General features: G+C 46.0%; 14 protein-coding genes across 23 annotated transcripts; 10 read left to right on the top strand and 4 right to left on the bottom strand.

The window, feature by feature from the left end:
• The first annotated feature begins 26,202 nt into the window (after nucleotides 1-26,202).
• On the top strand, nucleotides 26,203-36,189 carry LOC4343822 (NADPH HC-toxin reductase 1). 4 transcript variants are annotated; one of them, XM_066312241.1, is made up of 7 exons: nucleotides 26,203-26,327; nucleotides 26,468-26,637; nucleotides 27,376-27,428; nucleotides 34,789-34,958; nucleotides 35,048-35,152; nucleotides 35,235-35,617; nucleotides 35,726-36,189. In XM_066312241.1, the coding sequence occupies exons 1-6, from the start codon at nucleotides 26,222-26,224 to the stop codon at nucleotides 35,585-35,587; spliced, it is 957 nt and encodes a 318-aa protein (XP_066168338.1). In that variant the 5' UTR covers nucleotides 26,203-26,221; the 3' UTR covers nucleotides 35,588-35,617; nucleotides 35,726-36,189. The 4 variants fall into 4 exon arrangements, with proteins under 4 accessions (XP_066168338.1, XP_015647361.1, XP_025882679.1 ...); XM_015791875.3 differs by lacking the exons at nucleotides 27,376-27,428; nucleotides 35,048-35,152 and having other exon boundaries at nucleotides 34,789-35,004; XM_026026894.2 differs by lacking the exons at nucleotides 27,376-27,428; nucleotides 35,048-35,152 and having other exon boundaries at nucleotides 26,453-26,637; nucleotides 34,789-35,004.
• LOC4343821 (NADPH HC-toxin reductase 1) lies at nucleotides 36,105-38,824 on the top strand. 2 transcript variants are annotated; one of them, XM_015791874.3, is made up of 5 exons: nucleotides 36,105-36,591; nucleotides 36,699-36,868; nucleotides 37,638-37,856; nucleotides 37,943-38,331; nucleotides 38,573-38,824. In XM_015791874.3, the coding sequence occupies exons 1-5, from the start codon at nucleotides 36,486-36,488 to the stop codon at nucleotides 38,703-38,705; spliced, it is 1,017 nt and encodes a 338-aa protein (XP_015647360.1). In that variant the 5' UTR covers nucleotides 36,105-36,485; the 3' UTR covers nucleotides 38,706-38,824. The 2 variants fall into 2 exon arrangements, with proteins under 2 accessions (XP_015647360.1, XP_066168340.1); XM_066312243.1 differs by lacking the exon at nucleotides 36,105-36,591 and adding an exon at nucleotides 36,598-36,620.
• Nucleotides 38,825-45,577: 6,753 nt separating this feature from the next.
• LOC4343820 (PLASMODESMATA CALLOSE-BINDING PROTEIN 3) lies at nucleotides 45,578-48,954 on the bottom strand. Its single transcript, XM_015791877.3, has 4 exons — nucleotides 48,719-48,954; nucleotides 47,664-47,897; nucleotides 46,819-46,852; nucleotides 45,578-46,215 (listed from the first exon to the last, which is right to left on the bottom strand). Exons 1-4 carry the CDS (start codon nucleotides 48,777-48,779, stop codon nucleotides 45,960-45,962), a joined length of 585 nt encoding a protein of 194 aa, XP_015647363.1. The 5' UTR covers nucleotides 48,780-48,954; the 3' UTR covers nucleotides 45,578-45,959.
• Nucleotides 48,955-56,539: 7,585 nt separating this feature from the next.
• Nucleotides 56,540-60,464, top strand: LOC4343819 (ribosome biogenesis protein WDR12 homolog). Of its 2 annotated transcripts, XM_015792429.3 has the most exons (14): nucleotides 56,540-56,837; nucleotides 56,929-57,029; nucleotides 57,138-57,244; nucleotides 57,945-57,980; nucleotides 58,110-58,192; nucleotides 58,308-58,372; nucleotides 58,479-58,583; nucleotides 58,671-58,805; nucleotides 59,095-59,238; nucleotides 59,569-59,677; nucleotides 59,754-59,890; nucleotides 59,990-60,025; nucleotides 60,097-60,213; nucleotides 60,303-60,405. In XM_015792429.3, the coding sequence occupies exons 1-13, from the start codon at nucleotides 56,678-56,680 to the stop codon at nucleotides 60,187-60,189; spliced, it is 1,311 nt and encodes a 436-aa protein (XP_015647915.1). In that variant the 5' UTR covers nucleotides 56,540-56,677; the 3' UTR covers nucleotides 60,190-60,213; nucleotides 60,303-60,405. The 2 variants fall into 2 exon arrangements, with proteins under 2 accessions (XP_015647915.1, NP_001409181.1); NM_001422252.1 differs by having other exon boundaries at nucleotides 56,610-56,837; nucleotides 60,097-60,464.
• Nucleotides 60,465-60,693: 229 nt separating this feature from the next.
• Nucleotides 60,694-63,574, bottom strand: LOC4343818 (APO protein 3, mitochondrial). Its single transcript, XM_015792430.3, has one exon. It carries the CDS (start codon nucleotides 63,189-63,191, stop codon nucleotides 61,935-61,937), a length of 1,257 nt encoding a protein of 418 aa, XP_015647916.1. The 5' UTR covers nucleotides 63,192-63,574; the 3' UTR covers nucleotides 60,694-61,934.
• Nucleotides 63,575-65,694: 2,120 nt separating this feature from the next.
• Nucleotides 65,695-66,362, top strand: LOC4343817 (protein PELPK2). Its single transcript, XM_015790670.3, has one exon. The coding sequence runs from the start codon at nucleotides 65,797-65,799 to the stop codon at nucleotides 66,136-66,138; it is 342 nt and encodes a 113-aa protein (XP_015646156.1). The 5' UTR covers nucleotides 65,695-65,796; the 3' UTR covers nucleotides 66,139-66,362.
• A 2,882-nt stretch (nucleotides 66,363-69,244) lies between these two features.
• Nucleotides 69,245-70,684, top strand: LOC4343816 (uncharacterized). The gene has a single exon (XM_015790865.3). The coding sequence runs from the start codon at nucleotides 69,319-69,321 to the stop codon at nucleotides 70,345-70,347; it is 1,029 nt and encodes a 342-aa protein (XP_015646351.1). The 5' UTR covers nucleotides 69,245-69,318; the 3' UTR covers nucleotides 70,348-70,684.
• A 1,535-nt stretch (nucleotides 70,685-72,219) lies between these two features.
• On the top strand, nucleotides 72,220-76,805 carry LOC4343814 (protein PELPK1). Its single transcript, XM_066312713.1, has 5 exons — nucleotides 72,220-72,688; nucleotides 73,431-73,891; nucleotides 74,191-74,383; nucleotides 74,540-74,629; nucleotides 76,105-76,805. The coding sequence occupies exons 1-5, from the start codon at nucleotides 72,299-72,301 to the stop codon at nucleotides 76,525-76,527; spliced, it is 1,557 nt and encodes a 518-aa protein (XP_066168810.1). The 5' UTR covers nucleotides 72,220-72,298; the 3' UTR covers nucleotides 76,528-76,805.
• Nucleotides 76,806-80,585: 3,780 nt separating this feature from the next.
• Nucleotides 80,586-81,695, top strand: LOC4343813 (protein PELPK1). Its single transcript, XM_015792286.3, has one exon. It carries the CDS (start codon nucleotides 80,639-80,641, stop codon nucleotides 81,428-81,430), a length of 792 nt encoding a protein of 263 aa, XP_015647772.1. The 5' UTR covers nucleotides 80,586-80,638; the 3' UTR covers nucleotides 81,431-81,695.
• A 1,356-nt stretch (nucleotides 81,696-83,051) lies between these two features.
• On the top strand, nucleotides 83,052-84,061 carry LOC4343812 (protein PELPK1). The gene has a single exon (XM_026026668.2). The coding sequence runs from the start codon at nucleotides 83,126-83,128 to the stop codon at nucleotides 83,750-83,752; it is 627 nt and encodes a 208-aa protein (XP_025882453.2). The 5' UTR covers nucleotides 83,052-83,125; the 3' UTR covers nucleotides 83,753-84,061.
• A 2,721-nt stretch (nucleotides 84,062-86,782) lies between these two features.
• LOC136357245 (protein PELPK1-like) lies at nucleotides 86,783-87,922 on the top strand. The gene has a single exon (XM_066312239.1). The coding sequence runs from the start codon at nucleotides 86,859-86,861 to the stop codon at nucleotides 87,315-87,317; it is 459 nt and encodes a 152-aa protein (XP_066168336.1). The 5' UTR covers nucleotides 86,783-86,858; the 3' UTR covers nucleotides 87,318-87,922.
• Nucleotides 87,923-91,671: 3,749 nt separating this feature from the next.
• LOC4343809 (putative pentatricopeptide repeat-containing protein At1g26500) lies at nucleotides 91,672-98,407 on the top strand. 3 transcript variants are annotated; one of them, XM_015789566.3, is made up of 4 exons: nucleotides 93,191-93,328; nucleotides 94,188-94,678; nucleotides 95,514-97,239; nucleotides 97,338-97,513. In XM_015789566.3, the coding sequence occupies exons 2-4, from the start codon at nucleotides 94,257-94,259 to the stop codon at nucleotides 97,365-97,367; spliced, it is 2,178 nt and encodes a 725-aa protein (XP_015645052.1). In that variant the 5' UTR covers nucleotides 93,191-93,328; nucleotides 94,188-94,256; the 3' UTR covers nucleotides 97,368-97,513. The 3 variants fall into 3 exon arrangements, with proteins under 3 accessions (XP_015645053.1, XP_015645052.1, XP_015645051.1); XM_015789565.2 differs by having other exon boundaries at nucleotides 95,514-98,407; XM_015789567.3 differs by lacking the exons at nucleotides 95,514-97,239; nucleotides 97,338-97,513 and having other exon boundaries at nucleotides 91,672-93,328; nucleotides 94,188-94,326.
• Nucleotides 98,408-98,598: 191 nt separating this feature from the next.
• On the bottom strand, nucleotides 98,599-102,595 carry LOC4343808 (pentatricopeptide repeat-containing protein At1g26460, mitochondrial). Its single transcript, XM_015789113.3, has 7 exons — nucleotides 101,840-102,595; nucleotides 101,045-101,261; nucleotides 100,367-100,846; nucleotides 99,580-99,786; nucleotides 99,338-99,475; nucleotides 99,071-99,270; nucleotides 98,599-98,936 (listed from the first exon to the last, which is right to left on the bottom strand). The coding sequence occupies exons 1-7, from the start codon at nucleotides 102,463-102,465 to the stop codon at nucleotides 98,933-98,935; spliced, it is 1,872 nt and encodes a 623-aa protein (XP_015644599.1). The 5' UTR covers nucleotides 102,466-102,595; the 3' UTR covers nucleotides 98,599-98,932.
• A 285-nt stretch (nucleotides 102,596-102,880) lies between these two features.
• On the bottom strand, nucleotides 102,881-108,022 carry LOC4343807 (uncharacterized). Of its 3 annotated transcripts, none has more exons than XM_015789318.3 (10): nucleotides 107,821-108,022; nucleotides 106,830-107,047; nucleotides 106,275-106,389; nucleotides 106,035-106,124; nucleotides 105,714-105,872; nucleotides 105,148-105,267; nucleotides 104,446-104,556; nucleotides 104,278-104,359; nucleotides 104,114-104,198; nucleotides 102,881-103,233 (listed from the first exon to the last, which is right to left on the bottom strand). In XM_015789318.3, the coding sequence occupies exons 1-9, from the start codon at nucleotides 107,962-107,964 to the stop codon at nucleotides 104,143-104,145; spliced, it is 1,095 nt and encodes a 364-aa protein (XP_015644804.1). In that variant the 5' UTR covers nucleotides 107,965-108,022; the 3' UTR covers nucleotides 102,881-103,233; nucleotides 104,114-104,142. The 3 variants fall into 3 exon arrangements, with proteins under 3 accessions (XP_015644804.1, XP_015644805.1, XP_066168335.1); XM_015789319.3 differs by having other exon boundaries at nucleotides 102,881-103,148; XM_066312238.1 differs by lacking the exons at nucleotides 102,881-103,233; nucleotides 104,114-104,198; nucleotides 104,278-104,359; nucleotides 104,446-104,556 and adding an exon at nucleotides 104,724-104,897.
• Nucleotides 108,023-112,535: the final 4,513 nt, after the last annotated feature.

Below are 112,535 nucleotides of genomic sequence, written 5' to 3'. Positions count from 1 at the left end.
CCCCCGTCGATCAACCCTAGGCCAGGAACGTCCTCTCTTGGCCACGTCCATGTGTCCAGTGCCAGCGCATGTGCCATGCTGTGTAACCACTCCCGGTCTACACCAGCCATGCGCACCATGCCTGCGCAACTGCGACACACGCGCCCGTGAAACCGCGAGAGTCGGCTCTGATACCATTTTGTAACGTCCCGCCTTCCCCCAGGCCGGGCCCACTTACATTTGATAGCTTTCGCCGGGCCCACTTACATTTGATAGCTTTCATAGGTCATAGACTGCCCTCACAGACCAACACATATCTTTTCTGCACACTTTGTCCTCACTCATGTGCACCCGGGAAGAATTTCCCGGTCGGTCACCCATCCCAAATTGCTCCAGGCCAAGCACGCTTAACCCTGGAGTTCTTTGGAGATTGGCTTCCGGAAAAGAAGTTGCAACTTGTTGATATGAGTATTCTATTAATCCTATTAAGCCCTAGGCCGGGATGTTACACCATCTCTGTCACACCCCAATCCGGCACCGCCGCACAACGGCACCTGATAGGAGCGTGTCGTAGGAAAAACGGCGCGAACCGCTTCCTACGAAACCGCGAACTCGGTACCAGTCCCAGGACATAGTGCTGGTACCCACGGTGACAAATATGAATCATTGCAAATCCTTAGAATAAATAGAGGACTTATTTACCTTAACTTAGGTTGCAGCTCAGACAGCCCGAGAATGCAACCGACGACACGGACGAGGCGAACACCAACAACAGCAGCTGCAGCGGAACCAACGGTCTAACACCCAACACCACAGGCGACGGCTGGGATCCAGGACGAAACTCTAATCTTCGCTTCACTTCATCTTTTCTTCAAGACGGAGGAACTATATATATATTTATATAGAGCAAGGGTGAGTACTTACGTACTCAGCAAGCCAGGGGAACTTAGGTGGTTAATGCAGGCTTCAAGGGAAGGCTGTTATTTTGCAAACAGTTTTGTTTTCAAGTTTTCAACAATCTAAGTGTGTGCTTTCCACAACCAGAGCGAGACAAGTCTCAGCTTGGTCGGGAGGTGAGAAGAACAAATTTATTTATCAAGATTTGCACAACTCCCAGAGTTGGCTTCAAATCTGGTTTTTCCCAAACCAAACCAATTTTCCAAACTTCCCGATAATAGTGGTCCCCAAACGACCAATCACTTCCAGGGACACCCGGTCCCGCTGTCCCCCGGACAGCTAAATGCTTCCCAAGCATTAGGTTTCCCAAACCTTAACACCTTTTCATAAAACAGGGTAAAACAAAAACTACGCTAAGGAATCACCTCACATCCGCCCGTGACCGTGGGCACGGCTGTTCGAACAGTTTGTTAACCTCTGCAGAGGGGGTACACTTTACCCACACGACATTACTAACCCGAATCACCCAGCCCGTGTAGAATGGCCACGTCTGGTGACCTAAGGGCTTTCATGACAAGGCATTTCGAAAGCCGACACAGGTTTACCATATGCCGACGAGAGGGGTCCCAGACCAACAACAGGTTAGGTCCCAGACCATACTGTGCCAGGAAGCCCAGGGGTCCTCCCCGACACCACCCCGGCGAATCCACATGTCTCTCGGCATCAAGGCTCCCCCGATTAGCAATTTACTCAGCCAGGGGCGTCCCATTCCACCCGTGTGGTCGCACTATTGTATGCTCGGATGTAATTCCAAAGGAATCGGTCCTTAGATGCGACCGCACAAGTATTCCGCCCAGGAATGGCCTTGTGTCGCGAGTTTTATTTTTAAAACTCATTTTCTTTCACAAGGCACCGACCCAGGCGTCGGGTTTTCCAAAGCTTTTGCAAACCAAGTTTTACCCAAGAAGTTACTCAGATTTTAAGTTTGAAGGCGACCGTTGATACTCGCACAGAGTGCACGAATATCGAGGCGCAACTAGATGGTTACAAGGGAACATGATATAACAATTAACAATGGAAGGATCAGATGCAACAAGTTGGGTAGGCCCACCGGTCTGCCTTTCAGACGGGGCAAACAAATTAAGTGTAATCCTATCAATGCATAATATTTTGCAAGCAATATAATTAAGTTCAAATATAGGCTCAGTATGTTCAAGGGTGGCTTGCCTTGCTCAGGGTCTTCACGAAGCTTCACGAATCTTCAAGATATCCACGATCGACGAAAATCCGGTAACCGCAACTATGCTCAAACAAACAAAAACCTAAACAAGAGACCAAGAAAAAGACCCTATTTAGACTAAATAATAGTGCCATTAAATAGATCTCAATTTTATGGAAATACTGGAAGTGGAACGGGGTCAATCGGACGATTGGATCGAGAGATACGAATTTTGGAAGTTTAATTAGAATTTCTGGCGAAGGAAGATATTTGTGGAACAAGGGGGGATTGATTCATGAAATTTATAGAAATAATATTCTCAAGAATATTATTGACCGTCTCTGACGTGCGGGACCAAAGGAAATGATTTATAAGGAAAATGATTCATGAAATTTTGGAATAGAGAATTGTTTTATAGGATCAAGGGAAAAAGATTTATTAACCCACGAAATAAGATAAAATGATTTACTGAATTTATAGAAGAGAGAATTATTTGTGGAATATTGGAAAGACATTCTCAAGATTATCTTTGACTCATTGACGAGTGGGGCCAATAAGAAGGTGAGAGAGAGAGAGGAGCAATTGGAGGGAGCAATTGCGGACTTTTAGCTCTTCGGTGTGTGAGCACCGGACTCGGAAGAGGGAGTAAAGGTAAACTTCCTTTGTTTTGTTAGGCCGAGGAGGAAGGCTGGCCAATGGGCCAAGCCCACGAGCCAGGGGAGAGAGGGGGAGGGGGACGACTGACCGGCTGACTGGGCAGGGGCGGGCCCGGTCAATGCCACGTGGGCAGCCACGTCGGATGGGGAGAGAAAAAGGGGGGCGGGAATGGCATCGGACGGCTCACGGCGCGCGGCGGAATCCGGCGAACGGCGGCGAGCCGAAGCGAGCGACGAACACCGGTGGCTAGAGGAGGTCAAGGCGAACCGATTCCACGGCTCGGATTGGGGAGACGACGCGTGACGACGGCCGGCGGCGGCGGCGAAGCTCGCCGGGATGCCGACGTGGATGCGCGATGGGAAGGGATGCGGCTCGCGCGCTCGGGTTTAGTGGACGCGGTATGGGGTTGCGGCGCACATGCGGTGACGCGGGACCCGACGGTCGCCGGGCTGTGGCTCGCGGCGGCGCCTTGCGGCGGCGGGAGGGGCGGCACGGCGCGGGAGCGAGGAGGAAGGTCGGCGGCCAGGGGGAGGGGTTGGGGAGGTCGAGGGGGGCCCGAGGAAGGTGGCAGCGCCGGGAATCAAGGATAGGAGGGAGGCCGACGGCAGGGGAGGCGCAGCGGAAGTGGCCGAGCGCGGCAGCGGCGGATCGGGCGACGCGACGCGAGGGCGAGAGGGGAGGCCGGCGGCTGAAACAGCGGCTTGGGGAGGTAGCGAGGGAACTCAAGAACGGCGGTGGCTAGAGGAGTCGCCGAGAGGGAGGCCAACGGCGGCTCTCGATTGCGCACGGCGGCGGAAACAGAGCACGCGCGACGCGAGCTACGCGATTGCTGGGACAGCGGAAAAGGGAGGTGGGGAGCTCACCGACGGGAGGTGATGGCGTCGGCGGCGAGTTGAGGATGGGAAGGCCGATGGCGGCGCATGGACGAGCAGCGGCGCACGGCGACGAACGCGACGCCGAGGCGGCATCGCGTCACGGCGGGCGTGCCGGGGAAGGGAACGGAGGCGTGCGGTGGCGCCCTTGGTCGCGGCGGTGGCATTCTTGGCCGCGGCGACCAAGAAGGCGGCGACGCTCCGGGGTTGGCCGCGCGACGGCGACCGAGGTTGAGGGAGGAGGCGGCAGAGGACGGACCGTGCGACGGCGAGATGTCGCCGGACATAGAGCTCGACGCGACGGCGAGGAGTTCCCATGGCGGCAGGGCTCCGCCGATTGGGGGGGGGGAACGAAGCAAGGGAGGGAGGAAGCACGGGGGGTGGGTTTTATAGAGACGGAGTAGGAGCGGCAAGGTCGGTTCGAGGTGGCCGCGGTTTTCTCGGCGCTCGGCTGGTGTTCATGGGCGCCGCGAGAACGAGCTACGGCGAGGATGCAAAGGGTGGTGGAGGCGGTGGATCGTGTGGTGGAAATCGAACCGCGAGCACGGGAGGATTGGCGCGGGGCGAGCGGGTGCGGTCAAGGTGGGGGCGGCGAGGCGCTGCAGCGGCGTCAGCGGCTCTGCCTTTTGAACAAGAAGCCAAGGAGTGGAGGCAGGGAGCTCGCTACCCGGGAGGGGAAAAAGCGAAAGGAGGAGGAGGAGGAAAGGGAGCTTTGCTCCTTCCGGTTTGGGAGGAAAGGGATGAGAGCGAGCCGCGCCTCACGGTTTTGGATGCATGCGGCATGGGGCGCCGGGCCCGGGAGGATGACGCCGGCGACGACTGCAAAAGGACGGGGACGGTTTGAAGGCAAGCGCGGACACGGTGGTCATCGGGGCAGGCGACGACCGAGGGTGGCGATGGCGGCACCCAGGCGGTCGGCCACTCGCACGGGTGCGCGGGAATCGAAGGAGGCAGCCGGAATTTTGGGCGGCGTCGGCGGGAAGCGACGCCGAGAGAGAGAGAGAGAGAGAGAGAGAGGGGGCGCTCTCTGAGGGAGTCACGTGCGGCGCACGTGCGATGGAGAGGCTGGCGAAAGAAGAGGATGGGCCGAGGATGGTTTCGGCCCGAGCGAGTTGGAGGGAGGCAAAATAGACTTTTACTGGAAGGTTTGATTTGGAGAGAAGTTTGATGTGGAGATTGAATTTGAATTTAATTTGTGTATTTGTACACGAGGGTTCAAGGTGGATCCAAGGGAGGGGTCAAGGAAGGGCTTCAAAAGCGGGAATTTTGGTATTCTTGGGATGGATTTATATTTGGCGGCACGAAGGATTATTTCAGAGGATTTCAAAAAGGGAAGATCATTATTCAAAAATGGAACAAGGGAGATAGCGGTAGAATGCCATGGATAGATAGATAGATAGACAGAAAGGTAGGTTGATAGGTAGAGGGACGGATAGACAGATGGATTGACAGATGGATAGATAAACAGATAGATAGGTATAGTAGATAGATAGATGGATCGATCGATAGATAGATAGATCGAGACTCCGAGAGAGATGGGATGGAAGAGAAGGAAGAGGTGGATCGGAAAAAGAAAGAAGGAATCCAACCTATGAGGGAGGTTAAATAGACTTTCACAGAGAGATTTAATTGGGAGATTTTAGAGTTGGAGTCTAGATTCGAATTTCGAGGTTGATACTCGGTCTCGGGAGAATAGGAAGGAGTCAAGGAAGGGAACAATATTCGGAGACGAGTCAAAAGGGGATGGATAATTTAGAGAAAGAGAGTGTAACTTGGGAGTTTGAGTTTGACTATTCAACGAGATATGTGGGTAAGGATTTTGGAGAGAAGTCTGAATAGAAGGGTTCGGACATTCGACAAAGTTCACGGATGGGGTTCCAGGAGGGGATTCCGAATAGAAGGAATCGAGCTTCGGGACTACATTGGGATGGTAATTTTGAGGAGACGATCTTTGATAACAGGGTATCGAGACAAGGGAGGGATTTAAATTGAGATCTTTGGCACAACTCAGACTCAACACTCAAGGAACGAAATTTTCGCAATTAGGATTTTTGCCGAATTAGTTTTTAACGTCTCACGAAAAGCGGAGCGTTACAGATCCACCCCCCTTACAAGAATCTCGACCCCGAGATTCGAAGGTGGACCACACACATGAAACCAAAAGGGGAACTTCAAACTTCGTCTTAGCTTCATACTCTGCGGGTCTTTCTTTATCTCGAGACTGCATACTTGCCACAAAACGGTCTGGTACTCTGACTCACTTAGCAGTCTCCCTTTTACTGTGGCTCTGATCTTGCATGTGGAATCTGTTCTTCACCTGCTCTTTCAACTTGCTCGAGATTCAAAACTTTTCCCTTTGTTTCTACTTGCACATGGTTCAGACGACTTTGTCCAATAGGCGGTGAGGTCAACGAGGCAGAACCACTGTTTGGTGGCTTTGAACTTTTTGGTCCAGATACGTTGGGAAGGCTTGTTGTTGGTTGAACTTGCTTTGACTTGACTTTCTGAGGGCAGTATGTCACGCCCAGAAATTCACGAACCAGAATTTCTAAGCTGAATGTGCATTAAACCCCTGTCCAGGACCAGCCAGGGTACACAAACGACAATTGTTGACATACAGATCCACGTCTTACAAAAATATAAAAGATTACAAATGCAGCGGAAAAAGATAAAAGCGAGCTAAGCCTGAAGACTTGACTCCTGCAGCGGGCGACTCCATTCCACAGGCAAACCTTGACGGCAGCGACGAAACCAACCTCTCCGAGACATCTTCAACTGAGAAGGACTTCAACTCTGATGTGGGGGAAAAGAGAGCAAGACTGAGTACTACCCACTGTACTCAGCAAGTCATACCGGAAGAGGAGGTATGATGCACGATATATCCAAGGGAGGCTAAAGGTTCTTTTGCATAAAGCCGGCATTTCAAAGCAGTAGTTGAAAGCAGTAAAACAGTTGTAGTAATTAATCCATATTAACCAATCACTGTCCAACGTTACACCACGTTGCCACAGGCCCAAACCACCACCTGAACTAACCAGTTCCAAAAGCTAACTAGGGTGAAACTAATCACGGTGAATCTGGTCGACCGCCCATAACCGCGGGCACGGCTATTCGAATAGTTTTACTCTGATCAGAGGTGTACAGCTGTACCCACAAGACACAGCCCCACGACACGTTCCCGTGCGCCGACATGCCACCACGACATACCGGAAAGAGGCCGTGACAGGACCCTTCGTATAACCCCCTCTAACCGATCGCACCACACCTTAGGGTTCGCCCCCGTCCCCAGCAGGCAACGGGCAGCCCCCCTTTCGTGCCGCGGTGAATCCGGCAGCCGATCAACCGGACACCCCGGCCGACCCAACTCCATCACGCCCACCCTCGCCTGGGTACGTCGGCTAGAGAAAAGCTACACTACAAGCCCAGCCGTTGCCCACGCTGGCTTGTGGTAAGTACGATAAATTCTTCCAGGGCATCCCGCGAACCGGTCCTTAATCGCCATGGGCACGTCTAGCAAAACCATGCACCCACAGCCCACCATGTAGTGTATTTTAATTAGCCAACACCATTGCGGTGGCACTAATCCAGAGCTATTGCCAATAATCAAGTCTATGCTTTAATGTGGTCCCCTTTTATGCACTAGTTGAACTAAGCATGGCTAAGCATCTCCTAAACCAACATCTAGTCATTTTAATACCCAAGTTATCAATGGCATAAGGAAAACAACATATAGCTGAGTAATAGGACCCATCCCACATGATATTGTAAAACAATGCAATATTTAATAGAAATGCGGGACATTTGTAAATTAGGTACAATATGATCAATTGTATTGCATGACTTGCCTTGCTCTCGCACTGATGGAACCACAGCAACGTCTTCGAGAAACCACGGATCGACGAAACGGCCGAAATCTACGCGACAAACAAAGCACACAAGCAAAACATGCTATAAGACTACTGAAACAGATAACAAAGCCATTTTTAATGGATTCTACACATTTTTATGAATTTACTGAGACTTGAATGGACTTAATCGGAGCTCGGATGAATTAGTTATGAATTTTAGAAGATTCACTGTGTTTTTACTAATAAAGAAAAAGTCCTTAATTAATTATTGCGCAATATATTCCAGGGCTGACGTCAGCACGGGGTGGCGCGGCGCCGACAAGCGGGGCCCACCGGTCAGCGGCACGGGGAGAGAGAGGGGAAGGGCGCTGGTACACGGGCCCACTCGGCAGCGGCTCAAGGGGGGGGGCACGGCTGGCAAGCGGGCCCCACGGCTCCGGCTCCACGAGCCGATGTACCGGCCAGGCCCGGCATCAAGCCGGCCGGGCGGCCATGGCAAGGCGGCGGCGCGGGCATGCGACCGCCAGCGACGGCGAGCGGCGGCGCGGGCGGCGGGCGGCGGCGCGAGCGGCGACGACCGAAAGCGACGGCGAGCGCGCGAAGAGGGCGGCGGCGCACGGGGAAAAAAAAAAGAAGGAAAGGAAGGGGAGGGAGACCTCACCGGAGGGGCGGCAATGGCCGGCGGAGAAAAACGAGGGAGGCGGCGAAGACCGGTGATGCCGAGGTGCGGACGAGCGACGGCGACACCTAGGGAAAGAGAGGAGAGGAATTAGGGCGGAGGAAAACCCCCACGGCGACCATCCACGCCGGCCGGAGTCGGAGGGGAGAGAGAACTCACCGACGACGCGAGGGAAATGGGGTTTCGGTGGTATTCCGGCGACGCAGAGCAGCGGCCGGGAAGGGTCTTGCGGCGGCGAAGCTAGTGGTGGCGGTGGCTTAGTGCGGCGGCGGCTCTAGCGACGGCGGCACACGGCCGGAGTGCGGCGACGGGCGGCGGCGTAAGTGGCGGCGGTGCGAGCTCGGTAGGGGGCACGGGATGGAGCGGTGAGAGCGGAAAACGAGAGAGGAGGGCATGGGGAGCATTTTATAGGCGGACGTGGCCGGGAGGCGCTCCGATTTCGCCGGCGACGTGGGGGAGGAGAGAGAGAAGGTGGGGGGAGATTCAAAATCGAATCCCGCCCCTCTCGTGCGCTGGCGCGGCCGGGAGACGCGGGGAGAGGGCGGCGACGTGGCGTGGGCGCGGCGACGTGGCGTGGGCGCGGGGAAAGCGGAGGAAGTGGGTGCGGCGGCAGCGGTTTCGGCGGGACGGCGCGAGCGGGAGAGGCGGGAGGTGGGAGACGGGTCCGACAGGTGGGCCCCACCTGTCGGCGACCCCGGGAGGGAGGGAGGCGGGCGGCCGGCTGGGCCTCGGCCTGCGGCCGGCCCAGCAGGGAGGAGGGGGAGGAAAGGAGGAGATGGGCCGGCGGCCCATCCGAAAGAAAGGAGGAAAAAGAGAAAAAAAAGAAAAAGAAAAAGAAAAAGGATTTTTTTTCCTGGAATTAAAATTGCACTTTGGTGATTTTTAATTGGTTAAAATTATTTCTAGGGCTCTGAAAATTCCACTAAAAATCCTGTTAGCATATTTTGACATGTAGAATCCAAGAAAAATTCCACATGCCGATTCCGATTATTATTTGCATTTATTACTTTAGGGTTTCTCTCTAGGTTAAATTAAACAATTTCTTCGGACGATTTATTTTATGAATTTAGAGCAAGGGAGGGGAACTTCAGGGCGTGACACAGTACCATGAATAGTGTCTCATCTCATGGCAGATGAAACATTCGACTCATGCCTTATAACCACGTCTTTTTCAAGGTGGAGGGCATGGTACGGAATTGCTTCCTTCAAGGCTTTTATTGTTGATCACTATGGTTTGCTGACTAGATTTTGACTTTGTCGAACGAGACGTAGAATCAGAACCATTGGAATACTGAGATTCTCCCTGATAGTACTGCACTGGCGGGTCTATCTCTTGACGCAAACCTTCTCTTGCTTGATCCTCTAAGGACATTACCTTGTGCTTCTTGTAGTCCTGCATTTCTTTTTCTGCATCTTCTAGTAACAAGGCTTTATTGACCATGTGCTGAAACGTTGGAAAGTCGTGAGCTAAAGGTTTCACTCGCAATTTCGCTTCCGTTCCTTTTAGAAACCTTTTGATCTTCTTCTTATCAGTGTCCACATCTTCCGGGGCATATCGAGCCAATCCGTTGAAGCGACTCAAATACTCGTTGATGCAAGAGGATCCTTGCTTGATATTTGCAAATTCTTCCTTCTTCAAATCAATTATGCTTTCAGGGATGTGTGCTAAGCGAAAGGCTTCTGCAAACTCTGTCCAGATGATGGTACTAGCATCTGTATGGGTAGCACAGTAGTTATACCACCAATTTGTGGTATGTCTTCTTAACTGATGTACGGCATAAAAGGGTTTTCTTCTACGGAGTGCACTGCACCAAATTTAATTTCCTTTCCACATCTTTGATCCAGTCATTGGCTTCAATGGTCTCAGTTGTTTGGGAGAACCCCGGTGGGCGAGATCTTAAGAATTCGTTCAGTCTTGACCGACAATTATCTTGAACCATATGGGGTTGATGCTCTTGCGTGTGTTGTCGTTGCATAACAACTATATTCTGAATCATTCCTTGTAATATCTGGGTTTGCATGGCCATGAGTGGGCAAAAGTCCACTGTTGGGGGGCTGATTTCTGTACTGCGGCATCATTAGTTGATCCAGAAACAACTGCATGATCACTTCTCAATCTGTTGCTCATCTGCTAGGCTAATTGGCTGATCGGGAATTTCTGACTGAGCTGACCCTTCTTTAGAACCAGGGCGGTTAGGGGCACGGATCTGACGGATAGAACAATGTGCCATTGGCTTCAGAGCGACTGAGATCTGACTGAACCAGAAATGGGATAAGAAAAGAAGGAAAACAAAAACACTACATCAAAACGGTTTTCGAAATCACAGAAGACATAGGTGGTGTATTCCAGTCGGTATCCCAACTGGTCTAACACCTGAACACGGACTACCAAACAAAACTCACGCACGCACTAGTTCACCACAACTCCCACCGAGCGGGTGACGGTACTAGGGTCTGCCTACCAACGAGGGCTTAACTAAGACTCCTAGAGGCTTGAGCTCACCTTTCTTCAACTGGGCGTGAAGACAGGTTTACTCTAGGATAAAGGTCAAAACACTCGACTAGCTTCTACTTTTGGACACGAAAAGATTTTTCGCAAAACTAGAGCTAAAGGGGACAACGACACCTTAGCTTTCACAAATAGTTTTTTTTTTTTTGGTACTCAAATAATGCCATCCTAATAAGGGGTTTCGATCCTAGGGCCAACTAATGCTCTGATACCATCTCTGTCACACCCCAATCCGGCACCGCCGCACAACGGCACCTGATAGGAGCGTGTCGTAGGAAAAACGGCGCGAACCGCTTCCTACGAAACCGCGAACTCGGTACCAGTCCCAGGACATAGTGCTGGTACCCACGGTGACAAATATGAATCATTGCAAATCCTTAGAATAAATAGAGGACTTATTTACCTTAACTTAGGTTGCAGCTCAGACAGCCCGAGAATGCAACCGACGACACGGACGAGGCGAACACCAACAACAGCAGCTGCAGCGGAACCAACGGTCTAACACCCAACACCACAGGCGACGGCTGGGATCCAGGACGAAACCCTAATCTTCGCTTCACTTCATCTTTTCTTCAAGACGGAGGAACTATATATATATTTATATAGAGCAAGGGTGAGTACTTACGTACTCAGCAAGCCAGGGGAACTTAGGTGGTTAATGCAGGCTTCAAGGGAAGGCTGTTATTTTGCAAACAGTTTTGTTTTCAAGTTTTCAACAATCTAAGTGTGTGCTTTCCACAACCAGAGCGAGACAAGTCTCAGCTTGGTCGGGAGGTGAGAAGAACAAATTTATTTATCAAGATTTGCACAACTCCCAGAGTTGGCTTCAAATCTGGTTTTTCCCAAACCAAACCAATTTTCCAAACTTCCCGATAATAGTGGTCCCCAAACGACCAATCACTTCCAGGGACACCCGGTCCCGCTGTCCCCCGGACAGCTAAATGCTTCCCAAGCATTAGGTTTCCCAAACCTTAACACCTTTTCATAAAACAGGGTAAAACAAAAACTACGCTAAGGAATCACCTCACATCCGCCCGTGACCGTGGGCACGGCTGTTCGAACAGTTTGTTAACCTCTGCAGAGGGGGTACACTTTACCCACACGACATTACTAACCCGAATCACCCAGCCCGTGTAGAATGGCCACGTCTGGTGACCTAAGGGCTTTCATGACAAGGCATTTCGAAAGCCGACACAGGTTTACCATATGCCGACGAGAGGGGTCCCAGACCAACAACAGGTTAGGTCCCAGACCATACTGTGCCAGGAAGCCCAGGGGTCCTCCCCGACACCACCCCGGCGAATCCACATGTCTCTCGGCATCAAGGCTCCCCCGATTAGCAATTTACTCAGCCAGGGGCGTCCCATTCCACCCGTGTGGTCGCACTATTGTATGCTCCGATGTAATTCCAAAGGAATCGGTCCTTAGATGCGACCGCACAAGTATTCCGCCCAGGAATGGCCTTGTGTCGCGAGTTTTATTTTTAAAACTCATTTTCTTTCACAAGGCACCGACCCAGGCGTCGGGTTTTCCAAAGCTTTTGCAAACCAAGTTTTACCCAAGAAGTTACTCAGATTTTAAGTTTGAAGGCGACCGTTGATACTCGCACAGAGTGCACGAATATCGAGGCGCAACTAGATGGTTACAAGGGAACATGATATAACAATTAACAATGGAAGGATCAGATGCAACAAGTTGGGTAGGCCCACCGGTCTGCCTTTCAGACGGGGCAAACAAATTAAGTGTAATCCTATCAATGCATAATATTTTGCAAGCAATATAATTAAGTTCAAATATAGGCTCAGTATGTTCAAGGGTGGCTTGCCTTGCTCAGGGTCTTCACGAAGCTTCACGAATCTTCAAGATATCCACGATCGACGAAAATCCGGTAACCGCAACTATGCTCAAACAAACAAAAACCTAAACAAGAGACCAAGAAAAAGACCCTATTTAGACTAAATAATAGTGCCATTAAATAGATCTCAATTTTATGGAAATACTGGAAGTGGAACGGGGTCAATCGGACGATTGGATCGAGAGATACGAATTTTGGAAGTTTAATTAGAATTTCTGGCGAAGGAAGATATTTGTGGAACAAGGGGGGATTGATTCATGAAATTTATAGAAATAATATTCTCAAGAATATTATTGACCGTCTCTGACGTGCGGGACCAAAGGAAATGATTTATAAGGAAAATGATTCATGAAATTTTGGAATAGAGAATTGTTTTATAGGATCAAGGGAAAAAGATTTATTAACCCACGAAATAAGATAAAATGATTTACTGAATTTATAGAAGAGAGAATTATTTGTGGAATATTGGAAAGACATTCTCAAGATTATCTTTGACTCATTGACGAGTGGGGCCAATAAGAAGGTGAGAGAGAGAGAGGAGCAATTGGAGGGAGCAATTGCGGACTTTTAGCTCTTCGGTGTGTGAGCACCGGACTCGGAAGAGGGAGTAAAGGTAAACTTCCTTTGTTTTGTTAGGCCGAGGAGGAAGGCTGGCCAATGGGCCAAGCCCACGAGCCAGGGGAGAGAGGGGGAGGGGGACGACTGACCGGCTGACTGGGCAGGGGCGGGCCCGGTCAATGCCACGTGGGCAGCCACGTCGGATGGGGAGAGAAAAAGGGGGGCGGGAATGGCATCGGACGGCTCACGGCGCGCGGCGGAATCCGGCGAACGGCGGCGAGCCGAAGCGAGCGACGAACACCGGTGGCTAGAGGAGGTCAAGGCGAACCGATTCCACGGCTCGGATTGGGGAGACGACGCGTGACGACGGCCGGCGGCGGCGGCGAAGCTCGCCGGGATGCCGACGTGGATGCGCGATGGGAAGGGATGCGGCTCGCGCGCTCGGGTTTAGTGGACGCGGTATGGGGTTGCGGCGCACATGCGGTGACGCGGGACCCGACGGTCGCCGGGCTGTGGCTCGCGGCGGCGCCTTGCGGCGGCGGGAGGGGCGGCACGGCGCGGGAGCGAGGAGGAAGGTCGGCGGCCAGGGGGAGGGGTTGGGGAGGTCGAGGGGGGCCCGAGGAAGGTGGCAGCGCCGGGAATCAAGGATAGGAGGGAGGCCGACGGCAGGGGAGGCGCAGCGGAAGTGGCCGAGCGCGGCAGCGGCGGATCGGGCGACGCGACGCGAGGGCGAGAGGGGAGGCCGGCGGCTGAAACAGCGGCTTGGGGAGGTAGCGAGGGAACTCAAGAACGGCGGTGGCTAGAGGAGTCGCCGAGAGGGAGGCCAACGGCGGCTCTCGATTGCGCACGGCGGCGGAAACAGAGCACGCGCGACGCGAGCTACGCGAGTGCTGGGACAGCGGAAAAGGGAGGTGGGGAGCTCACCGACGGGAGGTGATGGCGTCGGCGGCGAGTTGAGGATGGGAAGGCCGATGGCGGCGCATGGACGAGCAGCGGCGCACGGCGACGAACGCGACGCCGAGGCGGCATCGCGTCACGGCGGGCGTGCCGGGGAAGGGAACGGAGGCGTGCGGTGGCGCCCTTGGTCGCGGCGGTGGCATTCTTGGCCGCGGCGACCAAGAAGGCGGCGACGCTCCGGGGTTGGCCGCGCGACGGCGACCGAGGTTGAGGGAGGAGGCGGCAGAGGACGGACCGTGCGACGGCGAGATGTCGCCGGACATAGAGCTCGACGCGACGGCGAGGAGTTCCCATGGCGGCAGGGCTCCGCCGATTGGGGGGGGGACGAAGCAAGGGAGGGAGGAAGCACGGGGGGTGGGTTTTATAGAGACGGAGTGGGAGCGGCAAGGTCGGTTCGAGGTGGCCGCGGTTTTCTCGGCGCTCGGCTGGTGTTCATGGGCGCCGCGAGAACGAGCTACGGCGAGGATGCAAAGGGTGGTGGAGGCGGTGGATCGTGTGGTGGAAATCGAACCGCGAGCACGGGAGGATTGGCGCGGGGCGAGCGGGTGCGGTCAAGGTGGGGGCGGCGAGGCGCTGCAGCGGCGTCAGCGGCTCTGCCTTTTGAACAAGAAGCCAAGGAGTGGAGGCAGGGAGCTCGCTACCCGGGAGGGGAAAAAGCGAAAGGAGGAGGAGGAGGAAAGGGAGCTTTGCTCCTTCCGGTTTGGGAGGAAAGGGATGAGAGCGAGCCGCGCCTCACGGTTTTGGATGCATGCGGCATGGGGCGCCGGGCCCGGGAGGATGACGCCGGCGACGACTGCAAAAGGACGGGGACGGTTTGAAGGCAAGCGCGGACACGGTGGTCGTCGGGGCAGGCGACGACCGAGGGTGGCGATGGCGGCACCCAGGTGGTCGGCCACTCGCACGGGTGCGCGGGAATCGAAGGAGGCAGCCGGAATTTTGGGCGGCGTCGGCGGGAAGCGACGCCGAGAGAGAGAGAGAGAGAGAGAGAGAGAGAGAGAGGGGGCGCTCTCTGAGGGAGTCACGTGCGGCGCACGTGCGATGGAGAGGCTGGCGAAAGAAGAGGATGGGCCGAGGATGGTTTCGGCCCGAGCGAGTTGGAGGGAGGCAAAATAGACTTTTACTGGAAGGTTTGATTTGGAGAGAAGTTTGATGTGGAGATTGAATTTGAATTTAATTTGTGTATTTGTACACGAGGGTTCAAGGTGGATCCAAGGGAGGGGTCAAGGAAGGGCTTCAAAAGCGGGAATTTTGGTATTCTTGGGATGGATTTATATTTGGCGGCACGAAGGATTATTTCAGAGGATTTCAAAAAGGGAAGATCATTATTCAAAAATGGAACAAGGGAGATAGCGGTAGAATGCCATGGATAGATAGATAGACAGAAAGGTAGGTTGATAGGTAGAGGGACGGATAGACAGATGGATTGACAGATGGATAGATAAACAGATAGATAGGTATAGTAGATAGATAGATGGATCGATCGATAGATAGATAGATCGAGACTCCGAGAGAGATGGGATGGAAGAGAAGGAAGAGGTGGATCGGAAAAAGAAAGAAGGAATCCAACCTATGAGGGAGGTTAAATAGACTTTCACAGAGAGATTTAATTGGGAGATTTTAGAGTTGGAGTCTAGATTCGAATTTCGAGGTTGATACTCGGTCTCGGGAGAATAGGAAGGAGTCAAGGAAGGGAACAATATTCGGAGACGAGTCAAAAGGGGATGGATAATTTAGAGAAAGAGAGTGTAACTTGGGAGTTTGAGTTTGACTATTCAACGAGATATGTGGGTAAGGATTTTGGAGAGAAGTCTGAATAGAAGGGTTCGGACATTCGACAAAGTTCACGGATGGGGTTCCAGGAGGGGATTCCGAATAGAAGGAATCGAGCTTCGGGACTACATTGGGATGGTAATTTTGAGGAGACGATCTTTGATAACAGGGTATCGAGACAAGGGAGGGATTTAAATTGAGATCTTTGGCACAACTCAGACTCAACACTCAAGGAACGAAATTTTCGCAATTAGGATTTTTGCCGAATTAGTTTTTAACGTCTCACGAAAAGCGGAGCGTTACACCCAACAAGGGAGAAAGCTTCTAAAATGAAGTCTTCAAGAAGGTTACCACTGCTACAAAAGTGATTTTTCTGTACGGGACCCCTTAATTTTTGCAAACGGACCATAACTAGTGGCGTCTACAAAGATCGAGCGGCATTTTCGCAGATGGCTCCTTAAGACGCCCGTATGGAAAAATCGATTTTCCCATACGGGCCTCTTAAGAGGTCCACATGTAAAGATGACCTCATTTTTACATGCGGCTCACTTAAGCGCCCGATTTTTCCATGCGGGCGTCTTAAGGAGCCGTATGCGAAAATAAAATTTGAAAAATTTAATCTTCGATACGGGCCGCATGCAAAAATCGCGATCTTCGCAGACAATTTGGCGCATGCGGTTGGCGCAACCGCATGTGAAAACCCTTCTCGCCCGTATGCAAAAACCATCTTTGTAGTAGTGTACACCGACAGAACAACGATATCGTCCGATCCTAACGAGTCTAAGGTTTTCACCCGGAGAATCCCCTTGAAGTGGCGTTGAACGAGGGCTCCAATAGCAACGCCTTCAACAAGGTGAACGGCGCCCGAGGGCGTCGCCGTTGCTAGAGCAAGGCTTTCACCTCGGAGTCCCCCTCAATCATAGCATCCACAGCGGAAGCCACCAAATATCACCTGCACACCGAAGATATCTGCACTATGCACACCACCTGCACAACGACCGGATTCCATGCCACCCCCGACCCGACTAAGGACGCGCCGGATCTGGACCTAGCCTGAACCGGCTGTCCTCCTCACCACCAATGCCGGCCAAGCGCCAGACGTGAGGCAGGCCGCCTGCAGGTCGCCAGCCGCCACGCCGCCGTCGGAACCGGGCACGCCACTACTGGATCCGTTGACTCCACCATCACCATCCCCACCACCATCGGCCACATCCCCGCCCGGAACCGCTTACCTCGATCATCGTCATCGCAAACCCCGCCAGCGTCGCCGTCCCCGTTGCTAGCTGCTGTCGCCATCTCGTCAAATCCGGCCGAGCGGCGCGGATCGGCGGTCGCCGCCGCCCGGACGGATCCCCTGACCGCCTGAGCTTCAGGAAGCGAGAAGCCCCGCCGCCGCCGTCCTTGCAGCCGCGCGGCACGGCGGCGGCCGCTCGGGCGACGGCGAGGCGGAGGAGAGGGGTGGGAGAGAGGGGGCGGACGGGTCGTGGCCTTGCGAGCTGCCCCAGGGGAGAGCGACGCCTTTAAGATGATAAAGTCACCATGCACGTTATATGTTATATTCATTTGTCGTTAATTCATACGACAAAATGATGTCCTGTGTGTCTGACCCATTGTTGTGGTCCATCACTGAGTACATAGTCATAGTAGTACGAGTTGATTATTATTGGGGATACGTGGCCTATGGCCTATGAATTTAGCAAGTCGTACAGATCTGCTTAGCAGCCGCATTGTGAGTCTAAGGCCTTCGAGAAAATAGGCATTATACCATATTATACCATAGTTAAAACGAGGCTTCGCTAAAATATCATGCTATAATTAGGATGCGTCCAAATACTACTTTCAACTGAGACCAACCCGCTGAAATGCTATTTTTTTTCGGATAAAGGCTACTTTCAACTGGGACCAATCCGGATAAAGGCCTGGCGCCCCTGCTCACTGCAGTACTCGATCTAGAAACAGAAGAGACATGGAAGAGGCAGCAGGTAAAATGGGGCTAGAAGAAGGGCCGTGCACGGTGGGTTGGGGAGTTTTTTTTTTCATTTTTAAATTTTTATTTTCTAATAATATTTACAGAAATATTAAACCATCCAAAATATTTATAGAAATGGCCCCTGCCACCTAGGTGGAGGGCGGCAAGGTGTGCGCATTTTGCACTGAGATCTCTTATCGCCTTCTGCAAGGGCTGCAAGGAGGTAAATACAATTTTCGCCATGCCAAAAATACATTTTTCTAGTTTTTATTTTCATCTTGTCCGTTCCTCACGTTACCCTCTACTTCTGTAAATATTTTCGCCGGTACAATATTTATATATATATTAAAAAAATAAAAAAATTAAAATGAAAAAAAATTCGTGGCTTCGGCACATCAGAGTCCTAGACTGACGCTCGCAGTGGGTCATATATAGGAAAAAGTACACCGAAGGTCTCTCAACTTGTTATCGGGATTAAAAAACATCCTCGAACCGTAAAACCAGATATGCGGGGTCTCTTAACTATACAAAACAGGTCACCCGAGATCCTTCGGTGGTTTTGACCCCGGTTTTAGTACATGTGGCGGCTGAGTCAGCGTGGGACCCACGTGGGCCCCACATGTCAGTCCACGTCATCTCTCTCTTTCCCATCTTCTCTCCCTTTCTCCTCTCCATCACTTTCTTGTCAGGGAGTCTGCGCGGGCCGACGGCCGACCGACAGGGAGGCCGGTGGGGCGAGGCGGGAAAGGAGGAGGTCCGGTTGCCGGCGACGGCCGGCGCTGTGGCGGCTGCTCCGGCCGAGGGCGCAAAGGAGGGAGACGGTGCCGTTCCGCGACCAAGCACGGAACACGGCGGCATTGTGGCGGCTGCTCCGGTCGACGACGGAGGTGCGGGTGCGGTCGGTGGAGGCGGCGGCTGTGCCGCTGCCGCTGCCCAGCGCCCCAGCCTCCACCGTCGCCGCCTCGCGCCATGCCGCCGTCGCCACCCTTCCCCTTCCCCTCCTCCGGCGACAACGACCATCTCCTCTTTGCCGGTGCCGGTGCCGGTGCCGGTGCCCATCTCCTCTGCGCCATCGTGATGCCACCCTGCTGGAGCGCGCCGAAGATCGCCGGAGCACACTGTCGACATCCCCAAACATCACGCATGGCACATCAGATACTACTCCAACCGGTCGATTCGCTGCCGCCGCTGCTTGTCATTGTCAAGGCGCAGCTAGTGTTTAACTTGCTCGCCTAGGACAGTGAGCCGATGCTGTTGAGCACCACGGCAACAAGCTAGCAGATGCATGCTAATTAAGCTAATTCTATACATGTTGTGGCAAGTGGCAACGTGGCCGACCAACCGGAGGACGACACGTCGTCATCACCATGCTACACTGCCATGCACAAGGAGTAGTTAGCCAATGTGTTGGCTAAACGAGCCCTGTTGATTTCTACCTTTCACCGTCGTGCGCCTCTACGCGCCGGACAGCGCCGCGCTCTCGGCGCTCGGCGGCACGGGCATCCGCGTCGTCGGCCGCGCGCCCAACTACGACCTCCCCGCCCTGGCGCACGGCGGGACAGCCGCCGCGGCCGCCTGGATCCAGGCCTACCCGACGGTGTTATTCCGGTTCGTCGTCGTGGGCAATGAGGTCGCCGGCGCCGACACGCAGCTCCTCGTCCCGGCCATGGAGAACGTCCACGCCGCGCTCGCGGCGGCTAGTTTGGGACACATCAAGGTGACGACGTCGATCTCCCAGGCCACCATTGGGATCCACATCCCGCCGTCCGCCAGCGAAGTCGTTCATGAGCGCTACGTGATCCCATTCCTGGAACGGACGCATGCGCCGCTGCTGGCCAACCTGTACCCGTACTTCATCATCTACAACAACTCGGGCGGCATGGACATCAGCTTCGCGCTGTTCACGGCGAGCGAGCGGGCGGCAACCGGCGGAGGCGGCGTGCGAGCGCGCGGCGGCCGGCGAAGCGGAGGCGCGCGCGGAGCGGGTGGCAGCAGGCGGGCGAGCACGCGGCCAGGTGAGTAGCAAGGAACAGGTCGCGCGCTCGCCCGTTCCTTGCTACTCACCCGTGGCAAGCCGGCAAAGAGAAGTAAAAAAAAGAAGAGAAAAAAGAAAGGGAAAGAGAGAGGGTGACGTGGACACCTGATATGTGGGTCTCCTGTGGGTTCCACGCTGACTCAGCCGCCACATAGACCAACACCGGGGTCAAAACCACCGAGGGACCTCCGATGACCGGTTTTATATAGTTAGGGGACCCCGCATATCTGGTTTTGTGGTTTGAGGATGTTTCTATATCCCGATGACAAGTTGAGGGACTTCGGTGTACTTTTTCCGTCATATATACACAAATACACTCGTACACTCGAGGAGGATGGCCGGCCCAACGCAATCTGTCGTCGACACCTCAGGCGACTGACTTGATAACCCCTATCCCATGCGTGTCTCTCTCGATTTCGAATTCGTGGAAGTATGCAGGGACGAAGTAAGCTCCCAACTTCAGCATGAATCCTTCTAAACCACATATTTCTAGCAACCAGTAGTTATCACAGATTTCCTAGTAATATCATTGGGGAAGAGTGAGAAACAGGGAGTCAGCTGTTTTCAGAGGAAACATGCATCTAGTCACCCTAACGTTGTCTTATCGTTATAGTTAATACTAGCTCCATCCCAAAATATAATATGTTTTGCCCATACAGTTACATATGGTTAAATAAGCAAAATCTCTTAAGGCATCCTCAATGTGACAATGTTTGTTGCAAAAGTATATAGTAAGGTGAGCCCGTGTCAGATGTGTAGAGTGGATAATAATATAGGATCCACCTAAAAAATCCATAAACATGAGTCATGTCACAACTAAAAAATAGGTAAGACCCATTAGGGCATCCATAATGTGCTAAGGTAATATGTACTCCCTTTATATAATTTTAATAGTCATATTTCATCTTGGCACACAGACTAAGGATAAGTAATTATACTTATCATCCATCTAAACATGCTACTAGTTATTCCTCGTAAACAAACGATTAATTAATTATTACATTTCTCGATGCCCATATAGCCAATCTTGTGTGGAAGAATGGAGAGTGACGCATTGAATCCGAGAAAGTTATTAAGAGGATAGGTTGTTGGATTGAAATATGCCTATCAAAAATAAAAGGCAAAATTTGCTACAGTACACTCAAAAAATATGAAATTGACTGAGAGACACCGCAAAAACGTCACACGGCTGGTGGACACTATAAAAATGGTGTAATTAGCTATAGCACACCGGAGACAATATTTTATAATTTCCAGGTCAAAAGAGGTGAGAAAATTTTCAAAATCTTGTGTGGAAGATGGTGCCAGGGGCAATTTCGCCATTTCGAAAAATTTCTCACCTCATTTGAGCCATAAATTATAAAATATTGTATCCGGTGTCCTATAGCTAATTACATAATTTTTGTAGTGCCCATCAGCCGTGTCATGTTTTTGCGGTGTCTCTCAGCCAGTTACACATTTTTTGAGTGTCCTGTAGCAAATTTTGCCAAAATAAAATTTTCAGATTTAGAAATATGCCTATCAAAAGTAGATGGAGGGAGTAATATTTTAATCTTCATATCAGGTAGTAAGTAATGTGAAACCAATAAATAGTGGAACAAGTTCATCTGAGGTCCCTTAACTTGTCAACGAATCCAATTTTCGTCCTTCAACCGCAAAACAAGATACATGTCCCTTAACTATCAATACCGGTGCAAAACAAGTCCAAGGTGGTTTGGATGGCGGTTTTCGCTAACGTGGCGCCTACGTGGCTAATTTGACTCGTTCTTCATCTCACGTGGCATTGACGTGGAGCTTACCAAGCAATTTAATTTGGAAAATAATAAAAACCACCGAGCCCACATGTCAGTTACACAAAAACATTTAATTAAAAATTGGTGGATCCCACATGGGCCCCACATGTCATTCTCACCCTCTCCTCTCTCTAGGCACCAGCGGCGCCCGACGGTAGATGAGGGAGCAGCGTGTGGCAACCGACGAGACGGTCGGGGAGGAAGGACGTAAGGAGGTCGGCGATGGCCGAGTGCCGTGGGTGGGGGCTTGACGGTAACAGATGGAGGGAGAGATGCACAGTGGGTGGCGGCCAGCAAGGAGACAGGAAAAGGGTGGTGATTGGCAAGGATTGCGGACAACGAAGAGAAGCTCACGGTGCCCCTTCCGAAGTTGAGGATGACGACAACGATGCCGCAGTGTCCAGTCCCGATCTTGCGCAGATCTAGGACCCTGTCGTCGCCGCCCTCCTCTCATGCTCTCGTCATCCTTCTCCGCCCCCGCTACCGGTGAGGGGCCAGGGAGGCCGGGAGATTCGTTGGAGTCATCCCTACAACTGTCGTCGTCGTCCGAGCCGCTCCCGCCGGAGTACGACGAGCCCAGCGCTAGATGCGGTCGGCGGCGGATGCCCACTCCCTCTCTCTTGCCCGCACTTGGCGGTGGGCTGTCGGCGACTGGCGAGGAGGAGGCTGCTGCTTTGTGGAGGAGGCGCGAGGAGCGGAGAGGGAGGATATGGGGGAAGCCGGCAAGCGCGCATGGAGAGGGAGGACGGCGAGAGCGGGGAGAGGGAGGCGATGCGCGGAGAGGGAGGAGGCGGGCTGCACCCCTCACCGGCCGCCGCCCTTCTCCCTCTCCACTCCCCTCGCCGGCCGGCGAGCTGAGCTCGAGAAGGAAGGATTGCCGAGACGAAGAGAGGAGAAGGAGGTGCTGACGCGTTGTCGTCCGTGCATAGAGAGGGGATTTGGACTCACTGACATGTGGGTCCCACTTTTTTTTATCTGACTGACATGTGGGCCCCACATTTCTTTTTAAATTTTAAATTTTGTTTCCAGTGCCACATCACCGCCACGTAGGGCAAGGACCAAGTCAAACCAGCCACGTCTGCCAAAACCACCATCGAAACCGTTCAGGGACCTAGTTTATACCGGTTTTGATAGTTGAGAGACCCGTTATATCTGGTTTTCTGGTTGAAGGACGAAAATCGGATTGGTTGACTAGTTAAAGGACCACAAGTGAACTTATTCCATAAATAGCTACTACTACCAATAAAGAACACTCCGCGGCCCAGAAGTCGGCCCGTGGATAGAGTGGGCCACAAAAGCCCATGAAAACTTAGAGACTCGGAGTTTTCTTGGCAAATTTGCTACAGGACGCTCAAATTTTGTTTAATTTGCTGGTAGACATCGTAAAAACGTGTTCTAGCTGAAAGACACTCTAAAAAGCTGGTAATTTGCTGGAGGACACTTTCGGCTGAATTTAATTGATAAATTCTTAATAAAGACGAGAATGCCCCTATGATCACATTCTTCAAACATGATGTTAGAGTAAAAATTTAGAAATTATGCAAATCTAAATTTGTCATCTCCCCAAGTACTTCACTAGCATACATTATATTCCATCTTTGTTCTAGTCTCAGCGCAAAAAGATTTTGACCCTAGGGGTACTCTTGTCTTTTTGAAGAATTTCTCTCTCCAAATGAGCTGAGAGTGTTCTCCAGCAAATTACCAGTTTTTTCGAGTGTCTTTCAGCCGTAATACGTTTTTACGATGTCTGCTAGCAAATTACATAAAATTTGAGTGTCATGTAGCAAAGTTTGCCCTCTTCTCCGACCCTAGCCAGAAGTCCAAAACCATCGTTCCCCTTTCCTGTGCACTGCCTGTCTAGGCGCCATTAGCCAGTGGACAGGACGTAGTGGACGGTGTCTCCATCGAAGCGTAACGTTGGCCACAGACCGCAGCCAACTGCCTCCACCAATACCAGACCGGGCAGCTCCAGCCTCCAGACTAGACCAAACCAACCTTGCCGCATGGAGTCACGGAGTCAATACAAAAATACTGAACGCTTTACCAGTTGATCAGGTAAAACCAAACTCTCAGTCAGAGCAAGTTAAATAGTAAAGCTAACTATAACCTTATATCTTATAGTATTACAGTTAATATGTATGGTAGACAAACTATAAGATTGTGTCTAAGTTTTTTTTCTCTTCTATATCTTTCTCTCACCTATGTATTATAAATACATTTATTTTGAAATGTGTGAATAGCTCACTCTTACGTGAGAGCTAACTCTCTTCATTTTTATACTTCTCTCTTCTTCATATAAGTTTATAGTTGGCTTATAGTCTCTTATGTTGATGACCGGCAATGAGAAAATATAATTATGGGCATAACCCATTCGAGTTTTAAGGTTGTCATATTCTAGAGATCTTTTTCTACAATGTCCTATACCTGTACCTAAACCCATAAAGTTTGAATGTCCAACAGCAATTTTTACCTATAAATTATAGATTAAACTATAGTCTTTACTTCTTCTGATATTTTTTAATAGAACATATGTCTTGTTCTGATTTTTACAATATTCTAGACCTCCCGCAGTTATTTTATTAAGAACACGGCGGTCGATATTCTCTATTGCTAGAGCAGTTTCTTCTTTATATAATCACGGTTCTTACAAAATTAACTATATGCTGTCTTAGTTTAATTCGTCTAATAATTGTAACGATAACTTGATTATGTTATGCTACTTACAATGTAGTTATACATCCAGTTACATGCTAGTTATAATGTAATTACATCGTAATTATATTATAATTATATTTAAAAGTTTTTCATAAAGAAACTTACGAATATTTTATAGATTCTTCCTATAATTAACTGGCTATATGAGGCATGCCACTCTTCTTCAAAGGATACCATCAGGAAGTAGACGTAGACATAGATAGAGATTTAGATTTAGATATCTCCATATCTGTATCTATATCTAAATATGAATCCATGTATATATACAGACATGACAAATATACAGATGATGATACATAGAAGATACTGTTAGAAAAATCTAGTCATAATTTAGCATATTTTAATCCAAAAATATAACATAACAAACATGGCATACGAAAAAGAGTGTCATCAAGTTATATTGCTAACCATGAACATGTTAATATCATAAATAGCATCATCTAGTAACATGTTCAACACTAAAGTGAATAAAGTGACGTACCCAGAGAACGCTTCAGATCTAGAGGCATTGGGGGACGTGATGGTGTTGTCATCACCGTTACCGTCTCCTCCTCCATTGGTGGTAGACACGATCCCGATTATTGATATAGAGGAAGAAGAACATGATATAGAGGAAGAAGTGCCAAGAGCAATCACGCGTTCTTCATGCTCACTACAAACTTAATCGTCCGCTTACCCGTGCAGGTACTCATGTGAACGGAGTTCCGGAGGCCTGCGTCCCGAACACTTATGCCCGCATGTGCTCAGAACCGGAGATTGCGTAAGCTGCTCAGGAACAGAGGATCAGAAGGGTGGTGTGTTCCAGAGGAAGAACCAGGGAGATGAATAGAAAAAATGCCACACTCACGCCCATGGGCTCGGCTCGGCGAGGGCGTGTGGCAGTCCCACCACCACCTCATCAACCGCTCAATAAGTGCTCTCAATTAGCATTATATATAAGTCGAGTTCCCTCCATACTGGTTTCCAAGACGGTATTAATCCGGGAAAGTGATTTCATCCCTCAAGAGGATATCCCCTTGTTTCGTGCATGTTATCTAAATAGTCATCAAAAAAATTGGCAAGATAGATTAATATGAAATATATCACTCCATAAACATGATAGTTAAAATTCAACTTATATAAGTTGTAACAAAAATAACAAATATAGATGGGAATGTACGATAACTATTTTTAGTTTAATTTGTTCTTTTTGTTACAACTTGTAGAAGTTGAATTTGGTCTTGCATGTTTATGGGTGATATATTTCATATTAATCTATGTTGTTAATTTTTTTTCAATTTTTTCATAACTTTTTTTAGATGACATGCAAACAATGAGTGGATATCCCCTTAAGGGATGAAAATCCATATCTTATTAATTCTAATATTAATTGTGTGCCAATGAAATTTACTAGAATTAAATTGGACCTAGCCTATTTAATTCTAATGAATACTCTCTCCGTCCCAAGATATCGTATCTAGATTTATGGCATAAACATACATGTAGCTATATTTTGGAACGGAGGGTGTAGATAGGCTGCGTGAGCATGTGATTTGTCTTATAAAAATTGCAAAAGAGAAATCGAATGGCGTGTGCGGCGGCTAGGAGATTGCAACGTGCATGCATGTGTTGCTGTAAGGCTGTGTTTAGTTCTGCGCAAAGTTTGGATTTTGGTTAAAATTAGAGATGATGTGACTGAAAAGTTGTGTGTGTATGACATGTTGATGTGATAGAAAATGACTGAAATTTGGATCTAAATTTTGGATCTAAACACAGCCTAAGTCAATAGGTGCGCCACTATTTAAATTGGCCGGGAAGAGATAGAGGAGAGAGAGAGAGCCATAGTGAAGACCCCCATTCCAAGCTTTGACTTCTCACTAGCTTGACTACTGGAGATCCAGCAAGAGCCTCAGATTTCAGAAAGAGAGAGATGAGCCGGGTGTGCGTCACCGGAGCCGCCGGCTACATTGCGACATGGCTCGTCAAGAAGCTCCTCGGCAGAGGCTGCGTCGTCCATGCAACCCTGCGAGATCTCGGTAACTCTCTCTCTCTCTCTCTCTCTCTTTTCCATGATTAATTCCATCGACCTCGATCTCGATCTCAGCTGCTAAGATCGCCAAATCCATCATTCAGAATCTGTGGATTAATTGCTGATCTGAAGAAATCGTACGTACAGGGGATGAGAAGAAGACGGCGCTGCTGAGGAGGATGCCCGGCGCGGCGGAGCGGCTGGTGCTGTTCGAGGCGGACATGTACGACGCCGCCACCTTCGAGCCCGCCATCGCCGGCTGCGAGTTCGTCTTCCTCATCGCCACCCCGCTGCAGCACGACCCCAGCAGCACCAAGGTGCGTATAAATCAACATGTGCGCTGCTGCCTCGAATCGATCGATCGATCGATCCCTTGGTTAATTAGTTTGGTCGTCGATTGGTCGATCGGCAGATTAGTTTACAGCTCACGACGGCGTGCAACCTCGTGACTGCTTTGTCAGTACACTGTGTTGTATATACATAGTATGCAGGAACTGACGGCATGCGTCCTAGATTCCTAGGACAACTTGTTACTGTTCATGCGAGTAATCATGTAACTAGCATGAAGTACTTACATGAACAGTCATGAATACGATGAGAACAAACTAGCACTCCCTCCCCCTCTAAAATGTAAGAGATTTTAGAGGAACGTGACACATTGAATCTGGATAGATGGATGTGATACACTATATTATTATGGGACGGAGGGAGTAGTACTAACAGCTGGTTTAGTTGGCAAAAAATTTTACCCCTACATGTCACATCGGATATACGGACACACATTTGAATTATTAAACGTAGTCTAATAACAAAACAAATTACATATTCCGCCAGGAAACTACAAGACGAATTTATTAAGCCTAATTAATCCATCATTAACAAATATTTATTGTAGCACCATATTGTCAAATCATTGCACAATTATGGTTAAAAGATTCGTCTCGCAATTTTCTGGCGAACTATGTAATTGGTTTTTTTTCTACATTTAATACTCTATTTATGTGTCTAAATATTTGATGGGATAGAGTCAAAAATTTTGTTTGGAAAATAAACAGGGCTTACTCTCCCGTCCAAAAAAAATACAGCGTTGTCAATCGTCACTTCTAAGGTACTGTACACACTTGCCATTATCATATATATCGTCCACTTTGTCCTTCGTGAGTTTGTGTTAAATTTCTCCTTAAATCTTGCTAAGTTTGTGCATTATTTCAAATTAAATTTGACTGTCTAGTGCAGTAGTTGGTTGAGTCTGAGTTTGGCTGACAGCAACTAGAGGGAAAGCGATCAAGAGATATCGGGCTCGAATAGGACGTGTTTGTCAGCTGATTCGTCGGCTCGTCCACCGCTATCTGGCTTAAAATAAGCCCTCGATCAGATCATTTTAGCGTGTCGTGTCCTGATAGGGGTTACTGGTCTTTGACTTAAATCTTATTATTTTCCAAATATTTCCAATGGTTCGTCTGTTTGTACTGGATTAGTATTAAAATGGTTCCACTACTAGTGATTTGGGAATTAATTGGGACTATTCTATTTTCGGTTGCGCTAGTGTGCGCACGTGGTATCTTTCAATATAATAATAAGAAAAAAATAGTTTCTTTTATAATTGAAGAAAAAAGAGTGAAAGCATTTTTTTTCTCTCTCTTTAAGGATATATACCATCTCTCATTTCTTGCAAGTCAGTGAAAACAGTTATGAATTTTTTTAAACAAAATGGACAAGGACAAGGCAGATTAATATACGATTTATTACTTCACGGCATACAAGTTTAAATTTGGTGAAAAAAAAATACGATCATGAAATGGTGTGCGTATTGTAGTTAGAGTATAATTTATTCTTTTAAGCAACATGTTGAGGTATAATGAATTTGTGTGTGTAGGGATATGATGATTATTGATATATCTTATCAAACTATATTTTTATAAAAAAAAAATCAAAACTATTTCAAATGATATACAGGACATGTTCACTTTAGGATAAAAAGTCCATCTTTTAAAATGTCACCGTCGATGACATCCGATTAATCGACTTTTGTTACCTCGCGTGGAAAGTATCTAGCTCAATCTTTTTATTTTATTTTTTTCTCGGATCATATATATCTGAATCTTATCGATAGGAAAAAAGAACTCCATCAAAGCAGGCTTTCTTTAAGCCCACAAATTTGGATGGGTCGATCGGGATTTCGATATGTCAAAAGGAAGTCAAATTAATGGACCAAATTAAAACGAAAAGAAATGGTTTGTTTGGCACAACTCCAGCTCCACCTCTCCTAGAGCCCAGCCAAACAGTTTCAGCTCCACCTAAAATAGGAGTGGAGTTGGGTGGAGCTCTATCACAAAATGAACTAGAGATGTGAAGTTGGGTTTGTGCAGCTCCACAACTTTACTTCAGACCAAACTCCTAGAGTTAAATTTAAGAGTTGAAGCTCTACCAAACGGGCTCAAAACGTCATGTCACGCGGTTCAAGGGAAGAAAAACAATTTTGCTAAAATAATATGACGTCATATTCTTTTAGTCACTACTCCCTCCGTTACAGGTTATAAGATGTTCTGACTTTGGTCAAAGTCAAACTGATTCAAATTTAACCACGTTTATAGAAATAAATAGTAATATTTTCGACTCAAGATAAATTTATTATAAAAATTTATTTAATTATTGATTTAATAAAACTAATTTGATAATGTAAATATTACTATATTTGTCTATAAACTTAGTTAAACTTGAACCAGTTTAACTTTGACCAAAATCAAAACATGTTATATACCTGAAACGAAGGGAGTACTTACATATGCTTGCTACCGTATACTACTTACCTTTTGAGTTTCTATCTGTTCTATCTTCTCTTCTCTCTTCAAAGTAGATAATAAATTGATTTTTATCCTAATTCTACTTAATAGAAAAATTATAGTGTAAGGTATTAAAAATTATCTTGATTTATGTATAATTTATTAGTGTAAAAACGCTTGCCTTTCCTAAAAAATTATTGGACTTTTTCAAAGAAAATGTGACACAAATATATAGCTACTAGTCCCGAAGTTTTTTTTTTTTGAGGGGATAATGGCAGGAGCTCTACCTATTCATTAGAGGAGAAAGAAATAGTTTCACGTACATGGACACCTCCAAGAGGTGTCTTCAGATTTTACACTGGAGGAGGTTACAGCACTTTGAGAAAGTGCAAAGCCACTAACAGCAAAAGTCGGCGTTTTATCATCTAAGCGATTTGCGCTTCATCGAAGGCTTTGCACATGTTGATGATGAAGTCAACCACATGTGACACTGTACCATAGTCATTGTTAAAAATTATAGCATTTCTTTGTAGCCAAATCCCCCATGTCGTGTAGATGAAGAGGCCATCAAAATTTCTTCTCTGCTCTTTGATCATTTCTCTCCGGCAAGCTTCCCACCAATCCATCATGTTTCCATTGAAGGAAGAAGACCTAGGCATGTTGAGTCCTAGTTTCAACCAAATGTTTGTCTATACCTGTTTCGCGAAGGGGCAATCCATGAAGAGATGTGTCGCTGTTTCTGGTTCTGTCCCACAGAGGGAGCAAGTTGGACTGTTGTCCCAACCTCGGATTTGGAGTTTGTCAGACGTCAGAATTTTCTTTTGGACCATGAGCCATCCAAAGAACTTGCATTTATTTTCTGTTTTTGCTCACCAAATGAAGTTAGCACGATTGTCCTGAATGCTTCCAGTGAATTGAATTTTGTAGGCCGAGTTGGCTGAGTAGATTCCATTCGCATTCCATTTCCACATTAGATCGTCCTCCCTGTCTTCATCCAGTTGTACCTGTTGTATCAAGTGCTAGAGCAGGATAAATTCTCGAACCTCGGTCGTCGAGTTCATCCTTCGGAGTGGCCGTAACCACTTGTGGTTTTCTAGTTCTTGGGCCACTGTTTTGTTTTTCCACATAGCAAGCTTGTATAGGGAAGGAGATAGATCTTTGGGGGATTGGCCATCAAGCCATCTGTCGTGCCAGAACTTTGTCTTGCCCCCATTGCCTAGTGTGATGATTGTAGAGGCCCTGAAGAGTTGCTTGTCCGTTTCATCGCATGGTAGGGTGGAGCCTTGCCATGGTTTCTGAAAGGACCTTAATGTCGCCTAGAGGGGGGGTGAATAGGTGTTCCTAAAAATTATCACAACTTCATAGCACATTAGAGTGATGATAACTTTTGATTCAAATCGAAACTTCCGGTATGGGATTGGAAGTTCCGGTCTCAATCGAAAAGTTCGGCGGATAACGGAATAAACACTAGCTATGAACTTGTAGCTCAAACAAACAAAATGTATATGAATCAAAAGGTGACAAATAAGGTATCTAAGCAAGATATAAGGTCACCAACTAAATCAAATAAGCATGCAAGTAGATCGGGTAAAAACAAGCTCAAGCACAATATGAGAGAATGCAAGAACGGGCAAACCAAGAGGGGAGACGCGCGATTTGTTTCCCGAAGTTCGAATCCACGGATCCTACGTCTCCGTTGAGGAGCCACAAGGGCCGGGCCTATTTCAACCCTTTTCTCACGAGGTTGCACAAATGCACTCCTCGGTTTCACTCTTGATTTCTTCCCTTGCGGAGGCGAAATCGAAGCCTTCACAAACTTTCCGTGGCACACCACAACCTTGGGTGCTCACCGGCAACGCCTAGCCGTCTAGGAGACCTTAGTCCCCAAGAGTAACAAACACAATCGAAGATTTGCTTGCTATGAACTCGAGTGCTTAAAGTATGGAGTGAAGCTCACTAGCTCTCAACTTCTCAATCACTCAATCCAACTCTTTTCCCTTCTCAAATCCTTCTCACAAAGAGGCACCACAAAGGATGGAGTGAAGCTCACTAGCTCTCAACTCCTCACTCTCTCAATCCAACTCTCTCCCCTTCTCAAATCCCCCTCACAAAGAGGCACCACAAAGGTAGGGAAATGGGGATGCTATTTGGCTTTGGATGTGTCTAATACTCCCCAAGAGCAGCAGCAACTCAAAGGAGGGGTGGAGGAGTTTATATACCCGAGCCCCTCAAAAACTAGCCGTTGGAGGCCAAGACTGTAATTTTCGGAGTTTCCGAAAAGCATTTTCGGACAAGTTCGAAAACTTACAGAAGCAAATCTCAGATTCGCAGCCATTTTCGGAATGTCCGGAAATTTTCGAAGTTGTCCGAAAAATTATCGGAGTTTCCGGTAATTTTTCGGACTTTCCGAAAAGCACAGAGTAAAACGACTATAACTTTTCGCTCGGGAGTCCGTTTTTTTATGAACTTAGACTCTATGGAAAGCTCACTCAGAGGACTACCCAAGTCAACGAAAAACAAGGTCTAAAACCACTCAAAGGATAGGTTAAAGCTTGGGTTTCTCTCAAGGTAGCACTATGATAGGTCACTTTGAGCACCGAGACATACACAAACACCTCGACGTTGCATCCCTCTTAATAGTACGGCATTCCTAAACTCAAATGTACATAAGAAGATAATTATACTATTAGGAATGCCTTTTTTTTTATCTTTCTTTCATTGTCTTGAGGGAGACCAATGCCGATACCGTTTCACCATATATTCTTCAAATGATTGATGCGGTTACTTGTAGCTTCAAATAGTCCCTCATGGTCCATCATGACAAAGCCGTCACTCGCCCTTCACCACCGGATTTGGTTCTTCGGCGCCAAGCCCCTTGCTTGCCCTTCACCGCCGCATGGTCCATCGCGACCGAGCATCGCTTGCCCTTCACCGTCTTGCCATAATAGCCACTTCGTATCACACATCTTCAATATCCTCACTTTGTCATTCTTGGTATTGTTAGGTGTAATGATATCACTTAAGCATCAACACTTTTGTAATCCTTGGGACCTATTTCTTTCATTCAACTCAATAAACTTATTAGTCCCAATGATCCGGTTGTCAACCTCCTTATGTTGACCAACCGATCGCATGTATAAAAGGATATGAATAAATGATGAGTATTAATCAACACCACAAGTGTCATATACTCAAATATATGTTCAAATGTAAAGATCCCAATTAAATGAAGGTGAATAACTTTAATCAATTACATGCATAACTAAAGTATAGGATTTGCTCCCCCTAAATGTATGCATACAAAATATTTGTGTGAAGCAAGAGTATGCATAACAAAATATTAAACATTGAGAGCTTATCCTATACAAGAATAGAAGACATTTCTCAAATATAGATATTAAAATAAAAACATACCTTCATCATCTCCACGTTCTCAATGTAAATAGACTAAATAAGAGATAATACTCAAACAAAACATTAGTCTCACATGCATATGCCAATCACGTGGAAATATTATATACAAACATATCAATATGTATATGAAGAGAAAGAGTGATACATATAGCTTGATCTCCATGCATTTCATCCTTGTGATTTAGGTCCACCAACACTCCACTTTCATATCCACATGAGACTAGGCAAAAAAATGCTTATAAAAATATTAGTCTCACATAATTGGATTTGTTATTAATCATCAAAACCAAATCAATGGCACTTGAACTTTCAGTTTCCCATCTGCTTTCCAGTCATACCAGAGCCACCTAAGACGCAAGGATCGGCTAAAAAACTCCAAGTTAGTTATACCTAGTCCGCCCAAATTTTTTGGTTTGCATACCTTTTTCCAGTTCACTAGGCAGTGCCCACCATTAGCCTGATCGGCGCCTGTCCAAAGAAATCCTCTGCGGATCTTGTCCATTTTCTTCGCTGCCCACTTCTTAAGAGGGAAAACCGTGAGATGATAGGTTGGTAGAGCCGACAGAGTGGATTTGATGAGGACTGAGCGACCTGTCTTATTTAGCAATTTTCCTTTCCATTTTGGTAGTCGCGCTGAGAACCTGTCTATTAAGGGTTGTACATCCATTTTCCGGAGTTTTCTGATGTGCAGAGGAAGCCCAAGGTAAGTGCAGGGGAAGGTCTTTTGTTGTGCTGGGAAAGGGGCTAGGATGTCCTGTAGATCAAGGTTCTCACATCTAATGGAGTAGACTTCACTTTTTGTTAGATTTGTGATCATCCCTGTGGCTTGGCCGAAATGTTGTAGAATGCTGTGCACCGTGTGAAGTTCCTGTTTGTCTGGCCGTGTGAAGACCACTGCATCGTCAGCATACAAGGCGACATTAAACCTTGCTATTCGTCGGTGTAGAGGTTGAAGGAGGTCTTCTTCCTGTGCCGCGGCGAGGAGTTTTTGTAGGGGGTCAATTGCCAGAATGAAAAGCATCGGAGATAGGGGGTCGCCTTGTCGAAGGCCCCTACCATGCATGAAGCTGAGTCCTGCCCTGCCATTTAAAATCACCTTGGAGGAAGAGCTCGCCAGGATAGAAATGATCCAGTCAATCCATCTATGACCAAAGCCTAGCGCTTTTAGTCGATCTACGAGGTAGGCCCAACTGACCGAGTCGAAGGCCTTGGCTATATCTAGTTTGAGCAAAATCGCCGGCGTTTTCGAGGAGTGAAGCTCTTTTACCATGTTGTTGACAAAGAGGAAGTTGTCTTGAATGTTCTTGCCTTTTATGAACGCACTTTGGTTTGCTGATACCATCTGTTGTAGTCTCGGGGCCAATCTGTTAGCTAGTAGTTTGGAGAGCAGTTTCCCGAAGAAATGAATTAGGCTTATCGGTCTGAAATCACCTACACGGAAGGCATTCTCTTTTTTGGGTAATAAGATGATGTATGCTGAGTTTATTAGTCTAAGACGGTCTGGCGGGGAGGAGAAGGCCCTGTTGACAGCCTGGACTAGATCCTGTTGAATGATTTCCCAACATTTTTTGAAGAAACCACCTGTGAAACCATCTGGGCCCGGGGCACTATCTGATCTTGACTGGAAAACCGCTCTCTTTATCTCTTCCTCTGTGAAAGGAACTTCTAAATCCGCCAGATCATGTGCCTGTTCATGTAAGTAGCTGAAATTGATTGCCGACGAGCGTTCTCGGGCAACCCCTAGGTGTTGATGGAAGAAGGACAGCAGCTCGCTTTCTTTGTCTTCACGACCTTGCACTAGACCATCATCTAGTGCCCCGGGCCCATATGGTTTCACAGGTGGTTTCTTCAAAAAATGTTGGGAAATCATTCAACAGGATCTAGTCCAGGCTGTCAACAGGGCCTTCTCCTCCCCGCTAGACCGTCTTAGACTAATAAACTCAGCATACATCATCTTATTATGCCTGTGAAATACTTGCATAATTCATGACCTTGTACTAGTCCCGAAGTGAAATACTTGCATAAACAATTCCGAAGTTTGTGCACATGCTCCGGCCGGATCATAGCATCAAAACATACTCAATCCATCTTTTAATACAGGGTATCGTTAACTTTTTAAATATAACTTAAATTTATCTTTACACGTGATTTAAATTTTCTTTATATTTATAAAAATTTTAAATAGGACGAAAGATCAAACGTTTTAAAAGAAAACAACGACGTTATATATAAAAGACGTAGATAATAATAGGTGTCGCCTTTTGCATGCAGTACAAGAACAACACGGAAGCGGCCGTGGACGCGATGCGCGTCATCCTGCAGCAGTGCGAGCGATCCAGGACAGTGCGCCGTGTCATCCACACGGCCTCCGTCACCGCCGCCTCGCCGCTCCGGGAGGACGGCAGCGGCGGCTACAAGGACTTCATCAACGAGTCCTTCTGGTCTCCACTCAACCTCACCTACGACTTCACCAATGCTCATCTGGACGTAATGTTAAATTAATCACCAACTAATTAACAAACTATTTCAGGGAAGAGGATCCTCCGACGTGAACTACCCTCTTACGTGATCACTGACTGGTGGGCCCGTGAGCGGCGGGGTCCATATCTCAGTCACCACGTTCCTCTGACTTCACGTTAGAGGATCCCAATCCCTATTTCAGTCTCCGCATCAACTGGTACTAGAGCTTGACATTTTCTCTGATGGATTTTGTACAGGGTTATGTGTCATCCAAGTCGCTCTCCGAGAAGGAGCTCCTGAGCTACAACTCCTCTCCATCGCCGGCGTTCGAGGTGGTCACCTTGGCGTGCGCGGTCGTCGGCGGCGACACGCTCCAGCCGTACCTGTGGAGCACCATCCCGGTGATCATGTCGCCGCTCACCGGCGACGAGCTCTGCCACAACGTCCTCAAGTTTCTGCAGGCGCTGCTGGGCTCCGTGCCGCTGGTGCACATCGACGACGTCTGCGACGCGCACGTCTTCTGCATGGATCAGCCGTCCATCGCCGGCCGCTTCCTCTGCGCCGCCGGGTACCCCAACATGAAGGACTACATCGACCGCTTCGCCGCTAAGTACCCAGAGATCGAGATCAAGCTCAAAGAGTACGTGTGACCAAAAAAAATCTTGATTATTACATATTAATTCATCTTGATTAATTGATGAATCATGACTAAATTGTGTGTGGTTGCTTTCATGTTCGTCTCTCTCAGGGTCATTGGGGAGGGGGTGAGGGTGCAAGCTGACACCAAGAAGCTTGTAGATTTAGGGTTCAAGTATAAGTATGGGGTGGAGGAGACGCTGGATTGCAGTGTGGAATGCGCGAAGAGGTTGGGAGAACTCTGATGTGATGATGTGTAGCAAAAATTCGTGAATTGCTTGACCTTATACACATGGGTATACCGTGTGTGTGTTCGGTAAGAAACGAATGAACGACAAATTCGTTCTTGCTCGAATATTCGTAAACGCAGATCGATCCGAGATGTGAGGAAATGTTGGGTTATAGTCATCATCAACGGATCACAACTTTTGGACTGTTTTGAGATATAGTCATCTCTGACAGGTCCGCACTTGTAACAGTTGATATTTTTCTTATTACTAGTGATCACCGACGAGGCATACATTATGTAGGTTATCATCCATCACGAATAAAGGATTTTATTGTAGTGATCTTTAATGCATATATCTCGTGGGAGCTATATATTTTTCAGCTCAAGCCGGTCAGTCCTGCGAGATATGGACCTGAAACTCGTTTCGTTCAGAGCCACATATGACACCCACTTGCGTGCAGGAAAGGAAATCAAACAACGAAAGTCTTGGGTGCACTCAGTTAGCCACACAGGTCAGCAGGGCAGGAATGGATGGATATGAACAGTGCGATGACAACTACTGCTGAGATCACAAATTCACAATTCGTCCCACTCACTGAATCGATCGGTTTCAGAAGAGAGAGAGAGAGAGAGAGAGAGAGAGATGAGCAGGGTGTGTGTCACCGGGGCCAGCGGCTACATCGCGGCCTACCTCGTCAAGAAGCTCTTGGAACGAGGCTGCGTCGTCCATGGAACCTTGAGAAATCTTGGTATGCAGTACAACGAATACTCTGCCAATGTCTCTCCCTCTCTTTCTCTCTGCTTCGTGTTTCCAATTCATGGAGATGGTGATAAAACTGATAATATATCTTGACAGGAGATGAGAAGAAGACGGCGCCGTTGAGAGAGTTCCCCGGCGCGGCGGAGCGGCTGGTGCTGTTCGAGGCGGACATGTACGACGCCGACACCTTCGAGCCCGCCATCGCCGGCTGCGAGTTCGTCTTCCTCGTCGCTACCCCGATGCAGCACGACCCCACCAGCACCAAGGTATGCTCGCATCCGTCCTCGGAAAAACGAATCTAGTATTGAACGACGTGAGTATAACGAATCTATAAAGAGATATATATATGTCTTTGTTGCACCACTATGGCTGTGTTCGCTGGAGCATGTTTCCAACCTGGAACAGTATGCACGGAAAACGGAACAGTCCATTAGCACATGACTAATTAAGTACTCCCTCCATCTACTTTTGATAGTCATATTTCATCTTAACACACAGACCAAGGATAAGTAATTCTACTTATCATCCATTTAAACATGCTACTAGTCATTCATCGTAAACAAGCGATTCATTAATATTTACATTTCTCAAAGCCCATGTAGCCAATCATATGTGGAAAAATGGAGAGTCATGCATTAAATTCGAGAAAATCATTAAGATGATAGGTTGTTGGATTGAAATATGCCTATCAAAAATAAAATTTTCAGATTTGGAAATATGACTATCAAAAGTAGATGGAGGGAGCATTAGCTAATTTTTTAAAAAAATGGACCAATATCATTTTTATAAGCAACTTTTATATAGAAACTTTTTTAAAAAATCACACCGTTTAATAGTTTGAAAAGCGTGCGCGCAGAAAACGAGGGAAACGAGTTGGAAAACTTGGGGGTAAGAACACAACCTATGTTGGTTTTTCAAGGGACAAAGGGAGTATACTATTGAACCCAAAAGGCCATATAATTAACCCATAACTTGTCGTTGCTAATTTTCATATGTATCATCAGTAACTTAATTTGTTAATTCCATCTCTCGCAGTACAAGAACACCGCCGAAGCGACCACGGACGCGATGCGCATCATCCTGGACCAGTGCGAGCGATCGAGGACGGTGCGTCGCGTCATCCACACGGGCTCCGTCACCGCCGCCTCGCCGCTCCGGGAGGACGGCAGCGGCGGCGGCTACAAGGACTTCATCAACGAGTCCTGCTGGTCTCCTCCCAACCTCACCTGCGACTTCACCAACGATTACCTGAACGTCCGTAATCGATCGATCAACATAATTAACCAACTCGATCACTCTCACGGTGACACTAATTTTCTGATGGATTTTGCATAATGCAGGGCTATGTGTCATCCAAGACGCTCTCCGAGAAGGAGCTCCTGAGCTACAACGGCTCCTCGCCGTCGCCGGCGTTCGAGGTGGTCACCCTGACGTGCGCGGTCGTCGGCGGCGACACGCTCCAGCCATGCCCGTGGAGCAGCAGCATCCCGGTGATCCTGGCGCCGCTCACCGGCGACGAGCCCTCCCACAACTCCCTCAAGTTCCTGCAGGCGCTGCTGGGGTCCGTGCCGCTGGTGCACGTCGAGGACGCCTGCGACGCGCACGTCTTCTGTATGGATCAGCCGTCCATCGCCGGACGATTCCTCTGCGCCGCCGGGTACCCCAATATGAAGGACTGCGTCGACCACTTCGCCGCCAAGTTCCCCGACATCGAGATCAGGCTCAAAGAGTATGTGTCACCAATCCAACTCTTGATATGCTACCTCCTTCCTTTAATGTATATATGAGGTAGTATTCATTACGTATTTATCTTGATTAGTTAGTTGTTGTTGAATACAGTATGTAGTAACTGAATTTGTGAGATTCTTTTTTTTTTTTTTTTTTGAAATCAGATCAACTTTCATTGACCCGGCTTTGATCTGATTTGTGTTGTGAATTTGTGAGATTGGTTTTGTGTTCGTCTTTCGCAGGGTCATTGGGGAGGGGGTGAGAGTGCAAGCTGACACCAACAAGCTTGTGGATTTAGGGTTCAAGTACAGGTATGGAGTGGAGGAGACGCTGGACAGCAGCGTGGACTGTGCCAAGAGGCTGGGAGAGCTCTGATAGTCTGATGTGATGTGTTGTGTAGCAAAATCCCTTGCTTCGCTTGACCTGTACATGTATACCGTGTGCGTACATTCTGTGAGAACGGATTGATGAATGATAAATTCGTTCCTGCTCAATTATCCGTTGGTAAATTCGTTCCTGCTCAATTATCCGTCTTTAACTGAGCAATAAACTAAACTATAGCGACGTTTTTGCCGCTCCATCTCGGTAGTATAATTTGTTGGAGCGATTCACCCCGCTCCGCTCCATTATTTGGTGAATCTAGACCGTTTGGCACAGCCCCAGCCAAACGGGGCCTATCTAGCGAGCAAATGCAGGTCGATTTTGCTATACATTTGTCGACAAATTTTTCCCCAAAAATTTGACAGATGTAATTACAGTACAATTGTAGTGTAATTACACTGTAACTTGTATGTAATTACACTGTAACTATAGTGTAACTTGTATGTAACTTTCAAAAATCTCTCCGTAACATGTTATTTCGGTAAAATGGAGGTCGTGGGAACAAATTCTTTCACATATGTGTGTGCTATGATTTGTTTTCTTCCTCACTTAAACAAATCGTGTAATAGATCTAACGATTCAAAATTATGTGACACTTAAATATAAGTTACACTGTAGTTACATGCAAGTTACAGTGTAATTACATATAAGTTACAGTGTAATTACACTACGATTGTACTATAATTACATCTGTCAAATTTTTGGGGAAAAATTTGTCGACAAATGTATAGGTAGTCCCAATGCAGGTTTATCAGATCGTGAGGGGAATCTGCTGAAGTCCACAGAGTGTCGCCCGTCGAATCGAGTGGGCCGCCATCGAATCTAGTGGGCCGGAAGGCCCAAAAGCAAAATGGCTAGGGCCCAGCAATTTGGAGCAGTAGGGGTCGGAGTTTTCTTCTCCGACGACCCCAACCAAAACCATCGTTTCCTGACGAGCCACGGTGCCTGTGCCTCCCTGAACGTTTAGCATCGTCGAGAGCTACGAGCCTCAAAGAGAGTGGTGAGGCTGGCATATGAATTCACAAACAAGTTGGGAAGTTATTGTCAATGGCCATCGTCAAATCCCACAGCAAAACAGAAGTAAATAACAGTCGAAACAGTATTCTTATCCACACCAGAAATCACGTTAAGGAGCACCTCCCACTAATTATAATTACTGAACCTCATCAGGCCCAAATTAAAATTTGTTCTGAAATCCAAATAAAGATCTTCCCTGTATGTATGTTGAAGCAAGCGCAGATTGATCGATGGACGTGATCAGAGAACGCGCCCGTATACGTACGTATACGTATGCTAGTTAATTTCTCTCCTAAAAACGAGTAAGAAATATCCTATAAAAAAGTTTCTAGAAACAAAAGAAGATATATACTCCTATATCCGTACGAAATCTCGGTTGTTACTTGTTACTGCAGTTCCGTTTCGTTGCTGTGTTGTGGTGCGAAACGGTGACGTGGATCACCCGACTTAGCGCCCACGCATCATACCGACTCAATCCTGTGTATTTCACGGTCTACTACTAGATATCTTCAGTGCTGCCGTCACCCACAACACAATCCTCCTTCCTCCCTGTCTCTCTCTCTCTCTCTCCACTGCAGCAAAACCCTAGGAAAAATCTCGCTTAGCGATCGATCAAGCAAATTAAGCCCTAGTGATTACTTACTCCCTACTTGCTTGTGCTGCCCGATCTCCATCAGATAGATCGATCGGAGCAAGAACAAGGGGCATCGGAGCGATCATGGAGGGCAAGTCCAGCAGCCGCCATGCCGATCCACTGGAAGAGGTCGAGATGAATTCGGCTTCTGCGACCGAGGACGACGACGGCTGCCGGTATGTGTTCCAATCCCGCCGCGACAGCGACAACGACAATGACGACGAGGAGGGCGTGCTGCCGGCGACGGCCTGCAAGCGGCGCCGCCGCCTCGACGACATCCTCGCGCTGCTTCCTTCGCCGCCCACGCCGTCTACCTCTTCCGGTTCGGAGGGGACGATCAGCGACCGCGACCACGGCGGCGACGTGATCGGCGCCGGCGACGACGACGCTGCCCCCGTGGCGGCGCGACGAGAGGCGTCGTTCCCGTGCCACTTGTGCAACAAGGAGTTCGGCAGCAGGAAGGCGGTGCACGGGCACATGAGGGTCCATCACGCCGAGAACGAGAAGGAGCCGATGTCGCTGCCGCCGCAGGTGGCGGCGCCCGTTCATCCCCAGGCTCGGCTACCCACACGCGGAGCATCACGATCAGGTGGACCGTACAAGTGCAAGTACGAGGGTTGCATCATGGAGTACGAGTCGCACCAGGGGCTAGGTGGCCATGTCGCTGGCCACATCAACAGGGACAAGATGGCCACCGCCAGCGGCAGTGGCGGCGCCGGCAAGCCAAAGGGCAAGCACCCGTGCAACGTATGCGGCAAAGAGTACCCGACAGGAGTGGCGCTCGGTGGCCACAAGAGGAAGCACTACAGGAAGGACCTTGATCTTACCCTCTCCCTCGCACCGCCCGGACAACTCGCCGCGCCGCCTACACCTACACCTGCTCCTGCTCCAGCGGCCATCGCCGCGGTGGAGGCAGAAGCGGAGGTGGCTGAAGATGGAGATGGAGGAGAGCTAGTGCCGACAACTCCGCCAACCGGAGCTAGGAGAAATGTGGTCGTGCGGATTTGGGGCGTTGATTTGGAGAAGCCGGTAGATGATGTAGAGGAGCAAGATAGTGGCAGCAACTAAAGAAGATCAAAAGGATAGCAACTAAATATAGAAGATTAAGAGGATAGTAGTCAGCAGTGCAGTGTTTATTTAGATACTTATTCACGTGTTTGATGCAAAGCAATTGCCGCTTTGTTAGTTTAGATAGTGAGGATTCTGTTCAATTGAAACAACCAATTCTACAGAGATATTATTTACAAAGAAAAAAAATATATCTTTCATTTAAAAGTTCTTAGAGATTATGTTTTTTTAAGAGAGAGAGTGCATGCAGCCATGCACGCACTGCCTTGCGAAATCCCTAATCCGCACCTAGGCGCGCGTGGCGCCCACCGTGTGACGCGCCACGTGCCGCGTGGGAAAGACGGAAGAGGGCCGGACAACACGCACGTGGAAGTGCGGAGAAGAGTGCGGACGGAACGGCATAGTTTTTGTATATAGACGTATATGGACTTTGTATATATACATATAATGGGAAACTATTCTAATCTCTCGAGGGGATGTTCCCTCGTTTGCTCAAAAACCATCTAAACGGTTATGAAAAATTCTGGAAAAATTTGACAACATTCATACAACACATATATACAACTCCACAAAATCTTAAGTCCAAACTCAACTCACACGTTGAGATATAAAAAAGACAAATTCAGCGTATGAATAGTAGCGTACTGTTTATATCTAAATTTGTCTTTTTTGTTTCTCGATGTGTAGATCAAATTTGAACATGAATTTTGGTGGACTAGTAGGTACCATTATACTCTACATTGTCAATTTTTTTCAGAATTTTTCACAACTATTTGCATCGAATTTAGAAGAAAAAGGTATACGAGGGGATATCTCCTCGAGGGATTAGAATCCACTCCCCATATAATGTTTGTGTATATATAAAAAGTTCATATAAGTATTATATTTTTTATACATCTCTATCTCTACTATTATAAAAATGGGGAAGATGTTTTTACCGTGGCTTGGTACGTCAGTCGCATGTGTCCGATTCGCACACGGACGAAGCAGCGAGATCCATCGTCGTTCGACACTACGTGCACGATGTTGGTCCATGGCCACCATGCATGGCACAACAAAAAGTAGCAGAACCGAACACGGATTGACACGCCTGACTGTAGAATCCAAAACCCAGCTCGTTACAACCGAAGGCCACCCAAAGCAATCGTTTTTATTGTGAACTCACTGAACAGAGAGATTGGTAATAGAATTACAACGTGTACATACAGACTTCGTTTTGTTTTTATTCGTACCCTTAAGCTTCGATCATGGCACAAGGAGCCCCATTGATTGCCTTAGTTAGAAAATTTTGTATTTTTAAATTTAATTTGAAGTTGTTTTTAATATTTTTTCAACGTTGTTTGTTAAATCTATATCTAATAAAAGAAATACATAAAGCTTCCGGTTTATTTTTTTTGTTCCATCCGTTTTTTTATCGTCGCCGGTTTTTTGGATGTGACTCCCGCTCGGGCGTCCGATGGGAGGAGGTTAAAATCGGGCGTTAACGTCAGCGTCCGATTTACGTGCAAAACTACTTTAAACTGATTTTTCTTCTAAATTATTTATCCAAATCATGATCCGATTACACCATTAAATTCATTGTAATTAAATCTTCAAAACAAGACCACACATAGATATATTCCGACGAAAAAATTATCTTATTATTGAATTATTTTTAAATATTGCACGATATTCCACCAGGTATATCGGAATTGTTTCACTAAGTAGATCGAAAATGTTTCACTCGTTTAAATCGAGTGTTGTTTCACCTTATATAAAAACAATGTTTCAGCAAATAGCGAAAGAATGTTTCAGTTCACTGCAACATTAGATCTATACATAGTGAAACATTGTGAGTACATTAGGTAAAACATTTTTCGGTGGAACAAAAAAATAAACCAAATTCCCTTAATAGGGGGTTTCCAAAATATGTGGGTTTTTTGTTGCAATGGAATGTTTCGTTCACTGCAACATTAGATCTATATATAGTGAAACACTGTGAGTACACTAGGTGAAACAAAAAATAAACCAAATTCTCTTAATAGAGAGCTTCCAAAATATGTGGGTTTTTGTTACAAAAGAATATTTTAATTCACCGCAACATTAGATCTATAAATAGTGAAACATTATAAGTACACTAGGTGAAACATCTTTTGTGGAAAAAGGGGGGGAGAAGTAGGTGGGCCCAACAGGTGCGCACGTGGTGGGAGGGGCGAGCGGGGGGAGCGCCCGATCCGGCTCCCCCCCCCCCGCACCGTTCGCCCGAGTTAAAGTATTTTCGCGGTTTTTCCGATTAGTTTTTTTCACATATGGATGGTTTCTTTTTGTTGCGCACTCGGTGAGTCTTTGGGTTTTTTTTTGTCTGTCCGTTCCAGCCGCTGCCCGAGCCAAACCCTAGCGGCGCTACCACATCGATCTTCCTCCTCCAGTAATTGATTGAAAAAATGATTTCCCACTCCTCGCTCGTCATTTTCCCCATGATTTTCCTTTTCAATTCACCCCGATGATGACCGACTGGCGAGCTTGCCCAGTCATTTTTGTCCCGAGTTTTGCGGATTCTTTCTGATTTCGGGTAAACAAAAAGAGGAGATCGGGTGGATGAAAAGCTCTCAACCAATTTTGGGAGATCGAGAAAGATTCGACCGGATTTAATGGAAGGATCGGCTCCGGTATCATAGGGGCTGTCTTCCGAAGGATGTAGATGGCAATTGGATATACGAGCTGGGCCCTGCGGGTCCACTTGTGGACTGGACCGAAGAGAGGTAGGCCGAGCGGAGTAAGGTAGCGAGCTGGGCAAAAAGAACGGTTTTCATAATATCATATATCTGGTTTTACGGTTGAAGGATGATTTTGTAACTCGATGACAAGTTGAGGGACCTTCGGTGTACTTTTTCCATCCAATCTGTTCTGTCCAACGTGGGCCCGAAGGTTAACTGGGCCGTGTCACCCCCCGAACCCCCCCTGATTCCTCTCGCCTGATGCGCCGCGCGCGCTAGACAGCCATGATTCCAGTCGAGCCCCACCCCTCTCGCTGCCGCCTGCCTGCATCATCCACCCTGCTTCTGCGCGGCCATTACTGCCTCCATTAAACTCGGCTTGCCTGCGCCGATCACCAGGCCCGCGTGAGTGACAGTGGTGACACCATCATCATTCATCAAGTTCCTCACTTGCTCTTGCTCTTGCTCCATCATCATTGGCAGCTTTGGCTTTGGGCTGTGTTTAGATTTAAAGTTTGGATTCAAACTTCAGTGCTTTTCCATCACATCAACCTGTCATACATATATAAATTTTCAGTCACATCATCTCTAATTTTAATTAAAATCCAAACTTTACGCTGAACTAAACACAGCCTTGGCTTAGCTTAGCTGTATGCATGCCTGTGTCCTGTACTAGCTTCGTACCAACACACTGATTGGTCATCAGAGAGCTGCAGGTGCATGTTTCACAATATTTTTTTCAAGTATCAACCGAGAATCTGTCTCGATGCGCTACGCAACAACAAGACGCCCGACGCCGCGATGGAACCCCCACATGGGCGCAAGAAACGGACGACGGTTTCAGCGATGCAGAGTAGCAGCACTGATGCGCCACGTTACCTAACAGCTAAAGGGCTAAAATGTCACTCTGCAGGAGCCACATCTGCACAATCTGAGGGCCCCTTCGAATCGTAGGAATGGAAAAACGGAGGAATAGGAAAAAATATAGAATTCTGGCAGAAATGCAAGTGCAAACGAGAGTATTGCAAAACACAGGAATAGCCGTTTGATTGGACCGCAGGAAAAACGCAGGAATTAAAGGAGAGATGAAGACTCGTAGGAAAGTTTCCATGAGGTAAAACCTCATGCTAGATTTCCTACAAAACTTGCATGGCATTAGGCATTCCATAGGAATTTCACATGATTCTATAGGATTCATTCCTTTGATTCAAAGGGCTATATAGAAAAAATTCCTATAGGAATAAAATCCTTTAGAATTCCTATGAATTTCCTTTGAATCAAAGGGGGCTTATTCCTACTATACTAGTACCACATGTTCAATTCTGCCTCTCACATTTTCACTCTCATTTTTTGCGGTTTTCAGAGATACTGAAGGGCAAAAGGATGTGAGCCACAACCATCTTCAGGGATGAGCAACTTGATGATAAGTTGATAACAGCCTTAAGATGGCATTGTCCCAACAACAACCTTCTCATTCCAACCAACCTTGAGCCTACCTACTGGTTTTCCCTAGATTTACAAGATAATAAAGATGGGAAAAAGAAAAAGAAATAGTGGGAGTCCTTGCATGAAAGAGACAGACATCCTACTACCAAATTACAGAGTACACGACATAAGAAAAGGGAGTACAGAAACTCACCCCACACAAACACCCATCGACACCAAACAAGAATTGGCAGGCAATAGTGGGTTTTCGGATGGGATGACATCTTCAGAAAGGATCAGGGTTTCTGTTCATTTTTTTTTCTTTTCACAGATCACATTGCTCCTGCAACCACCGAAATCGGGTTCTTTCAATCAGCGAAAATGAGTGTTGCTTCAAGGGTGCAACCCTCATGCGATCGCAACGAACGAGAGGAGCACGGTGCAGAAGGTGGCTAGCCCGGCTCTTAGGTGCAATCCCGCTGCCGCGGTGTCCATGCTGCTTGTGCCTGTTGGCCCTAGCCCGCCCAGCCCGGTGCCGGTAGTAGTCCCTGTTCCCATGCCGGTGCCGGTGGTTGTGCCCATACCAGTTCCAGGTGTGAAGGTTCCTGGGGTCATTGTTCCAGTTGTGCCTCCCATGGTCGGAGTGGTTGATGTTCCAGCACCACTGCACATGAGTATGGAAATGTTGTTAGGATATTACAATCAACGAAATCCAGAAGAGTCTTGCGTGTTTCAACTTGCAAAGCATCTCAGTTGCCTTCAGATATATGGCACACCATACTATAGGAATCCTTCAATGATACTTGCATCAACTATAGATCATTCAGGAGTCATGTGTACATCACAAATGCAGGCCGGAAAGGCATAGGTGTGCATTTTGGTATGGATGAGTAGTTGAGGATGAGGTACAAGACTAGCTTTAAATAACAGATGGACTTGGTTCTTAATGGTGATGTATACTTACTTATTGACTCTTTGGTATTTTTCAATAACAAAGCATATACGACTTTGACAAGCAAACAAAAGAGATAAGGAAGTTGTAACACATTCAGTTCATTGAACAGATGGCTACATTCAGTTCATAGGTCTTAGTATTGCAGTTCAGAGTGAACATGTACTATATAATGGAGGCAGATAGTGTGTTCAAAAGAACCTTCTGCTCAAACACAATGCAAAAGTTTCATTGGTGGTTACCACTTTGAAACGTCAATCATCCTTAGTGATACTTAATAAAACTCAGTCAGTTAAAGTGAAGTTAATAATGTACCTTGCACTAGCAGGGAAGGAGCAGCCAGAAACACCTGCAACCAAAGATAATATGAGATTGTGTGAGGAATAGATATGTCTCTAACCAATGAAGAAAATAACAAAAATACATAGAATGGATATCATCCCACACTCAGATGAACTTCCATGCCAGCTATCAAAAAGATGTCACCGACATCTCCTTTTCCTTTTCGTTTGTCCTAACTGACCACAAGCTCAAATGCTAGCCAACATATCAGACTGAGAGACCTTATAATTGAGATAAGGTGACACAAGCAAACAAGCTAAAAAAAACTTCAACATACTTTACGGTTGAATTAAAGCACGTCCCATTACGCCATGCTTGCATTGCCCCAACGCACGACAAATCTTAATTCCATCATCTGTACAGCTCGTCCTTCACATTGCTAGTCACCACTCCCACTCATCACCATCCAAACATTTCTAATCGTGCAAGGCAGAAACACTTGCCGCAAAAACTTGCAAGCGCTCAATGACATTATGACAGCCAGTACTCAAACGCGTTCTTGAACCCGAAACGCGAGCGCAAATTTAATCAAGCAGTAGACAGTGGACAGAAATGCTGGGAAGGAATTGAAGTGACTACTACTCCCTCTGTTTCACAATGTAAGTCATTCTAGCATTTTCCATATTCATATTGATGCTAATGAATCTAGACATATATATCTATCTAGATTCATTAACATCAATATGAATATGGGAAATAATAGAATGACTTATATTGTGAAACGGAGGAAGTAATATATTGACGTGCAATCCTTTTGCGCATTCGTGAAAAAAAAAAAACAAGAATTGAAGTGACTTGGGTGGTGAATCATTTTTTACTTGGGTCGCTGGTGGTGAGGGTGGCGGTGCCGGTGAAGTCGCAGGTGGCGCCCATGGCCCTGTTCCTCTGGAAGTAGCTGTTGGCGGCCCAGGAGCAGTGCGCCACCACGGTGTTGGGGTTGAAGCACTGCCCCTGCTCGTGGATGGAGTTGCAGTCCGCGCCCGCGCCGCACGCGTAGTCGATGGTCTTCTGCAGCGCCGCCTGTGGCTGATCCGACCTGCACACGCACCAATCTGCATTCGCCAAGAAACACCACACACACAAAAAAAAAGAAGAGATTCAATGAGAGAGATTAATTAACTCGTGCGTTTCATTAAAAGGCGGCAGTTTTTATGCCAGTTTCTTGATGAAGAGATGGGATGCGGAATGTGACGAAAGCAATCAAGAAGAGAGAGTAGCGTCTGCGCAGAAAGAGCAGAAAACTAGGAGAAAATCGGCGTAGTAACGGTTTTGCTTGTTTTAGAAAGTAAAAATGTAAAAAAAATAAATCAACTTGAGAAGAACACATCTCCAACTGTCTCAGAGGGGAGAACAAGAGATTTCTTGTCCTTGGTCCTTGTTGAGTTATTTTCTTCAGCAATAGATGAACAGCAAGAGCTAAGCAGTACATGGCTAGTACTGTTTGACATAGCAAGGTAGGAAAGGGGAATCTGAAAAAAAAAAAGTAGTTCACAAACCATAACAAAAGTAGCGTGTACTCCTACATGCAATGCTGATCTTTCCTAGAAAATGGAAGAACCAAACAGAAAGATCTCTTCTTCCAAGTTCCAAACATACCAATGGATGAACCAAGCAGAAACTGAGAAACATCAAAGAACAAAAAAAGAAAAAGAACCACCGACAAGTAGAAGTGTAGAATAGAACAACACCTGAACAAATCCCCCCAAAACTCCAACAAAATCAACCTTCAGAAACAAAAAGCAGCAGCCTTTGCAGTTCCCAGCCATTATTTAAGAGGCACAAACTCACTCAGGACAGAAATCTAAACGAGACGGAAAGAGAAAGGTTAGAAAAAGACCCTCCCCCGGGGAGAGCTGAGCTTAAGCTCGCTCACCTGAAGCGACGAGACTGGACGACATGAGAAGCACCAGCGCCGCCACCACCACCGCCTCCATTATGAAAGCTACCACCACCACCAAGCAAGCAGCAAGAACAGAGAGATTCTTGGAGGCCTGGACGAGTAGAAGAGATGGAGACGAGCTAGTAGAGGAGAGTGAGTGAGTGAGAGAGAGAGAGAGTGTGTGGTGGCCTCTGGACAAGAGTGGCAGTGGCAGCAGCAGCAGCAGATGCAGAGTGAGTGAGAGAGACAGTGTGTGTGTATGATGCGTCGGGTGCGCGTGCGAGTTTGATCTGCGCCACGGGCGCCTACGGAATTTTTAACCTTTTTTTTCTTCTTCTTCTTCTTTGCGCATCTACGGTTGCGACCCCTGGGAGACTGAGCCGCACCCACCGCTACCTTTTTGCTTTGCTGCAATTTGCAGTTTTGGCCTCCTGTGTTTCTCTGTTCGTTCTCCTGCCCACCGCGAAACGCCAGCCTATTTTCGTGAGGTTAATGCTTGGCTTTTTTTTTTTTTTTTGCGGGGAATGCTTGGCTTTTGGGACTAATAAAAAACTGTTGCAATGATTTTTTTTTAGTGCAAAACCATTCAAACGTAGCTATAGTTTCATGTGCAGCTACGGACAAAATAACACCTTGTGATCCTTTGATCTGCAGGATAGGAAAAATATAGAAATAGAGAAAAAGCAGAAATTGAAGTAGTAGTATGTTTCTTATGCTATGGGAAAAATAAAAGAAAGTTCACAAAAAGGTTACACGTCTTACTATTTTTCCTATGAAATGTGAAGCATAGAAATATAATCCTATAGAAAATTTCTCACAAAGAGGTCACACATCTTACTATTTTTCCTATAAAATGTGAAGCATAGAAATACAATCCTATGAAAAATTTCCTTTCTTTCATATGAATCAAAAGAACATATAGGAAAAAAACCATAGGAATTTAAATCCTATGAAAATCATTTGCCAATCCTATAAATCAAAGGAGCCCTGATTGTTTGTTTGTTCTTGGTAATGTCGCGGTCAAAATTTAAATTTTAAACTCTCTATGTGTTTTTATATTTTTTTTACTTCTATTTTTAATTTTGGCTTTTAAATCGCTAAGAAACATATTCATACCTTAAAATTTTTTCTCATTTCACTGCTTATTTTTCCACTACTAATTAACAGTCGAAGCCAACCAATATAGCACTAAGGGCCTGTTTGGTACAGCTCCAACTCCTAAATTTAGCTCTAGGAGTTGGGTCTGGAGTGGAGTTGTGGAGTTGCCTAAACCCAACTCCACAACTCTAGCTCATTTTGTGAGAGAGCTCCACCCAGCTCTACTCCCAGTTTTGGTGGAGCTGAAACTATTTGGCTGAGCTCCAGCTCTATGAGGGGTGGAGCTAGAGTTGTGCCAAACAGGCCATAAGCTAACTTCACAAATTTCTAGTAGCACCTGTTTTTTTCTGTATATTTCACAATTTTTGTACATAGTGTCTACTAGCATTCTCTGTAATAATTTTGTTTAGCAGATTTCTGTTGAAAAATCTGCTAGTATCAAATTTCAGCATGGTTTTCTATTGACAACGATGCAAAAACAATTCCAAAACAGTTCCATTTCAAGACGATGCTGCAAGCCGGGTTACATTATTTTCGGTTGGTGTGATGGTAGGGCCCACGACGCCAGAGCCAAGCATGCCACTCCTTCCACTCCGCTCCACGCTTTGGTCCCCTTTGCAATAACCGCATTTACCCCAGCTGCTGACAGATCCGACCAAACCACTTTTCTCATGCTAAAAACATCCTGCCGCAGTCAGTACTCGTAAATACCAAAAATATCAAAACAAGTGTTCGTCTCCAAAAAGGAAAAGGAAGAAAATAGAGGAGAGTTCATGCTGTTGTTTACTCCGTGACTAAAATTCTTGTAAATAAAATGAGATGGTATGTTCAGTCGTTTAGGCTGTATTATATACACTATAATTTCTTATCTTTTACTCTCTATTTTTTTCACACGCACGTTTACCGAAATACTTAATGACGTACTTTTTTAAAAAAATGTAAAAAAATATATTAACTTATTTTTCAATTTTTTAGTTGATACTTAATTATCATGCGTTAACGAGAGGCTCCGTTGTCCATGCCAGAGAGATCGGTTCCAAAACGGCCTTTTACTCTCCTTTTTCATGTGCACGATTTTTCAAACTACTAAAGATATATTTTACAAAATAAATCTATAAGAAAATTGCTTGAGAAAAAAAATATTAATTTATTCATTAAGTTTGTTTTAGCTAATACTTAATTAATTATTATGCTAATAAGCTATTCTATATCATTTTTCTTGTTGAGGAAGAGAGTTTAAACCTTGAGGTTCGAACTAGACATGGATCAGGTTAATTATGTGCTAATATACATCATTTTTTTCTTTTTGCTGAGGAAAAGAGTTTCGAACATTGAGGTTCGAACTAGACATGTAAGTATGATGTTAATGCGAAGAAGCTACTCAGCTTCTTGCTTCTAGTTTATTTTCTAGATTTTACACCTACCCAGCATTTTCGAGTCTGGGTAAAAATCTGGATTGTTTGGGTGCTTCTTGCATCTGGAGACCCTTATAAGCCACCGGAAAATTTAATTTTCTAAGTGGTTCTAGGTGTTTTTTTTTATTGTTTTCTAGTTCTCTTTTAGACCCTTGAAAATAAAAACATAGAATCCCTATCCAAATTATTTTGGTTGTCCAAAGCCAACCAATACAACACTAAGTAATATATCAGGACCACGAAATAAGCTGGTTGACACTTGACAACAGCAACACGCCCAGACGCGACGCAACCGCCCTGCACGCACGCACGAGCAAGCTAGCGACGCATCACCCGACGTACGGGCAACTTCGCGAGAGCTCGCGGCGCCGCCCGCTTTGGACCCGGCCGGAAACGGTGATGACGACGAGGCCGCCGCCGCCGCCGCGGCGGGGCGCGATCTGCTCGTCCGCTTTTGAGTGACCCGACGTACGCCAGATTCCTCCGTCGATTGGTTGGTGCGGCTAGCTGCTGCCGCTGGTGCTCATGGAATATATGCTGCTGCTGCTGTTGCGAGTGGACTCCCGAATCATTGCAGCTGTGGCACCGCAGCCGCTCTCGCGCATGTTCCACGGTCCAGCCGGGCTGCCCCTTCCCCCTCTATTTTTATCCTGCATTTCTCATCTTTCCAGCTTTCGAATCTTTGGCGCCTACTCGATCTCCATGGGCTCGTCGCCGATCGAATATCAAAAGGGAGATCGCAAGAGAAGATGTCGCCACTGTCCTAACTGGGACAATTTTTTTTATATAGAAGTATATAGTCTATTGTCAAGTGCCAATGCTGTTTAAATATAATTTGTTAGTAGGTTCGTGCAGGGTTCAGTTTATGGCAGAGCTTGAACTTGGGGAATGACACTGATCGGTCGTGCAAACAGCAGTGATGGAGTGTGTGCTGCTTAAAGTAATCGCCATTTGATCTGCTGCCTTTGCTTCTTTTAGGTTAACGAGATGTACTACCGGAGGTTTGGGGGAGGACCAGGGGTAAAACGGCTAAAATCTTATCAATAACAACGGCCAAAATCTTAGATGCCACTGACAAGGGTCAAAAAAAACGTTAGGTAGGACAGTAGCAGACAAGTGTAGAACTCATCAGAATCTTTGCTTTCTCCTTCTATTTTGAGTCTTTTCTGCACCAGCCATGTACCTTCCTCTGTTCTCGATTGGATATCGTTGTAGAATAGGTGCAATCAAACCTTACAACCATTAATTATTAACTAATTAAAAAATACTATAATTTAACATAAGAAAAATAATATAGCTAGATTTGTCATGAAAAACACTTTCGGATATACTGCTTTAGAAGATAGTAGCGGTGCCACCACCACCTTTATCATTGACAACATGTGGTCTCCTTATCGGTGAAACTCACGTGTGCTCGCTAAATCACGTCCCGGAAAGAAGCATGTCTAAGTAAAATTATATCAATATTCTTTGGTAAGATCTGATTAATATGTACTCCCTCCGTTTCACAATGTAAGTCATTCTAATATTTCCCATATTCATATTGATATTAATGAATCTAGACATATATATCTATTTAGATTCATTAACAACAATATAAATGTGGGAAATGCTAGAATGACTTATATTGTGAAACGGAGGAAGTAAGAAAGTAATTGAACGAGTGTGCGCATCATGCATATGCATATTGGTATATATTCGTGCCATTTTTAAGGAAGAAATAGGGCGAGAAGTGTACCACTCCCTCTCATAGTTCTCAACATGTGTACATTCTCTAGCTGATGCAGAGGCCGGATCGACATGGTGGCACTTTGACATGTTGTAACTCAAACATCATTGCATCAAGCTAAGCTAAGAGAACGAGCGCCACATGGTCGGGCCCTTGTGACTTCAACCGTGTATGTACCTCACAAGGAACCGTAACCGAAATTTGCTGCTCATTATTCGTTAGACCAGTTGCTGTTAATATGGGGGGCCATGTTTGGTGGTACTTTGGTTCACTAGCTATACTGTGCTCTTCAGTGTAGTATTAGTAGCGGCAGTACTGAAATCCTAGTTAGGCAGTTAGCCTGGGCCGGATGCCGGCCCAGCATATGGATATATGATAGGAAAAAGTACGAATTACCCCCCTGAACTATCGCGGTCGGCCGAATTTCCCCCTGAACCCGAAAACCAGATATTACTCACCCTGAACTTTCAATACCGGACAAATTACCCCCCTAACACTGTTATGAGCGGTTTTGACTTAGTACTAGCACACGTGGCGCCAATGTGGCAGACTACTCAGCAAAAAAAAAACATAAAAAACACTGGGCCCACCTGTCATCCCCTCTTCGACCCAACCTCTTCCAGATCCCCTGCTCTCTCTCTCGTGCGCGCACACGGACACGGGCGGTCAGCGGTGGAGGGCGGCGGAGCTCGCTCGCGAGGCTGGGGGCGGAGGTAGAGGTGAGCCGGTTCCCCAAATCCAGCCGCCGCCGCCTGGGGCGACGACGCGGGGGCGGGCGGTTGGCGGCGGCGCGGGGGCGGGTGGTGGGCGGCGGCGCGGGGGCGGGCGGATGGCGATGGCACGAGGGCGGGCGGTGTGCGGGGTCGACAATGGCGAGCTTCATCGCGTCGCCGTGGTTGCGGAACAGGAGGAGATAGTCGCGGCAGTCCACGAGCTCCCACTCGGCGGAGGCTCAGCCGCCGTCGGGAGGAACAAGGCCGGAGGCGGAGGCGGCGGAGAGGAAGACTGGCGGCGTGCGACCCAGGACGACGAAGAGGAAGCCGGCGTCGCGGGCGTGGCGCTCACCAGCGCGGTGGGGAAAGGGAGGGGGAGGAGTATCTCGCGGAGGATTTCGTCGCCGAGCACCTCGACGCCGCCCGTTGCTGACTCTTGCGTGCCGACCACCCGCGCCGCTGCCCGTCACCGGCCCTCGCAAGCCGACCGCCCGCGCCGCCGCCCGTCGGGGTCGACGACATGGCTGTCTCCTCCTTTGTCGGCTCCACCTCCGCTGCAGATCGATCGATCGAACGACGACGACGTCGCCTCGGCCTGGGCCCTGACGACGACCGCGACAGCACGCCGGCGAGGCGGGAAGCCAACCGCGGCGCGGCCGGCAGCATGCGCTCGCCGCCGCTCCCCCCTGCCCCCGCCCCCGCTCCCGCGCCGCCGCGCCGACACGACGTTCTTGATTTGGTTCGGCCGCTGCGCCGACACGACAAGTGGGCTCACCGCCGCCTATTCTGCCTATTCCGTTGCCACCGCCGCTGCTGCTGCCGCGGCCTCTTTCGCCGCCACCGCTGCCTATTTTGTCGCCTGCCTCGGTGCGCCATGGAGTGAGAGAGAGAGGGGAAGGGGTGAAGAGAAGGAGAGAAGAAGAGGGATTGGGCTGACAGGTGGGTCCCATATTTTTTTATCTGTTTTGGCTGACTAGACTGCCACGTATGCGTCCACGTAGGACCAAACCCGCTATGAATCGATCTAGGGGGGTAATTCATCCGGTTTACAAAGTTTAGGGTAAAAAATAACTGGTATTGAAGTTTAGGGTGGTAAATTGGACGACCGCAATTGTTCAGGGAGGTAATTCGTACTTTTTCCTATATGATATATGATATCTGTGGGCTAACTTGGGCTAGAATAGGTAGCGTGGGAAAAGCTAAAAAGGTCCATTCTGCGTTCTTCAGTATTGGTCGAGTTTGATTCGCATACCTCGACCAGAAACTCTGGAACAGAGCATCATAGCTTTCAAAACCAGTGCAATTCAAATCTCTCGACAATATTGACAGCGTTTTCGGCTGATATGGGACGTAGTGACACATTGACCTGGTTTTTAGGCAACGTTGGCGCCATATGTTGTCTGCATGCAAGTGATAATTATACCTTAAATATTAATAGAATTTGTTGGACCCACATGTCAATCACAAAGATAAAAAGGCCCTCTCTTCCCTGTTGAGCTCCTCCCATCGTCAATCGGTGCCAGTGGTCGCAATTCGCAAACTTGGCACGGAGATGCTAGAGGTGGGTCCTAATCACCCCTTCGGTTGGTGACTTGTACATTGTCGAAGAGGACGCTGGGTTGCCACTGAGCACTCCCTGCCTCTTCCAACAAAATACATCAGTCGTCGTCTAGATCTGGAGCTCAGGATGTGCACACCAAGGCCATGCGGGAATCGTTGTCCACACACTACAAAGGCCGCGACCACCCTCACCGCCAGTATTGACGACGAGCACGTTGCTTGGCTGACAGCTAGGGCTACCAATGAGAAGATTGGGGAGATAGAATATTGAGGAAGAGAAGAGGAGAGAGAGGGGTGATGACACGTGGATCCATTGCATTTTTTTCACCGGACACCCATTGACATGTGGCCTCACATATTTGTTCCAAAAATTTTAACCAAATCCCCACATACTTGTTCCAAAAAAGTAGCTAAATTACCACTAACGTGTGGGTTCCATCGGTGTTTTTTATTCTAGCATCATGTAAACGCTAGTAGGCGTCATGTAGGACAGAGATCAAGTTAATAAGACATGTAGTCTTCACGTCAGCCAAAAGTACCCTTAATATAATCGAGAGACTCGATTTACATTGATTATGATGTTGGGATGTTTCATATTCAATTTTACGGTTAAGGGACGTAAATGAAATTCAACCCATGGTTGAAGGAAGTGGACTTTTTCCAGTGTAAAAGTGCCCCTCTCTATAAATTTGACTTTGTTCTAGAGATTATAATAGGTTAAATCTTTATCTAAAGTTGCCGTTGAAGGCATTTAGAATTTGCAAAATAAACGACGATTGAATTTTGCAAATTAACCTTGTATCAATTGGTATCCCTAAATTTCCAATAAACGACGATTGAATTTTGCAAATTAACCTTGTATCAATTGGTATCCCTAAATTTCCAATCATGAGATATATGGGTACTTCTATAGTGCAAATTATGAAAAATGGAGTAATGCGATTGAATATTTGAATTAACAGTTGAGGTGGTTCATACACATAAACACTGTCAGAATATAGGGCCTATTCAAATTGATGACATTTTCAACTATACCATTATTTGGTAAAATTAATAATTATATGGCTACATTTAGTTTGTTACCAATATTGACAATGTGTACAGAATTTTGACGACATTATTAAGAAAATCCTACCAAAATTTTAACAATATTGTCAATTTACCAAAATTTTGATATTGCTAAATTTTGGTAAGATTTATTTTGGTACCAATTTGAACATACACATAGTTGGAGGGGTTTTCTGCAAAATGGACATCTTCTTCTCCCCTTCTGGCCGCCTGCCTCGAACGTGATGTCACTGCTACTGGGCCCTACATCCTCCAAAACCCTAACCAAATAAATTCCCCATTCGAAACCCTCTCAAAACCCCTCCCTCCCCTTCCCGCCGCCGCCGCCTCCTCCGCCTCCTCTCCGCCGGCCGACGCCGCCGCCGCCGCCATGGACTCCGGCGGCGCCTCCGACCCCTCGCGCCAGGTGCGGGTGCGCTTCCTGACGAAGCTCCCCGCGCCGCTGCGCGCGCCGCCCACCTCCATCGCCGTCCCCGCCGACCTCACCCGCATGGGCCTCTCTGAGATCGTCAACAGCCTCCTCCTCGCCGGTGAGCACCTCCCCTTTCCAGAACCCTAGCCCCCCGCGTCCCCTCGGATGGACCTCGGATCTCTCTGACTCGCTTCCTCCGGTTTGGGCAGCCTCCCCGGATCACCAGGCGCAGCCCTTCGACTTCCTCGTCGACGGCGAGCTCGTGCGGCTCCCGCTCCAGGAGTTCCTCCTCGCCAAGGGCATCTCAGTGGTATGAATTTTTGACCCGATGTTCGTTTTTTGGGGGAGAATTCCGCTGTGCTGTGGTGTGGACCTTTCTGTGACATTGTGCGGGGTTATCGTGTGAGCGTTTTTGCAGGAGAGGGTGCTTGAGCTTGAATATGTAAAAGCTGTGGCACCGAGGAAGCAGGAGGATCCATGCCCGCATGATGACTGGGTTAGCGCAGTTGATGGATCGAACCCGAGGTATGGTTTCTGTTTTACGTGGACTTAGGTGGTCTATTTTTCCATAGGACATGCTTCGAGCAAATAGCAGGACACAAATGTTTGTCTAGCATCATGATAACAGGTTATTAATCTTTTAGATAATTCAAAACTATACCTGGATTGCTGATTTTGTCACTATTGTCTTCACTTATTACAAGAAGGTTTATCAGCAACATTGCTCTTGTGGTCAAATGATTTTAGATCTAGTCCACCTTGCTGATCAATATTTTCAAATTCTGCGGAAAATTTCTTAACTCAACTAAAATGGACTGTGGAGCCAAAGATTTGCCCATCCCAGGGCTAAGCTAAAATCGACTAGTGCACAGTTCACCTATCTCGACTAGTGCACAGTTTACCTATCTTAAGAAGACAAAATGAAGGATGCATTCAAAACAAGTCCATGTATGAGCTCAATACTACATCTAAATTTGGATCCTAATCTCATACTGCTCTTATTCTACCACATAATTTTACCGCTAGCCCAACTAAAGATCTTCGCAAAATTGTCTTCCTTGTGGTTCCATACTTATCACCATTACTATTATGCAACTAATACATTTACATATGTATACAATAGATCATAGGCTGATAATTCAAATGTACTGTTCTTTCTTAACCTTTTCTCATATTTTTCTTTCGCTTGGTTTCCAGTATCACTAAACTATTCGTCTTTTGGCAGTTTCGTATTAACAGGTTGCTATGATGGTCTTGCAAGGTATTCATCTCCCATGTCTATGCTATTATTATTTTTAATTCTACCCCTTTAGACAAAATGACTGTAACACCAACTCCAACTGTTGTATGTCTTCAATCTCAACCTTCTGATTTGCTTTTTCTTGCCCAGAATATGGAGAGATGCATCTGAATGTACACATATTTTGGAAGGACATAGTGACGGAATCACTTCTGCTCGCTTCATTAATAAAGGTTATCTTGCACACAACATATTTGCTCACTCATGCCCTTATACTAATTGTTTTCCCCAAACAGTATATAACATCAGTATATTAAATATCTACTAATTCCAATAATGTTATTCCAGGTGAAACTGAAGACAGGCTGCATGTAGTCACTGCATCAAAGGATAGGTCATTGCGCTTATTCAAGGTAAAGATAGTAAGATACTCTATTTTGCCTTTCCCTCCAAGACATGCTTCATGAGTAATATTCTTCATCCAATCTTAACATTTATTCTCCACTCCTGGATCTCAAGTTTGATACATCAGTCAGTGTTCCAAAGCAAATTGGGGCTTACAAAATTCTCCGTGGCCACACATCATCTGTTCAGAGTGTTGCAGTAGACCCTTCCACAAACATGGTAATTATCCTTCTGGTCTTCCAAATCAGTGCTATATGTTAGTATTTTATTCTAAGGCCCTTTTAACGTATTTTTTTTCGTAACTAGATATGTTCTGGTTCCTGGGATAACTCAATTAAGCTATGGTCAGTCGAAGGGTCGGAAGAAGATGGTGACACTGTCTCAGTGAAGAAGAGAAGGACAAATTCTGATTCATCTGGACCTGAAGAATCTCTGTTTGAGGTCATTTTACTTTCCAGTCCAAATTCTTTGGTCTTATGTGCATGGTGCCATCATGTGAAGTACTAAAATATGTTCATCTCTTGGTTAATTGGCTCCAGTTATTTGGCTTTATAATGTGCTGGGTATTGATTTTGAATTTCCAGTGCTTTGATAATTTTTAATATGCACCTGCTAAAATTTGGGGGAGATTTAATTCTGGCAATTCTTTTATTGTGAAGTTTTATACTATTTATTGTCATGAACTCATGATACAACCCTGCTGATCTCAGTTTGGAATGTTGCACTTCAGGGTTCTGCCACTTCAACATTTCTGGGACATACGCAGTGCGTTTCTGCTGTTACCTGGCCTGAGCGACAAACAATATATTCAGCATCTTGGGACCATTCTGTTCGGCAGTGGGATGTCCAAACAGGGAAAGAGACATGGAATATGGTATGCAAAAAATATCTACACATTTAAAAATAAAAGTATTAAAATGCATGGACAGCGTGATGATAATGTTCTGCCAGCATAATAGCAGCAAGGGATTTTTTTTTTGTGCTCATTAAGTCATCAATTGGCATCTGCACATTTCTTGTCCTGAGTTCCTCTGAAATTTGCTTCGTGGAATCTGGCACTTTGAATTAGAAAGGCACTAGCTATGTTTTAACTACTGCACACTGTCCAAAAAAGTGCTGTTGCCAAGGAGAGTCAAAGCTTTTGCTACTCTCTTGCTCTGTTTCACAAATTAATTCATCCGATGTCTGTAAATATTTTCCATAGGTATCTGGGAAGGCCTTGAATTGCTTGGATTGTGGTGGTGAGAGCTCTTCACTAATCGCTGCTGGTGGCTCTGACCCTGTCTTGAGGGTATGGGACCCTCGTAAACCTGGTAAATGTGGAAGCAAAACCATGCTCTAATTATCTTTTGGAATTCAAATTAGCTAATACTCTTTATCCTCAAACAGGAACTCTAGCTCCAATTTTTCAGTTTTCCTCCCATAAAAGCTGGATCAGTGCTTGCAAATGGCATCCAAGTTCGTGGTTTCATTTGGTATCATCTTCATTTGATGGGAAAGTAATGTTGTGGGATCTAAGGACAGCAGTAAGATTCTAATAATATATTTCCTTCCTGATTACTCTTTTCTCTTCAAGTTATTTTATCAAAATGCCATAGACCATTAATGGTTCTGTTCTGTTGCAGTGGCCACTGGCTTCTGTGGAGTCACACAAAGACAAGGTATTCCTTTTGTGGTATTTATTTTTACATGTTTGAACAAAAGGCGAGGTCCTAAATTTTGGTGATTATAGGTTTTATGTGCGGACTGGTGGAAAGGGGATAGCGTCATCAGTGGGGGAGCTGATTCCAAGCTGTGTATAGCTTCAGGGATTGAAATAGTGTGATGATGTTCCCTCGTTTTTGACCAGGTTTAAACATTTTTCATCTCAATTGATTGAAAAATATCCTGATTTGATATCCAGGATCTAGTATCTAACTGCTGTTCAGAATTGAACAGAATGTTATGTATGGAAAGATACCTGCAAAAGGAAGCTGTGCCAATTTTGGTAGGGAACAATGTGTAATCGTTTGGCAGATTCAATACATCACATAATTTATCAGATGGGGTCTGCTTATGCACAAGGAAGATGATTTAAGGGAAAGCACCACATTTCTGATGAAACCTATCACTCTTGTTTGTTTATCACTCTTGTTTGTTTATTTCGTGGAATTACCTCAGAAAATCATATATTCTAAATTATTGTTTGGGGTCTTTTAGATAGTTGAAGCTTTTATAGTGAAGGTTACTGCTAGGTTGTCGTACTAGTGTTACTTGAATAAACTGAATGCTTAACGGTGTAGAAATGAAACATTGAGAGTGCGTATCCGTACGATTTTGGCGAAGAGAATAGCAAAGCAATGATGATCCCTGCCTTGTATTAGTGTACAATTACAGGTTATTAGCCAAGCTACTAGAAACTAGGAGTTGCAACAAAAATAACTCCTCAGCAAAGCATCTGCGGCGGCGGAGATTGTTGCGCCAATATGCACTCCTTGAATACGTTCTCATAGGAGTGCATATACGTTCTCATACTTGTCCCTTCTGCACAGGCTCTGTCGCTTACTTTCTGAACATAGTGCACTGGATACGCACGGTGTTCTCGCGGAAAATCATGGACAAAAACCACAGAAACCAACGGTGCTATAGCTGAAATCATAGGCAAAAACCATATAAAGTATAGAAACCACCAATTAAGAACACTTGCAGATCAAGGACGTCGTATTCTGTGGCGTATACAAGTTGCACTGCTCATCTCCCTTTTCTCACACGTCCAAAACTCGAGCTCGAAATCTCTTCAGCTGGATTATATATGCCTTCCAACAAGATGGCCATCTCCGTCGTGCTAGCAGCGCCCGCGAGTGTCTCCTCCAAAGGAAGCAAAGGAGCAACTGGTGGTCACCATTCCAGGGTTCACTGTGCTCGGGCTGCTGGAAATGCACTTGGGAATAAGTGTGATTTTATGGTACTTGAGAAAGCAATGTCGTAGTTTTAAATGTTAATCCGTGGTAACAAAAGAGGGAGAGAAAGGAACTCATCTGATCAAATTTGCTCCTCCTCAATCAAAATTGCCATGACTTTCAGGTCGATGTCAAGATCCACTGTGGTAGAACAAGAAAACCTCATCTGATCGAATCTCTTCATTCTCAATCAAAGTTGCCATAAACTTCTTCATTTATGTTTGTCCAATTCTGAAGCAGCAGCAACAACGATATGCATCATTCAGAATGTTTCTCCACTCCGCAGTAACTCGAATAATTGACTTGGAGAAATGTGGGCACAAGTACAACAGCCCACAAGTTTCTTCCTTCCATCCCCTCTCATCTTATTGCAATTCGCAAGAAGAATGCGTCCTTTTCTGCTGTTGCAGTGAATATGATCTCCTCAGGTTGCAAGGGCAACACCAATGTATATAGCTAAAGTAATCCATATAGATGGAACCCACATTTGTGGATTTTAACTATTGCAACATTCACAATGTATATAGATGTATATATGTAGTAAGTGGTAGGAGCCATTGCCAGGCGAGGAGCCATTCCCATGATCCCATCTCGTGTCGAACCCCGTGCGGCGCGCCACGGGCGGCGTGCTCTAGGCGACGAGGTCGTGCTCGTCGCGGGCGGGTGGCACGACGTCGAGCCGCATCATGCTCCTGTACTGCGCGGGCACGGGCGCGCCGGCGCGCACGCAGAGCTCCACCACGGCGGGGGCCTTGCCGTAGTATCTCTTCAGCTCGTTGGCGAGCGGCGGGGCGCCGCCGTCGCCACCATGGCCGGTGGCGGGGACGTGCCAGACGTAGTTGGGCCGGACCAGGTCGTCGACGGTGGCCTCCTGCCACGCGTGCTGCCCGTCCCGCTGCTGGTGCTTGCTGGCCTTGCACATCCGCACCTTGTGCCCCTTCGGCCCGACCTGCACCTCCGGGCAGTAGCCGCACGTCACCACGCCGTACTTGCCCATCAGCCTCGCCGCGCCGGCGCGCATGTCCAGCCACGACTGCAGCGTCCGTGCACCCAGCTCGCACACCGTCATCTCCTCCTCCATCTTGCCGGCTTCATCGGCGGCAAGAGAAGGCAGCGATGGGCCTGTGTCGTCGGCGCTGTCATCTTCGTCGTCGTCTGGCTCAAAGTCCACGATTCTCCCTTCGATGGAGTATACCGGGCGTGTGCGCCGCTTGGCCGGGTAGCGTTCGACGTCGACGCCGGCCTGGATGCAGAGCTCGAGGATCGCCGGGAGCCTCGGGACGTCGTACTTCTCCTTGTGCGACACCCTGGGCTTGCCGACGCGGTCGAACAGGTGGTAGCAGTAGGGGAAGCCGACGACGTCCCGCGCCGTGCCTGGCCGCCACACGTGCAGCGCGTTCCTCGCCGCGCTGCCGGGGCCCTCGCACGTCCGGATCTCGTGCCCGACGCCGCCGACGTGCACCTCCGGGCAGAACCTGCACCGCCTCACGGCGACGGCGCCGCCCTCGACGAGCCTGGTGAGCCCGCGGAGGAGGCTCTCCCACGCGCCGTGCACCTGGTGCGCGACGCCGACGAGGCCCGGCACGAGGAGGCCGTTCTCCGGCGGGCGCTCCAGCACGCGGCACGGGTTCTCCCGCCGCGCGCGCCGCTCCTCCTTGGCCCGCCGGATGAGGACCTTCATCGGCGTCACGTACGGCTTCCGCTCCCACTTCCTCCCAGGCCGCGGCACGTCGGCGTACGGGAACTCCTCGCCTTCCGCCTCAGACCCCCCGCCGCCGCCATGTACCAGTCTCGTCCATGAACCACCGCCGACAAGAGGGAGTGACCTGCCCAGCGCTCCGGCTCCCTCGGCAAGGGCTCGACGAGGAAAAAGCCCCGACGGCGGCATTTCATCGAACACCTTACGGGCGAGCAAGATCGAGGCGGAAATCGCCTAGACGTAGTGGTGGACCGACGAGAGGCAGCGGGAGGGTGGCGGAGGACGGCCGACGGCGGTGAGACGGAGCGGTTGCCACCACCAATCTTGTCGACTCCAGAGATTGGGCAGACGACGCTCAGAGGCGAGGAGGAATACCGGAGCGGTGTGGGAACACGGACGGCGGCGGCGGCGGCGTGAAGGCGGATGAGGATGAAGGCGGCGGCGGCACACGGGCAGAGGACGGCGGCGACGCTGAGGGGAGCGACGGCGAAGAGGGGAGTTCGAGGATGTGTAGTGGAGGCCTGGACTGGAGGGGAGGGAACGAGGCTCTGGATGCGGCAGAATACAATACCGTCAATACGCATCGTACGTGTACCACAGAAATACGACGGGAATACGATGAGAAATAAAATTCAAAATTACTTTACAGTTTGTCCATGCTTTAAGATTGGTGAGTAAATAGGTGGCACCCATTTAGCTACCCGGCGCGCACCACCTCGGGAGTAGTTTAGCCTAACTAACTAAATTAGTTTTATATAACGACAATAGTTAAGATAATATTTTTTTCTGGAAGATTATTTTTACTAACCGATTGAAAACTTTCAAATTAGTTTTATAAAATTTTGACTTTAAGATTTAAACTTTGAAGTTAAATTTTAAAAACTTTTAACACAGATTTAAAAACTTTTAACTCATATTTGAGAAATTTTAACTCGAGATTGAAAACTTTTAAGTCTAAATTTGAAAATTTTTAAGTTAAGATTTAAAAACTTTCAAATCAAGATTTTAAAACTTTTAACTCAAACATTTGAAAACAAAGATTTAAAAAAATAAAAAAAAAAGCAAAATGAAAGCATAAAAAAAGAAAGTGAAAAAAAATCACGCGGGGGAGGGGGTGCCAGCGTGTGCACGCCAATTAGCCACCCCCGTAGAATGGTGCCACACGTGGTGGTGCATGTAGAATACTCCGTACGATATCGAAATTGCTATACGTCCGACCTATACGTCCGACTAGTGTATGTATAAGCATATATGCTGTTTGTCTGGGCCCACATGGTAGTAAACAAGTTCAGTGATTGGTTGCATGACTCGGTCGGACACAAATCGTACGGCTCGGACGTACGTATACCAAGATTCATACGATATGTATCGTACATTGGTACGTGTACGACGGCCGACGGGAGTATGACGAGGGAAAAAAAATGAAAAAGGAAAAAATCAAAATTACCTTACAGATCGCTATGCCTCAAAATTGATAAGGACACTTTCGATAAATCCTGACCGAATTTTGATCAAATTTAATGCTTGACATTTAAATTTGATCAAAATTTATCATAAAACATTAAATTTTGCAAAATTATAATGGCATGGTTCCAATTTTCCCTTAAATTTATCATAAAACATTGAAAAGTCCAACCAAATACTCTCTCCGTCCCGGAATATAAGGTATTATGCCTAAAATAACAAAATTTTAAGGAAGAGTAAGTAGTACATTCTCTGAAAAGATATCCTAGGCACAATAAACAAATTAGTAGTACCAGTACGTTTTCTGAAATTATTTTTAGTTTCTGCCAAGAACAGTGTGGAGTAGTAGTGCTAGTACGTTTTCTTTATCTTTTTAATCCTGACAGAAACCGGTTGATTTTGGATGGCTGACATTCCTTGGTTGTCTTGAAAAAGAGAAATCCACTGTATTTATGGACAAACTAATGAAACAAAGTCCCCTATATTTCTGGATAGAGGGAGTATTAATTTCGAGCCACGTTGAAACATGGAAAAACCACGAAAACCGATCGGCTGTCATCTGCTCTGTGAACCCTGCCTGTTACTAGTATCTAGCATGATGCCGCGCGCACGGTGGGGTTTGGAGCTCCGCCCCCAGAGAATTTTTTTTATTTAATAGTGATAGAACGAACAATGTTGTTCGACCACAGAGATGTATTCTAATAGCTCGAGTGGACGTCCACCCGTTTATTGCATGTCAACTAGATGGTTACGAAAAATTTTCAAAAAAATTGACAAGATAGATCAATATGTAATATTGAATATTCCAACCCAAAAATAATTTCAAGCCACATCAAAACATCGAAAACCGTGAAAACCGATCGGCTATCATCGGCCTTGCGACCCTGCCTAGAGTGGAAATTTTTTTATTTAACAGTGATAGAACGAACAATGCTGCTCGACCACCGGTTGTTGGCACTCTACTTCCCTGCTTAGACGTTCTTGTTTCCTGCTAATTAACCGGTGTGGCGGTGACCAACAAAGCATTGCATACGTTCTCGTACCTGTCCCTTGTACACAGGATCTGCGCGGCGCTCTCGCCAACCCGACTAGCTTCTTTCTCAACCAAATCATAGACAAAAACACACAGAAACCAACCACTACTAAGAATTTAAGTAAGAACACTTGCAGATCAACCACTACTCCATCAACGCGCGTGTGTTTGCGCTTTCCGCGGCCTATAAATTAATTACACCACGCATTTGTCAATTCACATTGCAAAACATCTCAGGACAGAAATAGAGGCAAACTGATCAGTGAACAGTACTGATCAGTGCGTGCAAATAACGACATGGCTTCCAAGATCGCCATCTCCCTCCTGCTCGCGGCGCTGCTGGCGTGCGCCGCCGCGAGCGGCGCGGCGGCGAGGAGGCTGGAGGAGGAGGAGCCGTCGTCGACGACGGCTCCGGCCGAGGAGGAAGATCAGGAGGAGCCGAACCACCCGGCCGCCGTCTTCCCGGAGCTGCCGGTGCCGGAGCACGAGCTGCCGCCGCTGCCCAAGGTGGTGGAGCTGCCTCCGTTCTTCCCGGAGGCTCACCTTCCGCCGTTCCCGGAGGTCGACCTGCCGCCCAAGCCGGAGTTCCCCGGCGTCCCCGAGTTCCACTTCCCGGCCGAGCCAGAGGCCAAGCCATGATCGATCACGATTAATTACGTGCAATTAATTAATCCGGTGTGAAGTAGATCGAGTAGAGGGTATATTTGAACTGTTGCCGGTGAGCATGCGGGCTCGATCTTGTGGATAGTTAATTTTCAGCATGGATGTGAGTGTAACTGGGTGTGCGAGTTCGATCGATGTCGTTGTTTTGAGTCGTTGTGTGTTAATAAATGGATTTATGATTATGAATATCTGGTTGTCCAGAGCAGTGTGCAATTTTTGCCAGCGTTTCATTCCCTACAACACTGAACTTTCCATAAAAAGAATGTTACTTCCTACCGTCGTACTACTAAATATTTCATCCGTCCCAAAAATGACAACCTTGTTTTTTTATAGAGGGAGTACGAGGTTGTTTTTTTTTTGTTTTTTTTACAAAAGGAGTATTTAATACGTTCAGATGAGTTTCTTCTATTAAATGAGGTGATCTACTGTTTTTATCTTCTTCTATAAATGAAATGGCAGAGGTCATGCCCGTTCCTAAAAAAAATGAGTTGAACTTTTAAAATTTTAACAATCACTAGTTTTATTTAGTTTTAAAAAATAAATAGCATGTGTATATTTATATTGAAAATACCATCATAATACTAGTAAACTTATTGTTAATATAAAATTGATATCTAAATTTTAAAAGTTTGACAGAATCTTATTTATCACCATAGGGAGAAAATGGTAAATGCAAACGGCTAATAACATCGAAAGTATTACTCCTTTTGTCCCAGAAAGCCCGTCGTTTTAAGGTTGATCCAACAAATTAACATCAAATAAAAATGATCATATTACCTTCATTTAATAGTTGCATTTGTCAATTTAGATTGCAAAACAAATTTACTGTACGTAATTAATTAATGACTACTAATACTATTATCTATCACATGGTAAGTAGTGGCACTGTTGTACAGAGAAAGAGTAATCATTAGCCAAATTCAAATGGAATTGACTTGATGCCCAGTTCGCTGGTCAAGATCGATGCTAGGATGACAAATTTTACGGAACAAATTTTGAACAGCAGAACGACCAGCTCTGTGGGATGGAGGAAGGAAGTGCTCAACCATCGTACTACGGAGTACTACCATACGGTGCTGTAGTTAGTTGCATTTTCGTGGCAAGGAGGCAAAGGATTTTTTTTCAGTTTTAAATTTTTATTTTTTAATATTTACAGAAATATTATACCATCAAAAATATTTACAGAAATGGCCCCTTCTACCCAAGTGGAGGGCGGCAAGGTGTGCGCATTTTGCACTGCGGTCCCTTGCCGCCCTCTGCAAGGGCTGCAAGGGGGCAAATGTAATTTTCACCCTGCCAAAAATGCATTTTTCTTTCTTTTTTCATCTTGTCCGTCTCTCACGTCACCCTGCCGCCCTCCTTGCAATATTTACTTCTGTAAAATATTTACACCGGTACAATATTTCTGTAAATATTAAAAAATAAAAATTTAAAAATGAAAAAAAATTCGGCAAAGGCAGCGGTTAGCATTTAGCAAGAAGTCAGGTGGGCCTATTTTATTTTCGGGAAAAGTACACGCAAGGTCCCTCAACTTGTCATCGAGATACAAAATCGTCCCTAAACCGCAAAACCGGACATCCGGCATCCCCCAACTTACAAAACCGGTCATAAAAGGTCCCTAGGCGGTTTTCACCCCGGTTTTATCCCACGTGGTGGCTGACTCAGCGTGGGACCCACGTGTGCCCCATATGTCATGGAGACCACGTCAGCCTCCTCTCTCTCTCTCCCTTCCTCTCCCTTCCTCATCTCTCTCTCTCACTTATCTGCATCATCCGTCGTCGTCTTGCAGCCAGCAAGGAGCCGCGGCGGCAGCGGGAGCGGGAGGCCGTCTCCGCCGCGGCCGACGGGGAAGGAGCGGCGGAGAGGAGATCGACCGGCCGGCTCCCCACCCGGCGAACGCGAGCGCGAGCATGAGGTTCATGCTGGGCGGTGACGCGGCGGCGGAGACACGGGACAACAAGCTCGGCGGCAGCAGGCGAGCGCGGCTGCGGATGGGGAGCGGCGGCGCCGACGACTCCACGCCGCTCGGCCTCATCGTCGTCGGCGGCTCCGGGTGCGGGCGGAGGTCTCCTCTGATAGGCGATGGCGGCCACGGTCACCGTGCCACTGTACGCGGCGGGGGCGTCGCACCGCCTGCTTCTCGTCGCTCGTCCGCCATCACCGACCGCACGAGGGGGACGAGGAGGCCGGCGAGCTCGCGGCGCCCTGAGCCCGCGCGCCGCCACCGGGGAGCCGCCGTCGCCGGCCGCACCACCCTCCGGCCGCGCGCGCCGCCGCCTGTGCGAGAGCAGAGAGCGAGAGGAAGGAAGGAGAGAGAGAGAGAGGAGAAAAAGAGAGAGGGTGCTGACGTGGTCTCCATGACCTGTGGGGCCCACGTGGGTCCCACGCTGAGTCAGCCGCCACGTGGGACAAAACCGGGGTCAAAACCGCCGAGGGACCTTTTGTGACCGGTTTTGTAAGTTGGGGGACGCTGGATGTCCGGTTTTGCGGTTCGGGGACGATTTTGTACCTCGCTGACAAGTTGAGGGACCTTGCGTGTACTTTTCCCTTTATTTTCTCATCCAGCCCATATTCAGCCCAACGGCCTCACGATCACCACGACCTCGGCCACGGCGCCGACGACGATCTCGTCTGCACGCGGAGGCCTAGCGCTGCACGCATCGGAGAAGAAGCACGCACGCATGCATCGATCTCGTCTCCGGCCATTTGGTTGCTCGATCTCACGGTAAATCTCGTCGACGTACAGTAACATATACTGGGGCACTGGGCTCCAATAATCCATACAGTGGATGATCTCGTGTGCACACCTATTCATACGTACGGCTCCACGATATATCTCTCGCTTGATAGCTTTTCCAACAACCCAACCAAAAACCCATGCAATCACACGGTGGCAGGTACATAACCGGACGGTGTACATGCAGCGAGGAGTAAATAACGAGTGTGAGTGACACGAACACGCAGCTGAGCTTGCCTCCACGCGACGCCCAACCGTGCACCCACAGTGCATGCATTGCCAGCGATAGCTACCATTCTGGCCGCCGCGAGGCTATAAATACACCTCGCCAGCATCGGCTTCTCATCACCGATCCAGCTCAAACACATCTTCTTCTTCCTGAGCTTAGCATAGTTAGCTTGCGAGCTAGCTAGCTAGCCATGGCTGCTCGCAAGATAGCCATGTCCACTTCGTCACTGCTCTTATTGCTGCTTGCTGCTGCCCTGCTGCTCACCGGTGATGCGGCGAGAATCCTGCAGGAAGCGGCTTGGCCACCCTACGATTACCCAAAGCCTGATCAGCCGCCACCGCTGCTGCCAACACCTGATGTTGTGCCAAATCCAAATCAGCCTCCCCTGCAGCCCACACCCGGTGTTCCACCACTGCCCAATCCTGATGTGCCACCGATGAATAAGCCCGATGTGCCACCGATGCCTAAACCCGATGGGCCACCCATTCCCCCGGTACAACCATGTCCTGATCAGCCACCACAACCTAAACCTGATGGGCCACCATTGCCAAATCCTAATCAACCACCACAACCCAATCCTAATGGGCCGCCAAAGCCTGATATGCCACCGATGCCTAAACCTGATGGGTTGCCCAATACTTATGAGCCATCAAGACCTGACCAGCCACCTCAACCTATATCTGATGGGCCACCACTGCCTAATCCTAATGTTCCACCAAAGCCTGACCAACCACCACAACCCATTCCTAATGGGCCACCGAAGCCTGATATGCTTCCAATGCCTAAACCTGATGGGTCACCCAATTCTTATGCGCCTTCGGTGCCGGACCAATCAACACAACCCAATCCAAATGGGCCATCAATCCCTAACCAACCACCACAACCTATACCTAATGGGCCGATAAAGCCTGACCAGCCACCGCAGCCCAATCCCGATATGCCACCAAAGCCAGACCAACCACCCCAACCTTGCCCTGATGGGCCACCGAAACCTGACCAGCCTCCACAGCCCAATCCTAATGGGCCACCGAAACCTGACCAGCCGCCACAACCTAATCCTAATGGGCCATCAAAGCCTGACCAACCGCCAAGACCCAATCCTGACATGCCGCCAAAACCTGATCAACCACCACAGCCAGAGTACTATGAACAACCACCAAAGCCGGATGCACCCCAGATGCCACCGTTGCCGAACGGTGAGATCCCATTTTCACCATAGCCGGAAGAAAGCGCCGGCCACTGAAGCCGGAGCTGCCGGTCATTCCTGAGGTGCACCTCCTGGTAACGGGAGGGCAAAAACCATGATGACCACCAAGAGGTCCATTCAGATTGATTCGTCCAGATTCTACATTTGGTTTCATTTGTGTATTTCTTTCCTGTATCAACGGCGTGCATGCCATGTCTGTCGTCCGTGTAGATGTGTGTTACTTGCTGAGTTTGTTGCTATGAGCAGCTCACATATCTCTTCTCTGAGGGTGTGAGATCATATATTCATATTTGTTTATAATAAATGGATTCAATTATGTGTGTATATGAGCACACACTTGCATTCATCAGTCATCATTGCCATCGATTCATTGACCGCATGATGAAAGAATAGTCCTCCAGAGCTGTATGGCTTCATGTTTTCTTCTTCAGAATTACATTACATCTGTCATCATGTTTCCCAATGTGTTCGCCAAAAAGAAAAGGCTTCTTGATCGTTGAATCAACATGGATAAAGGCCGATAGGATGTTAATTTGTGCACATTTTAATATGACATTTGTCATTTTCCGCAAATTAAGCTCGCTAGTCAGATCTGACCACAGTTAATTGTTGTAAACTGAACCTGAAATCAATATGGAACGGTTAGCTGTATCACCATTTTCTTGTTTTTTTTTTCTTTTCTGAAGGAAGGCAAAAGCTTTCCCGTTTTATATTAATAGAGAAGGGGTAAATCCACAAATCACCATTTTCTGACTAGCTAGAATGTGCAGAGCATGCAGCAGGGCCTCCAGGATTGTAAACCGTCTCTTCTCTTGTTAATTTCAGCTGGACCACTTTCAGTTGTTTAATCTACAATATTAGAAATATTGTTTGCAAGCTAGCTAGCTGGTGCTCTTTTAGTACCTTGGAAACAGGTCATACTTTACGTGGAGTAGGAGAGGTTGCAGCACGTACAAAAGTACAGATAGTGCAGAAACTGCAGGTACAATTGTGGTACAAATTATAGTTCCATTTTCCATGTCCTGTATTATCACTGATGAGCCTAGCTATCAACCATAAACCAAACCTGCAAGTTAAAGAGATCAAAGGGAGGAGCAGATAGGTTGCAGTAGCGCCTTCTACCTTCAACACTACACTGAATAAGCCATCGTTTTCAGAACAACTTCTTCCTTAGCCAATGTGTTCAGATTCCTCACTTCTTTCACTGTCCACGGGAAGGCTGTTACAGAGGAATGGTGGTTTTTCAGCTCGGTTTGGAGGCTTTGGATCAGTCACTGAAACTGACAAGCGACTAGCTTGACCTTGTAGTGATTTTATCAACAAATCCCTGAACTTTTTTGTGCAGATATCTTGAACAGGTGACCTAACACCGATTGATCACTAGTGTGCTATGTAAGCTCCTACTCGAACATGCAGTCGATCGCCAAACCACGCAGAGTCAGAAAAGAAAGTTGGAGAATTTTACTGCTATTTTTGACACTCTCTTCAGCAACCAGATCAGACATTTTGTCAGAACTTACTGGGACGGTAGCATAGTCTCACTTGCTCTGTTCCTTAGCTGTTGTTTATCACATGCACGATTGATCTTACTTTGCATTAACATCCCACATCACACTGCACACGTGTACAAACTTTTTTATAAAGGGCTAGATTTAGTTGGTGCCTTGGTGGTGCATTTCATCAATCAGGTTTGAAACTCTGAATATTCCCAGCTAATTAAGCCATCCTCAAATATATATTAGGAAACCAATTGATCACCAAATTACTGATGCAGATGACCTACCAAGCACCAAAGATCAGAAGAGACTTCCATGCACATTCAGCAAGCTAACATTCCTTAAATTTTTGCTCTATAAATACCAGCTTCCTCTTGCCTCTCAACCCATCACACAAAGAACTAGCTCTCTCACCGTCACTGATACACCGAGACGAGCTAGAAATTAACTGCATTTCGATCGTCGACATGGCTTCCAAGAACTCCATGTCCTCCTCGCTTCTCTTCCTCATGGCGCTGCTGCTCTCATGGAGCTCCATCAGCAGCGCAGCTCGCTACCTGGAGGAGGAGGCCGCGCCCAAGGAGGAGTACCCGGAGCTTCCGAAGCCCGAGCTGCCGCCGCACCTCGCCGTGCCGGAGCTGCCAAAGCCCGAGCTGCCGCATGGCGCCGCCGTGCCGGAGTTTCCGAAGGTGCCTGAACTGCCACACCCCGAGGTGCCGGAATTGCCGAAGCCTGAATTGCCTGAGCACCCTGCGGTGCCGGAGCTCCCGAAGCCTGAGCTGCCATCGTTGCCCAAGGTCGAGCTGCCGCCATTGCCCAAGCCTGAGTTCCACTTCCCGGAGCCGGAGGCCAAGCCATGATGAACGAGCGATCAGATAGAGCATCCGCGTATAGCGCGCGCGCCATTTTATCTGTACTGAATAATACTTGTGTGTGGTTTTTATTTGCGATGGTTCACTGTTTACGTATTCTGTATTCACTATCTACACTGGCTTGTATCAGTACATGATTACAGGTTAACCATGGAGTTGTGTTTATATTCATGTACAAATCAATATAATGGAGAGTTTTCTTTGAGTCTGCAGTTCGAGTTTTGATAGTTTATAATGTATATATGCTCCCTGGTTTGCTAATAACTCACAATGTTTATTCCAAGGAACAGAATGAGATTATGAGAATGGATTAATTACAAGAAAACTGTGCACCCCGTTATTTTCTGCGTATTGACCGAATCGTTACCACGGATTATTTTCTCCACGCTTCTTAAAAAATACTATTTATCAGAGAATTTTCTTCCATTGCATTTTTAGTTTAGGCACTTGTTCTAAATAGATTTAGGAATAAGGTCACCAGAGGCCCCTCGACTGAATAGCGAGATTTTTTAAGGTCCCTTAACTACGAAACCAGAAATGTATATCCTTAAACTCTCTTAAACCATTCACCGAAGGTCCGTTGGCAGTATTTTTGCCCGGTTTTGGTGACGTGGCATCCTAGTCAGTAAAAAAAAATTTAAAAATTATATGGGGCCCACATGTCAGCTGTACTTTTTTTTCCTTCTCTTTTCTTCTTCTCTACTCTCTTCTCTGATTCTCTCTTCAGCAAGCGCGGCAGCCACGGGCGGAGCGGCGTGACGGGGTTCTCCTCTGTGGAGGCGACGAGCACGGCCGCGGCGGCGACGACAGGTTCCCAGACCCGGAGCCAACGGTTGACGACGCCGACGCGGCAAGCAGTGGGCGAGCGCGGCTGGAGCAGGTGGAGGGGCGGCGTCAGTGGGAGAGCGCGGCTGCAGCGGCGAGCCGGCGACAAGCGGCGGGCGAGCGGCAGCGGGCGGCGGCGCGTGGCCGGAGCAGGCGGAAGGGCGGCGTCGGCAGCTGTAGGCAGCGGAAAGCGGCGGTCTGGGCCCGGGGACTCGAGGAGAAGGAAGCGCGAGCACCGCGGCCGAGGCGCGTGGGGAGCTGGTCGCGCAGCGCGGCGACGTCGTCGGGGCCGAAGAGGACCCTGCGGTGCACGAGCTCGTCTCCTGGACGGAGCCTGTCGCTGGCCTCGTCGGACGCCGGCTCGTACTCGGGGTGGTCGTACGCCGGACGCGGCGGGTGGCGCGTCGAGGGGCTCCCTCGCTCACACCGGCCGGACGCTCCGCGCCTTCCGCGAGCTCACCGACGGCCTGCAAGAACTGCGTGATCCCGGCCGCGTCGACGAGGTTGTGGCAGATCTGGGTGCCGAACACGAAGCCGCCACACCTCAGCCTCGTCACCTACATGCATGGCATCATGAACACGTAGATCACGTACAATACAAATGGTGCAAAATTTGCAAAGTTTAAGTTTTATGACGACGTACGTACCTGCACTTAGAGCAGTGGCCGGTCGGTGACGACGGCGGAGTTGCTATCCGGCAGGGTCAAGAGTTCGCCGGCGCAAGGGATTGGCGGGCACAGCGAGTCACCGAACTCCTCCAGCGAGACGTCGGCGTCGGCCTCGACGAATGAGACGAACGCGGAGGAGGCCGATGAGGAAGTCCACCGCGTCCTTGCGCGCCTCCGCGTACAGCACGTACGCGACGCGAGCGCTTGTCCACCAGCAGCTTCAGCTGCGGCCCGGCCCCGGCGGGCTTCGCCGGCGCCGTCGTGCCGTTCGCCGTCTGCAAGCACGTAGTGCTCCTAGCAATCAATAATGATGTCCACATTTTTATTGACGGGAGCGATCAAGGAGAAGCTGACGGTGAGCCCGGCGGCGACGCAGGCGCAGCAGCAGCATCTGGGCGGCGGCGAGGAGCGCGCGGCGGAGAATGCGGCGTCGGTGTAGCAGCCGCTGCTCCGGCTGAACGCGCTGGCTCCGGGTCTGGGAACCTGCCGTCACCGCCGCGGCCGTGCTCGTCGCCTCCACGGAGGAGAACCCCGTCACGCCGCTCTGCCTGTGGCTGCCGCGCTCGCTGAAGAGAGAAGAGGAGAAGAAGAAAAGAGAAGAAAAAAAAAAGATGTGCAGCTGACATGTGGGTCCCATGTATTTTTTTTAATTTTTTTGCTGACTAGGATGCCACGTCAGCAAAACCGGGTAAAAATACTGCCGAGGGACCTCCGGTGAACGGTTTTAGAGAGTTTTGGGGTACACATTTCTGATTTTGTAGTTAAGGGACCTCAAAAAATCGACATGGGCTTTTAGGGGCTGTTTGGTTGCTGCCCTCGCCTGGAGACCGTTGCTCAGGCAGGTCGATCCGACCGCAGGCGACCGAAATCGAACGCCTGACATCGACGCCTGAGCCAGGCGCGAATCTGAGGGCAGCAAGCAAACAAGCCCTTAGTCCTAGGACCAGGTCCTGATTACATCCAAATGACTACCAATACAATTTAATTTGCAAGCCAAGTTCAAAGCTCTGTTTGGAGGAATTTTTTCTATTGTGTATTGTTGTAGGAAACTTAACTGTTTGTTGTAAAAATTCATGGAAATATGACATGCGAATTATGCACCCAAACTTATGACATGGTTTTGTAGTACTGACCGTGCTTGGGAGTTGAGAGTTTTTTTTATTCTTAAAGCAAGATTTGTTAAGCTAGTATTTTCAATACAAATAAACACATATAATCTTCAAATCTTCAGCCTGAATCTTTTTTTTTTCAAAGAAAGTGTTCAACCTAAATATTAGTAGCATTACTCATATCCAAATTTATAAAACTGGATTGTATGTAAGCTAAACTTGCTTGCTACTGAACATACTCATATCAGCATTTAATTGAAGTGTTAACTATCTACTTCATTTGGAAATTTGTTGAATGAGCATTAAAAAGGAAGCCTTGCAAAAATATCTATGACACTGTCCATTTTCAACACTTCAGAACAACCAAAACCAAACAATCAAACATGTTGTCAGCATTGCTTCATTCCCAGCTGTAGTCCTGAGGTCCTTAGTGCAGGTGTATATACACTCCTAAACTAGACATAGATGGTCTTGCATTTTCACCAACCAAACGATTCAGGGTCTCAATAATCCCAACCAACTAAACCATAGTACATGAAACTGAAATCATCAGAGATCAGAGACACAGACCATAGTAAACAACCACCAAAATACAGATCACCTGCCACTGCTGCCAGCCACCAAAGATCAGAGACTCCTGCAAATTGATGATGCATCTAAGCTCCCATTCATCACTATAAATGCCAGCATCGTCTTCTTAGTTTCTCACCCAGCCATCTTCACACAGACTGATCAAGTGATCATCAGCTAGTGCCTAGTAACCTCTCACTGACACACTCACCCAGAGTTCATCAGCTAAGTTAAGTGCAAACCGTTCGACATGGCTTCCAGCCATACCAAGCCATCCATTCTCCTCCTTGCGGCAGCGCTGCTGCTGCTCTCGTGCAGCTCCATCGGCGGCGCGGCGAGGTATCTGGAGGAGGCTGCGCCGGCGGCGGCGGCGGCGGAGGAGGAGGAGCACCCGGCACACCCCGCCGTGCCGGAGATACCAAAGCCTGAACTGCCGGAGCTGCCCAAGGTGCCTGAGCTGCCTCACCCCGTCGTGCCGGAGTTGCCGAAACCGGAGCTGCCGAAGATCCCCGAGGTGCCGCACCTCGCCGTGCCGGAGCTGCCCAAGCCGGAGGTGCCGGAGATTCCCAAGGCTGAGCTGCCGCCATTGCCCAAGTTCGAGTTGCCGCCGAAGCCCGAGTTCCACTTCCCGGAGCCGGAGGCCAAGCCATGAAAAATGACGATCAGATTACACCCCGTGCAGGCGTGTGGCAGTCAGTGATCTGAATCAAATTCGCGTGGGTGTGCGAAGTGTAGGACGTTTTGCGTGTGATCTTGTTCGTGGTGAGCCCCGGCTGGTGTGATGTGATATAGTAGGATCGTGATGTTTCAGAGTTTCGTACTCTCGTTGTTGTATTCAGAGATTCAGCTGGCTGATGGCTGATGTTGTGTACTTCCTATCCGTTCCCAAGTACTTGTCATCAGTTATTATTCATATTTCAACTTTGACCATTCGTATCTTCTTTTTAAAAAAAACGACAAATACGTAAAAGGATGATACATTATGAAAATATAAGTTATATACTACTCAGTCCGTATCAAAATATAAACATTTTAGCATAGTGACAAGTCAAACATTTTTAACTTTAACCAATAATAATTAAAAAAAAGATCAATCATGTAAAATTGATGTTACTATATTTATTAATAAACAAACTATTATAATATACAACTCTTAATTTTTATTTAAAACATCTTATTTTTATAGATATTGTTGGTCAAAGTAGTATCTCGGAGCCTGTGTCAGGGTCCAAAAATACCTATATTTTGGAACGGAGGGAGTAATAAACATTACTCTTTCGTTAATAATAGCCTGTCTATTTAAAAATATTACTCCCTCCATTTCAGATTATAAAACGTTTTGACTTTGGTCATTGACTAATTTAAATTTGACTAAGTTTATAGACATATAATAATATTTATAATATCAAATTAGTTTTATTAAATCAATAATTCAATATATTTTCATAATAAATTTGTCTTGGGTTGATAATATCATTATTTTTTTCTACAAACTTAGTCAAATTTAAAGCAGTTTGACTTTGATCAAAGTGAAAACGTCTTATAACTTGAAACGGAGGTAGTACTAGTTAAAGTTTTAACGGTGATAATAAATATATCGTGACAAATACTTAGGAACAGAGGAGGTATCATGCATGTTTCACGTCAATAAAATATATTTTTCTGGCCACAAAAGAACCCCGTTTTTCAGTTTTCTGACGTATCTCCTCTCCCGTGAGCCTAGCCCAACACCACTGTTCACCAAGGTGTCAAAAAAAAAACACCACTGTTCACCAAAGTATTTTTTTTTTGTTCTCACACTTCAAACTATGAGTTTGTTTGATTAGATAAAAAAACAACTCTTAGGTTGATGTATGAAAATAAAAAAAATTCATACAATTATGAGTTTATGAGATTTTTTAAAAATATTTTGAAATAGAAATTAACGGTTAAATCTGTACATAAAGACCGAACCAGATATTCAAAATGGCACATTTTCATGACTGAAATGGTAAGATCTTACTTTCATTATCTGGTGTTTGGATTAATTTCTAGAAGTCTATGTTTCTCCTTTGGTGCATATATAGCCGTTTATTACACGGATGTTAATTTGATAGTTAGTTGCCGTTTAGTTGCTCTCTTTGTTGCTCTCTTTGTTGGCTCTTGTCTGACTTCTAGCAAACGTAAGAATTGACTACCGGCTTTGAAGTCCAATCATATGAACACAATCTCCGAAACAAAAAAAAAATGTATTTTTCCTCAAAACTAAAAGTTACCAGTTTCAAGAGCAAAACAAACCTAAAAGACGCGAATATTAGGGAATAATTTAATATTAAATAATTAGGAGGTCGTCTAGCCCACCACCCTATGAAGCTAGCCGGAAGATCCCTATACATTTCTCGAGCAAAACAAACCTAGTATAAAAGATTTACAGTATTGGGTATACCCTCCAGTTGAAAATACTTAAAAAGGTCATGCAATATTTCCGCTTAAAAGATTTTTTCTAAAAAAGTGATGAAAATCAGAGCAAATAACCCAACTACTCAACAACTACCACGCTGCGAATCTAACGTTGTCCATTCTCCACGAACACAAAAATCTCTGCCTGTCATTGTATTATAAAGTTTGGTGTTGAAGTAAGAACAAAGTAAGTTGCTTAAGAGAATGGCCTCACCGACTTGAAAAGGGCAGAACACATAATCGCTTAAAAATTTTGGTTTTAAACATTGGAATGACTACCGCATATTTTTTTATCCATAGATCCAGCAGCATATAAAACACGTTAATGTACTTACACATATACAATTTCAAAGTGGAGTTTCAAATTTAAGATTTAAATGGGAGAATAGCTACTTTAGTCCCTAAAGTTTCTCTGTAGGAAAGCGGTCCGAAATGTGCAGTAAGTTAGTGAAGAGCCGGATCAGATTGTATGGAAATTCACATGCAATGGCCATTATACAGCCTCTTCGGCCTATCATGCACAGTGCTTGGGGGCGCCAAGTACAAACCTCAACTCTTTGATTTGGAAAGCATGGGCCCCGGGGAAATGCAAATTCCATGCATGGCTCATCATCCAGAATAGAGTCTGGACGTCCGACCGACTTGCAATAAGAGGTTGGCAGAACAACGGCCATTGCCCCCTCTGTCGTTGCGAAGCTAAGACGGGATTGCATCTTGTCGCCACATGCAGATACACAAAGAGAATCTGGCACCACGTTGCCGGATGGGTGGGATATCATCAATTGGAGCCGTCCCAGTGGGAGGAAGCCCGGTCAGTCCGCCAATGGTGGGAAAGCCTAGCAAATACTCCCAACATCCCAAAAAAGGGCCTTCGGTCCCTCATCCTACTAGTAGTCCGGGAAATCTGGAAGGAGAGAAATCGGCGGATTTTCGATCACAAAGAGATGGCGGTAGGCCTTCTCCTAGCAAAAATAAAAGAGGAGGCTGGCCTGTGGGCCTTAGCAGGGGCAAAAAGGTTGCGCGAATTCGTCCCACGCATTGTATAGTTTATAGCTTAAAGTCTTTTTTGCTTTACCCTTAGGGGTTGTATTTTCTCCTTCTATATTCAATGAAAAGGCACAATCTTGTGCCCTTTTTCCGTTCAAAAAAAATAAAGTTTCTCTGTAGGATCAGTTTAATCCCTAACCTTTTAAATGGTCCAAAGAAATCCTTAACCTTTGTCATAAAGCATAGAATAGTCATTGGGTCCACCAAAATCATCATATGGATATGCCATGTCATCATTCATGCAAAATCTATAATGAATTGTCCAATTTACCCTTACGTATATCATAGAAAAATAAATATAAGGATGAATTAGACATAACCATAGAAAAAAAATACTTCTTTTTTCACCCTTTTGAGGTATATTTTTACTCTTACACATACCATATATTTTTTTAACTTTTTCCTTTTGTTTTTTATTTTCCTATGCGTAAGGGTAAATTAGACAAATCATATAGATCTTGCATAGGAAGGTGACATGGCATATCCATGTGGCGATTTTGGTGGGACCAAGGACTATATTAGCCCACATGACAAATTTAAAGGATTTGTTTGGACAATATAAAAGATTAAGGACTAAAATAACCCAGGAGCAAAACTTTAGAGACCATATTAGCTATTCTCCCGATTTAAATCTAGATTGTTCTGCCTTGTTATGTCAGATGTCAGCCGGTACCGGCTCATGATCAGCGGTAACCGGCCGGTTAATTACCGCCGATATTCATATCTCTGCTTACAAACGGCAAAGCTAAGCATTTCGCCAGCATTACCTGCAACGTACAGCTAATATATATACTACTATTTGTTGTCTTAAAAAGAACTTTGTCAAATTTTTTTGGAAGATAATATAGTGCTTGGTTAGTCTTTGTCATGCACGGCTTCACTTACTCTGCAATATCATGTGGCCACGCAAGGACACAATTCTAGATACTGCATTCACCAACCAATCTCACTTGCGTCTCATTTTTTCCCAACTTACTAAACCATGCATAAACACACAAACAAAGATGGCATGCCAACAGAGATAGATCAGGGCTCAGGGGAGATCACACTCACACATCGAAACAGGTCGAACAACCAATGGAGTGCAGTTCACCTACCTACAAGTAATTAATCAACACATCAGCAGGCTAGCTCCTGTAATTAATCATGCATTAATTAATTTATTGATCTTGATTAATGTTCAGTTTAGCACTATAAATACCAGGCTTGCCTGCCTTCTCCAAACCATCAAAGCACACTAGCTCACACAGTGAGGTAGCATAGCTAGCTAAGCCAGCATGGTCTTTAAGAAGAACGCCATGTCTTCCTCGGTTCTCTTCCTCGCCGCGCTGCTGCTGCTCTCGTCCAGCTCCATGAGCAGCGCGGCACGGTGGCTCGAGGAGGAGTACCCGCCGCACCCCACCGTGCCGGAGTTACCCAAGCCGGAGGTGCCGCCGCACCCCGCCGTGCCGGAGCTGCCCAAGCATGAGGAGCCGCCGCACCCCGTCGTGCCGGAGTTGCCCAAGCACGAAGAGCCGCCTCACCCCGTCGTACCGGAGCTTCCCAAACCTGAGCTGCCGCCACACCCCGTCGTGCCGGAGTTGCCAAAGCACGAAGAGCCACCACACCCCGCCGTCGTGCCGGAGTTGCCCAAGCACGAAGAGCCGCCGCACCCTGCCGTCGTGCCGGAGTTTCCCAAGCACGAGGAGCCACCACACCCTGCCGTGCCGGAGCTGCCACACCCAGCTGTGCCGGAGATACCGCACCCAGCCGTGCCGGAGCTTCCCAAGCACGAGGAGCCGCCACACCCCGTCGTGCCGGAGCTGCCAAAGCCGGAGGTGCCACACGCCGCCGTGCCGGAGTTGCCCAAACCTGAGCTGCCGCCACACCCCGCCGTGCCGGAGCTGCCTAAGCACGAAGAGCCGCCGCACCCTGTCGTGCCGGAGCTGCCCAAGCACGAGGAGCCGCCGCACCCCGTCGTGCCGGAGCTGCCGAAGCCTGAAGAGCCGCACCACCCCGAGGTGCCGGAGCATGAACAGCCGCCGAAGCCTGAGAGCCATTACCCCGAGGTGCCGATGGCCAAGCCATGATCGGATGGCGATGCAGAGATTATTGATCGGGCCCATCATATCGCATCCTGAATAATCATGGGTTTATTTGTATATGTGTGTATGATATGATCATGTAAACTGTGGTGTTTGCTAGGAATGTGTGAGTGATGCTTGATGTTTCAGCCATCCAGTTGTTCTTGTTCTTGGAGGATGTACTTGCGTGTGCTACGCTTATATCTATGCACACATCATCTACCCATGTACCATATATGCTTCATTAATTTATGTTTGAATTATGTTTCTAGTATTATATAAATCAGTAAATAGTTATTTGCCTACAATTTATTTGCAGACTGCATAATATGCTTCAGGAAAAATAGTTGTTTTTAGTTTCTTAAAAAAATGATTGAAAATGCACAGTAACAATAGGTCTTTGTGTGTAAGAATGAATTATGCATATTATGCACTCACTATGCACACTAACTAACAAATATCATAAAAAATTCTAGAAAAATAATGTGTATATACTTTCATTAGTGTTATACCTATGCGCAAAGCTTATGTGCATAGGACATTTTTTTCAGTTACTATAACACTGTGGGCCAACAACTTCTACTTTACCATATATAGGAATTTGAATATGAACAAGAGATGTGTGAAACTGAATTCTTCAACGACTTAATTAATTACGAGTAAGAATGGTTTTTTTTTACCTTCCCTGAGAAGATATCTAAATATATACCGTGCTTTTAAGTTAACGGTAGAAAATGCAGCACATCTCCCGTACTTTGTCAATTAAGGATCAAAAATAAAACTTTGAGTAATCAAGCAGGCCCAACGAAACATATACTCCCTACAATCATAAATGTTTGATATTTAACATAGATTTGACTAAACTTTACCGGGTTTAATATTAAATTTAGATTTCAATATTGGCATGCATGACTAATAACGCATAATTTTTCATCGACTCAACATATAGAACACATTAATACTTATACACATACAATTTAAAGTTTATGTTTTAGTTTTCAAATTTAAATCTAAATTGTTCTCACATGTATGCCATATGTAGTAGCGGTTTAAAAGCAGTATATTCATATCTTTTCTTACAACTGGAAAAGCTAAGCATTAATTTGTCAGCATTGGCTGTACGATGTATAGCTAATATATATGCTACTCTCTTTTTTATTTTTTTTGGAAAGATAATATATACTTCATCTATCTTATCTCGTACGAGTTTGGTTTACTTTGCGACGTAGGAATTATATGCATGTAGTACTCTGTCCTTGTCATGCACGATTCACTTACTTCCCACTACCCTCATATCATGTGGCCACACAAGTACCCACAAGGACACCGTCCGTTCTAGGTTTCTATAGCATTCACCAACCAAATTTCTTGGGTCTCAATTTTTCCCAACTAATTAATCAAACCATGCATACACAATCAAAGATAAGGGGAGATCACACACTGAGTCACTGACTGACTAAATCGAAACAAGTCAAACAACCAAAAAGGGGTGCAGATCACCTACGTACCTACCAGTAATTAATCAGCAGGCTCACTGTAATCAAATATAATCATGCATTAGTAGCTTAACTGCTTAAGTAAGGTGCAGTTTAGCAGTATAAATATCTGGCTTGCTTGCCTTTCTCCCAGCCATCACAGAGTGCTTAGCTAGCTCACACTAAAAGATATAGAGATAGAAGCCACTGAGAGCTTGAGAACACCATGTCTTCCTCGGTTCTTCTCTTCCTCGTGGCGCTGCTGCTCTCGTGCAGCACCATGGGCAACGCTGCACGACGCCTGGAGGTGGAGTACCCGGCGGCGCACCCCGCCGTGCCGGAGCTTCCCAAGCCTGAGCTGCCGCCGCACCCCGTCGTGCCGGAGCTGCCAAAGCACGAAGAACCACCGCCACACCCACACCCCGCCGTGCCGGAGCTTCCGAAGCCTGAACTGCCGCCGCCGCACCCCGCCGTGCCGGAGCTGCCCAAGCACGAAGAGCCACCGCACCCCGTCGTGCCGGAGCTGCCAAAGCCCGAGGTGCCTCACCCTGCCGTGCCGGAGTTGCCGAAACACGAAGAGCCACCACACCCCGTCGTGCCGGAGTTGCCGAAACACGAAGAGCCACCGCACCCCGTCGTGCCGGAGCTGCCGAAGCCCGAGGTGCCTCACCCTGCTGTGCCGGAGTTGCCGAAACACGAAGAGCCACCACACCCCGTCGTGCCGGAGTTGCCAAAGCCTGAGGTGCCACACCCTGTGGTGCCGGAGTTGCCGAAGCCCGAGGTGCCGCATCCCACCGTGCCAGAGCATGAACAGCCGCCCAAGCCTGAGAGCCATTATCCCGAGAAGCCATGATCGATCCAGAGATCGATCGATCGGCCGGTCGTATCGTATCCTGAAATTACTACGTGTTGCTGTATGTGTGTATGTTCATGTGTAAGCTTTGATCGATGTTTGCCTAAGATATTTTCAGTGATGATCTAGCTAGCTGTGTGAGTGTGTGAGATGATGTACGTTGTTGTTGTGTTTTGTTTTGTGGCAGCTTTCTTTGTTCTTGGATGAGTTATTGTGTTATCGTATGTGCTGATTTATGTGTGTGCACACACGATCTACACTTGTATCATACATGCTTCATAAATCAATAAAATAGCTATCTTCCTATAATATTGCTTATTTGTGGTATGCATTATTATGTGCTTTACAATATATACTTGTTTTCTAGTCTTAAAAAAATTATTAAGAATGCCAGTTACAGCAGGTCTTTGTGTGCAAGAATAGATTATGCCACACTGACCGTCTAGCCTAGGTACTACTAGCCCCGTATGGGACAACTGTTAGATTTAGTCCTACATCGAAAATTGATGGTGGAGAAACATAACTTAAAAGGTGAGAAAGATTCACACCTACCAGTTTAGTCTTTTTGGATTGTGTAGGTCCAAAACATAAAGTTGTGACTTCTATTGGAGCGCAGGCCTAATGTGATCTCGGTGGCCCATAGTTGATAAGTTGGATTATGCTCTAACAAGCTTTTCCATTTGAAAAAGAGCAAGAGACGATGTGCATCAAACTATTTGGCTCCCTACATGATAGAATCAGCCTTTGTTGGATTATCCCGAAGCAATAATACTCATAAAACGTCGTATAATCTACATCCGTCGAATTTTATCAATACCATATCCTATATCAAAAAGGCAAATCTATCAGATAATCCACATAAAAAGTCAAATAATCTACATCCGTCGGATTTTATGAATAATATATCCTAGTCTATTGAATTTTGTAAATATATATACCAGAATCAGAGTGAATCAGGATAACAAGATGCCTATTATTCTTCCTGAAAAAATGGTAGTGCTCCTAGTGCATCTATTTATTAACAGAAAAACTACGATATGGTATCCCATCTAGGGAGTTAGGGACGAGATACTTAATTAATGCTCTCCATCCACCCTAAGTGCTTCCCATCCACTCGTTGATCTTTGTGAGCCACACACCCATACGTCCGCCGCCACCCTCCTCCTCACATCCTCCCTCTGCCCTCTTCTCTTCCTCCTTGCTCGTGCTGGCAAAAATAGCACATCGCTGCTCCCCCCTCTCGCCGACCACCATTTCCTCTTTCTGTCACTAGATCTGGAGGCCTAGGCCATTCTCATTGCTAGATCCATTCTGAGTGCATGTTGGCGATGAGGCGATGGACGACGCTGGCTTCATGGCCTCCTTCTCCATACAAGCCATCAGGGAGGACGGTGTCTGGTGTGAGTCTTCCTTCAAGGCTGGTACCGATGGTGATGGAGGGAAAGGCTGACGAAGGTGCTAGATCTAGAGCTTCGATTGGCAGCTTGTGCTGTTTGCCAATCCATCGTGCTGCTCGTCAATATTGTGTGTAGGTACACTGTGCAGCGTGTAATTCTCGCTTGATACCGATAGGTGCCAAGTCTGATACTCGTGGTATCATGGCTGGTATGCACAGATATCAGGCATGGTACCTCGGGCACCGATACCATCTTATAACCATTGGTGCCTGATCAGTAGGACACTCGCCATCGCTGCTTGGCTGGCTGGCGAACCGTTTCCCACTAATGTCTTTTCTCCATTCAACGCCTCTCCTTGGCTCTGGTCTTTCCTTCCCTAGTGTTGCTGTGGCTAGCGTTGCCATGTGTGTCGACACCTCCTAGCATCCTAGGCATTGGCGCCGATGCATTCGCCTCACCATGCTCCTCCGTCGACCAATGGTTCTGCTCAAGGTGTGAGCCATGAGCACGTGGCGTGGGGTGGGACGGAGTCGTAGACTTGCGAGGATAAAGCGGAGGTGCGGATGACATCACCTTCGTAAAGTATCATGTCGAATGGGCGGAATGCCGTCCCCTAGCAATCATCATTTATTAAGGCATAACAAACAAGGCAAATTTGTTCTAATTTTATCAAAACATTTATAGTTATTGAGCAAGTACATCGAGGAACCTATATTTATCTAAAATATGGAGAAAAATTAATTAATTAAGAAATTAAGATGTGCTACCTACTCTGCACATAGCTGCTGCTTACCTGCACTGCACCTGATTGTCAACTGAATACCCACGTTAGTCATGTACTCACAGTGCCGTGTATATTCTATAGGTCTTCTAACGTAAGCCGTTTGAAAATCGGCCTATATCAACACGGCAACCTGCAACATTAAGCAAGTTGCCGTGTACGGATTGTACAACAATGGTCGTTTTCAACTAGATTTGTAACCAGCAAGTCAAGCAGTTCGTCACCATGGACCGGGATGGTTCAGAGTTCAGGCATTTTCAGGTGGCCAAACAGCAGCATAATTCATAAACATCTCGCGGTGAAACACGTGTTGCCCGCAATGACTCTGCTGTTTGCACACCTGTTTGCCGGTGCATATACGCAGCTAGGCAGCTAGCGATTAGGTGATCACTGATCTCTCTCTGAACAATCCTCGGAATTCCCAACTAACTGAACCATAACACGAAGGAACAGATAGAGATCAGGAGAGTTCGAACACGCATTCAGGAAACCAGAAGGATCAGAGATGTGTGATGCAGCAGCAGTTCACCTGCCATGTACCAAACAACACGTACGCATCAAGATCTGGGGCATGTTCACTTTGATGCCATTTTCAACCTTACCTAATTTTGGTATTATCAAAATTTTGGTGTAGTTACCAAAATTTTGGCGACTTGCTAAAATTTTGGTAGGATTTCTTATATAGTTACCAAAATTTGACAGCAAACTAAATGTAGCCATTTTTTTTGGGTAACTTTACCAAAATTCGGTAAGGTTGAAAATGGCAACGGACCCCTGGTTAGATATGATATGATATCATCTGCACTTCACTGTTCATGCTATAAGTACCAGGTTTCCCTTGTGTTCTAGTCATCGATCCCTGGCTGCGAGGAAGAAGAACTAGCTTAGCTTAGCTAGATCAGATCATCAGAAGCTTAGCAGGAACGCCATGTCGTCGTCGTCGTCGTCGTCGTCGGCTCTGTTGCTCATGGCGGCGCTGCTGCTCTCGTGCGGCGCCATGGGCAGCACGGCGAGGCACCTCGAGGAGAAGGCGCCGCACTTCCCCGCCGTGCCCGAGCTGCCGCCGCACCCCGAGCTGCCGGAGCTTCCAAAGCCCGAGCTGCCGCCGCCGCTCCCTGAGCTTCCTCGCCCCGTCGTGCCGGAGCTGCCGCCGCACCCCGCCGTGCCGGAGCTGCCACCGTTGCCCAAGCCTGAGCTGCCGCCGCACCCCGTCGTGCCGGAGATGCTGCCGCACCCCGTCGTGCCGGAGCTGCCGCACTACCCGGCCGTGCCGGGGTTCCCAAAGCACGGGCTGCCACCGAAGCCTGAGCTGCCGCCATTGCCCACGGCGGAGCTGCCGCCGGAGCACGAGGTTCACGACCCGGAGCCGGAGACCAAGCAGCCATGATCGTACATACACACACAGTATTTTTTTTTTAGACAATGGATTATAAAAAACCTGGCCTCTACACCTTGTGAGGATGTACACAGCCTAAAAGTAACAAACACGAGTACACAAGACTATAAGACTCTCCCGTTACATGGGTAAAACATAAATAAGTTTTAAAGATGGATAACAAGCAAGAGGAACTAAAAGCTAAGCTTCCATCATTCTTCTAAAGTTCCACCCAAAAGTAGAGAAGATCAGCTCCATCATACACTTCTCTAAAAGCTTGCACTTCGCGATTACTTCAATGCCTTCGTCTTCCTTAAGAAGCAAAGACCAAAGCCTTGACAACTGAGTTACTTTGAAAATTACCTGTAAGAAAAATACGTGGTTGTAGCCATTAAAGACTATAATTCATTTATATTGAGCCACAAAGCCCAACAAATCGCTGCTATACCCACCCAAGTTTGTCTTTTAAGCTTAGGTTCAAAACCTCTTAACCAATTTTCAAACAAGTGTGAACTATTACGGGGTTGCTTGACTCCAAAAGTAAGATAGATCGCATTCCAAATGTATCTAGCCATTATGCAATCAAAGAAGAGAGGTTGAATTGACTCATTAGAGTTACAAAAGCTACAAAGCAAGCTACCCTTCCATCTTCTTTTAGCAAGATTATCTTTTGTTAGAATCACCCCCTTTTCAATATACCAAAGGAAAATTTTAATTTTTAAAGGAATCCTTAGCTTCCAAATTAAAGATTTCCCAGGTATTACACCATTAAGCATAAGGGTTTTATACATGGAGTTAACATAAAACAACCCTTTTTTTTATTGCTCTTGCAAAAGAATTGGTCTTGCTTATCATTCAAATTGATACTCACCACCTTTGAAACAATTTCAAGCCAATCTTCCAAGTTTTTCCCTACAATTGCTCTTCTAAAAGAGACATTCAAAGGGACCCTTCCTAACACATCGGCCACTACTAAGTTTTTATTTCTAACCAAGCTATACAAGGTTGGAAATTCCAAATGAAGGGGTTGGTTTCCCAACCATCGGTCCTCCCAGAATCTTACTTGTTTCCCATTATTCACTGTGAAGTGGCCAAGTGTCTGGAAGGGTTCTTTTGCTGCCATAAGGCTAGCCCAAAAATGAGAATCCCCCGGTTGTTTTTGGACCTGAAAAATGGATTTCCTTACCAAGTATTTTTTCCTCAACAAATTCTGCCACACTCCCTATTCATTAATTAACTTAAAGATCCATTTACTAAGCATACACTTATTTTGAGTCTCTAAGTCCTGGATTCCTAGCCCCCCACATTTCTTTGGCTTGCAGAGCACACTCCACCTAGCCAATCTATATTTTTTTTATACTCATCGCATTGCCAAATACGTTATATATCTATAAGATAAATACGTTATGATTCTACGTACGTATATATGTGTGTACAGTTCTATAGACTGGTATATATACATATGTATCGATGATGGCATGATCCATGATGTGCTTGCTATATACAGTATCTTTCTCATTGATGATTTGTAGTATTAGTTTCCGCTAGAGGAGTACTCCCTCCGTCCCATGAAAAACCAACCTAGAACCGGATTATGGGACGGAGGGAGTATGATGTTTCAGCATTTGTTTAGCGCGTTGTATATATGGATATATATGTACGTATGGTGGTGTATATTGTACTGCTTTGTTTCTTTGATAGATCGGTGTACCGGACCTACTTATGTATGTTTATTTGGATGAGTATAGTTTGCATCTAAGTACTTCCCTAAACATCTATCATAGCTTAATTGTTTGTCCCACAAAGAAAGGTGTGTTGGCGAATATGATATTTGTCTTATGTATACGGCGGACATGGATTCTAATAATTCGAGGGGATATCCCGTTGTTCTTACATGTTATTAAATAACTATTAATATATATATATATTTTTTAAAAATAATAAGATATATTGATATGAGATATATAACTTCATACACAAATTCGATCTCCATAAATTGTAACAAAATAGCATATGTGTGATCACAGCCATGTTTGATTTTTGTTTTTTATTATGCAATTATGCAATTTGTCATAATTATGCTTGCATATTTATGGAGTAATATATGTTTATTATTATTTTTAAATAAATATTTAACTGAATCTAATTTCAAACGTCAATATATATAATCAGAAGAAGTGAAAGGTTACTGGCAAATGACAAATGGGATAAGAGAAAACAAATTTCAAATCCTTTTACGGCCTATGCCAGGAGAAAGAGAAGGGAGATGTGGAGAAATTAGAGATGGAGAAGAGGGGCGAGAAAGATGTTAGAGGAAGAAGATAGGAGCCTTACATGTGGGGGCTCAAGCCTACTCAGCTATGTTGACTACAATCAACTCTCCACGTCAACAAAAACTAGCCATATATATATATATATAGTACCATAAGACTTAATTTAACCTAGTTTTACAAGTTAGGAGATCAAGATTTCTGATATTGCGGTTCAGGGAGCTAGCCCCGTTCGAATATGATGGAAGGATGAAGATTAAGTGCGCACGTAAAATAAGACAAGTCATTAGCATATGATTATTTGAGTTTTAATTATTAAAAACTTGAAAAATGGATTTATTTGATTTTTTATAGCAACTTCTATGTAGAAAGTTTTCACACATAACATACCGTTTAATAGTTTGAAAAGCATGTTAACGGAAACCGGGGAAAAATCTGTAATTTTTTGCAGTTTAGAACGATGAGGGATGTAAAGTAGACTTTTTCCCAAACCACGACGTCGTCATACACCGGAATAAGATCACCTTGACTCCCTCAATTGACCACCGAATCTAAATCGTATCCCTCAACCGCAATACCAGAAATCTTGACTCCCCAAACTTACAAAACCGGTGCAATTTGACTCCCTGGGCGGTTTTGGGAGGCGGTTTTGCTGACGTGGTGCCACATGGCGCCTACGTGGCAATATTGACCGAGTCTTCGTTCCACGTGGCGATGACGTGGCACCTACGTGGCGGTAGAACTAAAAAATATGCGTGGGACCCATTAGTCATTCACACAAAAAGAAATGTGGGCCCACTGACATGTGGGGCCCACATGTCAGTCCTCCTTCCTTCTTCCTCCTCTCTCTCTCCCTTCTCTCTCTTTCTCTCCCGCGCGGGAAGGCGGACGGAGGTGAGGAGGCAGACGGAGGGATGGAGGGAGGCGGGTGGGGAGGATGGAAGGATGCGGCGGAGGAGAGAGCGGAGGAAATCGAAGCCGGAGCCGCCGCCGCCCCAGCGTCGGCCGCCATCGCCACCCTAGCATCGGCCATCGCCGCCGGCCGCCCTCCCTCATTCTCCCACCTCGCACCCGCGGTAGGAGGAGCCGTCGTGTCCCCTTCTCCCGCGTCGGCCATCGCCGGCCACCGCCGCCCCTAACATCGACCGCCACCGGCCGCCCTCCCACCCGCCTCGCGCTCGCGGTAGGAGGAGCCATCGTCTCGGCTTCTCCCGCGTCGGCCACCGCCAACCGCCACTGCCCCAGCATCGTCCGCCCCGCCGTCGCCACTGCACCAGCGTCGGCTGCTGCTGGCCGAAGCCTTCGGGCCCTGCCAAGCCCGTGCCACTGTACGGGAAGCGTGGCGGGTTCGTGCCGCGGCGGCTGGAGGACTTCGGCGACGGTGGGGCCTTCCCGGAGATCCTCGCGCTCACCGTCGACGCCAAGGGCAGCGTTGCCTTCAACGCCATCGTGAAGCAGGGTGAGAACGCGGCCAGAGCTCCCGCTCAGCCTCCTCCCGCCGCCGCTCGCTCGCCCATCCTGCCGTCGCCGCTCCGGGCCTCACTTGCGTGCCGCCGTCGCTCGCTCTCGCCGCCTGCCGCTCGCTTCCACCACCCGTCGCCGCCCGAAGGGAAGAGGGTGAGAGAAAGAGAGAGGCGCCACTGGTCGAAGGGAAGAAGGGGAGAGAGAGAAGGGAGAGAGGGAGGAGGAAGAAGGACTGACATGTGGGCCCCACATGTCAGTGGGCCCACTTTTTTGGTGTGAATGACTAATGGGTCGCACGCATATTTTTTAATTCTACCGCCATGTAGGTGCCACGTCATCGCCACGTGGAACGAAGACTCGGTCAATATTGCCACGTAGGCGCCACGTGGCGCCACGTCAGCAAAACCGCCTCCTAAAACCGCCCAGGGAGTCGAATTGCACCGGTTTTGTAAATTTGGGGAGTCAAGATTTCTGGTATTGCGGTTGAGAGATACGATTTAGATTCGGTGGTCAGTTGAGGGAGTCAAAGTGATCTTATTTCTCATACACCGCGAAGATCAAGACGACCTCACGGCCCACAAAGCCCAAATTCCCTACGCTTCTGTTGCGGCCTGCTTCCCCTTCTCAATCTTGTCGCGCCATCCACCTCGCCACCGCGAATCGGCGTGACGGCGGCCACCTCCATTGATCCATGCCGTTGCCGCCGCTGCCCCGCTTCCTCCTCCTCCTCCCACTCTCCCGCCGCCGCCGCCGCCTCCTCCTCTCCACCGCCGCGGAAGCTGCCGCCGCTCCCGCCCCCGCCCCCGCGCCGGGGCGCCCCACCGACCCGTCGCTGCTGCTCCGCCTCTGCACGGTGCTCTACCAGCACCAGCACGCCCCGGAGGACGCGCTGCGGCGGCGCCTCTCCGCGCTGCCGCTCCCCTCCGCCGCGGCCGACGACCTCCGCGAGCTCTTCCTCCAGGCCTCCGCGCGGTTCCCGCTCTCCTGGCGCCCCGTGCGCCGCCTCCTCGACCACCTCACCGCCGCCCACGGCTTCGCGCACTCCCCGGCCACCGCCGCGCGCTTCCTCGACGTCCTCGCCAAGTCCCGCAACGTCGACCTGCTCCACTCCACCCTGCTCTCCTTCCCGCCTGCGCTCCGCTCCCTTGCCGCCCTCCGCGCCGCCATCCGTGGCCTCGCCCCGGCCCGCGAGGTCGGCAAGGTCTCCTCCCTGCTCGCCCTCTTCCCGGACGCCGACAGGCCCCGCACGCTCAACTTCATCACCGACGTCGTTTGCTCCGTCTGCAAGCTGCCCGACGTCGCCGAGAAGGTGATCAAGCAGGCCGAGCACCGGTACGGCGTGTCGCGGACCGGGAGGTGCTGCGAGCTTCTGGTCGTCGGATACTGCCGCGCGGGGATGCTCTCTGACGCGTGCAGGGTGTGGAACGGGATGGAGAGGCGCGGGCTCGACCCGGGCGCCGCCGCGTACGAGGAGATCGTGGTGACGCTGTTCAAGAATAACCGCGTCGCGGACGCCATGAAGGTGTTCGACGGAATGCGGAGGAGGGGAGTTTCAGACGGTGGCAGAGGCGGGTGCTACCGGGCAGTGGTGTCGTGGCTGTGCAAGGAAGGGAGGATGTGGGGCGCGTACATGGTGTTCGCCGAAATGTTCAAGAGAGGTGTGGAGGTGGACGGAGAGGTGATGGGGGATTTGGTGTATGGGCTGCTGGTGAGGAGGAGGGTGAGGGAAGGATACAGGGTTTTTCATGGTGTTAAGGAGAAGGACATTGCACTGTACCATGGGTTGATGAAGGGATTGATCAGGATCAAGCGAGCTCGAGAAGCGACGGAGGTTTTCAGAGAGATGGTTGCCACGGGGTGCGAGCCGAACATGCACACATACATTATGCTGCTTCAGGGGCACTTGGGGAAGAGGGGAAGGAAGGGGAGGGATCCATTGGTGAACTTTGAGAGCATCTTTGTTGGTGGGTTGGTGAAGGCCGGGAGGACATTGGAGGCAACTAAGTTTGTGGAGAGGACTATGTGGGGTGGAGTGGATGTGCCAAGGTTCGACTATAACAAGTTCTTGTACTACTTTTCAAATGAGGATGGGGTGTCGATGTTTGAGGAAGTTGGAAGGAGGTTGAAGGATGTGGGGCATGTTGATCTTGGGGACATCTTTCTGACTTATGGTGAGAGGATGGCCACAAGGGATAGGAGGAGAAGAGCGATGAATGGACTTCTAACAGAGGTTTAAGATAATACTTGATCATAATCATCTCAGGAGCTTGGTCTTTTTTTTACCACAAGGTAATTGTATAGATGACCTGCTCATATAGTGAGGACTTTGTGGGAGGAATAGCAGATACTCCCTCCATTTCATATTATAAGTCGTTTGACTTTTTTCTTAGTCAAACATTTTCAAGTTTGACCGAGTTTATAGCAAAATATAGTAATATTTTCAATACAAAGCAAACATTGTAACAAAATATATTCAATGTTAAATTTAGTGAAATTAGTTTGGTGTTGTGGATGTTGCTATTTTTTTTATAAACTTGGTCAAACCTAAAGAATTTTGACTAACAAAAAAGTTAAACGTCTTATAATATGAAACGGAGGGAATAGTTCTTTTTTAGTGAAGTATAGCAAATAGTCCATTCTTGCCTTCGTTTTTGAACTTTTGATAATGATTCAAGAAGCTGGATAGATTACCATTGTGCAGTGTCATGCATGGTATGATAATCTGAGGGTTCCTTTAGATGTATTCATGCTATGTTGCTTGAAGATTTTAGATTTGCAAGTTTGAGCTTGATTCATTAGCACTACTCTGAGGTTTTTGGTCAAACATGACTACAGCACTGTCTCCCAATAATAATTTGTGTGCAAATTATATTGAAAAGTGAAAACAGTAAAATAATACACTCATAAGTAAACTAAGTTAACTTCGTCAAGAAAGCTTCCATCCTGAACAATATAAAACTCAAAAGTCAACTGATCAGGTTATCTTTGAGTAGGCTATAAACAATCTCCTTTTCAAAAGAAAGCTGGAAACAGTCTCCATTTTCTACTCAAGTGACGTAGGCTACAGTTTTATTGACTTTGGACTGTGGAAAGGATTCAAAAGGTGAATCCCATTTTGCTGACTCTAAGCTTGTATTTTCTCTCCCAGCTTTCATTTGAGGTCAGAAGTGCGGTAGAGCTTGTTTCTGGTTCTTTGTTCATCTTCTATCCTAGATAGATGGAACATGCTGTTGTTAGTGCCGCGGAAGGTGCGATCCACACTCTCTTGGGAAAGCTCGGCACAATCGTCCTCCAAGAAGCCCAGCTTCTGGGAGGTATTCGGGGTGAACTGCAACACTTGAAGGATGAACTGGAGAGCATGACAGCCTTTCTTCAGGACCTTTCTGGGAGAGATGAATGCGGCAAGCAAGTTAAGATTTGGAAGAAGCATGTGCGTGAGATTGCATATGATATCGAGGATTGTATTGATGAGTTCAAACATCAACTTGGTGACAGCAGTAGTGCCGGTGGCAGCGGCCCTGTAGTGTTTTTCCGCAAGGCCACCCACATATTGCAGACCACCAGAGTGAGGCATCAGATTGCCAAACAAATCCAAGAACTAAAAAGGCGTACTATGAATATCAGTGCCCGAAATTCAAGGTAACTTCTGTGCTATTTCTGTCCCTTTTTCCCGAATGATGGTTCAAATTCTGGACTATTGCCGTTTTGCTTTTTGATAGCTTTAGGTGCTAGCAGGACACCAACAATCTGGTACAAAAGGCAGCAAAGTTTCTCTTGTTTATCTATAGTTGTCCCTTCTGTAAATAGATTTGCTTATGAACTTGAATTCTTTCCACAAATTATATGTTGAAAAATATGTTGCACCGATAAGCCAAAAACGTTTGGGGAGACCCATATAGCCTAGTAGAGCACATGGTTGTGAAGGTGGAGATCATGGGTTCAAGTATCTACTCTTGAAATGACCCATGTCGTCTTCTTTTTCTTGAATGAAAAGGCAGGTGCTCTGCCTATTGCATTAGAGGAGGATAAAATATAACTTTAAGGAGGAGCAACACAAAAGCAAAAAACGTACAAACTAGCTAGAAAAGCTCTTATAGACGATGTCCTGTGACTGAAGGCTCTGGTCTTGAAAAGTTTGCCTGTTCCACTCCTTCCAAGTGTTCCAACAAGGCAACAACTGTAAATCACTAGGGCATTTAATCTACGCCTCCAGTCCTTTTGCATGTATGAGCAAGCTTTATGCACCAATCTGCAGTTGTATTTTAGTCTTAGAGGTTTGGTTGTTGCCACGGTTGTGCAATTTGCCCATGAATGACCCATGTCATCAAAAAGAAACCTCTTCTTTTAGCAATTTCTCCGTAGTATTACTATAAAGTACAGTTTCTGAGCATATACAGTTTTTTTTAATCTCTTTTCTACTTCTGTAGTACGATTTCATCACCCAGCAAACTTACTTAGTTGTTCTTGCATGCAGGTATAGTGCCAATCATCTCATCTCTGGAACTGCTGGGAATAGCATGGCTGCATATGATAGCCAAGCTAATCTTTTAAATGTTGATACTCGCATTACTGCACTCTTTCCAGAGAGAAGGCAGCTTGTTGGCATTGAACCACGTCAGGGAAATCTTGTGCACTGGTTATTGGAGGCACATGTGCAACAATTACGGGTGGTGTCTATATTTGGTTTTGGTGGTTTGGGCAAGACAACACTTGCTATGACAACATATCAAAGTCTATCTGGAAGAAATGGACCTTTTCAATGTCAAGCTTTTGTAACTGTGTCCCAGAGTTTTGATGTCAAGGTTCTGATGAGAGATATTCTTCTCCAAATCACTCAACCAGTTAATCAACCGAGTTCTCCATCAACTGGAGCTGGCAAAGGTCCCATGGAAGGCCTACTCAAGGGCATGGAAGCATGGAATGTGGTACAACTTGCGAGCATCCTCAGGCAGCAATTGGAAAATAAGAGATATCTGATTGTTCTTGATGATATCTGGAGCATGACTGCATGGGAAGGTATTCGGTTTTCTTTGCCGGACTCAAATAATGGTAGCAGAATAGTGGTTACTACACGAATCAGAGCTGTAGCACACACCTGTTGTTTCCATGAGTACGACCGAGCTTACGAAATCAAACCTCTCACTGATTGTGAATCCAGAGACTTATTCTTCAAAAGAATATTTGGCAGCTCAATTTGTCCTGAGCACTTAGAAGATATTTCAGCTAAGATTCTGGGAAAATGTGGTGGCACACCTTTATCCATAGTCAGTATAGCAGGCCTCTTGGCTAGCAAGCCTGTGCACAGTAAAGATCTTTGGGAGAAGATTTATAGCTCTCTTGGTTCAGAGATTGAAACCAATCCATCACTTGATAGATTGAAGAAAATACTTGAGCTTAGCTATAATGATCTTCCTTACCACTTGAAGACTTGCTTCTTATATTTAAGCATTTACCCTGAGGACCATAATATCAGAAGGAAAACTATACTCAGGCGATGGGTAGCAGAACGCTTTGTGACTGGCAAACGTGGACTGAGTGTTTTTGAGGTGGCAGAAAGCTACTTTGATGAATTCATTAACCGGAGCATTATTCAGCCAGTGACCACTAGCTTTACAGGGAAGGTTAAAACATTCCGAGTTCATGATGTGATGTTGGAGATCATTGTGTCAAAGTCAATTGAAGATAATTTTATCACTCTAGTAGGAGAACAGAACACTTTGTTTCCGCAAGAGAAGATAAGGCGGCTAACTGTTCATAGCAGAGGTGTGAAATATATTGCCACAAGAGAAATATTATGCCATGTCCGGTCCTTGAGCATATTTGCCGATGGAGAAACATTGCAGTTTGGTTGGATGAAATTAATGAGAATATTGGACTTAGAAGGCTACGAATTCCTGAGAAATAGAGATCTCAAAGACTTGTGCAGGCTGTTTCAATTGGAATACCTTAATCTGAGAAGAACACATATTACGGAACTCCCTGCACAAATAGGAAACCTGAAGAAGTTGGAGACTCTGGATATAAGGGACACAGCCATAAAGCATTTGCCTCCTGGCATAACCAATCTTCCACATTTAGCAAACTTACTTGGAGGAAGAAGATCCTATAACCACACTGGGCGGTGGCCTATTTCTGAGTTCTGGGGTTTACATATCCCTAACGAACTTCGAAAAATGGATTCACTTACAACACTTGCACAGGTAGAAATCACGACCTCTACATCACATTATATCAGCGAGTTGTCGAAGCTATCCCGGTTGAGGAAACTTGGAGTACTGATGTTTGTTGATGACGACAGCACCTGGGCATCCTTGATCTCTGCTCTTGAGAAGCTCAGCGGCAGCCTTCGCTCGTTATTACTTTGGCGACCTGATGGCGCGATGAACTTCAACATTGTCAATTCATTATCCAGTCCACCAATATTTACGAAAAGTATGAACCTTCGAGGTCAGTTAACACAACTACCATGTTGGTTTCCTTTGCTTTCCAACATCACAGAATTAACCCTTCGCGCAACCGAACTAAGCGCCGAGGAAGACCTGAAGGTACTAGGAAGTTTACCTAGCCTGCTATACCTCAGGTTGCATCACAATGCATACATAGGAACAGAATTTTCTGCTTCAGCAGGGGAATTCCCATCTCTTAGACTGCTTGTCATTCATCTCGACATGTCTGAAGATTGGGAGGCAAGATTTGAAGAAGGGGCACTACCAAAGCTAGCAAGGCTAGAGCTGTCTCTGTTCGAAGAAGCCTCCATCCAAGAGATCACTGGCATAGAGTTCCTTCCGAGTCTGAAGGAAGTCTCGATTCGTGCTTGTCACAGCAATATCGTGAATGTGGAAGAGATAGCTACCTCTCTGAGGGCTGATGCCGAGAAGAACATCAACAAACCCATCGTCACTTTCGAGGAGAAACAGTGGGTGCCGATGAGGTCAAGGACGGATCCTCCTTTAGATCACATGGGAAACCTACTATCTTCATCTTTCGACGAAGACTGATGCCCAGGCGGGGTAACCGGGTAAAGCTTCTTGTGTCTAGTGTCCGCAATGCTATCGTCTCCTGCTTGGCTTCTTGTGTCCGTAATGCTATCGTCTGCTGCTTGAGTCTCTCCTGTACTCTATTCGATCTGGTGCTATTGTCGATGGTCAGAAGCTGCATGACGTCTTGTGTGATGTATAGCATAGCGGCAAGGTACTACAATGCGGATTTCTTATGAGTTCAAATTATGAATTTGGGTTGTATGGTATTATTTGGGTTTCATATTGGATTTAATGAAACTAAGCTGAACAACGTTCTCAAGGAAATTAATGGAGCATTGCACAAGCCAATCATGATCTACAACTTACGAACTGCGTCTCTTATTTTGCACGTTATTTTGCACGGAGCCTTCTTTTTAAGTAAACAATATTATCTTCAGTAAATCATGATGCATTTACACGATGAGCGGTCTATTATTACCTTCAGTAAACAATATTGCTCTCCAATGCAATGTGCTAGTACTAATTCGTTTGAAGTAACTATAGCAATTCCAAAAAAACAAACATCAAGAGTATACATAATTGACATGGCATGCAGTATAGGAATAAATAACACGAGAGCCGTAAAAAAGGCTGGAACTGAGAGATAAGTTGAGCAAACATCCATTGATTGTAAAACATGGTGCTTTGAGCAGGCAAAAAAAAAAATCTATTAGGACCCTTATTCTGAAATCCTAACATAAATCCTGTTGAGGGTTCTGCCAACAAAAATGATAGCTTGAGATGCTTGAAATAATTAGGGAAGTTGGTACAAAGAAGTATAATTTACAGACTACAGCTTCCGTGCCCTTCAGGTACCAGCAAAGTGAGCGAGGGTACACGTTACGTCTACTAGAGCGCACCGGCATCATCAAAATCAACTTGCAAAACAAAACCATCAAGCAAATCAGTCAGCAAATGCATTAGATAAAGCAAAAAAAAAAAAAAAGAGCCATTGCTGGTATGCGATGAAAAATAAAGAAAATGTTGGATTCAGAAAAGGTTAGCCCAGTACCTTGGACTAGGAGTACTTGTGAACTCAGCGCTGTATTCAATGTTAAAGAGCATCTCCCTGCGGTTTTCACCACCCATTCGGTAGTTAAACTGCTTAGCCAGGGATTGCACTTTCTCGTCACTATCAAAATCTGATTCACGGGAGCAGCGTCTTCGGACCTTCTTAAGTGTCTCCTTTGAAGGAGTAAAGCCCGCATCAACCTGAACCAGACATCACATTGAGAAACTATAGATAGACAGGAAATGTGCAAAAGTAAATTGACCATACCATCTCAGCAATTACAGCAAGAGCAGCTTTTGCGTCCCGATTTACAAGATGAGTGTCAACAAGAAGGCCATAAGTTGTTGCATTTGGCTTAACACCAAGGCTTACTAGATGCTGAAAGACGTTGCAAGCTTCTTCAGTCTGTATAATACACATGGGCATCATAGGTTGAATGGATTGTTGGTAAGTGGCAAAAAGGTGATAAATGTTGTGAAAGTATCAAATCCATTAGGTAATAATAATACCTTTTTCCGCTTTCCAAATGCATGCAAAAGCGCATTGTAAGAATGTATGTCAGGTGTAAGTCCAAACTTTTCTTTTATTGCCTCAAAAGTTTCATATGCTCGCTCAAGATCCCAAATGTTTGCACACCCCAATATAACACAGTTAAGAGCAGCAACAGATTTGTATGGCGAATCTGCAGAACTTAAATTCTCCAATTGCACATAGACCTGCAGGCAGGAGCCTACAGTGTTAGGATATTCCATCATATTTGGTGAAAGAAATGCATAACAGGCAATAAAACATTCCTCCCATAATGTCAAGACAAATTGGCGGGGACAATGCTATGACGAATTCCTAATAGCACTGAAAAAGGACTGTGTCAATAATTCTTTGAACTGTCAATATGAAACTGGGCCACAAAGAAATAAGAATGTTGAAGAAATACATGGTATGCTTGCAGAGAGGAACCAAAATACAAAAGGCTACCATAGCCATGAGGAATTATTGTCATTGAGAGAAAAAAATGTGCCTCAAATACTCTGGTGGAAATGATAACTAAATAAAACATCAACAGTGAAGAAAGAAAGCACCAATTTTATGTTGAAAAGAGAAATAAGTGAATAACTAGGTAAACGTCAAGAAAGAATAATTCAGTGCCACAGAAGGCATAATGTATAAATTCATAACACCAATGGAACTACACATACAGAGTTTTCATCATTAGCTCATCATGGATGATTTTAAACATGATCTCCAAATAAGAATTTTGCGCCTTGATGTATTATGCATAGCGTAAAGAGAACATACCGAGTCCAGTGTGGTGTACCCATCCTTACAGCAAGCAACAACGAGTGGTCGCAATGAAGTGAACGGTGAGAAGAGCTCTGAATCAATATCCTCAAAGTTCCCATAGGTATTTTCAAATTCACGTAGGGTACCAAAAGCCCGCTGAAGATGACCAATGGATGAATGAGCATAAATCTTGGCAAGATATGCCTCTGGCGTCGGTGCCCTTTTCTGGTGCAAGGACTTACGTAATATTGACCAAGCAGCATTCAGGAGATCAGTGCTACAAGTTCTGGCAGCAGCACTTAGAGCTGAGAGTACTAAACCTTCATCAACTGAAAGATGAAGAGGAGGAATAACACGCTCAGAACGAGCAATCCATCTTGCAAGATATTCCAAAGCAAAAAGACCCAGCTTGCTGTTGTTAGCTTCAAAAGCAGCTTCTGCTATTTCAACACACCAGGACCATGGTGGACACAAGACTTTGTTCTGATCTGTAGCCTGAAACAAAATAAGTGCACCGTTAGTACATACACCGAGAAGATTGAAACATATATTCGAAAATGAAGAATGTTGAAGGCCCATTGGTAGCCCACAAACTTATAACAATTGAGAATTTCCAGCATTGGAAATTAGGAGTCCTAACTAACAGTATATAAACAGTAAACAGACTTGTCAGTCTAAAAGAATAATAAGTACCTTGCACTTCTCTATGACTGATGCCAATGTATCCAATCTACCAGATCTTACACATGCCCGGACATACTCAACAAAAACAGAGGAAGATATTGTGTAGCCTGATTTAAGCATCAAATCCAAATATTTCAAAGTAGAGTCCACCCGGTTCAGTTTAATCAGAAGATTTACAACCAAATTGTAGGATTCGTCATCTGGTTGAGTTCCTGTTTGCAACATCCTGATTTCAACAGATAAAATCATTTTCAATGTGAAATCTGTAGCAGTAGTGACCACAGTATAGGCAACATATAGACAAAAACAAAATGCAAGCACTTAGAGCATAATACATGAAAATGCTATCGTATATCATTTGACAATATTCTGCACAATTCATTGACAATAATAACGTTCTTACAGCTGCAAGAAAAAAAACTTAAGTTCCTGAATGTTATACACAATCTGTAAGGCATCTTTTAGTTTTATGCACTAACTACATATTATAAATTATGTATGCAATGTTGATAAAGCATCTGAGATATGTTACATCAGAGAAACCGTAAGTGCAATGGATCCATGGCCTTTATAAAACAAAACGTTACATCGTATCTATGTTACCCACTAAGCATCAGAAGAATGAAAGGCGTGCATATCTAGTAAACTAGTCGTGTCACTAAAGACGCAATTCAGGCCTTAAAATTTGCTGCAAACGACCTACGAGGTTCCATGGTTGAGTTGTACATGCACATTATGACAACAATGAATCAGGGAATGGCGATCTCCCATTCCACAAAGCCACAACAAAAACAAAAGACTCACCGCTCAATGAGCTTCTCGGCGCCATCAGCCTCCTGGGCCTGGACCATGCTCTTGAGGATGAGGTTGTGGGAGGCCGTGTTGGGCGTGATCTCGAACTCGCGCATCTGCTCGGCGAGATCCAGCATCTCGATCGGGAGCGCCCCGGACATGAGCTGCGCGCGGAGGTAGTGGTTGAAGAGGTCGACGTCGGGGCGGTTGGGCTTCCCGGACGCCGGGTCGAGCGACCTCACCCAGAACTCGAACAGCTGCTTCATCTCCTCCCACCGCTGCTCCGCCATCCACTCCGCGAACGTCTCCTTCAGCTCCGCCGCGCCCGGGGACGCCGAGTACGCCGCCGCGCGGGCGTGCGCGCCGCCGCCGACGACCGCGGGGAGGAGGGAGGATGAGGACGGGTTGGCCGCCGCGGCGGGGTTCCGCCAGTTCTCGCCGTAGAAGGGGCTCCCCGTGCTCGGCTTCGGCGGGAGCGGCGCGGCATCGGTGGCGGGGGCCGCATCGGCCGCGGCGGCGGGGGAGAGCTCGGGCTGCTGGAGGAGAGGGCGGGAGGAGGAGATGGAGGAGCGGAGGAGGAGGGGGAGGGGAGGCGGGTGGCGGCGGAGGAGGCGGGAGGTGGCCGCCGCGGCAGCCATGGCGGGAGAGGAGGTGGGGTTTGGGCTAGGGTTTTAGTGAGGTGGGAGTGAGAGGGGAAGAAGGCGGCGGCGGCGGCTCAGACCGGAGATGGAATGGAACGGAAGGAGCGGAGAATGGAGGGTGTGTTTCGTAATTTTGACTTGTTACGAGGGTGAATATGTAAATTTTTGTGCGACCGTTGCATTCAGTTCGACGGTGTATCACTGCGATAAAAACGGTTTAACCCACGGAATTAACATCGGAGTACGAATTTCGAAATTGTTTGTGCCAAATTCCTGTGAAGTTCGCCTGAATTTTGAGCGATGCAAATGGGGCTCTTGTCTATACTAGATCAATGTTAGAGATGGGGCTTTGTAAGAACCTTGGCAGCACGTAGCTGCGTTTTGCATTTTGCAAGAGAGTGGCAAACTTACAAACATGAATTTGAGGATCAGATTTCAACTCCCAGTATGTTATTGTTGCCAATCGGTTTCTTACAAAAAGATTGCTTTCGGTCAGTTCCATACAACGAGAAATGTTGCCGATCATCAGTTTGCATACTACTCTTAACTAAAATCTTCTACAAGTAGTTCATCATCTTGTAACTGGATGCATGTTCCTCTTCCAAAGTTGAACATGGCGCGTCGGATAATCGCATCCGTTGTGCAGAACTTCATTGCCAAGAAGCTGTCAGCACTGTCACCTTTGAAGATATACAGACAAACATAAAGCACATTACTTCGGGGAGCCATAGAAACTCCTTGCAGTATTTGATTGCATGGAGGTGCCTGTTGAGTGCAGGAACAACATTAAAATGCTAATATTTTGTCAGCTGCAAGTCCCAAGCAGCAAATACTCCTAAGTATATTGATGGGACAGAACCTCAAACAGCAAGACTGAAAGACTAATATATATATATATATATATATATATATATATATATATATATATATATATATATATATATATATATATATATATATATATATATATATATATATATATATATATATATATATATATATATATATATATATATATATATATATATATATATATATATATATATATATATGACACTCATATGGGGCACCATGGTGCCCGGGCACCATGGTATCTAATGCACAAAATTACTCAAATTTTTTCAAAATTTTCAAATTGTGAGTATATACCTAGTTATAATAATTTGATTCATACCTATACTTATCAACAAAACAACTCAAATTTAACTTTATTTCACAATCCATGATTACATACCTAACTAATTATATGTATGGATGCTATATACCTAGAATCAAAATCTAACAAAAACAAGTTCAAATTCAGTTCAAACTTGCTTTAAACTAGTTAGTAAAGTAGTTAATGTTAATACCTAAGTAATTGAAAAAGTTTCATACTCATTTGAATTGGGTATATACTCAATTTCAACAATAGTGCCCGGGCACCATGGAGCACCAAACAAATTTACTATATATATATATATATATATATATATATATATATATATATATATATATATATATATATATATATATATATATATATATATATATATATGTGTGTGTGTATGTATGTATGTATGTATGTATATATACATACATACATGCATGCATGTATGTATGTATATACACACACACAAACAACCCCAAAAAACAGAATGTAACTTACAGGGTACAGGATGAACAAACCCTTCGATATCAGTGCTTGCAACGACTAAATGAATCTTGAAGGATATTGATATCCAAGTTGCGACCTGCAGCACCACAGGCATATGATAATTAATAAACAATTCATAAGTTGCCATCGCTAAACTAGTGAGTTACGAAATATACCTATGACAACTATCTTGTTTGTGCGAGATTCTGTCTTGGACCATTCTCGAGCTGGCAGAACTTCATAAACTTCCCTCACTGCCTGCATGAGAGCAAACAGGTGGGATAATATTTGTTTGAAAACTCATAATGTATGATTCTTGAGAATACTTTTTATGATGCAACAACCTGTAATGTATGAACTTGATCCGAGTTATGGACATGTAAAATCCCTTTACAACGATAAATATCCATGTCCAACTTCCTTTCCCAAAGAAGATCCTCGAGCCATGATTCCACCTTCAGAACAAATTAAATCAAACAAAAATGCATATATCTCACAATTGTATATCGGTGTTCATTGGTCATGAACGGAGAAACCTAGGAAATGCAGTGTATGTGCTTGAATATTAAACAGACTTCTACTCTTCTCTATAGTAGAGCAGAATATGGAGCATCCTTCACAGATCCCAATAAATGATCATCTTTGAAATCATGACATATAACACATCTATCTCAACATGAAGACTTCAAGGGGCAATATTAATCAAATAATGTTTCCAGTTGTTGCTGTAGCATCAACCAGGAAAAGTGAGTGTAGAGCTTGCAATCACTTGTTCATTGTAACTTTTCAAATCAACCTAAGCAGTATGGAATGTGAAGACATATTTTAGAAAAGTAGGTGAAACATAAGAGCATGTACTTCAAAGTACTAACAGAACAATGGGTGAGTACAGAAAAAAAAACTAAATATCCCAAATCCCAATGATGTAGTTGTCAACCAAAATCTATGTTTTTAAGATTAATGAATAAATACCCTTTCAAAGTTGTCCAAGGGAAATGTTTTCTAAATGTTAACTGCAGTTAAAAAAAACTCTAATGGAAGAGTACCTTAGACAGGGAAATTGGATCCTGCTCACAAATACACAAGGTAGAAATACTGTTATCATGACGGAGATTAGGTGGTACTGATTTACTGTACTCCAGAAGTTCTTGCAGCTGCGATGAATTCTATGGAAAATAAATTAAAAACATGTCAGAATCAAATCCCTGAATAAGGTGTTCAGATTTTGTTGAGCACAAGGTGCCATCGCCAGCAAAAGCAATAACTACAAAATAAGTACCAAAAGCAAGTAAGCAAATTTCTGTATTGCTAGTTAGCATGAGCAAGCAGATGCTGAAAAAACGTCTCACCAACACTGATTTTTCGTGCTGAATGATTCGAGCTTTTGTTAAGAAGTGCCATAGAGTTTAATGACCTGAGAATAACTTAGTTTCCATGTCTTGGCATGACTAGATTTAGTGCCCATATGTTGACATGACTAATTGATGTCATACTTAATCAATTAACTAATCAAAGTTAGTCTTTTTTTTGTCCAAAAACAAAATCAAAGACAGATTCCTCTGCATTGAATACAAAGAAATAACAAAATGCAAGTTTCGAGCTAGGTATTGACCTTGGCACCATATGCTTGCTGATCAAATATTTTATTTAAGTCAACCTGGCAGCGGACAGACTGCACCACTGTAACAAGAGCGTTGACTTCATGAATCTGCCTTTCCAAATCCTCAAGACTGCCTTCTACTAGGTCAATTTTGTTCAATATCACAACATCCTGGTCCAGGAAAGTTTTGACACTTTTGTTATTATGGTTGTTTGCATTTTGGGATTCATCAAGTAAGACAAATTTCAGAACCACAAAATCAGCACAAAGAATTCCAAATTCTGTAGTGAAGACAAAATGGTACAAATAGGATAACACTGAGGACCAAGTTACCGCAAATGCAATTTGATGAAATGCTTCAGGGAATGATGATGACTTATTGTGCTCATCAATTTGCAGCCTGAAGTTTTTTGCATCAATAACCTGACCAGTAAATATATATATAAGAAAATTGTCCAATACAATGCAGTCCTTCAAACTGTTATCCAAAGTAAGGACCAAAGAAGCAGGCACATTTCCCGAACTTGTAAGATATAGTCAGACTAACAAATAAGAACATAAGGTTGAACTAACCGTAATGATAGAGTCTAGTTTAATTGATGACTCCAACTGGTCGTCTAGCCAAAGAATAGAGACAAGAGGTGCAGGATCAGCCAATCCTGTTGTCTCTAGTAATATGTGATCCATTCTGCAGCACATAGTATCTTCAATTCATACCGTCGTAATTTACAAGGCACTGTAGTATAATGAAACTACTAATGTTATCAGAAAAAAAAAACACCAATCTTCTTTAATGAAAGATCAAAGTAAGAGCATGATCCACTTTACATTTTTGCATCAGTACATAGCATACACAGGAAAGTGAATCAAAATTTTACTATTTCCAGAAGAACTAGAACAAACAAACAACCATGTGGACTAACCAAAAAATGCCAGAGTGTAAACATAGTTTTGAGCTAAAACCAGAATATCAATAGCAAATCAGAACATATCACTAAGTCTTTATACATCATGACATCACTTTGTACTGAAAATCATAGGGAATAAAACATAATAGTAGGACACATACTTATAGGATCAAATGGTGTATGCTACATATCCATGCAAGACAGCAACATCCGTATTTACCTCTCCTTTCTCTGCACAAGCTGCTCAAGTGCTTGAACCAGGCTGTGTTTCACCGTGCAACAAACACATCCATTTGCCAGCTCTACCCACTCTTCAACAAGCGCGCCACCTTGCCCCTCATTGATCATTGCTCTTTCAACCCCAATTTCCTCTCCAAACTCATTCAATATCACTGCAATTCTCTTTCCATGTTGCGCACTTAGAATGTAGTTGACTAACTGAAAATTTGATGTGCGGGAGATAAGTTATCCCATAACATACCAATTAGTTGAACTAACAAACTGGATTATAAAGTTCACAGGACACTTGGTCAATAAGTACAGGTTCTGCTAGGAGAGTGGTAAGGTGAGACATAGTAGAAACAAATGTCAACATAAGCTAAATAGTAAACAGCCACTGACAGATTCATTTTGATAAAAAAGCACGGGATAAAATAGTACTAAACACATGTATAAATCCTCAATATATCATCAACTGTGAAAAAGGTGTTTATCCATGAGTAACTCGGTAATGTTAAGTTTAGTCTAAAAAAAGAAAGAGAACTAGTTACTCCACTTGGTGATATAACATTCAACTACAGTTCAAAATTGATTGGTTACTAGTTCAACATGTAGATCGATGAACCTTTTCTTATATACTACTAGAACTACAAATAAATTGAAAATGAGCTCCTATGAGAAACGAAGCCCTCGAAGCGAGTTCGAGTCACATGACAGCTCACCAAATAGAAAAGGACACTGCTCCAACCAACCCAGCATGTTGAGAACTACCTAAACCTAAGAAAACAGCAAGAGCTATGGCGACAGGCAAGTATGCAACTCGATCGGATCAAACTACCAGCCACAACTCCAGTCCTCCAGGAATCTTCCGTAGACCAATCTCGGATCCTACATAGTTCCAGTAATCTGACGCCCCCAATCCTCCAAGCACTTTGCAGGGAGAGCATGGGGCGGGGAGGCGGGGAGGGCACAGCCTGCGGAGAAAAGCTCACCGTGGACTTGCCGGCGCCGAGGTAGCCAGTGATGACGGTGACTCCGACCGGCGACGCCGCGGAGGGACCGAGCGGCGGAGGACTGTACGGCTTCTCCGGCGAGAGCTCGACGGCGAGGGGAGGGCACTCGTCGTCGTCCTCCATGGCCGCCGCCGCCGCCGACGACGACGAGAGACGAGGAAACAGAAGCCTCGAGAACTACGGAAGCGTAGGTGTTTTTGGGCCGTAAAGAGAAGCGTAGGTGTTACATCTGATGGCCCATACAAGCCGAATATGATGGCCCAAAATGTCTCTTCGTTAACACTTGGCCCACATAAATTGAAGCCCAGCTTGAAGAGTAGGCTCACTATAGTCTCGTGGATAAAATTAGATTTCTGCCTTATCAGTTTAGGCTATACATTACCCTCAAAAAAAAAAAGTTTAGGCCACACATTGTGAAAATCTGAAATATTTCAGGACACTCTTTTTTTTATCCTTTTGACAATCAAGAGCTTAATATTAATTAGTCAATTTCCATTTGAAATTCAGTCCCTAATTATTCTGGAGTAAATTTCCTCTAAATTTCTGCTAAATTCATTCATATGTTCAAATTTGAGCCTTGGCTAAGAGAAGTAAATGTGTATGTTACAAAAAAAACCCAAAAAATATATTCCTAAAATTATGCTTTTACGATCCCTAAATAGGTTTTTAGGCGTGAGCGAAAGGGCATGTAGCCTGAGTATCCGGTTGGGTATAGAGGCCGAGTAAAAAAAACACTCTTCTAAAAAAGAAGGTTTTTAGATGTGAATAGACTCTTTTCTCCAACAGATATCTAAAAATTAACTCAAAATTAACACCCAATAATTAGAAGTAGGTCCACCCCGAACTACCACACAACGGTCATTCCCCTTCCCACATGATCTACCACGCGCAAACTTCCATGGATCAGTGAAATGGGAGTTTGCAATCTTCATAACTTGTGGAGAGCGAGAACCGAGATCAGGGTTTCTTTTTTTTTTTTCTAGATTGGAGGTCTATTAGATCCACTTTTTCCCTATATAACTCAAATACTTCAGGATTGGGGATAGTATTGGGTATCTCTTAGGCATGCTCTGTCTGAGCTCCAGCACATGAGTTAGAATATTCAAATTACTATTCGAATTATTCTCTCCCCTTTACTTATTTGTCAGTTTTGACCATGCACCCAGACCAAAACAATAAACTTTTTCTATATAAAATGATCAAAATACCCCTAACTTAGTGGGATATAGAATCTAGAGGTTTATAAATACATATGCCGCACATATATCACCTTAATTAGGCTCACCAAGGGCAAAAGAGGAATCACATATTTAAGTGCGTAGTGACATATATTCACAATCAAAAGTGATGAGTAAATGAAAATGGAGGTAGTACGACACACGTGTCGTCAAAACAAGAGATACACATCCTGGTGTTCAAAAATATCTAAGAATTTGAAAACTTTTAGGACCCTTAAATTGGAGGATTGCCATAGGAATTTTGGAGTATTCAATTTCCTAAGGAATTTTTCCTATGAAACCCATTGATTCACATAAAAGTATAGGAAATTTTTCATATGATTGCATTCCTATAGCTCAATTTCATAGGAAATAAGCAAGAGGTCCAACCTCTTGGAAACTTTCCTATGCTTTGTTTGTTTCCTATGGTGCTATCATATAGACTCTCCTCATATTTCCCGGATCATTGCCCCCCTCTGCGATCAACGCGACGAAACGATTGATCATCTCCTGGTCGCATGCCCGGAGTCCCGACAGCTTTGGTGGATTGCTCTTAGTGCTATCGGTCATTCCGAATGTCTACCTCTCAACGAGCAGTCCTTTCATGCCTGGCTGTGTGACAGTCGCAAAAGGATGATTAAGGATCATCGCCGAGGGTTCGACACAATTGCAACACTGGTAGCGTGGACAATCTGGAAGGAAAAGAACAATCGGGTCTTCAACCAGAAGAGCAGACCTTGGATGAAGATAGCTAGGGCTATGATGGGGAAGTGGACCTCTGGCGGATGGCTAGATCAGCCATACCAACCATGACAGTCCATTCGTTTGTTCTTGGGTCGCCAAATCATTCGGGAGATTAGGCTTATGCTTTTCTTTTCCCCTCTCCTGTACCCTGTCCCCTTCTTTTTGGTTTTCAGGCCCGCTCTGTAAATACATTTATTCCTCTTAATAAAAAATGTGTGTCTCGTGTATTCCCAAAAAAATATTTCCTGTGTTTTCTATTCCTGTAAGACTAGTAAAACATGCTACTTTAATTTCTATGTTTTTCCTTTTCCCGTGTGTTTTCTATCCTTTGTTTCGAAGGGGCCCTTAGATAATGGATTAAAACCTGGTCACTACGTCCAATACGGATGAACATAGCCAAATCAAGCAGTTAAAAACAGAGTTGAATTTGATTTGACATTTTTTTTCCTGATAGATGCTAGTGGGGAACACTTTACTTCTAACATCAGTCTTTGCCTCCTTTTTTTCCATCAAAGCTGTTCGAATCCTATTTGCTGATCAGAGATTTCATGATATTCCCTTTAACTGCCGATCTTTTGCTCTATAGTGGAAATTGATGCGTTTTCCTCAAAGGCGACAAGATGGATTTGATATGTACTTTGTCCTCTGAATTTTTACTGTGCGGATGCGATCATACGAGGAAATTTGTCTAATAACAGATTTTTCATGCATTCCAAATCTTGTCAAATTTACAAGAAGAGTGTGACCTGAAATGTTTCAGATTTTCTAGTAAAGCTAAATGAGTACTTGTAGTACGTCTGTACGTACTAGTTAGTAAGAAGTTGACGTCAACAGTGCAACACCTGCAATGCACCGAAATTGACACCAAGTTCTGCACTTTTTTCCTGCAATATTGTGTTGTTGGTGATTAGTTGGTGAGATCAAGTTGGAATCAAGAGATGAAGAGATCATAGGCTAACTATATGGTAACATTTCTGTCTATCTCAAAAGTTGAAAAATAACAGAAAAACGGAATTCCATTTTTGTCTGTTTGTTTTGATTTAGTCTAGATCATCCTCTTTGAATCCAAAGCTTATGTTCCCTAACACTAAATATGTATTTCTTTAATCATCTCAACTACAGTGACTGAAAGCAAGTAGCATGGCATGAGATGGTAGCTGATTAAGGCAGCATTTGCTGATTGCTAGATAGAGCTATGATTTGTCACATATTTCAGGGCATGTAAAAAGCTTCAGCTTTTCTGTGAAAGAGTAACCACCAAGCTTGGCTGGTGTGATCTTGGTCATTATACTAACTAATTAATCGGCCTTCCCAATTATTACATTCTTGAATTCACAAATAGAGTCTACCTTTGTTTCTGGTAGACCAGTATATCATCAAATAATGTACCGAATTATTAACGACTTTAATTTAGGCCACAAATAAAAAACACAAACAAGCTAAAATGGTTAGCTACAATTAATGTCAGGTTAAGTTGGTGGCTGCTTACTTACCTGGTCACATACAGCCAATTAGAGCTCTTATCTTTCGGAGCATTCACTTGGCTAATTTTAGCAACATTGTACTGATCACCTAAGCAGGCAGGCAGGCAGATCTGGATCTGTGCTGACTGCTAATAAAAGATTTCTTTTCTCTTTTATTTTCTTCCTTTTTTTTGAGACCAAAGAAAGGTTGGTTAAGTGGCTGCATTGTTGCAATGCAATGCAGGCATGCAGGAGAGCAATGGCTTCTGCTGGTTAAGCTGCAAACTTTTGTGGGAGCCACAGCCCACAGATAGAGGTGTGGCCTGCACATCACCTGACCTCTCATGGCTTTATTGATGCAGTATCTTTTCATTGTTTTTCTTGCAATGATGGTCATTAATCCGGGAGATCTTTGTTTCTTCTCTGCAGGTGTATATCTTTCTCACAAGTTGTGGAATGTGATGACCTGATGCTTTGGCTAGATTAGATGCAGAAGAAGCTTTGTGACAGCTCATTTCTTTTCTAGATTTTGGCCTGTTGTGTCTGATCTTCCAAGGGGGTGATGGACTGCATGCTCGTTCTGAGACTTAAAAGAAAAACAGTGGCATTATTATTCTAGGGACTTGCTGTTACTGGTCAAGGATCGTGCTGTTTTGTTTGGATCGAAATTGGAATTGTAAACTAACTCATTCAGGGATGGAGGTTGAGGAAAAACAAAAGGTTTTGTTTGATTGGGGCCTTCAGTTCAAGTCAATGCAAAAACTGCAAATGGATGTGTCACTGGCAATAACTTTAAATTTAGTTAGTGATGAGTGTGTGTAAGACTATGGCACAATTTATGTGCTTCGTAAAAGCAAAATGGAAGCTACTCATATCTGACATCAGGACAAATTGTGCCTAATCACTGACTAAACTGAGAATTGAGTTCAGTAGAACAGTACCAGATCAGCCATAATTCAGTTCAACTATGTTGTGCACATTTGAGCTTCTTAATTACCATCAAACCACGAACTGATCACTGATCAGACATGCTAGTAGATTATTGTGGTCAATTCAGGCCAACATCCAAAGTTAGCACCACAAAAGAAACAAAGAGACTTTGCCTGACAAGTGGATCGCCAACATACATCGAGAGCTCCACCAAATAAGGATGGGGCCGCAGAAGAACAGCACAAGAATGGTCCACATCTGATTGTCATTGATATCACACACCCTATTTAGCCTCTGCCGTCCCAAAATTCTTAACTATCAAGCGTTGCAGTTTTGCTTG

The sequence above is a fragment of the Oryza sativa genome, chromosome 7 (genome assembly GCF_034140825.1).
Source record: "Oryza sativa Japonica Group chromosome 7, ASM3414082v1".
Classification (NCBI taxonomy): Eukaryota; Viridiplantae; Streptophyta; class Magnoliopsida; order Poales; family Poaceae; genus Oryza; species Oryza sativa.
Note: the sequence above shows the minus strand (reverse complement) of the source record. Positions and strands in the feature narration are given on the sequence as shown.

What these genes read in the sequence shown, in the direction of transcription:
- LOC4343822 (XM_026026894.2), top strand. Translation starts at nt 26,222, where the DNA reads ATGAGCCGGGTGTGCGTCACCGGAGCCGCCGGCTACATTGCGACATGG. An exon ending in ACGACCCCAGCAGCACCAAG is followed by an intron (nt 26,638 to 34,788) that starts GTGCGTATAAAT and finishes TTTTGCATGCAG; the next exon opens with TACAAGAACAACACGGAAGC. An exon ending in ATCGAGATCAAGCTCAAAGA is followed by an intron (nt 35,618 to 35,725) that starts GTACGTGTGACC and finishes CGTCTCTCTCAG; the next exon opens with GGTCATTGGGGAGGGGGTGA.
- LOC136357245 (XM_066312239.1), top strand. Translation starts at nt 86,859, where the DNA reads ATGTCGTCGTCGTCGTCGTCGTCGTCGGCTCTGTTGCTCATGGCGGCG.
- LOC4343820 (XM_015791877.3), bottom strand. Translation starts at nt 48,779, where the DNA reads ATGGAGGCGGTGGTGGTGGCGGCGCTGGTGCTTCTCATGTCGTCCAGT. An exon ending in GTCCAGTCTCGTCGCTTCAG is followed by an intron (nt 47,898 to 48,718) that starts GTGAGCGAGCTT and finishes TGGCGAATGCAG; the next exon opens with ATTGGTGCGTGTGCAGGTCG. An exon ending in CCTCACCACCAGCGACCCAA is followed by an intron (nt 46,853 to 47,663) that starts GTAAAAAATGAT and finishes CTTTGGTTGCAG; the next exon opens with GTGTTTCTGGCTGCTCCTTC.
- LOC4343821 (XM_015791874.3), top strand. Translation starts at nt 36,486, where the DNA reads ATGAGCAGGGTGTGTGTCACCGGGGCCAGCGGCTACATCGCGGCCTAC. An exon ending in TGGAACCTTGAGAAATCTTG is followed by an intron (nt 36,592 to 36,698) that starts GTATGCAGTACA and finishes ATATCTTGACAG; the next exon opens with GAGATGAGAAGAAGACGGCG. An exon ending in TCACCAACGATTACCTGAAC is followed by an intron (nt 37,857 to 37,942) that starts GTCCGTAATCGA and finishes TGCATAATGCAG; the next exon opens with GGCTATGTGTCATCCAAGAC.
- LOC4343808 (XM_015789113.3), bottom strand. Translation starts at nt 102,465, where the DNA reads ATGGCTGCCGCGGCGGCCACCTCCCGCCTCCTCCGCCGCCACCCGCCT. An exon ending in GCCGAGAAGCTCATTGAGCG is followed by an intron (nt 101,262 to 101,839) that starts GTGAGTCTTTTG and finishes TGTTGAAATCAG; the next exon opens with GATGTTGCAAACAGGAACTC. An exon ending in GGTACACCACACTGGACTCG is followed by an intron (nt 99,787 to 100,366) that starts GTATGTTCTCTT and finishes TCCTGCCTGCAG; the next exon opens with GTCTATGTGCAATTGGAGAA.
- LOC4343812 (XM_026026668.2), top strand. Translation starts at nt 83,126, where the DNA reads ATGTCTTCCTCGGTTCTTCTCTTCCTCGTGGCGCTGCTGCTCTCGTGC.
- LOC4343817 (XM_015790670.3), top strand. Translation starts at nt 65,797, where the DNA reads ATGGCTTCCAAGATCGCCATCTCCCTCCTGCTCGCGGCGCTGCTGGCG.
- LOC4343816 (XM_015790865.3), top strand. Translation starts at nt 69,319, where the DNA reads ATGGCTGCTCGCAAGATAGCCATGTCCACTTCGTCACTGCTCTTATTG.
- LOC4343807 (XM_015789318.3), bottom strand. Translation starts at nt 107,964, where the DNA reads ATGGAGGACGACGACGAGTGCCCTCCCCTCGCCGTCGAGCTCTCGCCG. An exon ending in CTTGTGCAGAGAAAGGAGAG is followed by an intron (nt 106,390 to 106,829) that starts GTAAATACGGAT and finishes TATGTGCTGCAG; the next exon opens with AATGGATCACATATTACTAG. An exon ending in TTCATCAAATTGCATTTGCG is followed by an intron (nt 105,873 to 106,034) that starts GTAACTTGGTCC and finishes TTCCTGGACCAG; the next exon opens with GATGTTGTGATATTGAACAA.
- LOC4343818 (XM_015792430.3), bottom strand. Translation starts at nt 63,191, where the DNA reads ATGCCGCCGTCGGGGCTTTTTCCTCGTCGAGCCCTTGCCGAGGGAGCC.
- LOC4343813 (XM_015792286.3), top strand. Translation starts at nt 80,639, where the DNA reads ATGGTCTTTAAGAAGAACGCCATGTCTTCCTCGGTTCTCTTCCTCGCC.
- LOC4343809 (XM_015789565.2), top strand. Translation starts at nt 94,257, where the DNA reads ATGGAACATGCTGTTGTTAGTGCCGCGGAAGGTGCGATCCACACTCTC. An exon ending in ATCAGTGCCCGAAATTCAAG is followed by an intron (nt 94,679 to 95,513) that starts GTAACTTCTGTG and finishes TCTTGCATGCAG; the next exon opens with GTATAGTGCCAATCATCTCA.
- LOC4343819 (NM_001422252.1), top strand. Translation starts at nt 56,678, where the DNA reads ATGGACTCCGGCGGCGCCTCCGACCCCTCGCGCCAGGTGCGGGTGCGC. An exon ending in TGCTCGCTTCATTAATAAAG is followed by an intron (nt 58,193 to 58,307) that starts GTTATCTTGCAC and finishes ATGTTATTCCAG; the next exon opens with GTGAAACTGAAGACAGGCTG. An exon ending in TAGACCCTTCCACAAACATG is followed by an intron (nt 58,584 to 58,670) that starts GTAATTATCCTT and finishes TTTCGTAACTAG; the next exon opens with ATATGTTCTGGTTCCTGGGA.
- LOC4343814 (XM_066312713.1), top strand. Translation starts at nt 72,299, where the DNA reads ATGGCTTCCAAGAACTCCATGTCCTCCTCGCTTCTCTTCCTCATGGCG. An exon ending in CGGAGCCGGAGGCCAAGCCA is followed by an intron (nt 72,689 to 73,430) that starts TGATGAACGAGC and finishes TTCTCTCTTCAG; the next exon opens with CAAGCGCGGCAGCCACGGGC. An exon ending in GCCTCGTCGGACGCCGGCTC is followed by an intron (nt 73,892 to 74,190) that starts GTACTCGGGGTG and finishes CACTTAGAGCAG; the next exon opens with TGGCCGGTCGGTGACGACGG.